Source organism: Acipenser ruthenus, chromosome 1, assembly GCF_902713425.1.
Source record: "Acipenser ruthenus chromosome 1, fAciRut3.2 maternal haplotype, whole genome shotgun sequence".
Lineage (NCBI taxonomy): Eukaryota > Metazoa > Chordata > Actinopteri > Acipenseriformes > Acipenseridae > Acipenser > Acipenser ruthenus.
The window spans coordinates 75,970,911-76,115,089 of record NC_081189.1 but is presented as its reverse complement, the minus strand read 5'-3'; the positions used below and the strand labels follow the sequence as shown (position 1 = coordinate 76,115,089).

The window sequence follows — 144,179 nt, the reverse complement described above, 5'->3', positions numbered from 1 at the left end:
TTACCCCCCTCCTTGCCTTTCTGCAATATATATATATATATATATATATATATATATATATATATATATATATATATATATATATATCAGGCCTTTCAAACGTTCATAATCTCCCCAAATTGATGCACATTTCTCCATGTTTATTTGTTGGATTAAATTAAAAACCAGCATCTGCTTCTGTAATGGATACCGAAATGAAAGATAGGATCCATAATTCTGTGCTCATCCTTTAGGCTTAGACAAAAAAAAAAAGTCCATATCACTCTTTGATGTTTGCTTCACAGCAGGAAACAGAATTGAATCATTTGAATGGCAGAGACCGAACCCAGGATATATCTGAAGTAAATGTATAATAATCAGTCTAACTGTCACAGATTTACTTCACTTTGTTTAGATCTGACACACACAATAACGGCAGCTCAACAGGTTTCTATATACAATGTGGATTGCCTGAAATATGAACTTGTGGGAGACTGAATGACTGTCTAGACTGGGTGTGAAGTAAAAGACGGCAAATATTTTACTGCTGAAGAAGTCAACGATTGAATGACTTGAAATTATAGAAAGACTGAGTGGATAAAGTGGATATTTAAGGTTTAGTAGAGGAGTCTTGTGTTAAACTGGGTGAGTGCATACTGTAGGCCTGCAGACCTGCAGATTCCATTCTAGAATTAGCAATGTTTAAAATGCCTGAATAATCTTCCCACCCATTTATAGAGATCCAATTTGTATTATATTTTAGGCATTTTGAAAAGGTCAGTATTGCCCTTGGGGTCCACAGATAGAGAGCTGTTCTCCCAGTTTAAGTATGTTACTCACCTTTCACAAGCACTTCATTTAATGCAAATAATATAAAATGAGAATGTGACTCACAAGAAGGACCCTTGAAATTAATTGTATTGCACTTTATGTATATGTGCAAGGCTATGAAAGTCCAAAACCCAGTATCACCTCAGGAATAAACAATAAATATAAATGCAGATCATGAGAACTGTCAATAGTGAAACCCATATTTCTTACAGGTGAACAGACTAAAACAAAACTGTAATACATTTCTATTGGTATTTGGGGCAAATATATCAATAGGCACAGACCATAAGCTAAATGATTGCGTTTTAAGCTGTGGATTTATAAACATGTTTGAGACACCTTGCAAAATGTCATTGGTGTGATATTTACTCCAAGGGATGAATTACTACCTGTAATAATACACAAGTTTTAGGATGGTGGTATATATATATAATTAGGGCTTCTGTTTTTCGGTTTTTATTAATACTGTATGAATTGTAAACTTGGTAGCTTTTCTGCAAAGGAGAATCTGCCCCAAACCAATACGTCATCAGCAAGCGCATAAAAGCTCTGTGTGTTATTCTTTCATGTCGCTTCTTTTTGTTTTGGCTGCTCAGTCAAGCGCTGGGAGGCCGAAACGGGAGTTGACCACTTAGAGCCTGGAGGAAGGGCTGCCCTCAGCCATGGATTTCCTGAGGTTTCCCTCTAAAAAAATAAAAAATATGTGAGTAGGGGGTTTTTCCTTACCCGAGTGCCGAGTGCTGATTTAGTTCTGCGGGGTGAGTGGTCGGGTTGGAGAGGTTGGGCTCTCTCCCCCAACGCAGTCATGCTCTGGGGGACGGGCCATGTCTCAGCTGCTCATTTTCATTAATTTCAATATTTGGGGGATAGGTGGCAGGGCGCCACTGTGGAGCATGTTAATTATTTTTTATTATTCATTCATGGTTTGGCGGCCTCGTCTTTTCGGGGGAGAGGTGGCCACAGCCACTTCCTACCTGCGGCACTGGGATGCATGTAACTGTTCGTGTTTTTCTAGCCGGCCTCGCGCAGGTAGCTGTCGGCACCCACGGATGAGGCCTCTGGCAACATTTATCTCGCCATTGTTTAGATCAGTGATTCTCAAACTTTTTTCTTCGCGGTCCACTTGAAAATTGCGGGGAGTTTCGGGCGGACCACTTAATTAACTTTTTCTACAAATCAAAGCACATAACTCATATTTTAATAACCATAGTGTTACCTTTTTAATGCGATGGATGTGCCTGTTTTTGTGAGCAAAGTTCTGTGAAGTCGGGTGTAATGTTTGTCAGCTTTAGCCTCAGGTCAGGTTCAGCATTCATCCTGCTTCTGTATTTGGACTTGAGGGCGGCAAGAGACGAAAATCCCGTCTTGCACAGGTACGTAGTAGCAAATGGCATCAACAAATGCGCTGCTTTGTCTGCAAGTTCTGGGTACTCTCCATTTCTCTGAATCCAAAACTCCAATAGGGAATGTCTTTTAAATTCTGACCTTAAAGTTTCGTCGCAAGAAAGCTCCAACAAGCACTCTTGTGTCTTAGTGGAGAAACCAGCGGGCAGCTCACTGATTTCAATGCCGAATGGGTTACGAATCCAGTTGGTTTCGGCTTCAACTGGAAAGTAATGTTCAAACTGTTTCTTGAGAGCAACAAGATGTTCTTCAATGTCATTTTTTGTTTTGTTGTCAAGAACCAGTTCATTTTCAAACAGAAAACCTTCCAATGTTGGAAATGTGCTGAAGTAATCCTTCTTTACGCGGCTTGCAATCAAGTCAAGTTTCTTGATCATTGCATTGATTTTGTCTCTGGTTAGGACCACTGGGGTTTGACTAGAACTCTGCAAAAGAAAGGGGGTGAGGGGTGCAGGGGCAGAACTTATGTACATGTTTTATTACACACACGCTACACAAATCCTGCCATTTTTTGCATATGTCTTTTCCTTTTCTTGGAAGGCTAGTATTTGAGGCATTCATTTTCTGAGCAATATCTGCCCACTTGTTGATTTTTGTTTGATTTATAAAACTGTTTTTGCCAAATAAAATGGCCTTTTTTTGTAAATATATCTTTTAAAGATTATTTTGTTCCATCTTCAAACACTTCTTTTTCTTTTGGCTTTTTTTTTTTTCAAAAGTGAACAATCATTTAGACCACCTCTATGTGTTTCAAACATGCGCACGTAGGTGTGAATCAGACACCACCATATGATGCACTTCAAGATAGCTAGTTAAGTTGTAGTTTCACGTAGGGTTTTAGGAAACACGTGAAGATCGATCGAAAGCAGCTGCAGTGAATCATAAGAATCATCTTCAAACACCAGGTACTACAGTCATCAGGAAACGGCTCCAAGGTCAGTCACACTTGTGACATATCAGCACTGAGTGCAAATAAAAGGCAAAACTACAGGGCAATCAGATGACATTGAAATGCAAATATGTTCTATGTATATGCCTACAAGGCAAGCTAAGCCTCTCATGGGCTGTCATTATGAATTTATTCACTCTAACAAGAATGAATATTTGATTGTAGAAGGCATTGTGTAAGCCTATATTTGTTGAGGCTGTGCTTTTGACAGAAAAAGGAATAAATAAATAAATGCAATGACATTTACCAATATGTTTCTGTGCCTGGATACTGATGTACAAACCATCAACTTGAGAAGTGCCAACATATTCTGTTCTTGCCATCTGCCCACTAATAAAAACTGATTGATATTGTAGTTTACATAAACTTGGCTCCATTTTCTGAAAACTGCCTTGTTGATGCAATATTCTATGAACCAAAAAAAGTTTGTACTAGAAAACATTTTTACTTTGTTCCATGTTCCATTGTTCCATGTTCATTCAAATTCAGCACTATTTTACAGTGCATAAAATGAGGTACTGCTCGAGTGTATTGTTTTGACAGTGTTTGTTAAAAAAAAAAGTGTTTTTTCACACACTAGTTCACTAATCACTGGTTATGTACTATTAAAGTATTGTATTCCTCTCTCGAAATTTGCATTTGCACTTGCTTAGCCACTGTGCTCAAGTCAAACACCTAAAAATGTGTATTAGTAACTAGTAACAATCCATTAACACCTTGAAATCCTCTACTTCATCTTAATATTGCACTTTTTAGAAAATTGCCATAAAACCACTTGCTCAAGCTATAATACTGTAATGTCTTTTAGCTAGATTCCCTCCTGTGTAAATTGAGATATGCTGGTAACTTCCCAGAGGATTCCTTTGTTTGTTTTGTTTATTTTATTTATTTTTTTTTGCTTACTGGTCTTTTAAGGTACGTTGTATAAAACAAATTAATAATTTAAAAATGAAGGATCTCCCTCTGGAGCTGGTAGTGGCTGAGAGGGTCTCATATCTAAATCATGCTGCTATGTAATGCTCTGCAAAAAACCCAGGAAGAAAACATGCTTCTCATTCAGGTCTCTCTAAGTTCTCAGAGAATTCTTCTCATCAATCTGATACATGTCTGAAAAACATTTGACCTTCTCAATGGCATTTTGAGTGTATTTTACGCAATGTACCTGTCATTGTGGGACATCGCCATGGCTTGGTGTGGTGTGCCATTGTATAATCAATATTATTAGCTGATGATGATCTATCAGTGACATCACAATCGACCACTTAACGTTATTTTCGTCATCAACCTTTTCTCTTTTTTCATTGAAAATCATGACGGACTAAATAAAGGATGGTCGTGAATAGAAAATATATCTAGATTTGTTTTAAGTATATTAACGATACAGAATGGAGGGGCTATAATGACACTCATACCACATGAACTTCAACTGCTGATATACACAGATGTGAAGTAATTCTGTAAAACAGTGATCATTTGTTTTTAGGTACAGTTCAAATTCTGAAACACCAGTCAGACTGCATAGTTGCAGCATATGTCATGATACAAATAATTGCTTAAATATAAGAGATACCCCATGAATGTTCATGGAGTACTGTACAGTTTTATATCACAGATATGACCATCTTCAGATAAATATGTATGTGCAGTATTTTATTTAAAAAATCTCTTTGAATTGGAAACCAATTCCAGTGGAAACCATATACAGTATATGATAGGCACAGTAGAAGGCTTTAACAAATAAAAATAAAAAATCTGTCAGCTGCAAACATCATCAATTCTAGATACCCTTGCAGGATGTCAAGAGGGTGACCTTGGAGATGACATTTTTAGCATTGCTAAAGTCACTGTAGTAACGCTCCTAAAAACCAGTTCTACCAATGCAGCTCGTTGGCATTCTTGTTCAAACATTTATTTTTTAGCTCTTCTGAAGTTCACTAACAGCTATAAATTGTTGAGTCCCGTCCCCCCCCCCCGTCCCCCCCCAAGTGCCCATTAAAATGATAGATGAGAAAAGCTGCAGAAGAATGATGTGACAGATATTCGTATCTCTAAAATATGGTTCAGTGGGCCAGTGCTGCTGGGCTATGTTGCTATGCATAGTAGTGTACATTTACACCAGAATGATTGACTCATGTAATAAAATGTTATTACCAATTCCAGGGGCAGCTGTATACAAGTTCCACAAAATACATAGTCCAATAGGCCTGAAATAATCCATCACTTCTTAGATAACGCACAAGAGTTTGTCAAATGTATTAATGCAAACAGCTAAAATGCAAGAAAGTCAAAGCACTCAAGTAACAGTCGTTGCTATGTTAAATGACAAAGAGAGAAAATTACATAATAAATGACATATCTGAATGGATGTTTGATTTTAAAATAGAAGCATTTACATAGAAATGTATTTAATCTTTTGTTGAATCTATACTTTGTAGCTGTGATTGGATTGTCCATACAAGACCTGTACTGAATGGTGATTTTCAGAAATCAAACCAATCAAACCAGAAACCAACATCATTGTATACATTTGGCATCATACTTAATAGTAATTATATGTATAAATGTAACTATATGAAACGTTTTGCAGTTCCAGGCATGCTTGACGTTTGCTGTGAGGTGCTTCATTACTAGGAAAAAAAACATAACTTCAAGCATGGGTGATTCCTATTGTGCTGTATAGCACTGTAGTAATATATGAAGGAGTCGCACAGAGAAGATTCTTTAAAAATAGAACACTTTCTATAAACATGCTGTGAGATATATTCTTGGAAAGGATACAATTTAACATACAAGTGATATGATGAAATGAAATTCCAGTAGCTATCGCTGTTTTGCAAATGCAGAAGAAGTAAAGTAATTGAGTCACCTGCAAGCTAAAATCCTAAAAACTGCTAAAAATAACAAGACTGGCAACAATATTGTTTTCTTATGGTTAAAAAAAAGAAAAGAAAAAGGACACATTGGCTTTCAGGTGCCAGGCAATGAAATAAATATTAGAGACTTTTTATGTTATAGTGTAGAATTGTACAAGACCCTCTTTACAGTCTTTCAGCATTATTCATAGAAAATCAATTATTTTGCACTCAAGGGATCCACATCACTCACCCCAATGCTGTTTTTTTTTTGGTCACACTAATGGCACTGTGTGTGTTCATAGCCTTAGTATTGTATTAGGGATGAAAATAAAACTCCCGTTGCATAGTTGTCTGTCTGGACATACAATAAGACCAAACATTATTTAGGCAATTAAGTCTCATTATACGTTTCTTCTCATGGATTTGATAAATCATGGATTTGAATATAAAAAATAGCAAATTGTTGTCATGCCATCAAAAACCTATAAATACCTCCAATGTTTTGATTCAAACACAGGCTCCCTTGAGAAAGATATGTACAACATATCGAAACGTTGGGCAGCTGGCTCTTTGAGCTAATATATATATATATATATATATATATATATATATATATATATATATATATATATATATATACACATTCAATATTTGTTTTTTAGTATACTTTTTGCACATTGTTTTTTTAGATACACTGTATGTGAAAATATAAGTATGGTATTCAGACAGGATTTGGATGGTGGACAGACCGACACACAACAACTATTTAACCCTATATTTTAACACACTCAATACATTGTGCTAAAGAAGGACCTCAGCAAGTTTCATCATAATTGGACGAGCAGTAAAAATGTGACACAAGTATGGATACCGGCCTCCACTGCATTGACTGAATACTGACACTTAAACAAACACATGAATAATGAACAGTTCATACCACTTTTACTTGTCTGTTATGAACGCTTGAGCAGCAATACTGTCACCTTAGAAATATGTGCATGAACTTTTAAACAGTATGAATAAGTATTCTTAATAACTACTCTCGTTATATATACTGTATATATAAAGGATCTCTTGTGCATGATCTATACAACTGGAGTATAAAGGGTTATATTTTCCACTTAAGCCATTATCACAACATTTAAAAGCAGCCAATACAGCTTTCTTTTGAAAGTTATTCCCTGAGCTAAATCAGTGTCTGGAATAAAATCAGTTTATGATAATGTAGTGTTCGTCAAGTTCGAGGGAAGCAGGACTCAGGAGACAAGGTGGGATTGCAAATAGTACCGGTTTATTGTTTGTGGAAACTGATATAAACAACGAATCCGTGTTTGGGCCGGGGTTCAAGCCAAAATAAAAATAAAACTGCCTATCTCACTCTCTCAAATGCCCTTCCTTACTCTATCCTCAGCTCTTTCACTCCTGTTCCCACTCTCCAGACTTGCCTCAGGATCCTTTCAACCACTTCACAGTTCAGGCCCCTTTCTCTCAGCCTGTCTCTCTGTCCCTCACGGTCTATCAGCATCACTTTAGGTTCAAGTCTTGGCGCGGTCTGCCGCTGCAGGGGCTTGCCCCTCTTATATATAGCCTCGGAGGGGGCCCCACCCACTGCCCGGTCAGATCCATTCCACGCGACCCTCCGGCTCCCACCAATTCTGGAGAGTGGTGAAGAATCACTCTGACTGATGCATTCCTCGGCAGCAGGCGAGACCCCCCACCCCCACCCCACACACACTCTTTCCCCTTCCCTACTCTAACGGCATGACCTGTTCCCTCACAATACATGTAACAGTTAGGACAAGACAAACAAACGCCAGACAAAGTGTCCTGCAACAATGCCATTGACTGGGTCGTTACAATACCAACTGTTATTTAACTGATTGTTTGCTACTATAGCAACTTGCTTTAGTCACATTTATTTTTTGCTGCCTGCATATGTATCACAATATATCCAATATTGGCTTCAGTATTGCAATATATTGCAATACAGATCCTCAGTCCCAATACCCACTCCTAGTGTTTTGGTAATTGGAGGCATTCTGAGCTGATGGATAACATTCAAACTTTATTTATACAGCCTTATCTTAGAATATAGCACTGCCTCATACATCCTTATTATTAATATGGTAATTATACAATGGCAAGAAAAATTTCTGCTGTCTGATTGGTCAGCCTTGTACTAGACCCGTGATGTTATCCCAGCATAACATCACGTATATAGTACTGGCAACCTCCTCACTGAAAACCTAGACAGACATATCAATTCGCCACGACTGTCAATAACACAGAATAAATGACACAATTCCTGAAGTCAATTTTAACCTTAAACAACATGACAACTGTGGAAACATTTTTTGGCAAAGAGCCTTCAAACACAGAGCAGCCAGGAGACCAGACAGCACCTCTCAATGAGAGAGAGAAAAAAAAAACATTAAAAAAAGACACTTGGAGATCGACTCTGAGGGACTAGACAAGATAGAATCTGACAGAAATGAAGCATCCACGAAATGACAAACCAACTAGGCAGTCAAAGTTTTTTATGACTGGGTGAGTGAGAGTAAGACAAATATAGACTTGAAAACTGCCACGACAGAACACCTTAATACGTTCTACAACAATGTTATGCCTCTGTCAGAAATAGCTCCAGAGAGCCTTATGGCATAAGCAGTAACGTGGGGCTCAGAGCGGGCTTAAACAGACACTTAAATGAACCTCCCCTGATCCATAACATTAATATACTGTCAAATGCAGAGTTCAGCTCTGCAAACAATGTGTTCACAGCATACATAAAAAAAACTTGAGAAGTCCTATTGTTATTAACTCATGTTGAACAGAAATAACACTTAAGTTGATACTTTACTACAGTTGTAAATGAAAAACAGGAACTATTTTAGGAGGCGGAATGTTATTTCCATATTTGTCTAATTAAAATCACTTTTAAACAAGTCTTATTTGCTATTTTTTACAGTGTGAGCCTTTGTATAATAGGAATAATGCACTCCAGGTTGTTTGTATAACAGGAATAATGCACTCCATGTTGTTTGTATAATAGGAATAATGCACTCCAGGTTGTTTGTTGTGCTGGGATAACATCACTACCCTGTTGTGCATTATTCCTTTGTTATACAATTAATTCTAAACACTATACCAGGAACACTTGTAACTAAATGTTATGGAAATTGTTATCTGTCTTCAACATCAGCAATTTTCATACAATAATTACATTTTTAAATTTAATTTTAAATTTAATTAATCATGTTGTGCCAGTTGAATTGAAACGTATAAACTTGAGTATGAGTCAAATTTATTCTAATGATTTGTTTTTTTAAATCATATAATAATAATAATAATAAAAAATATGCAAACTGTTGGGGTGTGTTGAATTGTGAGGTTGATGCAAATTTTGTGTAAACAGCAATTAGCTGTCTATTGTTCTCTAACTAGGGGGCGTGTGTGTCAGTTCTGTGGTGTCCTGCACATATTATTGGCAGCTATAACCCTGCAATCATTTAGTTTTGAGAGTATAATCTGCAAACACGTGTGGTATCCACTTCTGGCTGGAACTCCTGTTGCTGTTTGACTCTACGTTGAAATAGGTACCGGTAAGTGGATTGCAATTTAATTGTTAATTAAAATCGTTGCCTGCTAAAGGTAACCAGCCTGCACTTAAAAACTAGTAATTAAGTTATGCAAACTGTATTGGGGTGTGTTGAATTGTGAGGCTGATGCAAATTTTATGTTTATATGTCTTCCGGCCTACAGGATAGTATAAATTGGGAATCAGTATCTTAGAAAGCCAGCCGTTCTAAGCACCAGCCGTCTAAGGGCCACACGACCAAGGGCAGTCTGAGCTGTGGCAGTCCGAGCGAGGACCGTTTCCAAATCTCTCCCAGTGGCTATTAGAGGCCTCATTCCAACTCTAAACATTAGCTGTATTTAAGAAGTAATCATTAGGGCATCAAAATGGGTAGTAGGAGGAGAGCGCTTGGCTTCTGGAATGCGACTACCACCAATTCGAGCATACATGGATGACATGACAACCATGACTACAACAGTAGCCTGCACTAATCGATTATTGGGCAAATTAACCAATAACATTGAATGGGCACGAATGCAATTCAAGCCCACTAAATCAAGGAGCATCTCTATAATTAAAGGCAAAGTAGTAGATAAAACATTCTTCATTAATGGTGAGGCAATACCAACAGTGTCTGAGAAGCCAGTGAAGAGTCTTGGGAGATGGTACGACGGGGATCTAAAGGACACAGTTCGTGTGGGAGAAGTTAGACAACAAGCAGTGGAAGGGTTGAAGAGCATAGACAGCTGCGCTCTACCAGGTAAACTAAAACTCTGGTGCTTTCAGTTTGGTCTACTGCCGAGGTTGCTGTGGCCACTGACTGTGTACGAGGTTTCTTTGACAACAGTAGAGAAGCTGGAAGCTTTAATCAGTTCATACATCAGGAAATGGTTGGGAGTTCCACGCTGCCTCAGCAGAGTGGGACTTTATGGTAAAGGAATACTGCAGCTACCAGTCTCTGCTCTAACCGAGGAGTTTAAGTGCGCCAAGGTCAGACTGGAAATGACATTAGTAGAGTCACGCGATAAATGCGTAAGGGAGGCAGCACCTGTGTTGAAAACTGGAAGAAAGTGGGCGGCAAAGAAAGCTGTGGAAGATGCAAAGGCTGCCCTTCGAATTGGTGATATCATGGGGCAAGTTCAGCATGGAAGAGGGGGTCTTGGTTTCAGTTCAACTCCTCCTACATGGCACAAGGCGGCCCCAGCTCAAAGAAGGAAGCTGGTAGTCAACGAGGTGCAAAAGCAGGAGGAGAGGATGAGGTGTATAAAGGCCATTTCCCAGGCCAAACAGGGAGAATGGATGAGATGGGAGAGTGTGGAACAACGCAAGATTGGCTGGCAAGACCTATGGTCAATGGAACAGAGCAGGATCAGTTTCCTCATCAGGTCAACATATGATGTTCTCCCATCACCACAGAACCTAAACCTCTGGGTAGGAGAGGATCCCTCATGTCCTTTGTGTTCATCACCTGCAACATTAAGGCACATTTTGACAGGATGTAAGGTGGCTCTTAGCCAAGGACGGTTTACTTGGCGCCATGACCAGGTGCTGCGATGTTTGGCCTTAGCATTGGAAGACAAGCGTAACATGACCAATAAGTTGCCACCTGTTCCATCAAAACATTACACACAAAAGACAACATTCCTCCGCCCAGGAGAGCAACCACCAAGAAAAGGTGTTAAAACCAATCCTCGCCCAGGACAACTGGAAGCTGCTAGAGACTGGAATATGCTGGCAGATGTTGGTCAACGGCTTATTTTTCCACCTGAGATTGCCACCACTAACCTTCGACCAGATATTGTCTTGTGGTCTGGATCAGCACGCCTTGTTCACCTGGTAGAGTTAACAGTGCCATGGGAGGACGCTGTAGATGAGGCGTATGAGAGGAAGAAACTGCGGTATGCTCAACTAGCCACTGAAGCGGAACAGCGAGGATGGAGAGTTCGGGTTTACCCAGTGGAAGTGGGTTGTCGAGGATTTGTGGCACACTCTACAACCCGGTTTCTCAGAGACGTCGGATTCAGTGGCCAAGAGTTGCGTCGCACAGTGAAGAACTTATCTGAAGCAGCAGAGAGGAGCAGCAACTGGCTGTGGTTGAGACGGAAAGATTCTGGCTGGGGACAGGTAAGTAAGCTGGGCTGAGTTGAGTGGGGGACGGAGGGGGGTGATGCTGGGACGCCAGAATCACCGTCGAGCCCTCTTGAGGTGTCGTGGGCTAGTCGACGAAACACTGAGGATGGAAGGTGCCCACTTGAAAACCCCAGAGATGTACCCTACTTAGCTCAATCCAGACGGTTGTCATGCTGATGCGCTGGGGAGGCCGCACTTTGGTTGATCCCCGGAGCCAGCATCGCAGCCGTTGTGTGTGCTGATGCGCCAGGGAGGCAAAATAAGCTGATCCCTGGAGCCAGCATTACACTTCAGCCATTAACACCAGACAGAAGGATATCTACATCATCACATGGAAGGAAACGTAAATGGATGGAGACGCATATGGATCACATTAGTTTACTGTAAAGCTACGTCTTAGTTGGTGCTTATCTTGGCGAGAGCCGAGTTCAAATCAGCATGAAGTTTTAACATCTACTCTCGTGTAATGGAAATCAAGTAACACTATAAAGGTGGTGTTGTAATTAGGTGATCTACTGTTTGTGATTAGTACCAGGTGAGTGGTTAAATTGAGTAGAGGTTGATTTGCAAGTTGACTGGTTTCTACACAGCATTTTGTAGTTGTGACCCCCTCCCCACTCACCTCTTTCAAGCTGCTGCTCCTGCTCTACTTCCCTTCATCTCCTCCCTTCTCAACACCTCTCCCTCTCTGGCCTCTTTCCCTCTACCTTCAAACAAGCCTCTATCACCCCCCTCCTCAAAAAACCTACCCTCGACCCCACCTCCCTCCAGCACTACCATCCTGTCTCCTTCTTACCCTTCCTCTCTAAAACCCTTGAACGGGCAGTACACCACCAGCTCTCTGCTTTCCTGTCTAACCACTCTCTGCTCTACCCTCTCCAATCTGGTTTTCGCTCTGCTCACTCCACTGCAACTGCTCTCCTGTCTGTCACTAACTCGCTAAACTCTGCCCGTGCTGCCTCTCTCTCCTCTGTCCTAATTCTCATCTCTCTGCTGCCTTTGACACTGTCGATCACTCTATTCTCCTATCCTCTCTCGCTGACCTGGGAATCTCTGGCACTGCTCTGGCCTGGTTCTCCTCCTACCTCTCCGACCGCACCTACCAGGTAACCTGGTGCAGCTCAACGTCCACACCTCACTCTCTCTCAACAGGAGTCCCCCAAGGATCAGTCTTGGGTCCTCTCCTGTTCTCTCTCTACACCCACTCCCTGGACCCCGTCATTACATCCTATGGTTTCTCATACCATTTCTATGCTGATGATGCTCAGATCTTCCTCTCCTTCCCCCCTCTGACCCCACCATCCCCTCCTGTATCTCTACCTGTCTGTCTGCTATCTCCTTCTGGATGCACTCGCATCACCTCAAACTCAACCTCTTTAAATCGGACTTCCTTTTCTTCCCCCTCCTCTGATATCTCCATTCCACTGGAATCTACCACGCTATCTCCCTCTTCCTCAGCCAAGAACCTCGGAGTAAACCTGGCCCCCTGCCTCTTATATTCCCAGCACATCTCCACTCTAGCACACACCTGCTGATTCTTCCTGAGCAACATATGAAGAATCTGACCCTTCCTCACCAACTATGCCACGCAACTCCTCATCCAGGCCCTGGTACTTGCCCGCCTAGACTACTGCAACTCCCTCCTGGCTGGCCTCCCTGCGTTCACCACCCATCCACTTCAACTCAACCAGACGCCGCTGCTTGCCTGATGTTTCCTCTCCCTCGCTTCACTCCATACTCCACTGCTCCACTCACTCCACTGGCTTCCGATCACTGCTTGCATCCAGTTCAAGACTCTTGTACTCACCTACTGATGCCTTAACCAGACTGCACCCAGCTACATCCAGACCCTCATCTCTCCTTACACCCCCACCCGACTTATCCACTCCACCTGCACTACAAGACTGGCTGTACCTCTTCTATGCTCCCCTGCCTCCAGATCCTGCTCCTTCTCCACCCTCGCTCCATAGAGGTGTAACGACCTTCCTATGGATGTCAGGACTGCCCAGTCCCTGACCACCTTCCGGTGCCTCCTCAAGACACACCTCTTCAGACAATCCCTGTAAAACTCAAGTCTTCCCTTCTGGACAATATAGCACTCTGCCTTTAATGCACTTTAACTTGCACTTATCTGCTACCTATTTTACTGTATTTAATCCTGCACTTAACCCAATCTGTAGTATTTTGTATTTCACTTGCACTAACCTAACTAATCTAACCCTGATGTACAGTAACTATCAACACTGTTATCTGCTCTTGAACTGCCCCGATATCAAATCGTACTGTGTTTTGTATTTGCTCTTATTAGGACTGAAGTCATTGTATTTTGTACCTTGCTCTTAGAGAGGTCAAAGGTCACAGGCAAGGTGATTTTTGGATAGAGCACATATGGTTTCCTATATGTGTTTCATAGTAACCATTAACTTATCTGCACTTTGTAAGAAGTTATAAGCTAGTTTTACATTTGACTGAAGATTTTGAAAGATTTTTAAAGAAATGCGTCATGTAGCCATCTTGATTTACGCACAAACACCATTTTTGAAAAAGTCAATTGTATTGACACAGGGATGATGCTGATCAACTTTGGAGTTAATCAACTAAACTGTGTTCAACTGAAGCGGTTTTAAATTTAAGAACGAAACGTAGGTCTGGCCGCCATCTTGTTTTACGAAAGAACACCATTTTGCCATATTTGAATTCCATTGTCCCCAGGATGACGCTTATGAAGTTAGGAGTTAGTTGGTTAAACAGTTTGCAAACTGCTTCGCAAATTTGAAACAGGTTTGTTTGGTGATGACATGCGAAGTTTTAGATCAATCGGTTCACCGGTTCCCAAGTAAAAGTTAAAGTTTAAAGTTTTTTCCAAAAAATGCATCAGGTCACCATCTTGGTTGATGCAGGAGCGCATTTTTTTGGCATCAGAACTGTAATCTACAGGAGATGATACCTGCTAAGTTTCATGTTGATTGGTAACACCGCGTGCAAACAGTAGCATTTTAATGTTTTCGGAGGAAAAAGGAAAAAAAAAAAAAAATCTTTACAATAACAATAGGCTTCCAGCCATTCTGGCTTGGAAGGCTAATAATAAACAGCTGTAATTCTATCGAGGAGTTCTGGTGCTTTAAAAACCATGAAAGCGATATATATGTAAAATTTTGCTGTATACTGTATTGCTTCTTATTATAAAACAGCACTATACTTTCATCAAGTTGCCTCTGCTTTGATGGTGTCCTCCATGTTTCCCCAAAGTGTCCTCTGAAAAAATAAATGCAGTCAGAGTCTCTTATGCATTTCAGTACATTGTAACTGCACTGTGAGATTAATATCAATTCTGTAATCACGCTGCAAAATAATTGCTTATTCAGTCATACCACATTCAGTAGTTAATTTCATTCTAACTTGCATATGACTACTATTAGAACCCCCCAGTCCTAGAAAATGGGCATTCATCATTCCTCATCAGTTTTTCTCTATCTTACCAAGAATACACAATGGAAACACAGTGAATAATAATAAATATTTGAGTAGGTGCGTTATTATATTGTTCTTCCACAAGTGCCTCTAACTTTTTAATATCATTCTATTGTCAATATTTATAGAATGAACTATTATTGCGGCACTTAATGCAGGGTTGTCAAAATGCTTTGACGTTGTCGGCTGAGATATTAGCAGAAGGTAAATATAGCTTGTCCCCCAAAGACAGTTTTTACTTTAATTAGCCATAATGAACCAAAGCAAGATCTGAAATTTTAATAAAGTGTTTTGCCAGCTAACTAATTAAAACATCAGATTTATTTGGGAAACAAATCAAATTACTTTTCACACAAGTGAGGGATGTAGCTCAATGTTGTTTAATAAAGGAAGTGACAGAGGATATGCCACTTTGACCTGCAAAATAACTGGCCAGCCAACAGACTAGTAGAGTGGTTACAGCCACATCATGTGGTTGTGGTGCTGCATATCTATACATTTGTGTCATTATGGAAACTTTTATTTTTATTTACAATAATAATAATTCAATGTAGGTATCATATCGGTTCCGAACCAGAACCGACCTGTTGCCACCCAGGTTCCAAATCGGTTCCGAACCAGTACCGACCTGGTGTTAAGTACACCAAGCCGGTTACCGAACTGCACACAGTAGGGATTCAAGGAAATGCATGCACATGGATTAGGGAGTGGTTAACATGTAGAAAACTGAAAGTACTGATTAGAGTAGAATCCTCAAAATGCAGCGAGGTAACCAGTGGTGTACCACAGGGATCAGTATTAGGTCCTCTGCTATTCCTAATCAACATTAATGACTTAGATTCTAGCATAGTAAGCAAACTTGTTAACTTGCAGATGACACAAAAATAGGAGCAGTGGCAAACACCTTTGCAGCAGCAAATGTCATTCAAAATGATCTAGACAGCATTCAGAACTGGGCAGACCTGGCAAATGACATTTAATATAGAAAAGTGTAAGATACTGCACGCAGGCAATACAAATGTCCACTGTAAATACCATATGGGAGACACTGAATTTGAAGAAGGAATCTATGAAAATGATTTAGGAGTTTATGTTGACTCAGAAATGTCTTCATTTAGACAATGTGGGGAAGCTATAAAAAAAGGCATGTAGGCCCAGATATTCAAAAGGTTTGCGCACCGTGCAGGGTTATGCGCGTCGCTAATGGCCGTTACGTGCAAATGCACAAAATGTGCCACATTCAAAACTTCAAAAAAAGTGTTGTTATTTATTTCTCATTGATATCAGGAGCACACTTTCACGCCCACTATCTGCATTGACTATGCCATACAGGTGTGGTAGGAGCAGGGTGCATGGTGAGTGGGGGGCAGTTGGAAGGGGCTTCCAGCAGGAGTATGAGTAAGGGATTTACATGTGCAAGCCACATCCACAGGCAGCGTTCTTGGCCGGCTCCATGCTGACATTCCCGTCTTCAGGGCTTCCAGTAGGGTTTTCAGCATTGTGGGTTTCATTCACAATCCACACTTCTGTAAATATGTTTATCTATAGTGTAAGCAGCACAGGTCAGAGCTACTCAGAACACCGGCTGACAGGCACGTTTCTGTGCAGCTTACATTTGAGTGTAGACTCGTCTGAGGAATATTGGTATGTACTGTACACCTATGATAGCTGTTTGGCAGGGTACTGTTAACAGTCCATTGTCTTGTAGTATTCCAATTCTGCGCATTCACACGTAGCTCTTGTGCATTTCTGCTATATTGGTATTGAAAGCGCAGGTTTTGCGAGGCACAAACACATCTGCGAATTGAGCAAAAAATATTTTCCAAATTCGCGCAGCTGTTTTGTGCCGTGTTGGAAAATATTAATTTTTGTGCAAAAGCACAAATTTTTGCGAGGCACAAATTTTGCGAGGGGATTGCGCATCGCCTTGAATATCTGGGCCATAAGCTTTTGCTTTGCCTTGGGGTGCAATTAGGATTACAACCCAAATCTGTTTTGTATATACACAATCAAGGCTATAATGAGCCAGGGTAAAGGAGCTTGGCAGGTCATGGGCCCCAAGGAAAGAAGATGGGCACATATTAATCTAAATGCATATTGTGAAGTTTGTGGTATTTTAATATTGTAGAAATTTAATTAACACCACCACAGCCAAGTAGTTTTCAAAAGCTCTTGTTTTATAAAGCAGATGGATGATACACACACATTTAATGTATTTTTGATACACATTCCTCTTAATGCATTAGTTTTGTGTTGAATGTCCTGGTCTCTAGATGGGCCACTCTGAAATAAGTTATACAGAAGGTACACATACTGTATAATACACAGATGGATCCTCTAGCAAAGTACTCAAATCTAAATCTAATCTGCAATTTACGCTAATGTTTTTAAAACCAAATTTTAAAACCAAGCTCTTAAGTAATAGGAGTAATCTCTTGGACAATTACTTTATTTAGGATTCCAATTGCATATATCATATGTTTTACTGTACAGGTGTTTTACTGTCCATTTTTGATATGCAGCTTCAATTGACAGCATAGCATTTACTGTAGTGTAACCAAACCACACCTCCCATGCCATAAACGGATACATAGATTGTGCTGTAACGTACTGTATATTATTTGTTATTTTTATAAATTATATAAAAAGAGTAGCATATCTATAAAAATATTTTTTTTCACATTGACTAGACACCCAGTCACTTCAAGTAAACAAAACTGGTACCCTTGTACATAATAGCGCATATAATTGTATACTATATTACAAACTGTTACATTGACTTAACAACCAAACTGTCCTCATTGCTGAACTTTTGCTAATGACATACAGGTAGTGAACAAAAAAATGGAAACACTTAATTAAGCGTTGGGCCACTATGGTATCCTGCTCTGTGGAGTTCTTGGCGCCCCAGGTTTTCACTTTTTGCAGTCAGTTGATCTTCAGTTGCTTACCTGTTTTGCCTTGCTCTTCGAATTAATGCACGGATATCACGATCCTGGAGTATGCGCTTCCGCCCACTGTTGCCCTTTGCTGATGATGCCTTTTCCTCGGAGTTCCATGCCAACATCACCTTAGGCACCGTTGCTCGTGAAACATCAGCAAGTTGAGCTGTCTTGGTCACTGAAGCTCCTGCCAAACGTGCCCCAACAATCACCCCTCTTTCAAAGTCACTGAGGTCTCGTCTTGCAGCCATGCTAGCCATAATTATAGGCAACCAGGCCCGTCCAGCATTTTTAAACATGACCCTAAGCACGCTAGATGTTATTTGCTTAATTAACGCATGAGCCACACCTGTGTGGAAGCCTTTGCTTTCAATATACTTGGTGTCCCTCATTTACCCAGGTGTTTCCATTTTTTTGTTCACTACCTGTAGCTCAAGTGACATTGGCTGTATATTAAATGAGAAAAACAAAATTGCTGTGTATCTGCTATTCTTGATCATATTATTTATAATATTTTGTACATGACAGCTAAATATCCATATACGTTTGTCATGGGAGATGTGGCTTTACACTACCGTAAACACATCGGGTCACCATATGGCTCCATGTTTACTAGGACAGTTCATGCCTTTTTATTTATGTTATAATGCATTCTGGTACTCTAAAAATAAAAATACTGTAGGATGAAATTTTTTAAGATATCTTTATTATCCATTTCCCTTTATGCCCCTAATTAAGTTAAAAATGCCACTAATTTAGGTAAAATACATTTTTATGACATGCAATATAAAAATAAAGGCAATTTAAGTGAAATATTAAAAAGGTGTAATTAATGAAAGAGTATAATTTGTGTAACCTTCTGACCTTACTAAATTAAATATGTAATGTCATCATTATAGTAAAGTGGAATATCGGGCCCTAGTGTTTTAATGATATATGGCTGCAAAATGCTTCAACAAAGATCATAATTGAACAAGTTAGAACAAGCGTTGCACACCAGCAGACATCGTTTATTTACTGTGGTAGCAAAAAAGGTTTACACAAGGTCAGAGATGTTCAACACTGTCAAACCAGATGATGCCACCAGCTGGATTAGCTGCATGTTCCTAACTGAAACCATATATTTACATTTATCACAGGCATGTGTTCAGCTGCCCCAAATTGTTGAATTTCTGACAGCTGAGTCCCTGACTTGCTGTTTTGAAGTCTGGCTCTTGATCAGGCCCATTCAATGGTATGGGAAATTCAAGAGGAGAATGCTGTTTAATTCAGGTGCCCCCTGGATTTAGTCTACCCAGGAGGAATACTCATTTAGGGTTTTAATTAAGAGATTTTGAATCTACATGACTTATATTAACCAAATACACAAAAACATCTGCAACCAGTAGTCTATTTAATTTTTTTTTTAATTTAAATTATTTGATTACATAGCCATTAGCACCATCTTTACTCACACTGTCGAGTTATTGAAGTTATTTTTCAGAGTAAACATTCAAAGGGGAAAATGATGTTACAAACTTCAGTATCAAACTACTGGTTGAACAATTGGTCCCTTTTAGGAACATAATCTGTTTTGGTATATTGCACTTCTGAGTAATAGTCAAGGTTTCCAATCCAAGTAATTACCATTTATTGGCGCGAGCACCTAAGCATTGTTATCTTTTTTTAAGTTGATGAATGTTTGTATCTAACCAATGAATATGTTGCAATTTAAACTGTTCTACAATGGACTGGCTGTAATCACCCCTTACACAGCCTACAATAACAGGTACCAGGATGCAGCAGTTGTTTAATATTTGCATTACCTGACCTGAATTAACATTGAAAAATGCTCTGCACAATAAATTAATAAATGTTAAGAAGTAAAAGTATTTTAAAGCATCGGTTAGCACTCCTTTAATTCCCTGGATACAAATATCAATCTTACAAAATAATTTATATATTGGCAAGAGAATTCTAAAAACAATGACATCCAGACAATGGATTTGAGGTACTGCCACTTTCACACAGCAACAAAACAGGCAAGTATTTGCATCTGGATTCTAAATAATATAAAAATGGGGCACTTGAGAGATTGATTCAAGAGACTGATTCCATAAATTGTTTTGAAGGAAACTGCAAAATATACTATACAAATATCAGGATAAGACAACAGTAGACTAAAAAAATACCATATGAAATAATGAACCCTTTAAGGACACAATCATATTGAAGTGGGCTTCTAGGACCACGATCGTGTAAACAACTTCGTTTTGATGACTTACAGGGCCACTGTACAGACTTGAAACACATATCACTGGATGGGGGAGGGACTGACGTTCACCTTTTTTGTGTGTGACGTCACTGAGAGGGGCATTTAGTATCAAAAGGGCGGAAACAGCAGCCCGCAGAGACAGAAACAAAACATCACAGGAACTTGTTTAGAGCTAAATAAAAAAAGGGGAACACTGTAAATCTGATGTATTTGCCTTATATTCGAACATTTATTCTGTCTAATGTGTTATATATATATATATATATATATATATATATATATATATATATATATAGTGTTTTTACAACATTTATAAATATCAAGAAACAAGTGGATATAAGTAGATACTGTTTCATGAAGTATGTTTTTTTCCATATTACTGATAATAATGGACTGAATAACTAATATTTTATTTATAAATATTTATATTGCTAAGATAATCCAGAGTAGTGTCCATTATTGCTTATTTAATGCACTTAAACTTGCACTTATCTGCTCCATATTTTATTGTATTTAATCCACTTAACCGAACCTATAGTATTTTGTATTTCACTTGCACTCTTATCTAACCCTGATATAACTATCAACCCTGTTATCTGCTTTTGAACTGCCCCGATATCAAATCGTACTGTGTTTGGTATTTGCTCTTATTAGGACTGATGTCATTGTAATTTGTATTCCCACTGAAAAATGATTGGTCCTATTAAAGCAGACTGCTTGACTTACAAGCTTACAATTATTAAATAGCTTTGAAATTAGAACAATGTGCAAAACTATATCTTATTGTACTATATCTTACAGTGCAGAGTATGGTTTATTTGGGTCTCTGGCTGGATTCCCTTACAATTCGAGCCTACCTGTCGGACGACAGGGTAGCTGCTATTCGCAACTGCCTGGCCCTGTTTCAACCAGGGTACACCGCATAGCCTTTCGGCTACTGATCTGGGCACAGAGGCACCTACTGTCCCTACATCTCCGGGAGTGGTGAACTGGGCGCCGGACCTCCTCTCCATGGAGGGTCCTCACTTGTCTGAATGGCGACTGCACCCTCAGGTGGTGCAGCGCATTTGGGAACGCTTCGAGGAAGACCAGGTGGACCTCTTTGCCATGGCAGAGACAACCCATTGGCCCCTGTGGTTCTCCCTCCGCAGCTGTGGAGGTCCACTAGGCGTAGACGCCCTAGCGCACGAATGGCCCAAGGCACCTTTATATGCTTTCCCGCTGCTCCCTGCCTTCCTCGAGAAGGTCAGGAGAGAGGAAGCGACAGTTCTCCTGGTGGCCCCCAGATGGCCCAGGAGAACCTGGTTTTCAAACCTCTGCCAGCTGCTGCAGGGCCAGCCCTGGGAGATCCATTCACCAGCTACGCATGGGTCTCCTCAGCCAGGCGAAAGGCACCCTCTGGCACCCAGAACCGGGCAGACTCCAGCTGTGGGTCTAGCCCCTGAATGGGGCTGTCTGTCTGCCCTAGGGCTCTCGGACGCAGTAGTTAGTACTCTGCAGAATGCTAGGGCTTCTTCCACAAAAGCGTTGTACGCCTATAAGTGGAAATATTTTCAAAACTGGTGCATGGCAGGAGACCATGATCCTGTGTATTGCCCAATAGCAGTTGTTTTACAGTTTCTGCAAGATCTACTAGAGGTGGGTAAATCCTCCTCTATGCTGAAAGTGTACCTAGCAGCTATATCCCCGGGTGCTCATATTCTGGCGACCCATTTTCTAACGAGTGCTTGGCAGTTATGACCTCCTAAAAGGACATCCTCCCCGAATGCAGTCTCGACGTGGTACTAGAGGCTCTCATGAAGGCCCCGTTTGAGCCCATAGATACCATAGAGCTGAAATATCTTGCTATGAAGACAGCCTTCCTCTTGGCTATCACCTCAGCTAAGTGGGTCAGTGAGCTACAGGCACTGTCCGTGCACAGTTCCTGTGTGTGCGTTTGGGACAATGGAAACAGGGTGTCGCTGTGCACGAACCCTGCTTTCCTCCCTAAGGTTAAATCAGTGGAACTAGAGGCTTTCCATCCCCCTCCCTTCACGGAGGAGTCGGATAGGAGATTAAATTCCCTCTGCCCGGTTCGGCATTAAGATGCTATATGAATAGAACGAGAGTGCTGCGTCAGTATGACAAGCTCTTTGTTTGTCATGGTGAACGGACCAGAGGTCAAGCTCTCTCTAAGCAGCGACTGTCCCATTGGATTGTGGACACGGTTTTGACTGCGTATACTAATGCCGGCCTACCCCCTAATTTGGCGGTCATCTTCTCTTTCAGGGAACCGGGGTTACATCCGTAACCTATCGTTATAATGCGCCGTAGATGTAACGCTCCTACAGCATGTCCCCCAATTACTTATGCTAGTGATTCATGCAATATTTCTACAGTAAATACAGTACCAGTGTTGTTCAAACTGTAAACAACTTTTCAGTCTAACTTCAGTTTCTGTCTCTCCCTTTTGATACAGTATCTGAACTGAAGAAAAGTGGCACTGGCACTTTATAACAGACAACTTATTCAGCATTCACTTTATAACTAAATAAATATTAGGCCTGTTACATGGTTATCTTTCCTAAATTATTTACTTTTTTGCACGAGAGGAGCTGCGGCTTTCTCTGGGAGACGAGATGCTTCAGCCCCGCTCCGGCAGCCGAACCTGAGGCGAGCCCATTCCCTCTTCCCCTCTCCAGACCCGCTCTCCTTCTCACACTTGGTTTGGTTAGAGTTTAAAAACTGCTAATTAAAATTATCCTCGAGTGGAAATATGTTTTTTTTTTTTTTTTTTTTTTTTAATATAGCGTTGATTACATGGTGCTTTATGCATGGTTAATTCACAGAAAGTTACATTTTTGCTTCACTATATGTGCATTATAGAGAGGGAGATATTTTATTTTGTATTTTAGTTACATGTATGTCCCATGGTGTAAAGGTATGGAGTTAGGAAAACATTTACCGGTTGTGGTCCTGGGGGTTGCCACTTTTTCTTGGAATGATGCTTGAGTGTGATGATGAAATGCAATAACTCCACCCACAGCCAGATTCAGCCCTGAGCCAGATTCAGATATGTTGCAGGGCTGGAGTTTCATGGTACAGGTCGGCTCGGGTATCTTGCTAGTGGAAAACCAGGTGCAGGTGGAAAAGGGGTATTAGGTTGAACTACTGTGTCACATCGAAGATATTGTAGTGTTTCGGGTTCTTGGGATAGAAAACGAGACTGGATGGTGTTGAATAGCACAAATAGCACGAAAATAAATCATATAGTAAGGTAAAGGGAACTGGGAGTCGAAAATGAAAATAAAATGATTTACTTGTATTTGTTTCTGCACCCTTAACCTTTCCAGCTCTATCTCTCCAAACACACCTTTCTCACTCACTCTTTTTTTCCCCAATCCCCCTTATAACCCCTTGCTCCCCCGCCCCTTATGCCAGACCCCCACCTACCACGTCTTTCACGCCATTCCTACAACCCAATTCCCCTATACACACAGCATACAATCCCTGCGCACACACACACACACCATGCAACCCCTACATGTGCACACAACCACACCATTTACACTACTCTGACGTACCAGATAAGTCCAATAGCAGTCAAGGGGTTAAAGGAAAAGTAAGAGAGTAAAGTATTGCACTTAATTTACTTGACATTGTTCATGAAATATGGAACAAATAGGATGTTACCAAGTAGACATGAGAGAAACTAGGGGTGGTGGAAGAACGGTTCTGTCTGTTCAGATAAACAATTTGCTGGTAATAACACAAATTTTCAGAATGTCATTTCAGAGAAAGCTCCCTTTTACTTCTCTTGGGATAGCATTATAAGGTGACAACTATGAAAGCTGACTGGGTAAGGGAAAGCAATACAATATAAATACCAAGGAACAAAAGTGTCTGTTTCTGTCTGCAAATTTCCCAGGCTTAGTCTAAAGTACAGGCATGGCTAACCTCTTCTGAACTGCTGGAAGTAAAATCATCACCAAGTGTCATGTTTTTTTTTTTATTTGCTTTCTGAGTAAACCAAACACAGGGCTTCATTTCAGAATGTTAGAAGAGACAAGAGTAAGAAAAGAAAACTAGTAACCATATTAGATTGGTTGCTTGCTCATTTAGGGTTTATAAAACAGTTGCAACAGTACAGTAACTAAAAGCGATGGTAATGCAAAGGAAAACATAAGTTAAGATATTGACAAATGATCCCAAAAGCGTCTAAAAAAATGTAAACATGAAAACAAGGAGTGAGGCTCACTCTGAAGGCCAAGTAAATCCTACCTTGTAAAAACAGCTGCTAAGGAAACTTCAGAAAAGGATATTGAGCCATCAGACATATACCGCATCCCTTTTGAGACTAGATGAAAATTGTTACTTAGCCTCTATACCACTAAGCAATATGGGATTAGACAAAATCAGTAACAGGCCTAAAGGTTCTGAGTTAAATATATTTTCTGTGCTTCAAAACATACTTTAATGAGCCTACAGTTTCACATCCTTGTATTAGTCAGGAGCCAACATGTAGGGATAACGTATGGGAAAATACACCCCCGACCGCCTACGCACAATCATTGACTATAACAAGAAATCTCTGAAGTCAATTGCACACCTGTTCTACATACACATGGTTAAGGAATTAAACAGCACTACATCAACAGTATGCATTATACAAATCCTATGTGAATTCTGTTGAGGTGCAAATTAGAACTACACATCTGATCAGAAGCAAATGTATCACTTTTTTAAGATTAAAAAAAATCTCCTAGGCAACAGCAATGTGATTTTCAAACACCTGCGTTAAAGCAGTAAAGATGAATTATAACTCTAGTCCCCTGGTGCTGCACAAGGAAGGACTTGTCACAGAAGAAAAATTGGATAGATATTAGTTTTGCCTATGAATTAATGTGCAAGTGTCATCATAACATGATATTACTTTTTACAATAAACTTGTGTTTTTTTTTTGTTTTTGTTTTTTTAAATCACTCTTCCTGCAGTGTTTTAGAGGCCAGATCTCAAATCCCAGTGCACTAGAGCGGACATTTTGAAAAGAGCTTTGAAACAGACATTAACGTTTGTTATTCAAACAGTTGTAGCTACATGTGGTGATGAGTAACGCTATATTTTTCAGAACTCTGCTAATTACCCTTCAACACTAGAATGACCGCGTTTATAGGCATACCTAGAACCACCATGACCAGTCAATTAGACCAGCGTATTAAAAACAACATAAATATTATAATGAAAGGACAATTGAATATAAGTCGTAGTTTTATTCAGGAATGTCATATAAAGCATCTACACAACCGAAACATTGTAAATAAATGGACATTTGAACAGAAATGTGTTTATATACAGACATACTGTATTACATAAAGCGCAACCTCAAAAAACAGTAAAAAAATGAAATAAACAAATATTTGAAAATAAATGTGTGTATCTACAGGTATATCATGCACATACAAAACTGTACAACTGAAACAATTTAAATAAGTATAAAAAATGAATATAAATGGGTTTATATTGCCTACATAAAAGCGTTGTGCGTTTGGCACAGCTATCAACAGTAACCCAGGCTTCTGGCACCAAGTGCTCCATGGGCATATACTAGTGCAATGAAAACTTCTAATTCTTCCAAGGTGCATTGACCAGGGATCATCTTGTAGTTGTCGGTGGGCTTCTGCTTCAGTGCAACGTTGTATGTGGTGAAGCGTATACATGTCAATCAGTATACAAAAATAACTCGATGCGCTCTCATCAATGTTGCGTTTTGCATATGCAGTGGGCCCTGGAACTTCCCTCAAAATATTATGTTCTACCTGCAGCTTCAACACCAGGAATTACAGTGTTCCAAACAGTGCCATTACTACCAGCCTCTTGAGTGCCAGGTGGTGCCTCAGGTGAAGTAACAGCTGGATCAGGTGCAGGGGCTAATGCAAGATGGCTTCTTCTCCCACGGGATCTCCTGCGCCCTCGGTGTCACTGCTGCTGGAAGATTCATTTTCACAAACCCAGTGTGCTTCAGAGCCAGATTCGTCATTGTCCATCTCTGCTGCATAAACTCTGCAGTAATTCCAAATACTGCTTTGCTGTCCTGCGTCTTCCATGATTCATTTTCAATGTGTATTGGGGTAACAATGGATTTCTTAGAAAAACGTGTGACTTATAGTAACCAGAGTGCAAACAGACAGCCTGGCCCCGTGAGCTGTCAAGGCTGATTGTTGGGCTATCAGGAAGCTCATTGAAACAATAAAAATGTCAGAAGACCGCTCACTTGAGGAATGCAGACTGATATAATTAAACTTCAATACATGGTGGCAAGTCCCGACTGACATAATGCTGCAACATTTAATTGTTATAATGTTTTGTATGTAGCACTCAATTTGGCCGCTCCTGGTTGGAATAGGTATGACAGTATTTTATCTCCCTAATTTTTGCAGCTACGCGACTCTTTCTTTGTCAGGGTAATTAGTACATATATTTATGAAAAGTCAGGAAAGCCCAGCTCTGTACCTTAAACACACGCACCGCAATTTAAATTTAAATACCGCATTCCCTCAGTTATTTGGTTCCTGGGACATTACAAACATGGTCGCTGAGGAATTATATAAACCACAATAATTCCTGTTGGTCTACAATATAGGTAGGGTTTGTATTTTTGACCACGTGATGTCCCTTTTTTTGAGCTGACTGTTCAATTAAACTCTTGAAAAAATGTTGATTTTGAAACAAGTTCAATAAAAACCAAAAACGAAGTGCCCTAAATGTACAAAAAATGACTAATTATTAGATCTCCTTTATGAATAAGAATGTGGTTTGAACACAGCAACTGAATTTTGGATCACTGTGATTGTAATTTTGAAATAACTAAATTTGTTTTTTCTTATTAAACCATTATTGGATATTAATATTTCAGAACATTTTATAAAAATATTTGCGTGGGCCAACAATCAGTTTCTGTCATTTCACAGCTGAAAGTTGATTGCACTTCTGGTTCTTGGCTTTTATTAAGGATGGATAAGCTAAGCAAAAAACAAAAAAAGATACAATATGAATTATCTGTATTACTGTGTTCAACCAACATATTTCTAATTTCCTATGTGTTTTTAGCACTTTCAGAAATCCCCAGTTTTATCACAAAAGGATTATCATCACAAAAAGGGATACATTTTGAAGGAGAAACAACTAACTCCACCACCCTCTACCAACAAAGTCCAGTTACCCTTCTGCTGTTAATCTTTCTATTGTTACATTAGCACAAGACATCTGCTAAATATGGCTACTCCCTAGTTGTTTTGTAGAGTCACTTTGGGTTTTGTTGCAAGCTCAGCAGCAGTACTGCATGCAATTAAACATGACATACAAACCATTCATTTCCTTTTTGATTTCAGCTGGCAGGGGGGGTTAGCTTTCCCCTTAACTGTTACACTCTAGGCACTGGCAAAAGCTGTCCCTCCAGTTCACCTCTTACGGACTGATCCATATTATGGAAAGAATCTAGTACAAATACAGAAGCCTCCCCCAGATAGTAGTTTAAAGTTGCACAAAAGAAGTGTCTTAAGGATGACAAAATATCAAGTTTAGCATGAGATGTATATTGATTGCTACTTGAAATGTCATATACGTTAAAAATGCACTATTAAAATTGGATTCCCAAAATTGAATTGAATTTCTGCCTAAGGAACAACGCATACATCAAATGTTAAGAGAAACTAAAAACCATACAATCACCAAATTGCATTTAATTTTGTATTTTTAAATTGCAAATGAAATAGTGCATCATACCAGCTGTGCAAAACAAACACACACCTATATGTAGTATGTGTTAAAGAATGTGCTACATACTGGTGACATGCCAAACACTTCAGCATTTAAGAATGGCCTTCCTGATATTATTCAGTGTCAAAAAAGAGGAGATTGAAGATCTAGATGAAGCTTGCTGTTACATAAGCCAATACTGTAGAACATTGTTATTTTCCTAAATAAAAAAAAATGACAGCAAGTGCATTCAAATTAATTTAAAAGTAACTGCTGATTTCAGCAGTATGTACAGAATATAAATCTATGCTTTATACATTAATCAACAATTGTAACTTTGGGTTTGTTTCACAATACTTTTTACTCCAAATCATCATTTGCACGATTTTTTTTTTTTTTTTTTAAATGGAACTCAGCACCAATTAAACATCTGAAACGAATAAGTCCTTTGAACAAAAAGCTCTTAGTTGTTTATTTCTGGTTTGGTAACTTTATTGGGTGTGTTTCCCCTTTCAATTATTAAAAAAAAAAAAAAAAAAAAAGGTGCGAATGATGAATTGGACTAACTAGCTTTGGGAATGTCGCCCTGTGTGTCAAATGTGACTTTTAGAATTAGAAAACGATTGAGTGCGAACAGCCAATCGGTTTCCAGATCTAGCAGGCTTCTATTTTGCATAGATGCCCGCTGGAACGTTAAAGTGCTTAATTGTGAATTAAATTTTAAATCAATCCGCGCCTAAATACCGGCTTTTCCCCTTAACATTCTAATCTACAATTACTCATTAAACATTGATACCATGAATGTCAATTTTGATTTATTCGGAAATATCAATTCTCTGGTGGGTAAATTTGCCATCCTCATCGACTACAAACAATCCAGCTGCAGAACATCTGCAACAACAAATCCCTGGTACTAAAACTAATAAAGAAACATATCAACATACAGGAACATGAGCTTCAAAACTTGGAACTGCAAAAAAAATGAACCAAGAACAAGACAACAAACAAAAGTGGTCAGTATCTGTTTTTAAAAACTGGTTAGCTGAAAAACATGTGTAAGTGAGTGAGAGAGAGAATCCCCATCCATTTTATTTATTTATTTTTAAATAAGATTGCAGGGAAGGACACAAAGAAATTTAGGGATGTGAAATTAATCTCAAACTGGAAGAAATCCAGTTATAGGTAATTATGGCATTCTTATCGGTTCTGATGAACTCCACACTGAACCCCTTTCTAGTGTGTGTGTGTGGGTGGGGGGGTAGTGTTGTTATTGGAAAGTGAGCAGGAGACGTCTAGATTGTCGGATTATCTGAAGGAGAGCAGAGACCAGGTTGCTGCATTGCAGATCTATGAGGGGTCAGCCTGTTTGTCAGGGCCAGGTGGTGTAATGTCGGTGTCTTTCCCTGGATTTAACTGGGAAGCAGAGGACATTGTGAAGAGGCACCTCCTGGTAACCAGAAGGGAATGAGGCTCTGTAGTAGCCCCATTGTGGTAACCCCTGTAACCCTGCTTTGTTTAGGTTGGAGGTGTAAAGGTCAGAGCCAAAGAGCAGATTACCTTGGAAGGGCAGGTCTTTTAGCAAAGAAATGACTTCAGTATTGAGGCTTTTTAGGTGGGTAATTCACCTTGCTGTTATTATCGAGACAGTTGCTTGTGCATGACCGTCTAGGCTGTCACAGGCCACCAGAAGCTGTAGCCCTGTTGCGCTGTGGCCCTCGTCTGCCAGTCTTCGTGCTGCCTCCAGCTTGTATCCAGTAGGGTCTGAGCAGCTGAGAGAGCTCAGACCACAAGCTGTGCAGATAGTTTTTTTTTTGCGTGTACTATGAAAAGCCTAACAATTTTTCTTGTTAGTTTACAGTTTTTGGATATGATGACAGATTTTTTTTATGTTCTCTTTACAGTGAACAGTTAATTTCCTAGAACTGCTTACTGTAGTTACATATTTATAATTTTATTTAAAAAAAAATAAATTAAAAAATCAGTCCACAATCACATTTAAAAATAGATATCCTATTTATTCTGTTTCTGATCTCTGTGTGCTGCTGATGAAGCTTGAACCGCACATTTTATTGTGTTGGTTGTATTTGTAATTTCTAAGTTATTGCCCCAAGTACATTTTGGTCATGGTCTCAATGGGTAAATTTACTGGTTAAATAAATAAATACATTTTAAACAATTTTATTTACAGTCAAGGATATTGATTATTATAATAATAATAATAATAATAATAATAATAATAATAATAATAATAATAGCATCAGTAATAAAACTAATTTAAATTAGATGGCTGTAGTAATTGCATCAGTTTAATATGCGATTAAAACTGAGATTAACTAAGATTAATTTTTTCAATTGCGAGATTAAATCGCGATTAATTTATTTAATCGCTTGACAGCCCTAATATTTATGTGTAATCAAAAGTTACACTGAACATATGAATATATATTCTACAGTAATCATCGAATTTTGGCTATACATATGATTGATTCATGCTGCATATGAATTAATCTTTACACACTATTCAATCCAATGTTATCATACGTTAGCGCTGTTCAATGGTCAAAATTAAAAGTATTACTTATTGAAAGTAATACCTTCTTTAATTGGAAAAGTTACAAAATACAAAAGTAGATTCTATTAGATTGTAATAATTTGTTTCCAATGTATAATAAAGTATACCAAGTATGTTTAGGAAAAAATAACCATATACCCAGTTGTAAGGGTTCAAAATATATATTCAACATTGAATTAATTAGGGGTCTACTTAAATCATGGCAAATTTACGGATTTTTCGCAGGTAGGTTATGGAATAAAATTAGGATTTCGGGGACCATATTTCAGAGGACTATAAAAGCCTACAAATAGTGGTACTTGCTTCATTACTAAAAAAGTGCTGCCATTTGTTAAAGGCAAGCATGCAACACCCCCAGCAGTTGCTGCCGACATTCTCTGTATGGTGTGGACTTACCCATACATTGAGACTGCACGTTCTGCATCTACTGAATTGGTTGGAAGTGTAAGGCAAAGCTTTGCCAAGTTATACAGATGTGGAAATCGATTAGAAACAGTCGCAAAACTCGGTTACCCAAGGGCATCTGGCATATTTTAATAAAGGCAATATATGCAGCACGTTTGTTGTCATGCTGTTTGTCCCATCCAATAATTTATTTTATTAGTACCGAGTCAAAATAAGGAAAACATGCCTATTCGGATCTAAAATTCTAACTGCATTTAAAAAGTAAGCAGTAGGTTGTTTGAAGTGAGGTGGGTGTGCTAGATCGTACTTTTAGTACTGGTTTAACTTGGCTACAACCGACAGGAATACTTTTCGTCTGCGCTGACTTTCCAGTTTGTTTTCCGAAAGCTGTTTATTTTACATTCTGTTCAGCAGCCACTGTAGTAGCCTTTCGTTTAATGTGAGATTCTGAAGCTAAATAGCGATCAACTGTATTTTCTCCAAAGACACATTACAAGATGTGCAAAACAATTACCTCCATCTGCATGTACAGTTTCTTTGGGAAATATCTTGACATGATCAGCTGACATATGCTTTGCTTTTTTTGGTTTGTCGTCCATTTCTGCTATTTTACCTCCAATGCTGAAAATAGATTTTAGCAACCCAAATTAAAACAATGCAGCACTAACTTCGTCCCACCCCCTACTGTACAGTACAGGTCACAGAAAAGCCAGTACAGACACACTGATAGGCTAATTAAAACATTGTTGTCATTTTAACAGTAAACAAGAACGTTAACCACTGTGGAGTATTTTTTTTTGTAAATGTTGTCTGCCTAAGGACATTTTTTTGACAAATGTACCTTTCCTTTCTCAAACAAAGCATCATAAATCTTAGAAAATGCATTACATACACTTGAGAAATAACTTCAAGTTATATATTTTACTTAAATCACATTTCTATTTTCCAGATGTGATTTCACACAATGCAATAACAAATAAAATCACGTACATACACTATCATTTTAAAGAAATTAAATTAACTCATTTCCTGAATAAATTACTTAATTTAGTGATTTAATCAAGGCCTTGTTTGTAAATTTACAAGTTCACAAGAATATTGTTTTAACAGTTCAATTAAATCTACAGCGAAGCCCATGTACAGTGGAATGTCACATAACCACCCTGATCAATTAACCGCCTCGCTGAATAAATAAATATTAAAATGAGGCTACGAGAGTAATGATATTGGCAGCAAGTGCAGCGCCCGCGATGGAATCAGCAGTTAGCCTTTTGGTGCTTTCCCCTTGAAGAGAGACGGGCTGTATGCATGTGTCAGTCAGCTGTGTGTAGCAGTGACATTTCAATACACCAGGAGAAAGCTTTGTGTTTCTCTTTTTTGTGCAATGTGTTTATATGATGGAGCGCACGGTGGCAGATATTGGCAGCGTGTTGTCGTAGCTTTTAAATGCATTTGAATTAAACAAAGCAAGCTTCATAAACGCAATGCTTACCAGACATTTGTTTAAATAGCCGAAGCAATTATTTAAACCGAGCTTCTTATCGGCTGTTGGTAATAAGAGCACAAAGTACCGTGACAGATATATTAAGAAAGCAGAACCAAGGAGGCAGGGACTTCTAGAGTTAAGAAGCCATCAGTTGCAGGTTACTGTACATTTACCTTTTAAAAAAAAAAAAAAGCTTTTCCTGGAGATGGCATAGCAACACTATTGTAGCCTAATTAATCTTGTTTATGTTTGCTTACTTTTAAAGCAAAGAATTTCCCAGTGTTTAAAGCAGTTTGAGTGTTGTTTTTGTTCACTACCCTATTTATGCATGTGTAAATGTCATTTTCTATAGATGTTCGCAAATCCGACTTTCACATATCCGCCTATACCTGTCCGCAGGGGGTCGGCTATGCGACGTTGTACTGTATTTTAATTCAAATTGAACCATCTCCATCTTCCACCAGAGGGCAGTATTACTCCATGTGGAATATACATTATGCAGAAATCAACTAGTTACCTTGTTCCATTTTGCGGTTTCTCCTCTAATCAGTACTTTCTGTTTTCTACATGTTAACCACTACCTAATCCATATGCATGCATTTCCTTGAATCCTTACTGCATTTAGTTTGAGAACTAATCTTTTATGCGGGACTTTGTCAAAAGCTTTCTGGAAATCTAAATAAACCATATCATATGCTCTGTAATTATCCAGTCGATGTTGCATCCTTGAAAAAAAATCAAGCAGGTTAGTTAGACACGATTTCCCTTTCCTAAAACCATGCTGTCTACCAGGATACTGTTACCATATAGGTAATTTTCCATTTTGGATCTTATTATAGTTTCCATAAGTTTACCTATAATAGAAGTCAGGCTTATTGGTCAGTAGTTACCGGTTTCGGTTTTCTCCCTTTTTCTGAATCTGTATTACGAGTACAATTCTCCAGTCTGTCGGTACAACCCGTGTCAGGAGACTGTTGCATGATCTTGGTTAGCGGTTTGTAAATAACTTTTCATTTCTTTGAGTACTATTGGGAGGATCTCATCCAGCCCAGGGGATTTATTTTAAGAGCTCCTAGTCCCTTTAACACTCTGCCTCTTATGTGAAAGAGATTTAAAACCGGATAGGAACAGGTCGGCATGTGGGGCATGTTGTTCGTATCCTCCTTTGTAAAAACTTGTGAAAAGTAATCATTTAATATACTTGCTTGTAATAGTAATAGATCAGGTAAGTTGGTTGGTTTATGATGTCATAGCCGTGCAGCAAGACAATTCTTACTGTACGGTCATGTGATCTTAAGCCAATCTCAGCACAATTTATTTAAGCCATTTTATAACCTCTTTTAAACTTTTAGGATATTTGTCAATTAGCTTTTGTCATGATTCTTTATTGATTTCTGACCATTCTTTGCAAAATTGTTCAAGTTCATTCAAATTAAGGACTTCTCTTGTGCACAGCCTTCAACTCGTACCAAAGATTCTCAAATTCTCAATCGTATTTAGATCGAGACTTTGACTAGGCCATTCCAGAACCTTGATTTTATTCTTCTTTAAACATCCTGAAATAGATTTTGATGGGTGCTTTGGGTCGTCGTTGTGTTGGAACATGCAGTTGTACTTTAAACCAAGTTTTGCACTGGAGGTTTTCAGATGATTGACCAATATGTTTTAGTAGGCATTGAATCCATTTTAGCACATATTGGAACTAAATTTCCTGTGCCATTAGAGGAAAAACAGCCCCATAGAAGGATATTACCACCTCCATGCTTGACAGTAGGTATGGTGTTCTTTTCTTTGTATGCGTCACCTGACTGACTTTTCAAACGTAATGACTATCAGCATGACCAGATAGCTCGATTTTTGTTTAATCACTCCACAAAACTTTTGACCAGAACTCATATCCATCATTTTGTAAACTTTAAGGGATTGTCCTTGATGTTTTCTTAACAATGGCTTTTTCCTTGGCCTGTGACCATTAAGACCTTATGCACTACTCTATCTATGGTGAAATGGAAACCCCAGTCCCCCTTGCAGCTAATTCACATTGAGCATCTTTCAGAGTCAGTCTGATTGTTAATAACCTTCCGCACAATTCTACTTGTTCTTGGTGAAAGAACCTTCTTTATTCCAGACCGAGGGAGCATTGTGACAGTACCTTGAGTCTTGCACTTCTTGATAATAGAAACAATAGTTGAAATTGGGAATCTTCTTGTATCCTGCTCCAGCTTTAGGACAATACATTTTCTGTCTAAGGTCTTCAGATAGCTCTATTTTTTTCCTATGTCTAACCCTTTTGTACTCTCCAAGAATGTTAACCTACAATCCAGCATTCTAGACTTCTCTAGAATTAGGTTCTGAATGATCATATTTAAATTTCTAACACCTTGTAGACAATACCAAAGGGTATGAATACTTTAAATGACATTTTTGGAGTTTTGCAAAAAAATTGCTGAAAACTGTAGACATCTATTTCTTGTACCTTTTTTTCCCTCATCCACAAAATAAAACTTTTGCTACAAAAGATTTTTCCTAGGGCTCCCGATGCGCTCTATAGTCTGGACATCGTGAGTTTGAGTCCGGACTATTCCTTTGCCGACCAAGGACGAGAGCTTCCAGGGAGGGTTAGGTCACCCAGTGTCCTCGGCTCACCAAGCACCAGCGACCCCTGTAGTCTGGCCGGGTACCTGCGGGCTTGCCTGTAAGCTGCCCGAGAGCTACACTGTAGCTCTTGGGTGGCTGCAATGCGAGTCCGCAGCGTGAGGGGGAAAAAAAAAAAGCAGTCGGCTGACGGCACACACTTCGGAGGACAGCGTGTGTTCGTCTTAATGGTGAGCTGAACCTGAAAAAAAATTGGCCATTCCAAATTGGGGAGAAAATAAATAATTGGCAACGACTACATTTAAAAAAAAAAACAAAAAAAAAAAAAACTAAAATTCATTGTTTGAGAAACTTCTAGAAATTATAAAATTTCCACTGGGGTACGTAAACTTGTCTACAACCGTGTGCAATATATATTATATATAAATAAAATAATCACACACAGACTTTCAAAATTTGAAAGCACGTGTTTTTGCGCGTGAAACAAGTTTCTTTTTTTGTTCAGAGTTAATTCTGTATAATGTACATTTGTTAACTTTTGCTATTTAAGCCAAATTACAGTACAAGTCAATACCTAAAAATATAGTCAACAGTTTGTGGTTGGATTGTTTTAGTAAAAATAATGCTGTAGTTACTTTAATTCTTATGTCAAATCGAACTACACGAGTTGTGCTGTGTTTGTACAGTACTGTATACTGTAATTTATCTCATTGCAGTTTAACCATTTTCATAAGGACTGTGACAGAAATACAATGATTCTTGGTAGTAGATCTCCCTCCCGACCTGTGAGGGTCCTAAGCAGAGAGAACAGAGTTTCCTGGACAGGCTGGCCTGACCGTTCTTTCCCAGGGTTCAAGCGGAGTCGGCCAGCTAGAAAGGGGGCAGGACTCAGTTGCATTACCCCGGAAGGGAAACTACGTGGCAGCCACAGATTGGAGGAGTGGTTGCACTTGTTTACCAAGGGGTCATGTGTGACGGCATAAAAGGGGACGAAGAAATGCAATCTGTTCCTGATCGAGTGTCATGAGTTTTGTTTGTCTGTCTGACTGCAATTGAGATGGCTAACACAATTCCGGAGCGGTCGCCAAGGGCAAGCACAAAGCCGGAACAGCACTGCACTACTGTCACTAATAAACTTCATCACCCACCATGAGCACTACTGCACACACCCAGGACTGGCGACAGTGCTGGTATTATTGTGAGGCGGATATTTGTGTTTGTTTGGGATTGCAACCCGTTGTTAATTTACTCCGTGCAATACACATTGTTGTGTATTGCCGCGGTCTTATTTAGTCACCAGACCTGGATACAATAAAACCCCTTTCCAACTGGATTATAACTGTCTGTTTAATCACGCACTGCATCACTCCTGCACCTGTATCCACTTAACCACGAGGACATTTAACTAAAAATAAACTTGTAAATACTGTAAACGTTTGATTTATGTTACTTGTTTGCATGTTAATGCCATGGATCACATGCACCCATGGTTAACTTGCCACCGCGGATAAGTCAACACTAAATGGCATCCCCGTGGGGTGTCGAGTTAACCAAGGTTGAATAAAATAAATATATATATTATATATAAAACGCTGTTTAGTCTGGACAGGAATTCTCTCTCATCTATATAACCTGGAGCGGGGTATCCGGATGCAATACTGCTCAAGAGCTTCCGCTTCCAGGAAGCTGGGCTTCATTCTCCTGGACTAGCAAAGAGATTGTGGTTCTTGTGTGGAGTTAAATCAGAACCAGTAAAATTGTTTTAAAATAGTTTTGACTGTTCACTCTTAACTTACTGAAGTTAATTAAATATAATTTAATTGGAGCCTCAATGCCAAGCAGAATTTAGCCAAGTAAAGTCCTTTGTAAAACAATCGTGTTCCCATGACCCCAGCTGCTACTGGTTTCTATTCCTGTATAACAGTTGTGCTTAAAACACACATCTCAAAACAATAAGGCCTAGTCCCAAACAAACATGCAGTGGTTTGCAACATAAATATGTTGTTTTATTATCATTCTTCAGAAATCCAACATTGCCCAAACACTAACAGAAATTAAAATCAATGTGTTGAAGTGTTGTGACCCAAATCATTGACTTGGCCAAATAAGACAAACAAAATAATTTTACTTCACGCCTGTAATGGAACTTAACTTGGGGTCAGGGGGGTGGGGGTAAATGTGTGGAGATATGAAAGATGGTTTCTTGTTAAATACCCAGATCAACTTGATCTAGAGAATCAGAGTATGAATTTCAAGAGCATAGGATCTTTTTAATCTGGAAACCAGTCACATGGCACAATACATATGCATGTCTGCCATCTTAGGTCACAGGTCAAGGTTTCCATAGCAAATTGCCAACACTTTAAATCACAGAAGTAGTTTATTCATGTGTAAACCAGAAAAGCTTTTACTTACCATTTCTTTATTTTCTTAACAGTAGTGTAGTAACATCCATAACTTCACAAAGTGCAGTGGGCAAGTATGAGTTTACACAGTAAATCATTAAATGGATCTAACTTTAAACCAATAATTTACTTGCTAAAAACACTATCTGGCAAAGAGGTGGAAAAAAATTAAACAAAAACAACCCTCAAGGTAATCTGCATTTCCCTTCAACTTGTTTATTGATGTACTGAACATGAAAAAACACAAAAGTATCCAAACACAAAGAAAAGAACATGTACATCCTCTTAAATACTCAACAGAAGATTCTATAGTCTATCCTAACAGAACCAAGTCATACTGTACAACTTTAAATAAATATCAACCTTACATTAAGTGTTCTGACAAACACGGTTAAGTGACACATTTTTATGCCTTACCATCAATGCTTTTTCATGTGCTGCAGAAGACATCCTTACATTAGTTATTTTATTTGTGTTTGCTTTCCCTGCAGCATACAAGCCCCCTCATTCTTCTAAAAGGAATGCACTTTTTGCCAACACAAAGCAGCATGTTTGCAAACAGCATCGAGTGGAGTAGCATGAAAATGCGCTTTCTCTGCAGCACGTGTTTCACAGTATATGTACTCTGTTAACTATACGGATTACATTTCTACAGGATTAAAAAAAAAAAAAAAAATAAAAAAAAAAAAAACAAGCAGTTGCAAAGATAAATATACAAGTATGTTTATGCATAGCACACTGCTTGTTCGAAGGGGAAGCATAGGTGTGTTAAATCGGTTTATACAAAGCAAGATGTAACTAGTCATCAGTGCATCCAGGCAGAGGGTTTTCCAATCCCCTTAGCCTTAATGATCATATTAAAATCATAAGCAAGATGTTACTCAGAAAATACTTTAAATCAATTCTTGACAGTCAAAAAACTGCCCCCCCCCCCCCCCCATAGTGGTTTAAACATTACACAAATTTAACAGCATACATATAGTAAGTTCCAGTATGATAAATTAAGTACATTTGTTCAACTGTGGTTTATATTCATACCACAAGTAAGAAAAAAAAAAGTGTAATATATATATATATATATATATATATATATATATATATATATATATATATATATATATATATATATATATATATATATATATATATATATATATATATATAGAGAGAGAGAGAGAGAGAGAGTCACTATAGTATTTAAATGACAGAAGCAAGACTATCTACAGACCAAACCAACAAATGTGATGCACTGTTAATCTGGCCCTTAAGACAACAAATCAAGTACACTTCAACTAGCAATGTTAATGAAACCTACAAAAAGTCAAAAAACAAAACAAAAAAAAACTTAACACTTGGCATGTCAGTCCAAAAAACAAAAAAAACTGCTGAAAATTCTTAAAAAACAAAAACAAAAAAAAAAAACTTGTATTTACACAGCTCTTAGCTCAGGTGTAATCCTTCAACACTTCATTCATTTTACCTTCAACATACCAATTTCCTTTTTCTGCTGCTTTGCCAGTGTTTACACAAAGCAGCTATAAACTCTTTTAAATTTAATACTAAGACAAAACAGGTCTTTAACTTACAATATAGCAAGTACATCACTAAACACTGCAAGCTCTATCAGAAGGGAATTCTTTAGGAAGAACCGATTTATTCTCCCCCCCCCTCACCACCCCCCACCCCCATGTTAACTTTTTTTTTATTTTTTAAATACATTATAATCTGCATGCTCATTTGCTGTATTAGCCTTGGTATCTTATTTATATTTTCAAAAATCATAAGTAAATGTGAGCTGCTCGTCATATATAATAACCAGGATGATTAGACACTCCATTGACGATTATACAAATGAAACCAACACTGTCATTTATTCTACAAAGATCTTAAAGGTTTCTTTTACATCATAAATCTTTCCAGAAATTCCAATCACTGTAAATTTCCTGGTAAGGTTCAAAAGCTCACTAGGTGTCGTATGAAGATATTTCTCAAAGTATCCAAGTCAAAATATTTGTTCCAGGTCCAGTAAAAAGTTTCTCCAAATGTTTCTTTTTTTTTTATATATAAAAATAGATGCTTTTTTTTTTTTTAAACCCACATCAAAGAGGTTCTTAGCTCTTTGGCAAGGTACTGCTTTACGAAAAATGTTTTCCAGTAATCTTATAAGCAATAATAGCCCACCCATGACCCAACCCAAAATACAATTTCACTAAATAAAATAAATGTAAACAAAAATTAGCTCAAACGCAAATCTTTCAATAAAATCACTGAAAAGGCAGATGTACCAAAAGGCAAATCAAAGACACTTACTGAGAAAACACAAATAAGTCACAACATAAAGCCTTACTTTTTCAAAGCAGTTATGTAACAGAAAAAAAGTTTACCTTAGCTGAAACATTAAAAAGGCCCACCTTCTTCAAAGGTGGCAATAGAATGCAACATGACCGGTAAAACAAAAAACAAAAAAAAAAAAAAACACCTGCTTTCCTATATTTAAACATAAGATTTAAGAATTTTCAAGTCAAAGACTAGCAATAAAAAAAAATCACAGATTTGTAGGACGCTAAATAAATATTCATGTTGGTTTCCCTTCATAACACTGACTTACAAAGACTTTTGCCTATGTATAAAGTTTACATTAACTTGCCATTTTTGTATAGTTTTATATAAACAAACTGAGGAGACATTAGGCTTTGTGCGTTTTGTTGGTTTTAAATGAAACTTGCAATACTCTGTCCCCTAGACGATATCCATTTAGACTGGCTATTGCCATCGCTGCCTCGTCATAGTTTGTCATGGTGACGAATCCAAAACCTTTGCACTTATTTGTGTTGAAGTCACGGATGACTTTGACGTTGGTCACAGCACCAAATGGTCCAAACATTTGCCATAAGATGCTCTCATCCGCGTCAGGGGCCAGGTTGTACACAAAGATGCACCATCCAGTTCCAGCATGCCCCGGGATATTGATTCCAGCCAAACTTGTTACTCCATCAATGGTCATAGGGGAAAACCTGCTAAAATAAACAAATTAAAAATAGACCATGTCAAATTACAGTAATAAAATTTAATACAAAACACACTTAGATATATACCAAGGTTAACCAGAAGATGGAAAATTCAAGTTTTACAGGAAAGGTGTGCATTACAGGCTACTACAGCTTGTTATATAAAAAACTTATAATTTACAGAGAACAGATCCTCAGTTCCTAATACTTTCATATTTCAAAAGAAAATGCCAAGCAATGTACACACAACACAATCTGTAACTTCACCAAAACATAAGCAAGGATTTATGCAACAGTAACAATGCATATACCGGTACATCAGTTGTATTTTATCACAACCTCAAACTGAATAGAAAATTGTAAACTACAAACAAACATCTGAAAACAAACAAGGTTTTCCAGATTCTAACTCAAGTGGGTGTTTCACTGTCCCCCTGTGACTGTAGTCCATTGTATAATTTATATTGAGAGCACAGCTCTAAAACTACATATCCCCACGCACTATTGCAGTTACCAGTAAGTGTGCACAGCAACATGTGCTTTGATCAATGATCAGTACTTATGGTTTACAAGACCATTAAGGGCATGAAGAACCAAAAAATATTGTACAAAACCACTACATTTACTTTTTTTTTTTTTTTTTTTTTTTTTTTTAAGTTTCTCCTCCTATATCCAGGCAGGATCGACATGCTTTTAATTTTATTTACAGTATTGGAAGATGTAAAAATGACAGTTCCTAGGACATGTCTCCAGGTAACTGCATTCTATATATAAATAACAGTACTATGATTGAACACAAATGAAAATGTGTTTTTATTGTTACACATTTATTTAGTGTGCAGCTATTAGCCGTTAGGTAATTTTGTTTAAATATTTAAAAACAGGCATGTTATAATGAAAACTAAATACATTTTCTGTGAGGTGTTTTACCAACATACTGAACTGCTATACAAGACACTAGTTTTTTCCCCAAAAACAAATCAAATTGGACTAATTCAATGTTAATGGCAGCAATTAACTCAAACAGCATCAGTGCACTTAAATGTCAGTGGGCACCTAAGTTTAACTTGAGCACATGTGTGTCTTAGAAAACCAACCAACCAAACAACCTTATTATTATCAGAACTAAATGGTTAGGGTATCATTTATTTGAACATCTAAAAACATGCATATTTAAACAAATTGTTACCTCTTTACTCCATAGGCCATGTTAAGAAGATTGTCCAACCTACAAAAGGAAAGAAAACTAAGTTAGTAATGTTCTTGAAACTCAGACTATACTTATTAAAAGCAAAACAAAAAAGGCACTTCTGCAGCAACAGATCATATTTAATTTAAACTTTGCTCACTGTAGATTTACAGCAGGTATTAGTGCTTGAAATATTACCTTTCAAGCTAAAGAAACAGAATACAATACCTTATACAGTAGTTCTACAGAAAATAGATGCCATGGAGGTGAAAAGGAGGCGATAAGCCTTTATATATAGCATTTAAATATTTAGAAAAAAAATGCATTTCAGGCCATGGGTATGCCAGATTTTATATAAAGCTCAAATGTAAAACCCCCTCAGATATCACTGGAGATTTCTGATGCAAAACAAATACCTTTAAACCAGTCCCCATGCTAAGTTAAATGGGGAATAAAGTTCGTGCCCCAATCTCGAGGCCAATTCAGTGGCTGCATAGCTTTTATAAGCAAACAATAATGCAAGTAATATAGCAGGTTAATTCTAGGAGAAAGGTAGCAGGAAACTTACTTTAACATACAAGACAAAACACCCTTAATTCTAGCATCTACGCTGACAAAACAAATGAGGAATTTTGTTAACAGATTATATAGTAGGGGAAGTGTCAGTTGGACTTGACATCTGTTAGGGTTTGAGAGTATACGTAAAATGTACACACCCCACACCAAGTGGGGATGTAACCCAAGGCTACTCGGGTCATGTGCATTACAGTGTGCCAGTTACACACCACAACAATACAGCAGTAATCCAGGATTTTAATCTCCCTAAAATAAATGTTCAATTAAATATGACTTTGTTCCTTTCATAGTTAAATGCTTTTGTTTATAATGAGTTATCAGAAAAAAAGGATTATGCTTTTGGCTAAATATTTTGCCAAACTCCAAACAAAATTTGTACAATTGAATTAAAAAAAAAAACAAAAAAACCACACACTATCAAAAAAGGTAAAACTGTGATCCATCATCCTATTACTTAAAACAAAAACATTGAAAAACTAGGAGACACCAGCTACATATTTTTTTTGTAGATAAGTAAATTTATAGGAAAGTTAATAGATTTCAGTGACATCTGGCATGAGTTACAAAAACTCAAATTTATTTTTCTAAAAGCATCCTTCAATCCATCTTCCAAGTTGTGATATGAACAATATAAAATACTTCCTTTGCAATCCTACCAGAGAACTAGAGCAAACCCATTAGGTCAGTCATTTACTTGACAAATAATGTTTACTAATCCTTATAAAAACAGCTGTTGGCTACAATCAAACATGATACAGCAGCAATGTAGACCTGCCTTAAAGAAGGTGAAATGCATGAATATTATACAACAGTATGTAAGACTAACTACTGTATATTCACCTGAACCTCTGAGCTTGTTGAGCAAGGGGTCCTGGGTACCTTCTGTTTGGAGACTGGTACAATTGTGACAGCAGAGCCTGGCTGGTTTTCTGGCTTGGGTTATTTGCAAACTTCACAGTGATTGGTTCTGTGGCACCTGGAGGCTTCTGACCATTAAGGCCTTTAATGGCTTCTTCTGCTTCAATTCTTCGATCAAACCGGATGAAACCAACACCCCTGGACACCCCTAAGTAGGATGATAAAACAAGAATAATATTCCCCAAAACAAATTCTAAATGCAACATCTTCACACAAGACATTTACCATGCTTTCCTAGAAATTGAGCTTTACTGCCCAGGGACAAACCCCCTTTTTACCCCCCCCCCCCCCCCCCGCCCCCGCCCCCCCCAGCAATAAATGTTTACATGCTCAAATTGATACATTTGTTTCAGAATACAAACTCCATACCTTTGCCAGTAACCTACTGAGCATCGAGTAACCAAACTTTCAGGCATGCCGCTCTATATAAAACCTGAAAATTACCAGTCAGAGCCTTGTCCATAATCCTTGCCTCAGAACATACTGTCATTTTTATTTGTGAAATGTACACTTCTATAGAGATTCTGTTAATTAGCTTTTTATAAAGAGCGCTGGGACTATTTTCACATAGCAGCTTGGAAATAGAGGATAGCAGCTGTACATTTATTTTATTACTAGCCATGAAACAGGCATTAAACCTGCACCTTCGGGGTAAAAACTACCAAGTCTAGCATCCTGCACTCTGCAATCTATTTTTTGCATATGCATATTTATGAATGGTTCCAGCAGAAAATTGCATTTAAGCTGTCATAGCCACCTTTGATATGTTCTGGAGGCAACAGCACTGCATTTGAAGGCATAATAAAATTTACTGGCCACCAATCTAAAAGTGAAAGACAGTGTAGGTCTGCCTACTCACCAGTAACTTGGTCCACCAGAATACGAGAGGTAATGATACGTCCATGCTGAGAAAAGAGCTGCTCCAGTTCTTTCTGGGTCATGGTTTTTGGAAGTCCACTCACATACAGATTTGCATCTCTAATGGAAGCTGAGCTTGGGCGGGCAAATGAAACCTGCAAAAACAAAAAGCATAACAAAAAATGTGATTCATGTCTGATTCTGCATAAGCATCTTTTTATTAGCACTAAATATATGCACAAAACAAATTTAAAAATCAGTAGTGCTTCAACAATCGTGTTAAGAAAAAAAATAAAATTTAACTTCCACTGAAGTAACAAGTTCTATAGTTAGTGTTATATAGTTTAATGTTTGCTCAACTATTATCAAACTATGGCCGTCAAATATAGGCCTACATTTGTTGGGCTGGGGCTGCACTCAAACATGCATGCCTCATTGAAAATTCTGACAAACTATAACTATGAAATTTGTTTGCTGTTCAGTACTATGTTGTGTATAATATTAACGTCAGTTGTTTCCTCACACACAACAAGGCAAAGAATGAGACCCCAACAACTTATCTTTTGCCCTCTCCTTATGTACACCAGTAAAAACCTATTCATCAGTAATGCTGCATGAAACAATCTTGTTATTGCTTCAATTACTAGGATAGTGAAAAAAATAAAAAGGTCTGCACACAAAAGGATCATTGCTACTTCGTTCCAGTTCAAAATTTGCACTTTTAATGAACTTTTTTTTCTTAAACAGCTTTGAAGTTTGGCAAAAACTAGCCTGGAGCAATATTTGACGAGCTAGAACCTTGACTGAAGAAAGGCCAACAATTCATTAATTAGAAAGCATAAACCATAATAAATGTTATTGTTTGATATTAAACTTCTACATTTAAAAAATTTAAGGCATTTAACAAAAATGATTGTTGTAAAATTCTCAGTTTTACAACCAGAGCGAGTATTTAAATGTAACTTTGTTCAGATGAGGAATGCATGTTAAAAGGTATGCATATTCCTTTTTTTTTTTTTTCTTTTTTAGCCGTGACTGCCATAATTTTTACTGTGCCAATCGTATCCTTACTACTTGTTCTAAGCCCTGAACAGTTCCCTTTTAAAGGTCCTGTCTATCTCGGTCACGAACTGTATATGAAATGTATCATGGTCTATGTTTGGTCTTTAAACCCTCCCCCTCCATGGTGCAGTTTTAAGTAATGGATTTCAACAATGGGAAGTTTCTTCCACATGGCTGTTGCACTTGCAGGGGTCTCCAGTCTTTCTAGATATGTTTTATATACATAATAGTTTTAGATAGTGATTGTGATATTATGTAACTCCTGCCTGGCAACATTTAATTCATGCCTTGGAAGTAAATGCTACAGAAAGTGTGTGAATGAGAAAGTATTGCACCCCTTATGAATTCAAATGGCAAAATCACTTGATTTCAGACACACATGTATTTCCTAATAGAAGAATGTTACATAAGTGACAGTACTTCAAGATAATGTAAGGTAGGGGAAATGTGCATTACTTTTAGAAATGACAGAATTCAACACAGCATTACTTTTAGCACAGACAGAATTCAACACAGAGAGCAGATCAACACACACAGCCCAGTAGTTAACTTTTGATCCAAATGTCATCCCTGACAAGATTAGAGGGATTGTTCTGCATCTATACTGTTGACAGGTACTGTCAAGTGCAGTGCAGGCAACTACTGCAAGAGTTGCAAATTGGAGTTTCATGCTTCTCAAACACTGTAAATCGTGCACTTTAGTTTTTTGTAGCTCTGTGGAAGTATTCACCTTTTTTTCACGCTTGCTAACCACTTTAACTCTGCACATATATAAACAGAGCACCATTAAAAGTACACAAGATAAGGAATCTTTACATGGCGACCAACTCGCATAACAAGCACATATGCTATTCAAAATTAAAAAAAAGAAAAAAAAAAAAAAATGGTGGATTTCTTCCCGCTAATAAATGAATAAATGTAAATTCAGCCTACTAAAACGTGCTACCCCACTGGTTTGTCAAGATGTTTAATTTGGTCAGTTTTAACCCCCTTCAGTGCGAGGGGTCGTACATCCTAAAATCTTATTGTGGTGCCATCTGATCATTTCAAATTATTTTTTGAAAACTGTGTATAGATGGGTTTAAGCTCTCAAAACATATGAAATGGTCTATCAGTCAAGATAATTAAAGTGCACAATTGACGTGTAAACTGCCGTGTATATAATTTGTCCGTGTTATTCAATGTCGGATGCGCAAGTCAAACAAGCAAACAAAAAGGTCTATTTATAGTGCTTTGATTGGTGCAACTTTTGATGGATACAACATTTAACGGAATTAAGGACCTATTTTTATCAAACAATCTTAGTTTCAATAGTTATTTTCAGAACTGATCGATTGCTACTGATTACTGTATGCCGTCTCTGTTGCACCGTGGCACGTGCGGTAGAGTAACTCAGTGCTTGGGCACGCTGTTTGACCAATCGCTTCTATGTTTTAGGATGTGTGGGAGGGTTTAGTCTCTCAAAACATGTGAAAGGTGGATTGATCATGTCAAATCAAAACTGAATGATTGCCTAAACTGGCCTATAGGATTTCTGTGTTGTTCAGTCTGGAATCCAGCAAGTCAAATAAACTGAAGAGTTTTATATTTCAGATCGTGGTTTGATTTGAGCAAATCCTGATGGCTCGGACGAGGCTGGTGGCCCAGAGTTTCCCTCTCCCCATTACCAGTCCCCATGTATGACCGCAAAGGGTTAAGGTTTTAACTTTTTGTGGGGAACCTCGCCGACAGCGTGACTAGACAATTAGAAATGTGTAGTTTCAAGTTCAACTGGAGAAACGTTTACTTTTCGTGGTTAGATTTGATGAAAATATATGTACTTACACGTTTCTTTTGCATTATGAAAAAACAATGCATCGATGCAATGGGTCTTCATGAAAACAATGCAGAGATAGTTAAAAAAAAAAAAAAAAAAAAAAAAAACACACTATCGTCATAGACCCTCACCACAGCAGCTAGAGGAGCTGCGCTTGGTGAATAAAAACCTGCTCCGTATCTCCAAACGGAACAGACAGGCTGTGGGCAGGAATCTTGCAGTTTTGGTAGCTGCAAGACAGCTTTGGCTTTCCCAGGCACAAGTGGCTGATGAGGATAAAGCATCGCTGTTAGACGCCCCCATTACACCAGAGCATACCTTTGGTCCTGCGATGGATGAGATGCTGCAGTACTCTCATCATGCATGGGAGTCCACAAAAGAAACTGGTGCATCTGCTTCCCAAGCGGACCCCAGGTGCACAAACCAGCGGCAAACTGGCACCCAACGCCCCCATCAGCCTCAGAGACCGGCACAGCCGGCTGCTACTACAGCCAGAGGGGGTTTTCATAACCGGCTGCGCACCGTGACAACTTTAACATGTTCTGCCGCCAGCCGCAGAAGCAAACACTGCTTGCCATGCTCCCGCTGTGTCAGGAAGAAAAATCAGGCAGGACCGGGCCATTTCATACTCTGTTTTAGTTTGCACCGTAGTTTCTGTTAAATTGTAAAAACTAATAAATGGGGGGAGAAAAAAAAAAAAAAAAAAAAAGTGTATCATAAACATTAAGACTCCCAACATTTCACTGCGACCTTCAGTCCTGGACACTCAATGGGAAAATGTTTGAGAGCCCTACTACTGACCATTTTATTGTTGCATTTGAAACCAAGAAATATCAATATAAGAAGAAAGTTTACAAACAAGGAGGCCGCCATTCGGCCCATCTTGCTCATTTGGTTGTTAGTAGCTTATTGATCCCAGAATCTCAAGCAGCTTCTTGAATGATCCCAGGGTGTCCGCTTCAACAACATTACTGGGGAGTTGGTTCCAGACCCTCAATTGTGTAAAAAAGTGCCTCCTATTTTCTGTTCTGAATGCCCCTTTATGTAATCTCCATTTGTGACCCCTGATCCTTTTTTTTTTCAGGTCAAAAAAGTCCCCTGGGTCGACATTGTCTATACCTTTTAGGATTCTGAATGCTTGAATCAGGTCACCATGTAGTCTTTGTTCAAGACTTAATAGATTCAATTCTTTTAGCCTGTCTGCATATGACATGCCTTTTAAACCCAGGATAATTCTGGTTGCTCTTTGCACTCTTTCTAGAGCAGCAATATCCTTTTTGTAACAGAGGTGACCAGAACTGAACACAATATTCTAGGTGAGGTCTTACTAATGCATTGTAAAGTTTTAACATTACTTCCCTTGATTTAAATTCAACACTTCTCACAATATATCCGAGCATCTTGTTGGCCTTTTTTATAGCTTCCCCACATTGTCTAGATGGAAGACATTTCTGAGTCAACATAAACTCTTAGGTATTTTTCATAGATTTCTTTTTCAATTTCAGTATCCCCCATATATTTATAATGCACATTTGTACTGCCTGAGTGCAGTACCTTACTTTTCTATATTAAAATGCAATTTGCCATGCGTCTGCCCAGTTTTAAATGCTGTCTAGATCAATTTGAATGACCTTTGCTGCTGCAACAGTGTTTGCCACTCCTCCTATTTTTGCGTCGTCTGCAAATTTAATAAAGTTTGCTTACTATACCAGAATCTAAATCATTAATGTAGATTAGGAATAGCAGACGACCGAATACTGATCCCTGTGGTACACCACTGGTTACCTTGCTCCATTGAGGTTTCTCCTCTAAAATCAGTACTTTCAGTTTACTACATGTTAACCACTCCCTAATCCATGTGCATCCATTTCCTTGAATCCCTACTGAGTTCAGTTTGAGAATTAATCTTGTATGCGGGACTTTGTCAAGCGCTTTCTGGAAATCTAAAACCATGTCATATGCTTTGCAATTATCCATTGTCTGTGTTGCAAAAAAAAAAAAAAAACACACACACCACACAACCAAGGTCACACAATCTCCCTTTCCTAAAAACCATGCCAACTGTCTCCCAGGATACTGTTACCATATAGGCAATTTTCCATTTTGGATCTTATTATAGTTTCCTTTTGGATTTTATTACAGTTATGAAGGTGACAGTTTTTAGCTACCTATTGTACTTTAGGGTCTTTCAACGTAATTCCGTCTATGGCTATTGTATGGTTATAAAACCACCAATGATGCTTTATTAACAGTTTTTTTTTTTTTTTTTTTAGTGGTCGCCAATTTATTGTTTTCTCCCCAATTTAGCAATGTTCAATTTATTCTTTTTTTTTTTTTTTTAGGCTCAGCGCTACCACCCCTGCGCTGACACGGGAGTGGCGAAGACGAACACACGCCGTCCTCCAAAGCGTGTGCTGTCAGCCGACCGCTTTTTTTTTTTTTTTTAACACACACTCGCCATGCAGCCACCCAGAGCTACAGCGTTGGAGGACAACGCAGCACTGGGCAGATTACAGGCAAGCCCGCAGGCGCCCGGCCAGACCACAGGGGTCGCTAGTGCACGGTGAGCCGAGGACACCCTGGCAGACCTAGCCCTCCCTCCCGTCGGGCCTTTATTGGATGTGCCACGCGGGAGAGCCAACACTAAGTTATGAAGCATCTATTATATAAAAAAAAAAAACACAACACCTAACAATTTCATCCCAAGGGCTACAGTGAAACATACAGTCTTTAAATTGGGACTTCATGTACGCGAGTACATTAATTATTGTAGATAGTAATTCATAGCCAACCAGCATTTTTGTAAATAGCAACACATGTAATGTACAATAAAAAACACCGTCAAATCGGTGTCAATTCCAGGCGGAGCTTCATGGGTCGGCAAGGTAACACAGCTGAGAGAATTCTTAATGCATACAGTAAATCGCTCAGTAACGAGGTGCAAACAGGCGATTAATCTATCTGTATGAGCATTTACGAAGGTGCTTTGTTAAAAAAATGAAGTGTTTATTTTTTAGCAAAACAAAATTGAAGCCTATTTTTAGGTTCTAACTAACTTTAAACTGTTGATTCCAACTTAGGCACTTCACATAAGGACTAGCAAGTTTCAAAAAGTTACTAGTCTGAGTATTGTATAAATATCTATTAAGTAAACACCATATTTTTTCATTAAGTTTAGGCTATACTGATTTCATACCTATTATAGCTTAAATAGTATACCTTACAAATTTGTAAGGGTCTTTTTTTTTTGTAGTTTTGTAAATCACGTTTATCGTAATTACAAAAAGCACACAATAGACCAAATGAGAATTTTCATAACGCGAGACCCCTCTACCTAGGACAAGGCTGCACACTATGGGTGATCGGGGCTTTTGTTCTGCGGTCCCTCGCCTCTGGAATAACCTGCCTGGACATTTGAAGGACTGTAAAACTACAGAGGCTTTTAAATCTGGACTAAAAGACTTGTTTATCAAATGGTGTTTTTGTAATGCGTTTATTGTTTTTAGGTTTGTTTTAAATCTTTCTGTAAAGTGCTTTGAGATTTCTGTAATGAAAGGTGCTATATAAAATATTATTGGTCTTGTTGATTCTATTATAACTTGTGGTTATGGAAAATAGGGTACTCTGTTGCTCAACTATATAATAAAATATTTTTTGAAATCTACAACGGAGTTTGGAATCACATGTACGAAAGAAAAAACATTAACAAACGCGTTTAATTTATTATTAATTTCTACATGCTGTAGCTTGAAAAGCTACAAAAAACTTTTGTTGCATACAGTGGCATCAAACCATTGTGTGAATGTGCCCTTTTTATATAAAAAAAAAAAAAGGACTAAAGAAAATTGCCAGAACTGAATACGCCAGGTAACTCTAAATACTGCCATTCAGGAAACCGACACAAAAGTTTCAGTCCAAGGTCAGGAAACCAGCTCAGCTGGCACGTTCTGTCAATTCAATTTAAAATTCTGTCTAATCTTGTCATGACCACGCTTCCATATGTTAAGAGCCACTTGCACATTTTGCATTCCACTGTGTTTGGATCATTTAAGTATTTCACAATTAATAAAATTAACACAGCATATATAAAACTCACAATAAAATACACATTGATGTAAGAGGTCTTTTAAAGTTTTTAAAAATGAGTGACTGTCACATTTGATCTTTTCGAAGGCATGACAGTGTACAAGCGCATATAATTACAAGATGCAAAACCTCAGTTTGGGTGAAGAAAAAAAAGCAAGACACAGTTGTCAACAACTTAATGAAATCAAAGAAAACAAATGCTTGGGCAGGTGGTGTTTATTGATTTGATGAAACACAGAATGGCAAAATTGACTGAAGCAGTTTGTTTTGAAAATCTAAGCGCTCCGTTATGATAATTCTATGCTTCAGTGCATAATTCAGCTGGTCAAGACAGTACTCCATTTTAAGTTGTCCTCTGGGGGACACTGCTGCTGTACCCTTGAGCAAGGTACTTTACCTAGATTGCTCCAGTAAAAACCCAACTGTATAAATGGGTAATTGTATGTAAAAAGAGTGTAAAAAATAATGTAATTGAATGTAAAAATAATGTGATATCTTGTAACAATTGTAAGTCGCCCTGGATAAGGGCGTCTGCTAAGAAATAAATAATAATAATAACAACAGCAACAACAACAACAACAACAACAGCAGCACGGAGAATTTGTAAACTCTTCTCTGAAAAGCAAAGCGGGAGGTACTTCCTGTGCTCTGGGTGAATGGGAAATGTGGAAATACACGTCCCGTAAGTCCACGGTGGTGAACTAGTCGCTCAGCTGGACTGGAGAATGTGATGGTGAGTCAGCATTTGGAACCTCCTTTCCTTCAAGAAATTGAGGAATCTTGGGTCTCAAGATGGGGTGAAAGCCGCCGTCCTTCTTGGGTACTAGAAAATACCTTGAGTCGAACCCCTCTGCGTGACTCCTCGGAAGGGTGGGGGGGGGGGAGGTTCGAAAACGGAACTGCAGTGCATAACTGTTGCGCACGGTAGCAAGCACCCAGGTGTCCGAGGTGCAAGCGTGCCAGTATTGCAGCTGTTGTGCGGTGAAAGGATGGGTTTGAGGCCGCAAGCCTTCAGGGCCCCTGCTGGGGCTGCTGAGGTTGGGGCGGAGCACTCTGAGGCGGCTGCGTTCCTTGTGCGCTGTGGAAGGGCTCGGTTTCCCATCGCCGCTGTGGCCTGTAGGCAATGCCTCAAGTCTCCCAGGGGAGCCATGAGCACTGGGACCGTCCTTGTGACTGTACGCACCAGGGGGGCCTGCCAATGGCTTAATCTACCCCGCGCCAGAGCACAGGGAGGGAGCAGCACGGCCACCTGCCAAGATGCTTTGCGCTGTAAAATCTCCTCCACAGCCAGCCCAAATGTATGTCCCGGGGATATCAGGTGTGTCCAGCAACGCCGCCTTATCCTTCGGGCACCCTTACTTACAACAGCCATAGCTATCTGTGAGCCACCACCAGGCTTGCCAGGCTCCGGCCCCAGCCCCACCCTTTCATTCGCTATAGCTTTCACATATGCTAAGAAATAAATAAATAGTCGTACATACCGATCAATCATCTCCTGATCACTCGTTTTATCACCAAATGCCTCAATCATTTTGATTGGCTGCTAGAGACTGGGAAATGCTGGCAGATGTTGGTCAACGGCTTATTTTTCCACCTGAGATTGCCACCACTAACCTTCGACCAGATATTGTCTTGTGGTCTGGATCAGCACGCCTTGTTCGCCTGGTAGAGTTAACAGTGCCATGGGAGGATGCTGTAGATGAGGCGTATGAGAAGAAGAGACTGCGGTATGCTCAACTAGCCACTGAAGCGGAACAGCGAGGATGGAGAGTTCGGGTTTACCCAGTGGAAGTGGGTTGTCGAGGATTTGTGGCACACTCTACAACCCGGTTTCTCAGAGACATCGGATTCAGTGACCAAGAGTTGCGTCGCACAGTGAAGAACTTATCTGAAGCAGCAGAGAGGAGCAGCAACTGGCTGTGGTTGAGACGGAAAGATTCTGGCTGGGGATCTCAAGCACAATAGAAAGAAAGAAACGCTAATGTACAGGTAAGTAAGCTGGGCTGAGTTGAGTGGGGGACGGAGGGGGGCGATGCTGGGACGCCAGAATCACCGTCGAGCCCTCTTGAGGTGTCGTGGGCTAGTCGACGAAACACTGAGGATGGAAGGTGCCCACTTGAAAACCCCAGAGATGTACCCTACTTAGCTCAATCCAGACGGTTGTCATGCTGATGCGCTGGGGAGACCGCACTTTGGTTGATCCCCGGAGCCAGCATCGCAGCCGTTGTGTGTGCTGATGCGCGCCAGGGAGGCAAAATAAGCTGATCCCTGGAGCCAGCATTACACTTCAGCCATTAACACCAGACAGAAGGATATCTACATCATCATATGGAAGGAAACGTAAATGGATGGAGACACATATGGATCACATTAGTTTACTGTAAAGCTAAGTCTTAGTTGGTGCTTATCTTGGCGAGAGCCGAGTTCAAATCAGCATGAAGTTTTAACATCTACTCTCGTGTAATGGAAATCATTACTATAACATCTGAAAAAAGCTCTGCAAATGTCCGTGATAGTCTCCGGTCACAGCAAGCTTGTTTCCTTATGGCCGCCGTTATCCGATGCCAGGGGCAAGTATGACTATTCAGAGATACGTCCTTTTTTTTTTCGGCTCCTGTCGCTCCCACTCGGCCATTTAATGGTTCTCGGCTTTTCCCGGAGAAAAAACGACTAGAAGTCCGTTTTTTGCGTCTTTTTGATGATGTTGGACAGGGTCCGACATTGGACCAGATAGGAATAATTGCAATGTCGGACCAGGTCCGACATAGGACTGCAAAGGGTTAGAATACCCACCATGTTAGCCAGGTGGGTCACCTGCGCCTCCGCTGCATAAGCCCTCTTTAGGTGTGTCTCTGTAACCCTACACTAAGGGTTGGGGAACATAGGGTCCCTAGACAATCCACCCAGTCCCATATATATATTAATGTTTATGATTCTCTGTGGCAAAGCGCCCCGCCCCTGTGTGCATTTGTGTTCTGTGTTGTATGTTGCGTGTGTAAATGTTGGTGTATAGTCATTGGTACACGGGATATAAACGGGTCTGTGTTTTCACGTGTATTTAAAAAGTGTATATTTGTATTTAGGCACGGGATTGCACATCACGCACGTGCATTTAAAATATAATATGTGAACACGGGGTTTCACGTAATTAATTCACGTGCTGGGATTCAAGTGAATAATTAATTAGTAATTGAATCCCAGCACAACAGTATATATACAGTGCCTTGCGAAAGTATTCGGCCCCCTTGAACTTTGCGACCTTTTGCCACATTTCAGGCTTCAAACATAAATATATGAAACTGTAATTTTTTGTGAAGAATCAACAACAAGTGGGACACAATCATGAAGTGGAACAAAATTTATTGGATATTTCAAACTTTTTTAACAAATAAAAAACTGAAAAATTGGGCGTGCAAAATTATTCAGCCCCTTTACTTTCAGTGCTGCAAACTCTCTCCAGAAGTTCAGTGAGGATCTCTGAATGATCCAATGTTGACCTAAATGACTAATGATGATAAATAGAATCCACCTGTGTGTAATCAAGTCTCCGTATAAATGCACCTGCACTGTGATAGTCTCAGAGGTCCGTTTAAAGCGCAGAGAGCATCATGAAGAACAAGGAACACACCAGGCAGGTTCGAGATACTGTTGTGGAGAAGTTTAAAGCCAGATTTGGATACAAAAAGATTTCCCAAGCTTTAAACATCCCAAGGAGCACTGTGCAAGCGATAATATTGAAATGGAAGGAGTATCAGACCACTGCAAATCTACCAAGACCTGGCCGTCCCTCTAAACTTTCAGCTCATACAAGGAGAAGACTGATCAGAGATGCAGCCAAGAGGCCCATGATCACTCTGGATGAACTGCAGAGATCTACAGCTGAGGTGGGAGACTCTGTCCATAGGACAACAATCAGTCGTATACTGCACAAATCTGGCCTTTATGGAAGAGTGGCAAGAAGAAAGCCATTTCTTAAAGATATCCATAAAAAGTGTCGTTTACAGTTTGCCACAAGCCACCTGGGAGACACACCAAACATGTGGAAGAAGGTGCTCTGGTCAGATGAAACCAAAATCGAACTTTTTGGCAACAATGCAAAACGTTATGTTTGGCATAAAAGCAACACAGCTCATCACCCTGAACACACCATCCCCACTGTCAAACATGGTGGTGGCAGCATCATGGTTTGGGCCTGCTTTTCTTCAGCAGGGACAGGGAAGATGGTTAAAATTGATGGGAAGATGGATGGAGCCAAATACAGGACCATTCTGGAAGAAAACCTGATGGAGTCTGCAAAAGACCTGAGACTGGGACGGAGATTTGTCTTCCAACAAGACAATGATCCAAAACATAAAGCAAAATCTACAATGGAATGGTTCACAAATAAACATATCCAGGTGTTAGAATGGCCAAGTCAAAGTCCAGACCTGAATCCAATCGAGAATCTGTGGAAAGAACTGAAAACTGCTGTTCACAAATGCTCTCCATCCAACCTCACTGAGCTCGAGCTGTTTTGCAAGGAGGAATGGGCAAAAATTTCAGTCTCTCGATGTGCAAAACTGATAGAGACATACCCCAAGCGACTTACAGCTGTAATCGCAGCAAAAGGTGGCGCTACAAAGTATTAACTTAAGGGGGCTGAATAATTTTGCACGCCCAATTGTTCAGTTTTTTATTTGTTAAAAAGGTTTGAAATATCCAATAAATTTTGTTCCACTTCATGATTGTGTCCCACTTGTTGTTGATTCTTCACAAAAAATTACAGTTTCATATCTTTATGTTTGAAGCCTGAAATGTGGCAAAAGGTCGCAAAGTTCAAGGGGGCCGAATACTTTCGCAAGGCACTGTAGATGCACATTTTCACTCAGTGGTGGTTGGGTGTTCGGAAGAGGAGAACGGGTGAGAGAGAGAGGAGAAACTAAATAGTGTTAAATCATAATTATAAGTGTTTTGTACTCACCGTGTTTGTTTGTCTCCGTGCACCGTTTGTTAAGTGTTTAGTCGTTTTGTCTGTCTGTTTATTTTGGCGTCAAGTGCCGTGTCCTGTTTTGTGCTGTTTTCAACCCTTTTATTTGTTAATAAACGCTGAGTGCAGTCATTGCACTCAGCTCATCACAACCACTGTCTGTTTGGATTCCTTTCTGGTCTGACGCAACCCACTCTGGCCGTCTTTGTGACATTCTCACAAAAAGGAGAAACTGTATGGAGGTTGTGTTGGAGGAGAATGAGTGAGTTTGATCAGTAAGAAGTTATTTGTGAAGTTCAAGGTGTTGGTTTAAGTCTCTAGTCTAATCTAAGTATTAGTCAGTGGAGTAACCAAGTTAAGTAAAAATAGCCTGAATTGTTTGCCATATTACCCTTTGTTTTTTTTTTCCCCCATTATGGAAGTTTGTTTTTAAAAATGTGTTTTTTTTTTCTACAATGGAAAAGTGACGCATTTAATTTTTGTAACAGTGTGTGAATCACCCAGAAAAACATCAATTCCAACATAACAGGCTCTATTTCTTTGTTTTATGAACGAGTATGAAAATTCTATAAAAAAAAAAACACGTCTTGGTGCCCTTGGGTTGGATTTATGTTTAGCCTTTCTGCCCCTAGACTGCCTTGGTGCCCCTGAATCTTCACACCCAACGAAGACATTTGGGGGGGAAAAAGAAAAAAAAACAAAAAAAAACACCTAATGTCAAAAAAAATGATTTACCGAATTAACCATAACATTAAAAGGAGGCTGTGTGGTCCAGTGGTTAAAGAAAAGGGCTTGTAACCAGGAGGTCACCGGTTCAAATCCCACCTCAGCCACTGACTCATTGTGTGACCCTGAGCAAGTCACTTAACCTCCTTGTGCTCCGTCTTTCGGGTGACATGTAATTGTAAGTGACTCTGCAGCTGATGCATAGTTCACACACCCTAGTCTCTGTAAGTCGCCTTGGATAAAGGCGTCTGCTAAATAAACAAATAACATTACTTCCACACTTATTTTACAAATGTCCACTTGCCTGGTGGGTTTGGTATGCATAATCTACAATTTTGAACATAACTTATTGGCCTATAGGCATTAGTACTAGTTCAATGTAAAAATCAACCATGCATACAGTGCCTTGCATAAGTATTCACCCCCCTTGGACTTTTCCACATTTTGTAGTGTTACAACCTGGAATTAAAATGGATTTAATTAGGATTTTGTCACTGATCTACACAATAGTCCATAATGTCAAAGTGGGGGAAAAAAAAATCTATTTTTCAAAATTATTTACAAATAAAAAACTGAAAAGTCTTGATTGCATAAGTATTCACCCCCTTTGCTGTGACACTCCTAAATAAGCTCTGGTGTAACCAATTGCCTTCAGAAGTCATAGTTGAATGGAGTCCACCTGACCTGTGTGCAATTCAAGTGTCACATGTTCTCAGATTAAATACACCTGTTTCTGAAAGGCCCCAGAGTTTGTTAGAGCGCATATCTAAACAAACAGCATCATGAAGACCAAGGAGCTATCAAAACACGTCCGGGATAAAGTTCTGCAGAAGCACCAATCAGGGCTGGGTTATAAAAAAATATCCCAAACTTTGAACATCTCCCGGAGCACCATTAAATCCATTATTAAAAGGTGGAAAGAATATGGCACAACCACGACTCTGCCTAGCGTAGGCCGTCCACCAAAACTCAGTGACCAGGTAAGGAGGGCATTAGTCAGAGAAGCAACCAAGAGGCCAATGGTAACTCTGAAGGAGCTGGAGAGATCCACAGCTGAGATGGGAGAAAACGTCCATGGGACAACTATAACCCGGACGCTCCACAAAGCTGGGCTTTATGGAAGAGTGGCGAGAAGAAAGCCATTGCTGAAAAAAACCCATATCAAATCCCGTCTATTTTGCCAAAAGGCATGTGGGAGACACAAACATGTGGAAAAAGGTTCTCTGGTCTGATGAGACCAAAATTGAACTTTTTGGCCTTAGCGCAAAGCCAACACTGCTCATCAGCCTGAGAACACAATCCCCACGGTGAAGCATGGTGGTGACAGCATCATGTTATGGGGATGCTTTTCATCGGCAGGGACTGGGAAACTGGTCAGGATTGAGGGCAAGATGGATGGAGCCAAATACAGGGAAATTCTAGAGGAAAACCTGTTTGTCTGCAAGAGACCTGGGACTGGGGCAGAGGTTCACCTTCCAGCCGGACAATGACCCAAAACACACAGCCAAAGCTACACGGGAGTGGTTTAAAAAGAAGAACCTGAATGTCTTAGAATGGCCCAGTCAAAGCCCAGACCTCAATCCGATTGAGAATCTGTGGCAAGACTTGAAAATTGCTGTTCACCAACGGATCCAGATGTGCAAAGCTTGTAGAGACTTGCCCAAAAAGACTCACAGCTGTAATTGCTGCCAAAAGGTGCTTCTACCAAGTATTGAATCAGGGGGGTGAATACTTATGCAACCAACAGATGTCTTTTTTTGTTTAACTTGTGTCACAATAAAAAATATTTTGCACCGTCAAAGTGTCAAGTATGTTGTGTAAATCAAATGGTAAAAATCCCAATTAAATCCATTTTAATTCCAGGTTGTAAAACTACAAAATGTGGAAAAGTCCAAGGGGGGTGAATACTTAGAGAATGTGCCAAATACCATTAAGGTATAGCACTTTGCACCTTTAATAGGTAGTTCACACATTTACGCTTGTGCATTTAAATCCACACATCCTTAGTAATATGGATTTCTTTACTAATCTACACACTGCTTACCTTTATTGTTTTGGTCTGAAGTCTCAGGCCATTTAATGTATTGATGGCTTTTTCAGCATCTTTTGGGTCCACATAGTTCACAAATCCATACCCTAGGCTCTGCCCTGCAAACAGACAAGGAACATTTTAGACCACAGGACGTTCCGAACTTTTATAATACATTTACTGCCAGCAAATGTGGCAGAACTGGGGTTTTATTTATTAAACCACTTACAATGAGCCATCATAGTGGAAAGACGCAACTTCACTGTGGAAACCGCTTTATTTAGGACAATTTATTTCTTCCCCCCCAAAACCTCAGTAAATTGTCCACATCCAACCAAAAACATAAGGGAAGGCACTAAACGCATGCTTCATTTAAATATAACAATGCAAGGTAATCAATTAACACTCAGCCAAGGTGATACATTAAGACTTGTCACAAAAGTACTTATTGGGGCATAAAATCTAGTGTAGAAGAAAACCAATATATAATGGTGATGGTAACTTTTGCTTTTATATATGCTTCAGCTAATTTTAGTTTAAGATCTAGGAATCTGAGCAAATTAGGCCATCATTTAACCGAAGTATCTCAACCAAGATGCACGTTCCTTTTTCATAGCTGTCTGTACTCCCAAAAAATATAAACAAAATTACCAAACAAACTAAATGTACAGGGTTGAATTACATTACAACTTTACAGCGCAATACCTGAAACAGTATATCCATGTATGTATCGTTTGTATATAGCATGGAAGTCCAAATGTAACATTTTACCACTAGACCATGCAACATCTCAGTTTATGAAGCAAGCCTAATACTTCTATTAAAAACACAAGACTGAATATCCTCATTCCAAAGTGACTCAATAGGAAACTCCTTCCAAAATGTTTAATTATACATGTTCCCATGCATATCTGAAATTGATTCTTATATTGAAAAGCTAACCTAAAAATCAGCACAAAATGCACTACAAAACAAAGGAAACAAAGCTTCAAAAAGTCACAAGCACAAAATAAAATAAAAGTTAATTTGAAGGCTATTTTTCAAGTTCTAAATCTCAACAAAAAGAAAAAAAAACATTAGGTTAAATCATAACCAGGGCCAGATTAACCCATCACCGGGCCCTAGGCAAGCATATCCCTGAACAGAAAGCCACACACAAACATACACACACCTCTATACACTATAGCCTTTATAACTAGCACTCCCCACTTAGGGTTGCCACTTTTTCCAACAAACCCAGGCATATTTCTCAGTCAGCCTTCCTATAAAAACTGCAATTGGCCTATACTGTAATACAGTTTAACAATTGAGGGTTGGCGATTCCCAGTCCTTACTGCATAAATTAACAGAATGCATTATGCTACATTAAATTTTACTGAACTTCAATATGAAATCACAGAAGCATAATTTAAAAACAATTTAAATGCACAATTGCAAACTAATTATCTACCTATAATTTCAGGCCGGGGCTTGGATTTTTCCCCCTATGCCGCAGCCAATGGGAGGCGGGGGGGTGAGATTCTAAAATTGTGGGTGAACGGCAAGAGAGAAAAAAAGCACTTTCCCCATATAAAAACTATAATTATATACACACACACATTTCTTTTTTTATATATATATATATATATATATATATATATATATATATATATATATATATATATATATATAAAGCAAGCTGCTTTCAGGAGACCAAAACAGCTGTGAGACAGAGCACTCCATTGCTTTTGCCATTGCCTGCAGCAGAAAAAGGTGCTTTTTTTTTTTTTTTTTAACTCTCTACACTCATCCCTATTTCCACCTGTTTTTCACCATTTTCATTGTACACTGCACCACTGAACCTCAATATGGGGTAAAGCAAGTCCTACATAAAACTTAATCTTTACACCTGGGATATTTTTCTATTTTAACATGTTACATATTGCAAGACTATGTTCTTGTCCCAGTGCAGCGATTGGTCTGCGATGAGACCTTTAATTCAAGAATACATCTTTTGGTTTCTGCAAGGTCTACTCAATCCATCGAACAGTGGTGGACATAAATACTGCTGTTCCATCAATGAAATTAGGATGCTATCTGGGACATTACATATTTCAACAAATTAAAATACACCAGACATTTAACATATTAATGTCTTTGAAGCCATAAGTTATACAATATGCTGGGTTACATCAAGTAAGCAGTTGACTGCTCCTATTCTATATTGGGCAATTTAAAATTACCAACCATTTCACCACCCATCAACTGTACATAAAAAAAAAAACACCCAAAAGCAAATACCACCTGTTGTGTTAAATTGAGAATGTTTGAAGCCATAGATTGTACAATAGGGCTACAGCAAGTAAGCAGTTGTGCTACTTGAAAAGACATTCACTGCCTACAGGTCCAAACATATTCCTTCATCCACAGGAATTTTAAACTGCAGTTGCAGACGTTAAAATGACAAGTTATCATCTCAATATACACAAAAAAGGAGGGGATGACAATGTAAAATGGTGCCATGTTAATGTTTCATAACACTGAAGTCGCATCACTCAATTTGTGTTTGTATGTTCCATTAAGATGTTGCATGTATTTATAAATCAAGACTGAAGTTGAAGGACAACCCATTGAAACTAAGTAAAAGCTGCTGAGAATATAAGAAGTAAAATTTTACTTTAACTGAATGTAAATTCCATAGGTAAACTAAAGAGCAAATAGTATCTTTTTATAGCTTCCCCACATTGTCCAGATAAACATTTCTGAGTCAAATAAACCTAAAGAAATGCTAAGCCCGCTGTACACAGAGAGACGCAAGCCGCCCCGACTCATCTCATCTGGCCACACACAGTCTGGATGAATCGTACCAGTGTGCGTGCCCTTAAAACCAAGATTATGCAGATTTCAGTCAGGAAGTCTTCAGATTTGAAGATTAAACATGTTTAATCTTTCAGATGCAGTTTAGTATTTTTTTTTTTTTTAGGCGTTTACTAAACCAAAAGGTAAATGATCAATTAGCAGGTCACTCGTGATCTCTGCATCGTCTCATTGGTTCACAGCCAGTTACAGGATTTTTTTTTTAAAACTGGTCCGTTTTTTACGGATTAATACCCGATTTTGTATATTCAATATATTTTCCCAGTAGAATTTCCTAGGAAACACAATATTTTGATTAAAATGCTGGTTTTACTTTTACTCCGACATTGTAATAAGCAGCTCTACACTGTATATCCAGGATACAGCGCACGTTTAGACGTCAGAGGATCAAATAACTTTCAAAACGTGGTTCTCTGGTCACTTCAAACACATTATCACCCGAGTTGGCCAATCAGTCTGATTATTGTGGCAATTGCTGGGCTTAGTAACTACTAGCTTGATCCAAAACTAAACAAATACTTAAATGAAAATATATTTAGTGGATGAGAAATGGAGAGAATGTAAATCAGTATGAATATTCAAAAGAACTGTTTCAAAAAAATAACCAAAATAAATGATAAAACATTGACACTACAAATACTAAGTTAGCTAGCCAGATGTCATATTTACTTTCGCCTCCGTTCAGAGAAACATTTTCAAAAACAGGGACACGAAATAAAAGCGTATATAAATTAAACATTAAAACATTTATAAAGAGGGATATCTTAGATGTCTTTTCAGTAATTAGTTTTTTGTCTCTGTTGCAATCCGACGTGCCCTGCAGCTGCACGCATACGCACAGCAGGGTGAAAAACATTACAGAGAAAAACACACCCCGTACAAGTTATTTTTTCATAACACGAAAAAAAAAGCGACTAGTTGGTCCCAGTTCTTAGCTTTCGGAAGAGTTACAGATCAGCACTTTTGGGCTTGTAAAAAGGGAGACAGACGCTTAAAAAACGGGCGAGTGTCAATACAATTTTCCATTGAAGTCAGAAAATGGCAGAGTTAAACATGAAACAAGAAAAAAGCCACACCCACCACAGCCCTAAAGATATAAACCGAAGCACTACTCAAACCTCAATTCAGCTATTGGGTCTAGGATGACCCGTGGAGCGAGACGATAACACTTTAGCACCACATCTTCTGGCATCCCAAACAAACAAAGTGACCCTTGGATTGAATATGCAGGATCTTAGCCTTACCCTTCTCCTCCAAACATATTCTTGCCCCTCAACAATAGACAAGTGTCACCACATCAGGAAGTGTTTTTATACAGCTCTTGGTTACTCCTTGTTTTTGGTCAGCAATTGCCTAAATGCAAGGCAAAATCCTTGCATCACATAATATAGTTTGCACCCGCTTTGTAACCGGATGCTGCCCAATTCCATGCTGCTCTTCATTTTGAATGCATTTCAATATAAAATTAATGGATTAATGATGACAAAGTGCAAATTTGATAGCGAGTGCAGAACGCCAGGTGAACACTATTCTTTACATAGGCTGCATTTTTAGCGACCTGTAAAAATCAGACTTTACGGCAGCATTATGGGGGTTTTGCACCCGCAAATCACTTTGCTTTTATCCTTACAAATCACCCTGAAAGTCTGACAGCTGTTAACCTTAACCCTTTCCGGTCCAATGTCGGACCCTGTCCGACATCAAAAAGACGCAAAAAAAGATTGTTTTTTCTCCGGAAAAAGCCGAGAACACGGACATAAACAAACAAGATAGCTGCTTCCACATCCAGCGCTCAAAAAATATCAGACATTGGCAGAGCTTTTTTTAGATGTTGTAGTAATAAAATAACGACTTGGATCACATTATTGAGGAGTTTGGTGATAAAACGAGTGATCAAGAGATGATTTATCGGTATGTACTATTAAGAGTTATTTGAAAAATAGCAAACGGGGGGGGGGGGGGGGGGGGGGGGAGTGGGGGCTGGAGATGCAGCACCGAGTGTCCTGTTGATATGCAGTGCCTTTTAAACCGGTTTTACTGTAAAAAAAAAAAAAAAAAAAAAAAAAAAAAAAAAAACTTAAACAGCGCGTCTAAAATAAACTGCGCGTGTGAAAATAAATTGGACCCGACGCGCCTGAGAGGTGCTGAATAAAAATGGACCGCAAAGGGTTAAATGTCTACCACAGGCACTGCCATCATTGAATGATGAGGATACATAATCCCAAGTGCCTCTCTCTACACTGAGGGAGATTCCTGGTAATTTTGCTCAGTATAATTACACTAAGCAACTGATGATCTTCTTGTACTTGGACATGAGTACACACACATGGATCTACACATGCACAGTAAATCAGCGTTATTTTTTCCAACAAAATGCATTGACAAATTACAAAACAGGTGCTGCAACTTAATTGGGAAAACAACAACTTCTATATATTACCCCATTAATATTTTGAAATTAAAATAAATACAAAATGAAAAACAGAAAAAGGCAGAATTGGTCTGGTCTTAACCAAGTTCAACAAATAAATATTTTACAATTTATTTCACATAAAGAATAAGGTCTTTTCAATATTACTTATGTTATTGGGGTCAGTCTGTTAGCCTAATATAGATTTAGCAATTTTATCAACCAGTTTATGCATCCAACAGTGTAGTCAGTCACTGAAAAGTTAAATCAAAATGAAGGAACAGCAAAAATCAGATTTCCAATAGACTACATTTATTTAAAGTAGAAATTAGCCATGGACTTACAATATACAGGTTTACAACAGATTTAAAAAGCTTAAACTTTAAATTGCATGCAAATTATGGCATTTTGCTCAGTAAAATCTAATGTTTTGCTTCACTAACTTCTCAGAACACCAGTGCAGTAAAACTGTTCTCGTAACATATCCTACACACCCTTGGTCAATCCTAACCTTTGGCCAAACACACCCATTGACACAGTGCTTAATTTGTTCCTATCCCTTACTGGTCCTTTTAAAAGTTTAAATGTCAACTACAGGGGTAGTATACAAAATATTGGTTTGGTTGATATAACATCTAACCATTTTGATCATTCACCAGTTCTATCTAGCTAACAAAAGCTGGCATAACAGAATTTAGCAGCAGCCCTTTTATTTTTGCTACCAATCTTTACTTTTAAAACGGTTAGAAGGCAAACTAAATGTGATCACAATTGTCCTAGAGTAAGACAAAAGCTAGGTTTCCAGAAAGTAACACCACCCCTTAAGTTTGTCAAATGCAACTTGGATTCACAAAAATAGTTGTGTCTAGAAGCACCAAAATGTAATAATTCTAACCACCAGGGAGCCGCGTGCAGAATTGGAAACGGACAGCGGGGGGAAAAAGACTGGAGATGTATAAATTCCAGAGATATAAAAACATTCTGATGTGGGAATACATTAAATTTGATGTAAAATGTTTATCCGTAGGAGAATTGAGGTGCAGAATGTTGCTTTGGTTTATACATTTCTTCTTAGGGGGGCTGCATGAATGCATTTTGGAAAAGGGCAACCACAAGTTAAGGATTTCACAGATGTGCTTGAACTGTACTGCAATATTTGGAATCTATTTACTAGCAAATTGGGTTTATTACATAGAGACAGCTCTGCAAATGTTATGTACAAAGAAAAAAACACATTTAAAATGGTTTTCAAGTGTTGTACTATGAGTTTTGTTTACTCAAGTTAAATTTATTTGTTGCTGTTCCCAGCAGATTAGACATTACCGATTATTTGATTTGGCGCAAAGTAGACAGATTTCCATAATTCATTAAAAGAGGTCAAGAGACATCCAGGAGTAGAAGAATCTATGACTACTACTTTCTACGCCAAATTAAGATAACTGCCTACACTGCATTTGTCTTGACACACAAGAACTTCCAGGGTTTTATAGCCACCGCAGCTTGTTTAACCCTACCTCAGCGTCAGGGGTGCAAATAAACCCCAGCGTGTTTAAAACAAACGTTTCTGGCAAAACATGCATTTCGCATACCGCAATCATAACTGCTGCTTACTGGCAAAACAGAGTTGAGAGAGCTGTAGGATATAGAAACGGTGAAACTGTGTATCGCTTATTTAATATACTTTAGGCTACCACATGCAACTCCTGTTTACTTGTAGAATAGTGTGCAGAGTGTGGCAGGAGCCCTATTTAGTCAATATCCAATCTTTCCAATGTGTACAATACACAAGTTTGCAGCACTATGTGATTATTGCATTATTTACATTACTCTGCTTAGTACCACCTGTTTTTTTCCACAAAACTTTGTATGTCAAATTTACAAGTACAATACAGGATTAGTATTTTATGTGTTTGTGGCATTTATATAAAAAAAAAAAGGACATTTACTGTTGATAGAACAGGTTTATTTTTGTAAATACTTAACAAGCTTAGCACATTAACAATGTTTATTCAATAAATTGTTTAAATATAAAACCAGTTGTGTGTTTGTGGGGTGCATTTGTACCACCTTCTGAGCAAGCCCAAATACAGGTGGGGAAAAAGGTATCCCTACACAAACATCAAAAGACCATATCCCCCCGCCCCCCCATTTTATTTAGGACATGTGTAAATAGTCACAAAAAGTAGGGAAGCAAAGGGTTAAAGATTACAGATGTGCCAGGAAGATGAGAAATACAAGATGGAAACCACACAAGATAAACCCCAAATAAAAAAGTACCTGTTATTTTGTCTCGTACTAGTTTACACGACTCGATTTCACCAATGCTCCCAAACAAACTCTTCAGTTCCTCTTGTGTCATGTTTTGAGGCAGGTAGTTGACTATCAAGTTAGTTTTACTGTCCTCTATGCTTCCCGATTCCACTGGTGATGAACAGTTGTTTGCAATAGTGGGACCATTAGTCGTGTTGCAGCTGGGTCCATTGGACAGCTGTGTTTCCATGGCAGCAATCACCTGCTATTAAAACAAAAATAAAAAAAGTTTGACTTGCAGTATAATGCCAGATTAAATTTTGTATTACAATAAAAAGGTGTTGCCGCTCCAAACTACAATTAAAATGTCTCCCAGTAATGCATGGCTATAATAGGAAAAATGGTAGTTTAGAAAAGATCTGGACCAAATGTACTTACTCATATCAAGTGTGAATACTACTAGGCCCAATTAAAACAAGATGGATTCTCATAGCTAACATTCTCAATTCAAGTAAAGGGATATTGCAGCAGTTGGTCAATTTACCTTGGATCCTATAGTTAATGTTTAAAAGGCAGGTTAGTAATATCTCCGGGTTTGAAACATTTAAACCAAATCCATATTAAAATGCAGTGTTAAAGAGAGTCTTGGAGATTTTAGGTGCACCAATATGCAGGCCAAAAAGATGTGTCAAGCTCATTGAACTAACTCGAGAGCAGCCACCAGGGCAAACAGCAAGCTAGCCCCGACTGCAAGATTACTAATGATTTCGCTTCCAGCAACCTTCTCCGGATTTAAGACAAACTTTTTGCCTTAGGAGCCAGTGGCTCTGAAACAAACACAAATTGGTCGCAAAACCCAATTGCTGGTGCACTTCAGGAGGAAGTTAGTTGCCATCATATTTCAACTGCTTAAAAATACAACTTGCCAAGAAACCTAAGTGATACTAAAACAGTAAATCTTTGGCTCAAGAGATATCAGCTCATCTAAAACTAGGGAACCTGCTGCCCAATTAAATCATTCTTAAAACTCCTCCTGACGATAAACAATCTAACCAAATCCATTATATCTGGGATAGTTGCGGTTGCTAAAAGATGCAACAGACCACAAACAAAGTCCTGTTGACAACTATTTTCACACCCTATGATTTCGCTGGCGAAAGACAACTTTGGTTTATTGGAGTTCACAAAGAACTTTTCAGCTTGAGATGGTAACCTTTTCACTTCCTTTGTTTAGAGATTTTTGTTGCATTACAAAATTAAGTTTGCAGGGCATTTTGTATGGCATGTCTACCACATTGAATATATTTTACAGTGATGTCCCTGGAACTATATAAACCCTAATGCATACATGTATAGACTATTGTTCCACTTATTTAGCTTGCATACAAAGGATGCAAATGTAATAGGCTATATGCTGCACTTCTCATAAAAACGGCAAACATAAGAGGTGCTTACAACAGTGGCACACTAAAAACGAGACATTAGTAATTCCAGCTAATAGCACAATAACCAAAAGTAAGTATGCACACTGCAATATTTGTATGCAATTTAAGGATAGAGAAGCACCATATGTTAAATGCTGGCAGGGGTGCCGTTTAGATACAGTACACCTTCACTATAATGAGCCTGTTGGGGTCCAAACCTTTTGTTCATTATATTAAGGGGTTCATTATGGCAAAAAGGACAAATCAAAATGAACACTGTTGGCGTTAATGAGATGAGAAGTACAATTACATGTACCTGTTAGTGTCATGTATGCAGTATTCTCCCTTTGCGTTGTCCTATTTGTTAAAGAACTTAAAACGCAGTACAAAAAGCAAAAATCCCAAAATTGAAGCTGAGCTTTTATTCAATATCTGACATGAATCGTTTCACAGTGCACCAAATCTTAATCCAACATGCAAGAATCCCAAACTGAGTTTATTTCCAAATTAAGCAGACATGAGAAGTTTGACATGAAAGTTCAGACCCAAGTTATTTTTCTTGAATCAAATTTTGCTTTGCCGCATGGTTGCTGAACAAGCCAAAAAATAGAGCGCTTTTTGACAACCTATATTCACGACATACACCTTCGCTACTCCTTTTTTTTTCAAACGATCAATATAGTGACCATAATGACTTTCATTTCAGGAGGCAGTTACACAGCACATGTTTTAAGGCAAGAGCTGACTTCACTACAGAGGCAGCATCACATGCATACAGACTGGGATTGACAGTGTGTTTAGTAACTCTTATTTGGGGTCCAGGTTCGTTATAGCCAGAAGGTTCATTATAATGAAGGCCATTATAGTGAGGGTGTACTGTAGTACAGTATAGCAGCAAGAATGGTTAAACTTTCTAGAAATTAGCAGGATCAGGTAAAGACAACAAACAAAAATCACACTTAACTGCACATTTACTTTCTAGTCCAGGTGGCAGAAATTATATTCTTAGCCAGCATTCAAGTGAACAGCTGCAGTAGCCTATGTGCTGGTAAATTACAGCATTTCCGATCTAGGAGAACCATCTGTTCTGAATGGATTCCTAATGCTAATATGCAAGATTGTAGATTAATTAGAGAATCATCACCAGTGTTCATATTTCTTTACCTCCCCCGCCAAAAATACAGTGCTCATTTATCAAACTTTGAGTAACAACCTACTCATATTAAAAATCTACACAACTGTACAGAATACCAACACGCCAAATGAAAGTTGTAATGCATTATTAATAAAGTACCATTTTGTACTGGGGTGGAGAGAGATGGCGGGCGAGAGAGAGAGAAGGGGAGAGAAAATGCAGAGTTTATTACTAAAACATACAAATGTTCAGCATGGCCTAAACTAAGTTATGATCTAAAAATTAGCCTACAGAAGAAGAAAAATCCCACAGACCCCAGTCCAAGGCTCTGCTGCCCACGAACCACTTCTAAGTAGAGAAGCCACATCACACAGTCTGACTGCCATGTTAGTTTGGAGTTGCCGTCTGCAATATGGACACAAAAAAGTACCGTATGTTAGATTGACAAAATAATACAACAATCAATTTACAGTCATATCTTATTTCACAGCACGTCCATGCAGTTTGGCTAACTCAATACAAGGCAATTCTAATTGAGTACTTTCACTTTAAAAATACAGTATGTCAAATTATGTACATAAAGCTGGGAGTTACAGCAATCTTGCTCAAAGGTTTTGTTTTTATAGAACTAACCAATATAAAAAAAAAGGTACATTATTGTTCATGCCAACAATATTCTTCCTTTTTTTTTTTTGCAAAACTTAAGGATGTTGGAAATGGTGGTTTGTGAATAGTCACATACCAAACTAAAATTACTCAATCTTAAATGAATACATAAAGCAAATTTACCATTGTGGCATCCTCTAAAATGTGGAACTACAAGAGACATACCCCTCTCATCCCAGTCATTTTCTTTTACTTTTCTCTTTGATTTCCTTTTTCTGTGTCAGTCCAAACACATGCAGTTGAGACTACTTTGTTTTTTTATAGTGGGTTCAATTGTTAAAGGCAGGCACTCTAACAACAGGGTAAGACATGTCTTCAGAATACCATTTCAGTACAGTTTTTTATTACGTCTTCGCTCCATTTATGCGCTGCAGAATAAGAGGCAAGTGCCATTCGCGATAGCACTCGCACGGTGATCAGGATACAGCCCTAAGAGTTTTAGCTTACAGTAAGAATAAGAGGTTTGTTAATAAAAGGCTTTTAAAAACACACTTCATGTCTTTTCCAAATCAAGTAATTTAAAATCGGTGATTTACCCAAGTGTAGTAAAAAAGTTTACTACACAATAGAAAATAAATGTACATTTCAAAAGAGTAGCAGAGTTGCACTGCATACAATTTATTGTTAACTTTCCTAAACTTAAAGCCACAGATTCTGCAGCTTTTTCAGCGGTGGCCTTATGGGGGAAAATAAGTTGCAAGTAAGGACTGCCAACCAAAACAAGTTTAAAATCATTTTTTTTGCAGCTTAGTGCAGTGAATATTTTAAATTTACATTAATTCAGGATATGTACACATTTCCAATACAGTTCAACCTTAAAAGAAAGAAATGCATCCTGTACCTTTGAGGTCTGTGTCACATGCACTTGAACCTTACAAATGAGTTACACTGCCACACAAAAGGAGTTGGGTATCGGGAATCGGTAACTTTGCTGAAATAGCTGCATATTCCCAACAAGCATTATGAACAAGCTAAGAAAATATGGTATTTATTTATTTATTGGATTTCTTAGCAGATGCCTTTATCCAGGGCAACTTACAATTGTTACAAGATATTACATTATTTTTCATACAATTACCCATTTACAGTTGGGTTTTTAAATGGAGCAATCTAGGTAAAGTACCTTGCTCAAGGGTACAGCAGCAGTTGCTATCAAAATCAGTCCTATCAGGGTGATACCTGCCTGTTTGACAGTAGGCAATTTGACTGAATTTGCTAGGTGAATTCAAATTGACTGCTTGCAAACAGTGTGCTAGGAATGAGTGAATGAGATTAGAAGCAAAACACAGAACAGCGACTTTGATATTAATTAAAAGCTCTAAAAAGTAGGATTAACTTCATTTGTTTATTTCATTCATTTGTTTTCAGTAAACAATTACATATTTTTCAAGAATGCAGTTTTAGAAATGTATTTCAACAGTGCTTGAACTTAGAACACGGTTCAAAAGAAGTAAAGAGAAATAAGTACTTGTTTACCATGATGACAATTTATTCCGGGGGGGGGGGGGGTCTTATTCTTACTACAATTGGCTGCAAAAACAGGGCTAACTAGTGACTGGATGTTTTTGTTGGGTAGGTTTTCATTGTGCACAGGTTTCCCCAATAACTAATACAGGGTTCATACACTTTTTCCAACATCAAAATTCCATACTTTTTCCATACTTCCATTTGTTTTCCCCAGACTTGTTACTTAGTTTCTACTAGTTTTTTGATAATTATCCACATAGGCAGGCAGAGCATTATATATCCTTGATCCAGAGCAGAAGTTGCACCTGGTTTTCTAAAAGTATTTGCCAGAACCTGGAGGTGCATATCTAGCAAGAGACAATGCAGGTACGCAAAAGTAAGATACAATCTAAGAAATGCCCAATATTTGTAGCATTATTTACAAGAGAATATAAAAGTTGTATACTGCAAGTATACTTGTGCCAAAATAGGAAAGTATAATGGGGTACCAATAGTATACTAAAACCAGACAATTTTGGCACAAGTATACTTGCAGTATACTACTTTTTTGTAAGGCATGATATTGGATTCTGATCCAAACTTCTTTATACCCCCGGTTAAATGTTTAACACTGGGAGGAGAAAAATAACAAAAATGAAATGTGCACGCATTATATTAAACATACAAGTCAAATACTAAATACAGTACAACCCTGCTATAACAACCCTGTTTGGGTCCAAAGCCTTTTGTTCGCTATAGTAAAAAGGACAACCCAAAACGAACAAGCTGCTGGAGTAAAATTAAGGCAGTCATCTTGGATAAAGGCATTAACTAAATTAATATTAGTACTGTTTTTATTCTTTGATTTTCTTTTACAGTGTGTCACTACTACCACTTAATAAATAATAAATAGCAATGAGATTGTGAATAAGAAAGTAGAATTACAAGTACAGTACCTATTTGTGGATACTGGATTCTAAAATAACAAACCCACACACACACACACACACACATTAACAAAGTCTCAGTTTTGTTTCCTTAACAAAAAAAAAGGGGGAATTATTTTCAGTCTCCCGTGATACTAGTAAAATTCCAGACTTAGACTCATAAAGGAGACATGGTTTGTTTATCAAGCATTTTCAAGCCATGGAAAATCAGTTTGTCATTTTTCCCCATACTTTTTCCAGACTTCCACACTAGCGTACAAACGCTGTGTTTTATACCATGGACAGATGTGTGCTACAGGGTAACTTGCACACTTTCACATTATTTGGTTTTGGAGAATCCTGAAAAACTAGCAAGCAGACAGTGTATGATAAGTCCAGTTAAAATGCGATCTAATGTTCCGTGATTAAGTGCCACAAAACTCCACTTTGAATTCCTGTTTCAAATTTAAGGGGAGTCATAGTATTTTATAAACCTCAAAATGTCATAGCTTGGATACTGGGTATGCCATTGGAAACTAAAACTTAAAAGCAACAGTACAAAGAAAAAGGATTTCCCACTGCAGTAACCGGAAGCGTGTTTCTGTAACTCCAGGAAATGCAACAAAAATATGTTGGTAGATCTATATAAAAACCAAAAAAAAAAAGCCATAACAGGTTGGGACAAAAAAAAACAAAAAAACCCTCAATTCAAAAGAACTTCCCAAAATTCTCAAAAACAGCTTTGTGTTATTAAAATTCCAAGCCACTATTTTTTTTTTTCAACTCAAAACAAATCTCAAAATCAACACCATTGCACGGAAACTCAAAACTTGGTAGGGTGGTAGGCACCTAAGGGAAGGTGTGTCGGAGCGAAAATGAAAGTCATTGGTCACATGGTGTGGCGGCCATATTGGATTGTTCGAGAATTTGACAAATTAAAAAATCTCTTCTCTGAACCGGTTTACAGCAGAGATGTGAAACTTGGTGCTATACCCCCCCCCCCCCCTAGATTTAGGGTTGTTCAAGAGAAGGTTGATCGGTCACATTGTTTAGTGGCCATATTGGATTTGTCAAATATTCAAAATGACTTCTGAAACGTTTATGCCGATTGAATCAAAACTTTACACACATGGCCTTTGCAAGGTTCTCTATAAAGTTTGTTCAAAGCAAGTCGCTACATAAAAACATGGCCGTCACAAGCCAATCAAATTTCAGCGATGGTCAATTTGCATATATTGCAGTGTTTATGGTACGATGTGGTAGAGTGATGAAAATTCATACAGTAGTAGAGGACTATAGTAAATTAATGTCAACAAAAGAATGAAGTTGATTGGTCACATGATTTGGCAGCCATATTGGATTTTCCAAGCCAAATTTTTGTATGTCTGTAAAATCAGTTGCATGAAAACTCAGGAAACTTGGTGGGCACCTAAAGGGGCGTTCACACCGTTAATTTCAGATACTCCATGTGGTTTCTATGTATATCAGTACAGCTTTTAATTTTCTAAAACGACACCCTTCACTTGTTTAAAAGAATGCCAGACAATTGTCAAGAATTACCGTAAAACTTGAATTAAAAACGCCTCTGGCGTTTATTTACAATATTTGCGAGCAGACCCGGCATGTATATTAGATCTCTAGCTTCACATGCTACATGCGGTCATTGAGAAGCCGCTAACACACAACCTTGTAGCAACATCGTAACTCAATTTAAACATTCCAGCAACTTTGTTAAAAGGTTGTGTGTCGGTGGGGTTAACCAGTGCATATAAAAAGACCGTAATACTTTCGCTTCGCAAAACGTTGGAAAATGAACAAGCAGAAGTACAAATTTGTATTTAGAAACTGAATTAGATCTACCATTGTTAACACTATGTAACACAATTTTTGTTCCTGGGTAGTAAGTGTTATTTCCTAATTGCTTATGCCTCAAAAGTATAGAAAATGGCTATTCCCCACAAACTTTGCTTTTGTGACCAGGACAGTGATATTTTGAAATTTACCTATTTCCAATGAGAAAACAGGCGAATTTGTGTCTTTGTTCACATAAAGTCAGAAAAAAACATCATATGAATCCAAATTAACATGTATTTATACTAAAGTAATACAAAAATGACTACAAAAGATTTAGAAGCGAGTAGTTTTTCGAGATTTACGATTATACTGTAAATCACTTTCACAAATCAGCCCCCAAATGTATGTTCTCGTTATACTGTCCTTGGTAGCAGCGTTCAAAGTCCAGTATATCCTGGTAGAAGCGCGCGCCTTGCTCCTCCGAGTACGCTCCCATGTTCTCCTTGAATTTATCAAGATGAGCATCAAGGATATGGACTTTGAGGGACATCCTACAGCCCATTGTGCCATAGTTCTTCACCAGAGACTCAACCAGCTCCACATAGTTTTCGGCCTTGTGATTGCCCAGGAAGCCCCGAACCACTGCGACAAAGCTGTTTCAAGCCGCTTTCTCCTTACTAGTGAGCTTCTTGGGGAATTCATTGCAGTCCAGGATCTTCTTTATCCAGTGGCTCCCACTTGACGTTGTTCCTCCCCACAGAGAACTCAGTCCGCTGTGGCCAGTCCCACCTGTGGTAGTGCGCCTTGGTGTCCCTGCTGTCCCAAAGGCAAAGATAGCAGGGAAACTTGGTAAAACCACCTTGGAGACCCATCAGGAACGCCACCATTTTGAAGTCTCCTATGACCTTGATGCCATCTCAGAAAAATGCAGATATGTATCCACTTAGGCAGCTGGAACTAAACTGAACTGGTGGGCTTAAGGCCCCTGTATTTATATTACTGGAAAGTTCTAGAAGTTACTCCAAGTTTACTCAGCACTGAATCTATCTGGAATGTTCTGGAAAATGGGTAAATTTCAAAATATCACTGTCCTGGTCACAAAAGCAAAGTTTGTGGGGAATAGCCATTTACTATACTTTTGAGGCATAAGCAATTAGGAAATAACACTTACTACCCAGGAACCAAAAAAAACAACAAAAAATTGTTACACGGTGTAATAATTAATCCGTTAGACAGCCCTGTAGATATCAGAACACAGGCTACACTTACTGCATAATACGAACTTCTAAAATGTTTTGATATGATTCCCCCACAATAAAATCACTCTCTGCGTGGCATGCACATGCTAACCAATCACAAGCGTCCCCACAGAGCGTGCTTTTAGTCGCTGATGATGAGGAGCAAAGAGAAAGGGCTTCTCGGAAAATCAGTGCTGCTGAGGAGAGCGTTGATTTGGTGGCCAAGAAGGGCGCACCCTCTGTCGTATGGCAATATTTCGGCTTCAAACCAACTGATGTTATCCAAACGCAAGTCTTGTGCAAAAAGTGCCTCCGAGTTGTTGCGACAACTAGAGGCAACACAACTAATTTATTCAATGAGAGAGGCTTTAGCCACCTTGGGCCTGAAAGAGGAGAAGCAAGTTTGCATCACTACTGATAATGGGGCAAACATGGTCAAGGCTATCGCGTTGTATGACTGGACCAGGCTCCAATGTTTTGACCACAAACTGCAGCTTGCAATCGGTAAGTGTTAGGCTACATGTTTTTAAGGCACTTTTATAATTACAATTCTAATAATTGAGCCTACTCATACATAATTACACAATCATAAACATCCTATTCCATCTGCAGCCTATGGCTGCCTGAATAATGTTATCTTAGGTTATTTAAGAACTCAGCTCATAATAGTAATAGAAAATAGGAACTCATAATGTTAATTAATGTTTAAACCCTTTGCGGTCCATTTATTCAGCGCGTGTCAGACGCGTCAGGTTAAATTTATTTTCATGCAGTTTATTTTAGACGCGCTGTTTAAAAGTTCCCCCCCCCCAGAGCAAAACATGTTTAAAAGGCACTGCATATCAACAGTACACTCAGTACTGGATCTCCAGCCCCACCCCACCTTTTGTTCGCTATATTTTTCACATATGCCAATAAATAGTCGTGCATACCGATCAATCATCTCCTGATCACTCGTTTGATCACCAAACTCCTCAATAATGCGATCCAAGTCATTATTTGATTACTATAGCATCTCAAAAAGCTCTGCAAATGTCTGTGATATTCTCTGAAGTTCAGGGGCAGTCAAAACAAACGTTTGACTAACCAGGAGCTGGTGGACATTGTTTTATTTAATTTAACATGAAAATAATGTTGGAAAAGATTTGGTTTTGTATTCAGTTAGCACAGTATGTATTTATTCCTATGATCTCATTTTAGAAGAGATGTTCTCTACCCTGACACTTGTTTTAACCATGTCTGATTGCATTTTTGAAGTTTTCACACAAGTGTTTTGAAAATCGCAATTAATAATCGCAATATCTGGCCAAAAAAAAAAAATCGCAATTAGATATTTTATCCAAATCGTGCAGCCCTAGACCCTGGCTTTGCCGCCTTTGGTATGAACAGGGGGCTGCGGTAACATGAAGCAACGCACAAGGAGGCAGCATGCACATCGCGTTCGGTGTGAACGCCCCTTAAGACAAGTTGTGTCTCTTAAACTTATGCCAATTGAAGTGAAACTGTGCATACATAGCCTTAGCAAGGCTGTCTATTAAATTTGTTAAAATCAAGCCGCTACATATAAAAAAAAAAAAAATTAAAAAAAAAACCACACACACACCACAAATGGCCACCATGAGCCAATCAATTTTCAGCTATGATCAATTTGCACATATTGTAGTATTAAATTTATGGTAGTGTTGTAGACTCGTTAATCTTCATTAGAGTGGTGTTGGAGGCCTTTGGGAAGCTGTGTCAGAGCAAAAACTAAAGTCATTGGTCACATGGTTTGGCAGCCATATTGGATTTTTCATGAATATATTGGCCAATTTAACAAAATCTTCTCCAAAACCTCTTATGGTACAGATATGAAACTTGGGGCACTGTGCCCCGCCCCTGTGTATTTTTGTGTTTTATGTTGCATGGTGCGTGTGTTAATGTTGGTGTATTGTAGTTGGTACACGGGATATAATGCGGGTAATGAGCACGAGTGTTTAAAATGTATAATTGTATTTGGGCACGGGGATTGCACTTCACGTGCATTTAAAGTATTTAATATGTGATCACAGGGTTGTACAGAATTAGTTCACGTGTTGGGATTCAAGTGAATAATTAAATTAGTAGTTGAATCCCGGCACAACAGTATATATAGATGCACGTTTTACTCACTCGGGGTTGTGTGTTCGTGAGCAGAGAATGGGTGTGGAGAGGAGGCAAAAAACTAAAAAGAAATCATTGCTATTGCGCGCTGGAAGCACCAGTGCGGTACTTGTCTATGTACTTTGGCCAACACGCCATTTTGTTTGTTCAGTCTGCGTTTTCTGTTTTGTTCAACCTTTTTATTTGAAATAAACCGGCGCAAGCAAGCGCCTTAATCATTTCACCGTCCTGTGTGTGTTTCCTTTCCTGGGTCTGACGTCACTCAGCCAGCCTTGTCGCAGGCACATACTACCCTTATGGCCTATATTTAGATTTGTTCAACAAGTTGAATGGTCACATGGTTTGGCAGCCATATTGATTTGTCAAATATTCAAGCCTCTTTGTCTGAAACCGTTATGCCGATTTAAGCGAAACTTTGCATATATAGCCTTGGCAAGGTTGTCAAATTTGGGCAAAGCAACTCTACATAAACGTGGCCGGCGTGAGCCAGTCAAATTTCAGCTATGGTCAAATTGCACATATTACCTTGCTAAAGCTCAAATGCAAAAATTGTTTAGAACTCCTTGAGAGTTTACACAGTGTCAGTTACTCTAGAATACACAAATGAACCCATATATTTCTACTCAAAACTTAACCGTGACTTTTGACCTCTCCATAAGGTCAAAAGCAAAACTAGCTTAACTCCTTACAGAACACTGGTGTTGCTTTAAAATAAGCTGCTTTCAGGAGACCTACAGCTGTTCATCACTGAGACAGCACTTTCCATTGCTTTTGCCCGATGAAGTTTTTGAATGCAGCAGAAAAAGGTGCTTCTTTCTAACCAGCGCTCCTTTTCTTTAACTCCACACTATTTCCGCCTGTTTCACTGTTTTCATCTATGTATGTTTAACTACTAGATAGTTTGTAATGCATACATATAACAAACTATTACAGCACAACGTATGCCACCTAAATGGTGAGGCCATCCCTCCCATTAAACTGTATTCTGTTGCTCATCCTGCGACACTAAAAAAACCTTTGAAACTGACATGATACGGCACATTCCACTCACTCATGTACCTCTTACACCTCCATTTTTGCAACTGACAACATCATGGTCTCATACATTGTCACATGGGTGTCCTGTTCATGCTCCCATTCCCCTTATTCATGTTATGATCAATGCTAATGCCGGCCCATCACCCCTTCCTTCCCTTGCAAAAGACTTATGCCACTGACCATCTGCAATTCCACACAACAAAGTTATAGGGCATAGATTCTTATTACTGCACTTTTGGCAGTCATTCTTTTATGCACCAGTGTCTTACGATTGACCACATATACTTCCCTAACCCCCTACCCAAACATGTGGATGCTACACTAGACATTGGTCACGGCAGTGGAATTCATAGTACAACGTGATGTTGGTGCCACTATTATGCATTCGTCTACTAGACCTGCATAAGCAGTGCTGAGATATACACGACCTCCGGCTCAGCAAAAGAAATGCTGCTTTTTTATTTCAAATTACTGTGGAGAAACATTTTCTGGGCTCAGTCTGGAACGACAGGGGTAAGGATGTGACCACTGCAAATGAAAACCATCTTCATCTTTATCAGTTTGGACAACATCCTATTAGTTAAGAGAAGCAAAGTGTTACCTAGCAATAACCAAATCGATTGCATTTTAAGACATGCAGAGCCTGCCCACTGATCTCAGTAGAATGCAAAACTTAAGACAGCACCTGCAAATTTTTTTTTTGGACTGCATGTTAAAACAGCAACTAATACAAAGGAAAGAAAGTTAAGGTGGGTATGACACACATTTTATTTACATATATACACACACAGTGCAAAACATTAGGAACACCTTCCCAATATTGAGTTGCACCCCTTTTTGCCCTCAGAACAGCCTCAATTCGTCGGGGCATGGACTCTACAAGGTGTCGAAAGCGTTCCACGTTGACTCCAATGCTTCCCACAGTTGTCAGTTGGCTGGTAGTGGATCTCTACCCCAAATAGCCGATTGGATTGAGATCTGGTGACTGGGCAGGTTCACACACCCTAGTCTCCAAGTCACCTTGGATAAAGGAGTCGGTTAAATAAAACAAACATACATACATACAGTACACAATCCATGTCTCAATTGTGTCAAGGCTTAATCTTCCTTTAACCTGTCTCCCCTTCATCTACACCGATTGAAGTGGATTTAACAGGTTACATCAATAGGGGATCATAGCTTTCACCTGGATTCACCTTGTTAGTCTATTTCATGGAAAGAGCAGGTGTTCCTAATGTTTGTTTTGTACACTTGGTGTATATATAGCCCCCCACCCCACATTTACAACATACCTGGGATAGAACGTACACACACCGATATAAAAGAACCAGCATCATGGAACCGAATAAAATCGTATTAAATCCTGTTAATTCTCCTTTTAGTATGTACTCTGATAGTGCATACTTCCTGTTATGCACGCACCACGATGGCACGCAGTGGTCAGTGCTGTGCATATTGCGTACTCATAGGCCTATTTCTTGCTGTTTGAACGTGACCTTGCTCTCAATTACTGTAATTTAATGCAGTATCATCATGACCAGCACTAAACGATTGTCAATCACTTGACAAACCGTACACTATTGGAGAAATCTTAAAGGGACGAAAGCAGTCAGAATTATGTTGTCAGAGCTCAAGTTTAAAAAGCAGCAGTCACTGAGGAAGTAGTCCAAGGCCTGTCCACATTAGAGCAAAAAAACACCCCACAAACAGAGTTCAAAACCAATTTACCTGAACCCAACAGTGTTAGAGAGGGCATTTGCACAAGGGAAAATCTGGGGCAGATAAGACATTCTTTAAATTTAAGTCAAAATAAAGACCTTTAACCTGCCAATGTGGTGTGATCTAAGAATTTAAAAAAATGGTTTGACATATTACATTTTGTTTGACTGTACCAATGGAATATGACAAGAATAAATCAAATCCTCCTGTATTTTGAATTTGGTCTTGTCTTTTCTTTATTCTCGTCTCATGTAACCAGGGGGATTATGGCAACATACCACCGCAAAGCACTAGGGGATATCAAAGGATACTGTGTAACCAGACTAACAGTTCATGTCCAGATTACAGTTAAACCAGTTTATCTAAGCCAGTTATGCCGACGAGAGTTCAAAACCTCGAGTAGGTTTCAAACTGTTGTTGAACTCAGTTATGAACAGTGTTTAGTGAGGAAAACGCTAATGTGGTCAGGGCCGAAAAGACTTAATAGCATACAGGCAATGATTACTCTAATGTCTGACTTGTATATTATTTCTATAATTTTACTGTATTCGTTTATTTTACCAATTACAGTACATTACATGTTTTTTTTTTTTATAATTCATTTAGCTGACCCTCTATCCATGGTAACAATTACTGTATTAAATACAGAATGATACACACTGTATAGTAATGTACAGTACTAGTTACATGTTGCATTGTTTCTTCTGCAATAAGCCTTTATACTACATACATTGTATGTGCATTAACCAATTAGTACTGTAGTAGGTTTAGTCTTTTGTGCTGATTTGGTGGGTATGTGCATGTACCTGGTTATTACATACCTCAGTTAACACTTTAGTCCCAAGGCAGCACGTTGTATCAGTTTCACACACACACATATAATTATATAATGAACAGAGTTCTCATGTTCGGATATTCGTTCAATTTAAAACATTCTAGAACATTAATACAGGTAAAAAATAAAAACATAGCTATACAGTACAGACCGTCACAAATTGACACTACATTTATTGTATTTTGCCAGTACTGCATGTACAGTTGTAATTTACCTATTAAAATACAGTGAATTAGCAGTACAGCCATTGGGAAAAAAGTTGCATCCCCCTATATAATTAAATCATTTTGCTTCAGAGTCAAATGAATCCTGTGGAATACTATGTTAACATACTGAATTACATACCCAGTCTTCATTTAAAAGTAGGAGGCTAGGCAAGGGGGATATGGGGGTCCTTCCCCAGCACGGGTGCAGGTGGCAACGTCCCCCACCGAAAACCAATTTCTGGGTTTTGCAGGGGTCTAAAACTGCATATCCTGGGCCTAAATATGTGCCTTAAAAAGGGACCCAAAATTCAGAAGTAACTCTCTTTTTATGATTTTAGGTGTCAATTTAAAAAGCAAGTAAAAAGTTGTGTATGAAAAACTAAAATTACAAAAAAGTCATACAAGAATTTTAAAACCACAAACTTGTCTTGGCACACAGTGCATTTCAAAGTAAGCAAACCGTTTGGTTTTGCAATAATAATTTGCAGTATTACACAAAAAAAAAAAGTGGTGAAAGACAGAACTAGACACCAATGAAAAATTATATTTGGAGGCACAAAAACAAAACTGTCACATTATAGATACCAGAATATCAAATGACAAGAGAAATGTGAAGCAATTTCTAAATTAGACATAAGAATCTGTATTAATCGGTAGTAAATTTGATTACAGAAAAGGCAAGCCATAAGCTGTATTTTGTTTATTTTCCCCCCACGTACTCCATTTTATACAAAACACACATTAAGTTTCTAAAAATATTCATGTAACCAACCAATCCTTACATTTATTGGTCTTTCAAGAGCGAGTATACATACCTTCCCATGTCGTGGTTTCTCATTAACTATTGAGTAAGGAGAATACGCAAGTGCAATAAATACATGTAAAAATTGCGCTTGAGAGAACTTGATTTTACAGTTGACATGTCTGTTGCATTTTCTGTAACCAATGCGATTTCTACATTAAGTTGTGTTTAGTCAGTTAACTGTTGCTTGATTAAAATACAAAAATAATAATGATGTATTGGCATTTACTTGAATGTAGCTTGAAAAGAAAGTCTAGTACATAAATATCAAGTTACAGGTATATGAAATGGAAAAACATGGAAACTACTTCAAATGGAAGAGTAATGTTGAAATGGAAAAACACTGGTGTACAAATTACACACAAATGGTTTTGGATATTCTTTATTCATTTCAATACAGATTAGCACAAACCGACATACCACTTCTTTAGGAGATTAGCATGAGCTACTATAGGAAATCTGGAGCAGCTTCCCTTTTTGGCTGGTGCTTGCAGTCTGCCATAAAACACTGCAATACACAGGTTACTAGAAATCACATTCATGTTTATGTAGTACCCTGGACAAGGGTAAAAGTTATTAACGTAAATTGTATACACTATAAGACTTTCAACATAATACTGTTGTAGCTCAATTTTGCCAGAACGCGTCGCCACTCTGATCGATGAGCCAACTATACAGCTGGTACGTGTAGGTGACAGAGTAAAAAAGTTTCAAAGTGAAAGCAAAACGCAGTGTTAACTAAAGATGTGCATGACAAATATTTTGACTATCTAATTCCACAGCTGTCGAAGTGGACTAATCGAATAGTCGCTACCCTCCCCCCCCTCAAAATGAGATGTACATTAAATACGAAATAATGCAATGTGACAATTATTGCAATAAATTCAGAACTACTTTAAAATACTTAAGCTAACACAACTTTAACAACTTTGTTAAACAAACATTAGGTTAATGTAAAAAATACCTTCCTATTAGGACAGACGGAAATGCCATAACAGCAGCAATAACATAAGCATACCTGTCAGCTCTCGTGTGAGACGAGTATTTTGCAAGCGTTTTTTTTACCGATATTGTCACAACCTTTTCCGTTAATTACAATTTCAAATGAACTATAAAGGTTGTGACAATTTTAAAGTAACGATTGCTTATAATATATGGGCGTCTCCCGTATAATTTGTATTCAATTATTAATTTAATTTCCATTCAATAGTTTAGCAATGTGAGCTGTAAGGCAAATGCCTTAACATTAGCATCCTTGTGGCAATAATGTTTTTCGGTCATAACGGCGAAATACAAAATGTATTCGACTATCGAGCTAATTTATACAATCCACTTAAACTAAACTATTCTTTTCCCACGTTTTCAAACCACACTCAACATAAGACGACCGGTCTACGTTAAATCAAATTGTAAACATACCTGTGCGTTAGAGTTCCAGTCAATAAAAATAAATAGCCTCTATAGGCAATAGCTTATGTATGTATGTATGTATGTAGCTAGCTTAACATTAATAAATAAATGAATGAACAAAAAGACCCGAGTGGCATTAACGCACTAGCTTTCCATGGAAGCAAAAAAAATAAAAAATCCTAACAAACTTTAGAAATAATTAGTCTATCAACATCCATCATCATCATGTTCACTTATTCTTGTTAAAAAATAAATAAATAAAATAAAATCAGCATGTCCACATGGTTCGGGAGAAGACGAGTGCGCAGTCTGTTGACCATCAGGCCCGCAGCCGAGAAAACTCTCTCAGCTGGTACAGAAGTTGCTGGGATGCACAGGTAGGCTTTCGCAAGCCGTGATAATTTCCTGTACCTGCTTTCATTCACCTTCCACCATTGCAGAGGGTCTTCATAGGGAGAAATGCACTCATCTTGTGTGTACTTTTCCAGTTCCGTTTGCAGAGAGTTGTGGCATCTGTGTAGTACTCATAGCCGAATAAAGTAGCCACAGCAGAATCCTTGTCAGAGCGTTGTTGCTTTGCAGGAGGTCCACTTGCCTCTGATGTACCTGGTTCCTTTTCTGTGGTATCAGTGTTCTCTGGGAGACTAAAGTAATTCCCCAACTTTATATCTTTGACTGCATTCCTGACCGCATCCTCTGTAAACTTCAGGTGTTTGTGTCTGGGGTCTAGAAATGAAGCGATGAGCGCCACCTACTGCGCTGTTTGTGTCTTCGGGTGCCAAGGGGCGCTTAAGTGACTGATACCATTTTTTTTTTTTTTTTTAAAAAAAGACTTTTGTGGACTCTCCTGTGGTAGAAATCAGATGCTTGGACAGCAGAGTGGAAGTGACAACGTACATCATAGAGATCGATACCTCTGACTCGCCACACAAAGCAGTTGTCGCGCATTTCAAGGCGCGTAACTGGCAGTAGCTCCTCGATAACGTCCCAACTGTTGTCAGCCAGGTCAAGTGTGCGGGCATCTGAAAGCTTTGTGTACACCCTATCAGACAGGACTGCGACAACTGCCCATCTCTGTTCCTGCAAGCGCTCAAACATGTCATAGATTGAATTCCATCGGGTCCGGCAATACTGCACCAGATGGTGCTCAGGCAGAGTTTGTTGTTTTTGTTACAACTTCAGAGCCCGTGTAGCTATTGCACTGTGATGAAAATGTGACACAAGGATGGCTGGCTGCATCGACTACATTATGTATGGCACCAAGTTTAAAGCCATCGTTGAAGGCGAGCTGCAGAGTGTGTGCAAAGCAAATTCGAGTCCCATTCAACAAACTCTGAGTTTGCTAAGATGATGTTGCTGGCATTGTCGTGAACACAGGCAGCGATTTTCCCCCGTAAACCCCAATGGTCTACAGCGGTGTTTAACACATTTGCGAGATTCTCTGCTGTATGCCTCTCTGGCGTGGCGCGAGTCTGTAGAACTACGCTTTTCATTTCCCAATCCTCTATGAAATGACGTACGACTCGGTATTCAGTGCAGTCCACGCATCTGTAGTAAATCGCCACCTTCTCAGCCTTTGACACGTTTCTGCGGACAGAAGCTGCTGAATCCGCATGCATTTTTGAGTCGAGTTTCTACTTGTTTTTCGTGCAGGGACTGTGTATTCCGGTTCCACAAATTTCATCAACTCCCAAAATTCCCTCACCTTCAACAAAACTTATGGGAAGCATGTCCTTTGCCACCATATTAGCAATATGGGCTGATGTTTTTTAGCACGTACGTTGTCACACTGACGAGGCCTCACTGCAAAGGATGCAATGGCGGTTTGTTGCAGTCCTCTTTCCTTTTCTGTCGTTGCTAGCGTCGCAGAAGGGTGTTTGGCTTTTAGGTGGGTTAACATACCAGTTGTAGATTTGTGGTAGTTTAATTGCACTGCACATATTTTACACTTAACAGTGTTTTCATTTACTTTGTCAACGTATTTCCATGCTGAACTTTTCTGTGAGGAAGCCATCGTTAGCTGAGGTACGTTCTAGTTTAGCTAATCACAGACAAATAACAAATCCCACCCTCCAGTCAATCTTCATTACCGCTACATAGAGCCAATCAGCAGTACAGGCTTTAAAATAAACTCTCTCTATAATCTATATATCTATATATCTATATATTTTCTTAAACTTTCGAATGTTGGATTCACTTGTCGATAGGTGCCATAGTTATCAAATAGTTGAATGTTCGACTATTCGGTCTCACCCCTAGTGTTAACCTATTCATTAATGCCTACATTTTATACTGTATATTTTTGCACCATGCCTTTCAGCACCCTAAAGGCCTAGACACACCAGCGCTTTGCTTCACTTCCTCCCCCCCCCCCCGTAAAAAAAATAAATAAAAAAAAAAAAAAAAACCACACACTATAGCATTTAGCATGAAAATACCCCCCCCCCCCCCCCATCTCCATCCCCCGTTGCTCTTGCTTAATATACTAAGAAAATATAGCTGTGCTTTGAGGAAGACATGGTAAGTGTGGATGAGATTTGTACTGTACATAAGTTTGAACACATTTCCATTTGACTAACTTCTTAAAGGGAATTGATAGTCCTAAAAATAACGAACCTATGTCTTTAATCATCAAGTGCTGTGCCTATTTAAACAGATAGATAAAATCACAGTATGTGTATGCATACGTGTACTTCACCTGCATTTTGTTTGAAAACTGTCAATATACTACTTGACCACAGTTTTACAGCAACTGATTATGCAAAGAAATCTGACCAGTACATCTTGTAGCTCAGTGATATTTTCATTTAAGACTGAACCAGCAAAACAAAAGCACATAAATAGTCATATTCATTAATTGCGCAATGCGAATATCATTTCCTGAATTAAGTGTACATGTTAGGTTTCAGATTGATCCAAGTCAATACAGAAGGCATTTTACAATGCTATAACTCACTATTTCGTACACGTAAGTAAAAAAAGAAAGATGTTCACAGAAAACGCAAGTTGTTTGTTTTAAAAAAAAATAAAAAAATTCATAACTGCTGTATGGTTACCGGCAGTACAGTTCTGCCTTCATCACCAACATCGCTTGTACGCCCAGAAACAAAACGCCCTCAGGAGAACGAATGTTTCTCGACTTACATACGTAATGAATTGTGAAAATAGCTGCTATTTTACTGGAAGAAAATTAATATTGAATATTATTCACTGGGAAATACAAGCACTATAAACTTTTTTTTGAAAACTGGTTTTAGGTGGCTCATCTGGCCAAGTAGATGGCAATTTAGCCAGCTGCTGGTACTAAAATTGGGGTGAATGCAGTTTAAAAAATAAAGGGAAATGTTACCTATAACATGCATTTCTTTCAAAACTGCACAACTAATGTAGCTTTTTATTATTTTAAAAATGACCATCATTTAGCAGACACATCCAAGAGACTAGGGGGTGAACTATACATCAATAACTGCTGCTGCAGAGTCACTTACAATAGAACCTTGGCGTTACGCCTCATCATAAGGACAGAGCAAGGGACTTGCTTAGGGCAACACCCTTTCTTCAACCACTGGGCCACCAAGCCTCCTTAACTATTCACTTTATGAGTGTTGGCTGGGGTGGATGTGCATTCCTAAATCTTTCCATTACTTTTAGCTTTGTGACAACTGGAATGAACTAAAAACAATCCTCTACATATCTGAAACAACCAAAATCATCCCTTACACCTCTGGCAATTACAAAAAAAATGCAGTAGTGCGTGTGCCTCCAACAGCGTTACAAGGCATCTGTTTGTCGTTTTATTATAGAGCAGATAGTGGAAAAATGGACTTGGCAAACTTCACTAAATCTCTTGCCTCCAAAATGATCTGGATATCTACAGGCAGCAGCTGCCTCCTCCTATTGCTGGCATTTCTTATTTCCCTGGAGCACTTGCGTAGCTATTTCAAAAAGCTATACTGGTTAAAGGTCATCAGCTGCTAAACCAAACCTACCTACACAGTGTTTCACCTAATTTCACAGATTCCTTTGAAAACACATTATAAAAAAAGTGCATCAGCTTTACAGCTTTTAAAATCACTGGTGCTGTGAAATCCCACAACTGCTGTAGGCCAACTCATTCTCAAGCAATGTCAACATAAAATGCAATATTCAATTTAGAACCCAGGGGCATACTGTAGCAGAACACATTTAATAAGGAATTGTTCTCCAATTAACAAATAGTATGTCCTACCTTGTTACTTATTTGTCTAATATTACAATAAACGTTCAACTATTTTAAAACTAAAAAAGTAGTGGTAGGCAACAATATGAAAATGTAACATCTATATAACATTAAGAGGTTCACAGAGTTTTACATTTGAAAAACAATACTTAATGATTCTTTACTTCATAACACCCATGGAGTAAGACAGTCAATAGTGCCATAACTTAACACAGTGCAAATAGCGTTTGGTACCCAAATGCCAATCAATTAAATAAAACGTATACTGTGTGGTGTTTCTTTGCCTATGAGGCGGACAACAATAGATTCTAGATAGATATGTTGTCAGAGACTGATCTAAACTAAATCGAATATTAGTGGGTATACACTGTATAGGAAAGACAGGCAGGACAGAAGAGGCGGAGAGGTAGCGCTATACATAATAGTCTTGAAGCCCAGGTGTTAAACATGGACAAAGAAAACAACGCCGAATCAATATGGGTCAGAATGGACAGAAATTCAAAAGGGCATAATAGAAGCATGCTATAGGACTACCAAATTCAACGACAGGCAAAATAATCTGTTACACAATGACATTAGAAACGCATGTAGCAAAGGAACAGCCATACTAAACTGGGAGATCTTGTCTAACTAACCTGCTTGATTTTTTTGAGGATGCAACAATGGATAAGTTTCAAAGCTTATGACATGGTTTTAGAATTCCAGAAAGCTTTTGACAATCCTGCATAAAAAACTAATCCTCAAACTGAATGCAGTAAGGATTCAAGGAAATGCATGCACATGGATTAGGGAGTGGTTAACATGTAGAAAACAAAGTACTGATTAGAGAAACCTCAAAAATGGAGCAAAAGTAACCAGTGGTGTACCACAGGGATCAGTATTAGGTCCTCTGCTATTCATCGTGGTCACCAAACCAGACACAAGGGCTTTTGCAAGGCAGAAGCTTCGTAAAATTACTGCCACATGATGGGTAGGCCAACTGTTCAATACAAACGATTGAATATGCCCAAAATAATTACAGAACAGTTGTGTACACAATACAGCTTGAAATTAACTGTTCCATGCACTAGCCACCAGAGCTAGTGGATGGAAATTCACCAGCCTCAGACATTACCAGCCCAGTACAATGTTGATATTTCACTAAAAGAGGTTTTAAAATGTGTGTAATATATTAAAACATAAGGGAACAAAATAAGCTGCAAAAACAAACTTCCATGACAGCACTATCTGTAGAACCATCTGACAGCAGACAGAAACTTTGCACCTTTTAATTTTTATCTTGCAGCTGCCTTCATTCTACCTCTGCAATGCAGTGCATAACATACTCTTGCTTGTCATTCCTGTAAGTATGTAGATTTAGCTCTTTGTTCACCAACCCTATAGAGAGAATCAAATTCATTCCAAAATAAAAGAATTTCAAAAAGATACGCTACAGAACACAATTCCATATTTTACTTTTTTTGTAAAAGGGAAGCCATTTTTTACATTTAGTGGGATGAATTCAATGTTGATAGACATAGTACAAATGTGTAATGTATAACACACAACAAGACAACAAATACAAACATTTCTTTTATTTTGATGGGCTGTAGAGTATAGGCTACATTAATTGAGCAGTAGTTTACCAAGGAACCTGTTTAATGGTAGAAAAACAAATTTTGAATATGTGACGGTTAAGACGACAAATTAAAACAGTGACATACAAAAACGAAGAACTTGTCAAAAGACTATCATTTCCAAAAATCCAAATAATTTTTTCCCCCCCAAACAATAGTTAGATTCCTTTAGAATACTGTTGCACATATGTAGATAGGAGTTACTGAAATGTCGCATTAGACTGCCCATACAGCTTTGGATAATTAATGTCAGGAGTAGCTAAAAAGGTAAGATGGTTTTTTTTTGTTGTTTTAAAACAAATGTTAATCATTCAAAAGTTTACTTATTAGCACATCCAAACAAATGTCTGAGACCGGTCTCTCCTGCTTTCTGATGGCATGTACATTCCTGAAAATTACTTAATTTTTCAATGTTGGCAGCCTTGAAAAATTTCAGTGAGGTTAGAGCTCTCACTGGTGTAGATTCTAAAAGGAGGGGGCTGCCTTTGCTGCAGAGATCCCCACTCAGTGTTGCTGGCACTTTGACACTTCATGGTCTTTGATTGATTCTAATTAAGAATTTCATCCCAATCCCAATTTTTTCGTTTCTCCAGGGCATACAAAAAAAAAAAAAAAACACCACACACACATTCTAAGCAGAAGTTGCTTTGATCTGCACTGTCAAACTAGCCAATTCCAACATCATCCACTTTTCACCTCATTAAACTTTAGGGCACTTCCTTCCCCTTGCTGCTCCTCCTCTACATAATAAAGTTGACAAAACTAGTGGCGGCCATTCGGCCCATCTTGCTCTTTAGTGGCTTATTGTTCCCCAGAATCTCAAATCAGCTTCTTGAAGGATCTCGGGGTGTCGGCTTCAACATAACTGGGGACCTGGTTCCAGACTCCAACAATTCTGTGTAAAAAAGTGCCTCCTATTTTCTGTTCTGAATGCCCCTTTATCTAATCTCCATTTGTGACCCTGGTCCTTGTTTCTTTCAGGTCGAAAAAAGTCCCTTGGGGTCGACATGGTCTATGCCTTTTAGAATTTTGAAAGCGTGAAATCAGATCGCAGCGTAGTAATCTTTGTTCAAGACTGAACAAATTTTAAAAAAAAAAAAGTTTCCATATAGGTCATTTTCCATTTTGGATCTTATAGTTTCCATAAGTTTACATATAATAGAAGTCAGGCTTATTGGTCTGTAGTTACCTGGTTCGGTTTTGTCTCCCTTTTTGTGGATCAGTATTACTTTTGCAATTCTCCAGTCTGTCGGTACAACTGTCTCAAGAGACCGTTATATGATCTTAGTGGTTTATAAATAACTTTTCATTTCTTCGAGTACTACTAGGAGTATCTCATCCGGCCCAGATGATGTTTATCTTAAGAGCGCCGATTCCCTTTAACACTTCTGCCTCCGTTATGCTAAAGTTAATCAAAACTGGACAGGAACAGGTCGGCATGTGGCTCATGTTTTCAGCAGGCTTACTAACCCCTGCGAAACGTCTCTACATTTTTTACTGTTTTAGTAAAAATTAATTAATTTTTTAAAACAAACTGCCGGTAAGCATTGCGTTTATGAAGCTTGCTTTGTTTAATTCAAATGCATTTAAAAGCTACAACATGCTGCCAATATCTGCAAACGTATGCTCCATCAAATAAAACACAAAAACAACTCAGCTGGTGTATTGAAATGTCACTGCTACACACAGATGACATACGCACACAGCCCGTCTCTCAAAGGGGTACGCACCAAAAGGCCGATTGCTATAATGCTTTCTTTAGGTTTCTATCGCGGACGCTGCACTTGCTGCCAATACCATTACTCTTGTAGCCTCATTTTAATATTTACTTATTTAGCAAGGCGGTTAATTGATCCAGGTGGTTATGCAACGTTCTACTGCACCTCACAAAATGGAGCATCATACAGTTTATAAAAAAAAGTTGATACAAGAGCTAGCAGGATTGTATCTTGGGAGGAATGACAGCTGGTTACATAAATGGTTACTCAAAAGCATTACTGTTCTTGGCAAAATACCATCTCAAAAAAGGACGCCATATGAATTTGACATGACAGCCGAAGATTTACAAAACGTACTGCTCACCTCAATTGGTTACACAACTAATTTTAGGGGGGGGGTTGCACTTTCTATTTCTTCTTTCCAAGTAATTTCCAGGTTTAAAATGTAATTATCACCATGCAAGACCCTGTACTTTCAGGATTAAGGTGTTGGTCTATTCAATTGATCAACAGTGGCATATCAATACTGCCTTTGTCAATCATTTGCAAAAATACACCAGTGAACAAAGATCAATGCAGAAGGGGACATTGTGAAAAAACATTAATTTGTTTCTAATTGTATTAAAATGTTCCAAGACTTGGATCCACCACTGTTAAGTTCTATTTAATTGACTAATCAACTCATGTCTTTAGGGTGGTAAATGCCTGCATAAAAAAAAGGTAGTGCCTGAACTGGAGGAAAATATTTGAACACCAAAATCACTTTAGTTCTACAACAAATCATACTGTCATCTAACCAATTTAGAGAAAAGTAAAAACACTGCCGAGAGCTGAAAAATTCTGAGATGAAAAAGAACTCTTAAAAAGGCATGTCATATGCAGACTGGCTAAAAGAATTGAATCTATTCAGTCTTGAACAAAGACTACACGGTGATCTGATTCAAGCATTCAAAATTCTAAAAGGTATAGACTGTCAAACCCAGGGGACTTTGACCTGAAAAACAAACAAGAACCAGGGGTCACAAATGGAGATCAGATAAAGGGGCATTCAGAACAGAAAATAGGAGGCACTTTTTTTACACAATTGAGGGTCTGGAACCAACTCCCCAGTAATGTTGTTGAAGCGGACACCCTGGGATCATTCAAGAAGCTGCTTGAGATTCTGGAATCAATAAGCTACTAAACCAAAATGAGCAAGATGGGCTGAATGGCCTCCTCATTTGTAAACTATGTTCTTCTGGTCGATTGTATCGGCGAGGGCGAGAAGGAGAATCCAGCTACTAGCTAATATGGATCGTACAAAAAGGCGCTGCGTGTGAAATAAATTTCGAAAAAAGTTTAAGAAATGTGTTAAATGTAAATTATGTAATGCAGAACTTGGTTATCAGCACTGGAACAATGCTAAATCATTTGAAACTTAAGCATCCACGTGTTTCAATGGGAAAGTTGACAAAGCAAACACTGACATTTGTTTATGAATTCACAGATCCAGCACAACCTGGAATGAGAAATTAACCAAGCTTTTGTGCACCATGGTAACGGAAGACATGCTGCCAATTTTGTTGAAGGTGCTGGATTTACCAAATTAATGGTCTTTGTGGAGCTGGAATACCATGTGCCTTTGAAGCAAACTATAACCGCATGCATGGACTGCACTAAAACACTGAAAGCTACATCAATTGTGTAATTACATTGAAAACTGAAAGCTTCAGTCTGCTGTACTTAAGACAAAAAACATGCCTGTGACACACAGAACAAAATATTTCTGAAAGGCTAAATACCGCAGTTGAGAAATGGGGCCTTGTTGTTGCATGTGTTCATGATAATGCAAGCAACATCATTCTTGCCAGCATGCCAAGGTATGTGTCATGGGAGTGGGAAGCTTTTGCAATTTTTCTCCGCTAGAGGCTGGAGTGTAAATAGTGTCATGGCAATTTTTAGCAGCAGGTTTTCTCCATGATGCAAAGTTTTTGTTTTTTTTGGTTTTTTTAAATGGGGCTTGCCGTTCGTGCAATCCATTGGATTGGTTGAAGGTTAATATAGAGCACTTTCCCAGGTTCTCAAAACTGAATTCTTACACTCAAACTGAAGTTGGATGACAATTAAAACGATTCAAAAGACAGTTACATTATATACACACACGATAAACACTGGATAAGCTATTAAATGATTACATTTTTGTAATGCACAGTTAACATTTTTTAAATTATCAACCAAAACTGTACCTACCACGGAATCAGTTTTGAAAATGCTTTGCAAGTACGTGCCTCCTGTGTATGATGTAAACAAAAAGCATGCCGCCTTGGACCCAGAGCAGGACAACAGGCTTGTATTCCTGGCAAACATGTAAATAAATTGTGCACATTGAAGACAACTGACTTTATATAGTTTGTGCATCTTTGGAATTTCAAAATGAATGGTTAAACTTGGTAAGAGTGTTTCTTTTGGTTCCCCCCCACCCCCGATTTTTTTCTTTTTAAAAACTGGGCTGCACACTCAGTCTGCGTTTCCTGATTGATGCAAATACAAATCAGTGATGCCCACAGCTGATAAAAACATGCATTTGAGGAGAATTTTTGGAATCTGTTCCAAACCAGGCATCTCATTGGAACCGGGTATTTTGAGTACAATTCCGGTTATATTTTGAAAAACACGTCCGTATGTCAAATCATGGGGTTTGCATGCATTTTGAAAAAAAAACAAAAAACACACATTTACAAGAAATATCTTGTGTAAAATGATTTGGGTTTCCATTCATTTTTTTTTTTTTTTTTTTACTCTGGTAAACGGGGCTTTTCACTCTACGTCATGCAAATGAATGGGAAAGGTAGAGGTTGATATGTAAATTAGCTATGCGTAAAGTACTCGTGCTGTTTTTAAAGATTACCAGTGACATTTTGTGAAAATGTGGTTTCCATGGGCAGAGACCTGCTACACGAGTGAATCTAAGCTGCTGTAATAAAGCAAAAATACCTCGTGCCTGGCTGGTTAACGTGTTTTACTACTCTTGCCCAAATTGTTTTTCAAATGTCATTAGTCGTGAATACTGTTTCAACTAATGTATCTTACAACTCATTAATTAAATAAACTCAGGAGGTATAAAAAAAAAACTGACCAACAGGTATTGCAGATCACCATGGCTGAAAACCAGCAGAGGATGTTTTATTTATCTATCTCCCTTTCACTGAGGCAATACAGCATATAGGGGGATCAGGTGCTGCTGTGTATACTATCCTGGCTTAGAAAGTCTACCTGTCCAGACGGCTGACAGCTGCTGAGGAAGCATTCAACACCACGCTTGGCATATATACGGTAGTGGGCACCTGAAAGGGAGGTGGCGGATACTAATGAAACTGACTGAAGTGCAGCATTAGTTAGTTCCCAAAATTGGCACTGCCTGCTGTGACAGACAGGGAAGATTACCAGTGTTGCCAAGTCTCACGGGAAGAAAAAACAAAACTAAGAAAAAAAAACACACCACAAGACCCTGCCTTTCAAAACAAGCGACCCCTGTTAGAGTATGGGTTGTTTATGCAAGTTCCAACCAGCGACTCAAAAACAAGCTCAATTCTTCTTATAAGCAGACTTGGCAACCGTGAAGTTTACCTCAGTAGCCAGTTTCAATTTGACAGGAATGATCTGGGGAGGCTTGTGCTGTCAGATGATTCTCTTTCTTTTAAGTTGTGTTGGATTTACTGTTGTCAAATACTAATGATACATACAAAACGCAATCAATATGTTCATTTATGATTTCCGTTACACGAGAGTAGATGTTAAAACTTCATGTTGATTTGAACTCGGCTCTCGCCAAGAAAAGCACCAACTAAGACGTAGCTTTACAGTAAACTAATGTGATCCATATGTGTCTCCATCCATTTATGTTTCCTTCCATATGATGTAGACCTGCTCCCTTGCAGTATTTATAGTTAATAGACGCTCATTAACATTTACACATGAAATGCGTGTTTCCATATGAAACTGGGCGTGGATTTCCAGTGTGTCGTCATTTTCACAAGTAAATTAGATTTACCCTATCCCTCTCTTTTGGCCGTTTTTCGGCCACAAACCTCATTTACCCGAGCAATTCTCCCAAAAATGCACGCACATCGCCATTTCACGTGTAAAATTGACCCACATGGAAACCCCATGAATGTGTGAGCAGAAGGGTGGGGGCATCTTTATATTATTTATATATATATATATATATATATATATATATATATATATATATATATATATATATATATATACATATATACACACATACACACACACAAGCACTAGTTTCACATCTGCATAAAAACCAAATCAGAGCAAAAATTAAGTCAAAATAAACACAGCTGCAGTCCGGCAGTAGTCTCTCAATACCAACATGTTCATTATAGTTAAATGTATTTGACAGATTTTTAAAAGTCTTACACAATTGTTTAATAAGTTATTAAACATAATAGTACATAATTGTGGGCAGTACAATCAATATTTATTTGAACGAATAGATATTTTGTGTGCCCAATTAAATCGACTATTTGGAGGCTTAATTAAAAGCCCTACTGGGAATGCAGTTTATTGGTGCCCAATGTTAATCGCACATTAAAAGCTACAAATCCCATACCCTGCCAATTTCACAGATTCATCAGTGTGATGGCTACTCACTTCCAGACAGTTTGAAAACTTGTCAAACCAAGATGAGAAATAATGTGATTGGAGAAGTCTCAAAAGAAAACCGTGATGAACAAAACGGCATCAGATAGAGATATAGATAGATTATATATATATATATATATATATATATATATATATATATATATAGAGCGCCTTTCAAAGTGGACCACCATCATCTTAGTGGGGGGGGGGGGCATCAATAGATATTTTGATTGCGATTGTGGGATTTAAAAAAAAAAAAAAAAGGAAGAACCATGTACGTTTGCAGAGACACTTTTGCTAATCCTTCTAAATACAAGCACAGTATTCAAGTTTTTTTTTTTTTTATATTGATACAACAAACCCTACATACCAATCATTGTTAAGTCTCGTAAGCAAACATCACGAAGTATTACTTAACCATTTTATTCCATTCAGTGGCATTTATTTTTCTAACCAGATTAACAAATGTATTTAAAAACATGCAACAGCTATAAAATGAAAAATCATATCCTGTGTACCCTCTCGTATGCTCTACTCCCATTTCTTGTATATATTTAAAAACCACCACACTGCAGTGTACAAAATTGAAGGCATATGAAAAGAAAAGGGTTTAAAAAAATTAAAAGGTTAAAAAAAAAAAAAAAAAAAAAAAAAAAAAAAAAAGGATGTTTCGGGCAAAATCCTGTTTAAAAAAAAGTAAACCGTGCAGTAAACTTGTTCAAGAATTGCAATTATACAAAAATTCTGTGGATGGTGTCATGATTAGAATAAAATGTTCATTCCCAGAGGTCCAAAGTTCCCAGTTTGAAGAAACTCTTGATCCTTTTGTTTCAGAGCAACACTGATTGATCACACAGACTGATGTCTTCAGCAGTGTGATCACTTTTGAACCGACGAGCTACTGGAAATGCAGTGGTGTTAATGCAATTGCTTAAGTGTTCTACAAACCGGTCTGCTAAATGCTTTTTTCTATACAAAAGCCCAACAACTTTGACACTAATTTCTACACTAACTGCAAATCTCTCATTGGTTTACAGGCCACTGTAACAAACAATTTGTTACTCACATCTTCACATAATCTAAGTGGAAAACCCCTGTTGCAGTCGTTTTTACTTCTGAAAATCCACAAACCACACAATCCAGGCCGCCCAAGTGTAACAAATCAAATCTATTTTATATAGCGCCTTTCATAGTGGACCACCATTAAAGAGCCTGTTCCTGTCCCAGCAATACAATGGAAACACACCTAAACTATATCTTAGGTACATTGATGACATCTTTGGAATTTCCACCAGCTCCAGTGAGGATTTAAAACAGTTCATTCAATCAGTAACAAATTTCCACCCAGAAACAGGAAATAGTATATCTTGCATTCATAAATGTTAAGACTCACGTGTGTGTGTTTTTTGGAAATTGTGGCTTTCCGGACAATATCATCACTAAAGCTAAATCCCGCATTCCAATGACCACACTGCTGAAGACATCACAGTCTGTATGATCAATCAGTGCTATGGAACAAATGTTGCTCGGAAACAAAAGGAGCGAGAGATTATCTTCAAACTGGGAACTTCGGAACCTCTGGGAATGAACATTCTATTCTAACAATCATGACGCCATCCACAGGGTTTTTGTATAACTGCAATTCTTGAACAAGTTTATTGCACTGTGTTTACTTTTCTTTTTAAAACAGCTGAAGGGCTTTTGCCCAAAAATGTCCTGAAAATAAGCTTTAACCTTATGTACATTTAAAAACCTAATTATATTAACATGCTGTCAGTCAGAAATCAGAGAAAGTAATTCCACATAATTACCTCTATTTGAATTGGTGCCTTAATCAGTTCAGGTATTTCTGGTGTATACTGCAAGAAATTTCTTGGAATTTGATTTGTAACCAAATCTACTACAATGTCTCGGTTGTCTTATGACTAGGGATGGGAATTTCTAATAGTTTCCTATTCCAATACACAGGGGCCAACATTTGTGTATTTAAACACCTGAAAAAGAAAAGGCAAATATGTATGTGTATTACAGCAGACAGCATAAAGTATAATACGCTACAGTTTAAGTTCAGAGCACGAAGTGTACAAACAATGTCCATGACGAGATTTTTGTTCAAGTTACAGGTTACTGAATAAAAGTAAATTAAAAACAAGGAACATACCTGGTTGTACCGTTAATGTTCAGTGCAAATGTTGATGTTACTCCATCCATTCACAAAGTCAACAGTAGATGTTTTACATTGTACTGCAGTCCACAGCGTTAAAATAAATAAAAACACACACTACTTCCACGCTGTTCTCATTAGTCATTGCATTGTTCTGCTTGGCATTTCGTATGTCTTTACATTAGTATGTCAACATAACTAAATTAGCATTCTAATTTCAATGTTACTAAAAAGTTAAGCTTCCTTTTTAGCACTTGCTATATCCATTTGTTTACAAATTTAAAAACAAGTTAGCCGGTGCCGTGCACGCGGAAGCTGTTTCATGGCTGCCTAGCAACAGCGGCTGTGTGCAGTCATTACAGGGGAACTCAAGCGGGGGATCTGTTAGCATTAGCTGAAAACAAGGCAACAATTTCAAAACAGAATACGTTTACTATAGAACTTTGTTGTTACAAGCATTGCATGATTAATTATGGTCCTTGCGTTTAATATGCCAATCTCATTCACATGAACGAGCAGGGTGCATGTATTCGACTACACTGACCCATCCCTACTTGACAAATTTGTAAAACAATTTGAAATATTACTTTTAAGTACTCCATATAATTCTTAACTAAGCAATATCACGCAAATATTTGCTATGCTTACACCCTACCTTAACATTTGTCCCACCTCTGCTCACTAATGATTAGACCGCTATGAAACCAGGGCAGACTTGATTTGCCAATTGGTTAAACTGTCACAGTTCTGGCACGTCCCTTTTGAGCTATAAGTCATTAGATCCTTTTGCATGGAAGGCCTCAGTTGCAAGGCTGTGCGGTTCTTTGATGGACCCAGATTCAGTTAATGTGTTCGCCCACTGATAATGGGTATGAGAATGTAGAGATGGGAGCCCAGCTAACAAGATTTAAGTTTTTGCAGGTATGACTTAAAGACCATCATCCACACCTGGAGCAGAAAACTGACCCAAGACTGTCAGCTACTGGAAGGAGACCAATCTTTGGGAAACAAATTGAACATTTGTGAAACTGCAACAAATATTGTAATGACTAATGTTTTAGAAAATATTTTTAGCAGATCTGCAGAAGGCCTGTATATATGTTGTGTGCAGTCTATGAAAGCACATGCTGGAAGGAGTCAAACTCGGCAGGCTCATATCATAAGGCCTTAACACATTCCAGTTCTGAGAAAGTAGCTTCTTTCGTTACTTTACTTTCTTTGCTTCATGTCTCATTAAATCAACCCTAAAACTGGCAAAAAGCAAAGGTTGTCTTAAAACCTGTTGTTTCAACTGGATTTTGTATGAACAGAGAAACGGGGCAGCCTTAATTCAGTAAAATTAGCAACTGTTATACTGAAGTAACCGAATTAGAACTACATGTTATAAAATCATTTGTTGACAGAAGGGAGAATTCCACAAATTAGGGGAGTTGTGTCCAGTCACAGTTCTTCGCAATAAGTAGTGACTTTCGTTGGGAGAAAACTGATTTAATGCAATGAATTTGGAGAAGTGCTTATAATGGTGTTTCATATTAAATCAAAACAATAGTCTTGGCACGTAAACAGAGTGTCCGAATCCTGCTTGAGCAGGCAACTTTTAGAAACAGAGAGAGGTCAGGCATAGTGTGAGAATGGAACAGTTAAATAAGGCTGTTGTACTTAACATGTTTATTATAGTTTGAATTTAAATGCAAATAACTGGACTTGACACTATGCTTAGTGGTCTTATTCAAAGGCTTATGATAAACACCTACAGTTTGTCCCAATAACACACATTTGTATATGAAGGTAAACTTACCCATTAACAATACTAAAAAAGGTAATTTAATATGTGGCTAAGAGGGACATAATTGGACTCTCCTTAATATAATCAAATAGAGCTGGTGTTGCATATTAAAACACATCTCATATATACTTGTATTATATTATAGCAAAGATTCTGCGAACTTTGATCCACCTGACTTTAGAAAAAGGACGAGTTGGAAAAAGCGATGAAATCATGTTCCAATATTTTTCAGCAAATAGTTATTCAATCAGTTTTGAAAAAGGAGTTGAACAGATCCTTCTAGAATGTACCATTAAGTTAGATAAGAAATGTCAAGGTCGAGTGATAAGATTTACTTGGGACCTAATGTATTCAATGGAGGGAAAATCCTATAAAAACCTAGGTAAAACCCCAGTCAAGTATCGCTCAACTTGCTAACTACAATTTTTCAATATATCCTACACTACACTTCCATATACTGGAAGGTAAGCATATATTTTTTATCTTTTATATTGACGCACTGCTATAAGGTATAGAAATTATGTTTTAGTCTTGAGTCATATATATTGAATGTTCTAGAATTTAGTGGTAGGCGTTTAGCTTTATGCATATAATTAACCATATTTGTATTACTGTATTGAAGTACTAATGCTGTTAAACCTGTAAAGCACTGGATCTCCCAGACTGCTTTTTACTTGGGATTTATGGTGGTCTGCACAACCAACCAGTCCAATTTTTAACATAAGCATTTAATAAACCGAAAAGATCACTACTACTGCTCCGATTCGTTAAATGTGAACGTCTCCCGAGTTTAAGAGTGTGCTCAGAGCATATACATAGAGTACGTTGCGAGAATTCTTGACAAAACTACCAATTATGTCCCGCCTCTGCTCACCCATGAATGGACACCTGTATAACAAGGGGCAAATCTTACTCTCCCACTGGTTAAACCTACAAGACAACTGTTTGTCCCGCCTCAGCTCAATTATGATTGGACTGCCGCAGAGAAAATGCAGGATCTTCTATTGGGTGATTTTATATACAAAAGTAGAACTGCACAATTAAAATTAATTAATCTGCAATCAACTCTTTAGTTGATTAAAATCCATCCAATTTATTAAAAATCAGAGCAGCCCTAATATGTACATGAGTCAGTGGTTGGAAATTATGGCCTGGGAATGGTTAAAACGACATCATAGGAGGAATAGACTTAACTATTGCCACAACATCCTTGCACCACCGGGCAGGCCCACCGAGAGGGCAGGGAGGACAGGGAAATTTCCCTGGGGCCCAAAGCCTCACCTAATGAAGAGGGAACTTTTTATTTTTGTATATAAATTTTTTTAAAACTAGCCCTGCACAAGACCCTTTGCGTTCCCAACACCACATTAAAAAGAAACTCCCGTACTGCACACTGAGCCGATGTGCTTCTGTTGTGTAATGATTGTGTATCCAGGCGCTGTCAAACGCTTCCTTTCACACAATGATTTGAACTTTCACATTTTACTATACCAAAAAGCTGAACAAAAAAGCATAATATATATATTTTTTTGAAGACTTCAACTTTAAAAAAGAACCCTAAAGTTGCACAATATATACCACAGTATGAATTATTCTATTAAGATCTATAATTTGTTCAAAAAATTGTGTGCAGCAGTTTGTTAGAAAAAATTGTATTGTGTAAAATAAAGTATTTGCTTCAGCTGGTGGTAAACAATTGGAGAATGATCGGTTATACTGCTTAAAATACAAATATTTACCAATACTGGTTATTAGTTAAGAGCAGAGAAGGGATTTATTTTTGGCACGGGATAAATAAAATAGTGTATAGCAACACCATTAAAATGTAGTTTATGCTAAACACGTTTGTTAGAGGTTAAGCAAGCTTCCAATTAATGACTACTACGTGTGGAGTTTGTACAAAAAAAAGTTATTCGCTTACCTAAAAAAAGTTTGAATACTGTAAATAACTTAAACTACTTTGAAAGAGTGAGTAAACTATCCTGCTGCAGATTGAGATATTGAAACTTGTACGTGTCGTTGACAGTTTCCTTTAAAACTCATTATCAAAATACTGTATCAGTTGAAATGATCAGACACTAAAGACTCCAAGTATCATTGCTTGGTTTAGACTACAGTCGGGCGAATGTAGTACCATGGGGGTGCAGCGGGACATACCAATAATTCCCCGGGGACCAGGACAGCTCTCGGCGGCCCTGCCACCGGGCAATAGTCTCCATCTGTCATAAGATGTGAAAAAGCAGGATTGGCACAAAGCGTAACTTTCACCCTGGCTTCTGCAAAAATTAAGCCGTCTTTCGAAATCAAAAATGCTTACATCTCACCCACCTGCTTAGCGGATACGATTACAAGTAAAAAAGCTGCTTCCTATAATAAATATTTCAGCGCCGCTGAATGCAAGAGCTCAAAGTGGGGCTTTACAAGTGCTTGAAGCACTACATAAAGCCTCCAACAAGGGACAAGAGCTCCCTTTACAAATTGCCCCGCCAAGAAATAAGCTCCTGGGGAAACAATTTTAATATGACAAGCCAAAATGGCTGCCAAATAAAAAATTAAATGGTTCCCCTCAAATAGGTCCTGTAAAAATTGCAGTATAAAACTGCCATGGGACAGGTCGTGGCGTTAAAATGCTTTGGCAAGCTCCACGGCTGGCCGCTCAGGAGCTGTATCGGAGCTAAAAAAAAAAAAAAAAAAAAAAAGCAGGTGTAGCAGTGTTCCAGTTAGCCATCATGGGACAAGCTGACATTAGGAGTTGAATGCTTGGAGCAAGATTGGGGGCAAAAAAAAAAAACCATGCAGAAGCTATTTTTATATTTGAGTAACTCCCAAGTTTTGCTTATTAATTGTACTTGGTACAATTATAATAATGCACTGAAAAAGGAACATTTCTTTAAAAGTATATTTAAAAGTAGGCTAACTTGTAGAGTTAGTTTCCTATATGCAAAAGGACCAAGACCACCTCTTTAGCTGGACTCTATACGTTTCATTCCTCCAAGCGGAGTTTCTTGTTCACACCAAACCGTACAGAGCGAGGACCAAACTCTCTAAACCTGACCCACTGTGAACACAGCCTTAATACAAGAGTTCAAGAAAGCATGCTAAATACAAGCATTTAGTGAACATTAGCAACTAATATGACAGAGCAAAATACAATTTCTGGTAGTTTAACCAAAAACCTTTTTTAAAAAAAAAAAAAAAAAAAAAAAAAAAGGCAATTTAAAATATTTGTTTGACAATTACATTAAATAAGTCAGTATATATTTCAGGGCTTTAATTTAATTGTGCTGCAGGGATTTCCCCCCTATGCTGCAGCCAACCGGGGGGGGGGGGGGGGGGCCCAAAAAAAAAAAAAAAAAAAAAAACACACCACGCTATTTTACTGCATCAGTCACACCGGTTTTTGCATGCAGCAGAAAGGTGTTTCTTTAACCAGCACTCCATTTTTTTTTTTTTTTTTTTAGCTCTTTACACTCAGCCCTATTTCTGCCCGTTTTTCACAGCTTTCATTCATATATGTTTAATGACTTGATAGATTGTACTGCATGCATGTAACAAATGAAAGGCCACAATTTCCTTCCATATTATGCAAGTTGCAACAGGATCAGGCATACTATGTGGTAGAGATGAGAATATGTAAAAAAAAAAAAAAACCATTTCCCTATAAAATATATATATATATATATATATATATATTACACACACACACACAGTACTGTGCAAAAGTTTTAGGCAGGTTTGAAAATGCTGTAAAGTAAGAATGCTTTCAAAAATAGACATGTTAATAGTTTATATTTATCAATTAACAAAATGCAAAGTGAGTGAACAGAAGAAAAATCTACATCAAATCAATATTTGGTGTGACCACCCTTTGCCTTCAAAACAGCATCAATTCTTCTAGGTACACTTGCACACAGTTTTTGAAGGAACTCGGCAGGTAGGTTGGCCCAAACATCTTGGAGAACTAACCACAGTTCTGTGGATTTAGGCAGCCTCAGTTGCTTCTCTCTCTCTCTTCATGTAATCCCAGACAGACTCTATGTTGAGATCAGGGCTCTGCGGGGGCCATACCATCACTTCCAGGACTCCTTGTTCTTTACGGTGAAGATAGTTCTTAATGACTTTTTGGGGTCGTTGTCATGTTGCAGAATAAATTCGGGGCCAATCAGATGCCTCCCTGATGGTATTGCATGATGGATAAGTATCTGCCTGTACTTCTCAGCATTGAGGAGACCATTAATTCTGACCAAATCCCAAACTCCATTTGCAGAAATGCAGCCCCAAACTTGCAAGGAACCTCCACCATGCTCCACCAACCTCTACAGCCAAATATTTCACATTTTGACTCATCAGTCCAGAGCACCTGCTGCCATTTTTCTGCACCCCAGTTCCTGTGTTTTCGTGCATAGTTGAGTCGCTTGGCCTTGTTTCCACGTCGGATGTATGGCTTTTTGGCCGCAAGTCTTCCATGAAGGCCACTTCTGACCAGACTTCTCTGGACAGTAGATGGGTGTACCAGGGTCCCACTGTTTTCTGCCAATTCTGAGCTGATGGCACTGCTAGACATCTTCCGATTGCGAAGGGAAGTAAGCATGATGGGTCTTTCATCTGCTGCAGTAAGTTTCCTTGGCCGACCACTGCGTCTACGGTCCTCAACGTTGCCCGTTTCTTTGTGCTTCTTCAAAAGAGCTTGGACAGCACATCTGGAAACCCCTGTCTGCCTTGAAATTCCTGCCTGGGAGAGACCTTGCTTATGCAGTATAACTACCTTGTGTCTTGTTGCTGTGCTCAGTCTTGCCATGGTGTATGACTTTTGACAGTAAACTGTCTTCAGCAACCTCACCTTGTTAGCCGAGTTTGGCTGTTCCTCACCCAGTTTTATTCCTCCTACACAGCTGTTTCAGTTAATGATTGTGTTTCAACCTACATATTGAATTGATGATCATTAGCACCCGTTTGGTATAATTGTTTAATCATACTCCTGCCTATATGCCTACAAAATCCCTGACTGTGCAAGTGTACCTAGAAGAATTGATGCTGTTTTGAAGGCAAAGGGTGGTCACACCAAATATGGATTTGATTTAGATTTCTTCTGTTCACTCACTTTGCATTTAGTTAATTGATAAATATAAACTATTAACATGTCTATTTTTGAAAGCATTCTTACTTTACAGCATTTTTTCACACCTGCCTAAAACTTTTGCACAGTACTAATATATATATATATATATATATATATATATATATATATACACACACACACAGTGCCTTGCAAAAGCATTCGGACCCCTGACCAATTCTCATATTACTGAATTACAAATGGTACATTGAAATTCCGTTCTGTTTGATATTTTATTTTAAAACACTGAAACTCAAAATCAATTATTGTAAGGTGACATTGGTTTTATGGTGGGAAATATTTAAAAATAAACTGAAATATCTTGCTTGCATAAGTATTCAACCCCTGTGCTGTGGAAGCTCCCAGTTTACACAGATGAAAGAAATTGCCCTAACAAGGACACAATTACCTTACCATTGGCCTCCACCTGTGAACCATTAAAGTTGCTGTCACATTTTCTGGATTAAACCCCACTGTTGAAGGATCATTGGTCAGGCTGTGAATCTGAAGGAAAATGAAGACCAAAGAGCATTCTACAGAAGTTAGAGATAAAGTAATACAAATGCATAGATTAGGGAAAGGGTACAAAATAATATCCAAGTGTTTGGATATCCCAGCGAGCACAGTTGGATCAATAAATCAGGAAGTGGAAGCTGCATCACACCACCCAGGCACTGCCAAGAAAAGGTCGTACCTCAAAACTCAGCGCTCAAAGGAGACTTGTGAGAGAAGCCACAGAGAGGCCAACAATCACTTTGAAGGAGCTACAGAGTTCAGTGGCTGGGAGTGGAGTAATGGTGCGCCAGTCAACCATATCAAGAGCTCTGTATAACACTGGCCTGTATGGGAGGATGGCAAGAAAGAAGCCGTTACTCAAAAAGTACCATCTGAAAGCATGTCTAGAGTTTGCCAGAAAGCATGAGTGACCCAGCTGCGATGTGGGAAAAGGTTTTGTGGTCAGATGAGACCAAGATAGAGCTTTTTGGCCAAAACCCAAAGCGCCATGTGTGGCGCAAACCTAACACTGACCATGCCTCAAGACACACCATCCCTACAGTGAAGTATGGTGGTGGCAGCATCATGCTGTGGGGATGCTTCTCATCAGCAGGGACTGGGCATCTTGTTAATTGAAGGAAGAATGGATGGCACAAAATACAGGGAAATACTGCAAGAGAACTTGCTTCAGTCCGCTAAAAAAAAAAAAACTGAAGCTTGGGAGGAAATTCACCTTTCAGCAGGACAATGATCCCCAAGCACAAGGCCAAAGCAACATTGGAGTGGCTCAAGAACAAAAAGGTGAATATCCTACAGTGGCCCAGTCAAAGTCCTGATCTCAATCCCATTGAGAATCTGTGTCGCTATTTGAAAATTGCGGTCCACAAGCGTCGTCCAACCAACCTGAACAACCTGGAGCAAATCTGCCAAGAAGAAAGGGCCAAAATCACTCCGACACTGTGTGCAAAGCTGGTACATACTTACCCCAAAAGACTTAAAGCTGTTATTGCAGCAAAAGGTGGCTCTACCACATATTAATGTGTGGGGGTTGAATACTTATGCAAGCAAGATATTTCAGTTTTTTATTTCTTAAATATTTCCCCAACATAAAACCAATGTCACCTTACAATAACTGAATTTGAGTTTCAGTGGTTTAAAATATCAAACAGAACGAAATTTCAATGTATCATTTGTAATTCAGTAATGAGAGAATTGGTCAGGGGTCTAAATACTTTTGCAAGGCACTGTGTGTGTATGATTATATGGCCAAAACAAAAAACCCACACTGCACCAATAAGTCTAGCTGCTACAATGACACAGCAATAGACAAAGCAAAACCTAAGCTGTGAACTCTGTCACAGGACAGGTTTAACTTCAGGCGATCATCGTTCCGGCTAGGAGTACTGCATACACACACTGAATGTTTTTGGAAAGTCCCCGAGTCTGTACTTTTAATACAAGTCATAGGTGGCTTTTACGGTGCCCGGTACTAAAGATGGTTACAATTGAACGCAGTGCAGACGGCAGTGTTTTATATAGTAGTATAAAAGCAATTCTACGCAGCCCACCAGCTAAGCAAGCAGTCTACTGACAGGGCTGCATTTATACGATCATCTCACAGCCTTCAAAAAGGTAAACATACGCTTCATGAAAATGCTATACAATAACAAAAACAATAAGAGGTACACACCAGAAATACCTGAACTGACACAGGAACTTCCAACATTCAAATTATGCAAGGTATCCATGGCTTACTGGTAGCTGTCAATTTAAAAAATAAAAATAAAAAGTATACTGCTAGAACTGTATGTAGTTCAGTACAGAAAAGGCGATATGGTACAGCACTGGCTACAGCAATCTAGGATGTCCAATGAAGTCATAAGCACGAGCGTTCCCAAAGTCATTTGCGAGCCACTGTTACACTCAAATAAAAGGCTGTTATATTCCACAATTAATATAAAAAACAAGCAAGTATTTGTCAATTTTGCTGCAGTGTAGTAGATTACCTCAAATCTGCATGCTTGCATCCTTCCCCCACCCCGCTTTTTATGTTTCAGCTTAAAATGTTCAATATGTACTTACTAAGCACACATTTATTACAAATCCATGCAAGTAGCACCAAATGGCACAACCAGTACCAATGGCATATCTTCACAGTGTTACTCCTAGAATTTCCACATGTACTTTAAAAGGAAAGTATTAAAGAAAAGCAAGTACAGCACTGTTTTGCAGGCAAGTATTCCCCAATTAAAACAGTTGAAAATACATGCCACGTCAGAAGCACTAGTTTACTACTAGTGGGCCGACACTGCAGAACGACGAGGAGAGTAATGAAAGCAACACTACATTAATTACCTTACGATTTCATGTACGTGCCTTTAAAGGAAAATGACACTGGCTGCGAAAGAAGGACTGCAACTACTGTCATCTGATAAGCTTACTTGACTTGAAAAACGTCTTAAACGATGCAAGCAAATCCCTACTTGGTTTGATCGAATGAGTAGTCGCCTACATCAAGCTTCAATATGAAAGCTGAAAATGTATTTCAAACTATTATATATATATAAAAAATATATATTCTAGCCTACTTCACTGAGGTACAAAACATGCTTTTGTTATTTTGAAATACCACTGCTTCAGATTACCAGTGTTTATAGCAATAACATTTTATTTAGAGTTGGTGTTGAACTTATCCATTCATGGCTCTGCAGCAACATGAACCTACTAACTTCCATATTTAAAAAAATAAACCGTATGCCCCCCCATGAATATAATTTAATAGAGAATAAAACACAAAACTAAAACTACCTAGCCTACATTTAATTATTTTTTTGTAGTCTCCAAACTGCCCCTATGTTCCTGTAGGGCGGTCTTCAAGAGAAGCTGACCAATAATTTGAGGCCGTTTTCATTTTTACACACCGAATGCCGGTAACTGGCATAATTTCCCTATATTGTAAACCAACATTAGATGTGGACTAAACGACTTCTGTGTTTTTTTGCACAGTCCTTTCCTTCCACAGCGAACAATAGAATTCTATGCCGAACCCGACCTTGTTTAAAAGCCCAACGGTTGTATCAGCAGAGAGCAGGAGATATTTTAATTTGGTTTTAAATGTTTCTGAAATTGGAGGGTAGTGGCGAGATGTATCTGTTGTGTCTAATTTAAACATTGCATACTTGCTAGTAAGTTTAATATATTATAATTAGGGCTGTCAATCACAGTTAACTTCTGCGATTAACGCGTAAATGTTTTTAGAGATTAATTTTAACTAGTGTTAATTGCATTGCTGTGTATTGAGCCTTTCATTACACCGTACTTCAATCCCGGCCACGGCAACATTGTATTGAGTGTTCGAGTGCAGTTACTGTTTAAATAGAAAGTTAGTCACTGAACCGCTTAATGGAGCAAAGCACTAAAAATTAATGGGATTTTTTTTTTTTTTTTTTTTGACGGCTCACTGGACAGAAAGACGCTTACTTGTCTACTGTCAAAGCGAGTTCCAGTATCACACACAAGTATATCTAGTCTGCTGTGTGCTGAACACGCCTTCATGTCTCAAAATACACTAGCAGCTCTTCTGCTACAGACAAATTAAACCCACCAATTTCAACAGAAATGCAGGATCGCTGCAAGCCCATATCAAGCGAAGTATGATCATGATAATAAACAAGTTAGGCTACGTTGCTCTTTTTGCGCATAGTCTGTAAAGCCTAACAATTGTTAGTTTGCAGTTTTTGGATATGATGACTTTTTTTAGTATGTTCTCTTCACAATTAACAGTTCATTTCCTAGAAGTGCTTACTATAGCTACATATTTATAATTATTTTAAAAAAAAAAAAACTAAATTTCAGTTCAATCACATTTAAAAATAGATATCCTATGTATTATGTTTTCTGATCTCTGTATGCTGCTGATCAAGCTTGAACCGCACATTTTACTGTGCTGGTTGTATTCGTAATTTCTAAATTATTGCCCCTAGTACATTTGTGGTGGTCTCAGTGGGTAAATTTCCTGGTTAAATAAATACATTTTTAAACACTTATTTACAGTTAAGGATAATAAAAATAGCATCAGTAATAAAAACAAATTAAAATTCAATGGATGTAGTAATTGTAACAATTTAATATGCGATTAAAACCAAGATTAATTTTTTAAATCGTGAGATTAAAAAAATAAGTAATCGTTTAACAGCCCTAATATTAAAATACATATATATCTATATCTACACACACACACATGCTGAGCGAGACTTGCGTGGGGATTTCTCAGATGGCTTTTGAATAGTGCTACTGCTTGCCTCTGGAGTTTTCTTTGTTCTAAATAAATACCACAGTATGCGCCAATTTTTCTGTAATTCTTTGACAAAACAAACAGATCGAGTGATTTAAATGTTTCAGTTATATGTTGACATTAATTGTTACTATTATGGCGTAGTAATATTAATAGATCAGCTAAGTAAGCTGGTCTATGATGTCATAGCCGTGCAGTAAGAATTATTACTGCACAGTCATGTGATCTTGTTCAGCCAATCACAGCACTTAATTTATCCAAGCCATTTTATAAATACCAATATTCAATGTAATGTTTATGGCAAATAAAAGAACAAAATGTGTTACAATCAAAGTCTTCAGGGACTATTTTCTCAGTGGAAGGATGCACGATTTATTTTCCTTAAAGCTACAGTGCAATTATTAAAAAAATATATATATATACGCGAAATAACCCACGACAGGGTGTACGGCAAGACAATTCTTACCGCACTTCCTGGGTGGTTGAAGACACAAGCCTCAATGCACCCAGGGCGTGCGGTAAGAATTGTCTTATCACACCCCCTGTCGTGGGTTATTTCTTACAATAATTAAAACATAATCCCTGAAACGCAACACTTACCCTATAAAATAAATCTGGTACCGTCTGGCTAAAGAAGTCACCAGCAGATTTATCAAAGATTCACGCTGGTTGACAGTCCACCAATTGTCTGCATCTTGACAACAGAAAAAAAAGCCTCCCAGTGTACAAACAGATAAAGGGCATTGAATTTGCGGGACACACTGTGTCAAGTTACACTATTACAAATACTATTACTCCGTAGAAGAAAGGAAAAACAAGGTAATAGTACAGTACAGCTAAATAAAGCAACAAACACTTATTCGTGCTACTTACATTTTGCCGTACAATACATAACTGATCTTCACTGTACAAGCAGTTTAACATTACATATTTACTAGTAATGGTGTTGGAAATACTTAAATTCTGGCACCTAGGTTCCTAAAAAAACACATGGACAGAAACACTACTTGCAAGTGATTGTTATTCACAACTTAACTGGGCACTGGTCTCATCTCTATAGACAGCCATTATGTTATTTCAAGACTAACAGTAATTATGCATGACTGGGATAAAAAAAATAACTAAAAGAAATGTTACTTTCATACTCTTGGTATGTCTACTCTTACAAGAAGTTATTGCCATCAGTCCATCATGAAAACAGCATCACCTCATCCAATGGATGTCCATTCAATAATGGCAAAACTTAAGTACAAAGTTTTCCTCATATCTCCAGCTTAGTGGTACATGTTAGTGTTATTTGTCTAAGCTGTTTATATACACATTTAAAAAGTGTGAAATGCAGACAGTTGCCTCCCTATACACAAAAGGTCAGAGGTTAAAGTGTAGGGTGACATTAAAACGCGGCAATATTTGTAGCTTCCAACAGACTGGTTTAAATATAGGCCTAATCCTCAAATTGATTTGTCCATTATTAATACATGCACATTTGACACTTAATTGATAAAGTAGGAGGTCTGCATGGAACAAAACAAGAAACAAATGCCTTCACAAATAGCAAATCAAAAAAAAGAAAAAAGGAGAGCTAATTTCCCCATTAAAAACTCTCAAACACTGATTTGAGCACCATTCCTAGGAGGCCACCGAGGAATGAGCATTTTGGTTTCTGCAATCTGCAGCACTTGCCAATTCTTATCTGCTTTTGTAATAAATGTAGGCCTACACACAATACACCAGAAATCTACAGATACTGTACAATGCAATCATGGTTAAAGCATTATGTTTTTTTTGTTTACTGTATATTGCTAGCTGCATGAATATAAATCAATTTGTTTAATGTACTTTAAAAAGCTTTGCCAATTACTTGACTACAGTTATTAGAAAGATTTATAACAAAATGTATGTTGCACTAAACAAGCGGTTACCTTACCTATCAAATGGATTTCACAGCAGAAGCAGCCGTCTACCACTACTTTTGTTTGTCAACGTGATATTGTGTTAATGTTGTACAATAGCCAGTCACAATGCTATGGAAAATAAAACAAAAAGTAGTAAATTTAATGTATTGCACACACAAGACTTCATACAATGAAAACGTGATTAAGGCATCTTAAATATGTTGTTTAAAACACATCTAAATTTAAGTTGACACTGAATGCTTATACTTGCTTAAACTGCAACCTGCCAATTAAGTCTTAACGAGCAACCCGTTTGAGAAAGGGCAGCCAATTAGAACAATCACTTACTCGCTGTAGCAGATTGGTGGTACTGTCATGGCAACCCCCCCCCCCCCCCCAAAAAAAAGGTTTATTAACAAGTTGTCAAAACAACTAGCACTATTGGAGTGAGACGAAATGAGTTAATTTATTCAAATTAGGTTCGTGTTTTCCAATATAATTGAAATACCAACTTACTCAAATATGTAAACAGTGGTTTAACACACAGTAATTCACCCATATTTCATTTTACTGTAAATGTTACGTATTTAAAGTCACACGCAGATCAATGTAATCCAAATCATCCAAAGATAAATAACAAAAGCAATAAGTATCATTACGATTACATACCAATAAAAAAAACGCACACATTAGTTGTTAATCTGGTCACTGAATACCGAAACAAAATCGTCACGTGACTCGTTTAGGAGGAGACTGTGTAACCGCGCCCTCACCCCGATTACGTGATTATTTAACTCTGCTGGCAACTATCGGTACCTCTGATTTAGACAGTTTAAAATTGAGACGTCAAAAAAATATAACATACAAGTTTCAATTACATTATAAACGGGTACGTGCACCCCTGTAGCACACCTATTAATCACAATACTAGCAGTACTGACGCACACATCCAGATCACCATTACACGTGCTAAACGAGCAAGGTCACCATTCACAAAGGAAAGTTAAATTATTTGGTGTTTCCTTTTGAATAAAGACTGGAAAGAACTTTGCTTAACAAACACCAGACAAACTGTGAAGGCTAATGACTAAAAAGGAATTATATTTAACTCATTAACACACACATTATATATATATATATATATATATATATATATATATATATATATATATATATATATATATATATACACACACACATACATACATATATACACACATATATATATATATACACATATATATACATATATATATATATACATATATATACACACATATATATATACATATATATACACACATATATATATATATATATATATACACACATACATACATATTATATATATATATATATACATACATATTATATATATATATATATATATATATATATATATATATATATATATATATATATATATATATATATATATATATATATATATATATATATATTAGATTTAAAGAGAATTGAATGTGTGGTTACCATGGCATCAAAAGCCTAGAAATACCTCCAATGTTTGTTTTCAAACACTTTCCCTTGACAAAGGTATGTTAAATATATCGAAACGTCGGGCAATTGGCTTTGAGCAAAACTAAACACACACACATTATATATATATATATATATATATATATATATATATATATATATATATAAATTCTTTAAATACATATGTATATCTTACACTTCAGAATGTTCGATTAAATGTGGTTTGCCTAAACAAGTTGGGAAATTCAAACCCCACACAAAGCATTGTATTAACTACTGTAAGCTTGTATTCGTTTTTACAACAGGGAATTAAATATTCTATGTCCAACAGCATGCCTTCCAAAATAAAAACTTACTCTGTCTATTTACAGGCCTGTCCTTTCCAAGCCTGACTGAATAAAATGTCTCCCGTTTTGTTTTATTTAAACCCATGCACACTAACAAATTATGTTTCAAGCAATACATTATTACATCGCATGTCCACGTACATTTAGACCAAGCTTTAACTTTACGTTCGTTTTACAACTTAAAAAAAAAATGCATTTAAATTATAACACTACACAACAGCCAAGTATAACCCAGGTAAGTCGGGCGTGTCCTATACACGTCGTGTAGTATTACAAATAATAATGTTGCATACCTTAACTGATAAATGCAGATTTGTAGTTGTCTCGTTTTGTTACTGTAGTTTATTAAAACTACCTGTAACCCAGCTCCGTTCCCCTTCCAACTCTTGCGCGAACCCTAAATCGTCTGCAATGAACCGGGGGCCCACTGGCGGGAAACTAGCTGTATTAATTGACATTCTAGGCAGCCAATCATGCTACAAACGAGAACGTTCCAAATGGAAGTGTTCTATTTCTAGCACACCAATCGTCGAACTTAACAATATGCATGTGTTGGCGTTTAAAACACACACACACACACACACACACACACAATGAGAGGTAAGGAAATTATGCCGTTCTTATGTCGGTTGAAGTTACGCAAATTTATCGTAGTAATACTGTCTCACAATAGTTACGCTTTTTCCACATTACCAAACATCTTCAAGCTTTAAATCCAAATTCAAATAGTACCGGTAAAAGAAATTGATCTGGAAGCAAATATTTTAAAGTGCATGGTTTGCCGAATTCCGCTATATAAAAAAAAGAAAGAAAATATAATCCTAGACAATTTAGAGTCGCTAAATTTTAATTAAGACGCGGTGTTGCATTTTGCCACTCTAAACAATCCATCAATTGAAAAAAAAAAAAAGAATGGTTTTCTAATTGTTTTCTGAAGTTTAAATTAAGTTGCAAATTGCAGTATAATAAAACGTCACAAAAGGGCTTATATACACCTAGAAAAAAAAAATACTTTAGAAGTCTGGACTTTATCTTGTCGATGGTGATTTAGAAATACATTACCCAGTCCCTGCTCATTGCATGCACACACGCTACTTGCCACTTGTCGTTACAAAGGTACAACCTCCATACACAGATTAACATCGATATTTGTATTTATTTATTTATTTATTTTACAGTAAATGGGCATATAATGTATAGACACACGTGTAATATTAGGCTATTTGCAATGAGCAACTACCGCAACTCTAATCTACTGTCCTGCGGTAGGTGGGTAGAGTAGCTCTATAGAAGTAGTGCTGCACCCTTCACAAAACTGACGTGTCACTGAGGTAACTAACAAAAATATCCATGCACCAGGCCGATTAGTTATTTTCTCAATAGTACATGTTCTTTTCTTTGTTTTTAAGCTATGCTTAATAGAAAGACAAACCATGGCAAATACTTTAAGAATCCCACTATTGCCTAATTCACACAATGTTATTCTACATACTGTAACCACACCAATTCAAACCTAACTCCTATAGTAAACCAGAAAATGTGGTACAATGTCACTATATGTTGATACGGGCTCCTTCCCATTGAGTTTGCATTTAGGTAGGAAGGCACGTACTTATTCTTTTCTGCAAGGTATCACACACACCCACCCATTGTAATGTCTGTTTCATTCCTGCAATACTGCTCTGAAACAGCTGAGAAAGTTGTCTGTCAATATTACCAAGATAATACAATTACTACAGTCTCTGTGTAGATTTATATTAATCGAATCTTGTCAGATTCTGCTATCTTTTGTAAAGCTATCGCTTTAAACCCTATACAGTGTGTATGGAAGCAAAGCCTCAAATAAAGCAATCCGTTGATCTTACTGGTTCAATTCCCAGCACATGCAACATCACTAAAAACTACCTATAGCATCCTTAACGCGTTTCTATTGCTGTATATGCAGGGTACGTCTCACGCTGTGACAATTATACTAACGAGTGTGTTAATGCATGCATACTGTACTTTGGTGCAGAATTTTTACATACCATATCAAAAGTAACTGTTTCATCTGGAAGTATTAGCATCACACAAAAATACATATATGTAATTGTGTTTAATTTAAACATGCCAACATATAATACATGTAGGCTACAGATTTGAGTCAGTGTCATCTTATTACAAAGTAGATGTCTAACTAGCAATAAAAACAAAGAAACATTTAATGAGGTGTCCTTACCGTTTATATAGAAAGTTAAAGACGTCCTTACTAGGAGAGCTAAAGTCACAAATGCCACTTAATCTCATACACAACTGAAAAATGCTATTTGCATCAAGCCTTTGCAAGATCGACTCCGTAAACTTGATATTGTCGCAAACAAAAAAATTAGAAAGTATAAGAAAAAAAAAACATTCACTAAAAATAAAACACTAGTGTTTCTTAATAACAACAATACTAACATAAAAGGGAAAGGTAACAACTGAAGAAACAAAAGAAGAATCAAAGAAGGTAAAAAAAAGAGCCGGCTTCTGCCTCTCTCTCTCTCTCTACAGGTTCACAGTACAAACAGGCGACATCACTAAGTAAGATCTGAAGTAAGGAGGAGGTTGTCTTTAAATGGAAGGTGGTCCTGCCCGTAAATTTATAGGGCCGTATCACAGCAGAGCTATACCTCTCCGCACTAACAGTGCAGCATCCTTTCAGTCTTATTACAAATTCTGAGAGCACGCATGTACGCGGAAGTATACGCCTAGGGATCGATCGATCCAGCCTGTTTATATGAAGGACTCCATCGATTGGTTGTATGATGACTTTTGGATTCGTCTTCTCCAACAGCCCCAAAATGCGATTGGTTTGGTTGTTTTGTCAATCATATAGATCTTGAGAATCACATCCATATAGGTTGAAGTGTCAAACAAAGCTTCCCAAGTGAAGAGATGAGCTGTTAGAGCGAGGTTGAAGTCAGGGAGATCACTCTGTCTCAGCTGATACAGAAAGGATAAGCAATAATATGGTGATGCGGGCAGTGGAGTCTAAGACAGAAGAGCACCTATAAGATTGAATATTATTTGTTTCTGCATCTGCTCTAAAAATAGAAATAAACACATATCACCAAAACAACGCCGATGAAATGATTTCCATGAAAAGAAAGCGATCGTCTTAATGTAATTAAGCGATCTGTCGGGAGCTAATGAAGGGCGTGTCCGAAGTATCCGAGTGGGAAGCTAGACACTAGAAACATACAATTCGTGTTGTAAATGTGCTTGCTCGTTTAAATAAGTGTAATCGAAATCATATGTGTGTCTTTAATTCTTAACTGCGACATTCGGTTTAAATTAACCAAGTTAACATTTCTGAGCCCCCGAGATGTTTGCATTAGTCTATAGTCATTTTAACAATGAAACATTTTTTTCTCCAAAGGTCATCTATGAATAAAGGCAGCTTGGGTCCTTCAGGGAATTCTACAACATGTAGTAGCTGGTTATATGATACTGCCGTGCCCACCTCTGTTTGCATGTACACAGGAAATGGTGCAAATGAATGATTTACAAACATACTCGGGGATTCAAATCGGTGTACCTTGAAAGTGTCCTTGACTGATGTTTATAAATTATTCAATGAGCAGGTTGCTGAAAATAAGATTTTACTGAAGAGAACTTGTTTCCTCAGCTGTCTTCATTCAATGGTTTTAATATATAAATAGCTGATGCCGACCGACGAAAATGCATTTTTGTTTTGAACTGCAGCACTGTTGATAAACCAGCTACACAATAATGTTCGAGTGTATTCTAAGATACCCTTTTCAGCTGTAATCTTAATTGATTACAATGGACATTAGAAAAGCAAAGGTAATTTAGTAATCAAATATCTAGCAGTAACATATGCATACCGATTGTGGTAAAACTACAAATGCGGGGAGTAAAGTTGTTTTTACCCAGCCAGTCATTGGTGAAAATCTAAAAGCTTGCATGAACATTGGACTGGCTTGCATGTCACACAAAAAGCAGATCGTCACCTCAAAGGATTCCCCTGTGATTTCAAAATATAAGTATAGTTCATTAAATAAGTTGTCTCATCAATAACCACCTTTACAGTCAGCCCGGTTTAGATGCAGGAGTCCTGAAGATCACATGGTTGAATATCAAAGCCCCCAAGTTTAGATGTTGTATGTATATAGTTATAGACAGTTTTGCGTGTATTAGTTATAAAGTGCCATCTAACTAAAAGGTGAGGCACATATTCTAAAACATTTTCAGCCTCGACAGAAATAAACTGAGCCGGAACAGTTCCATCAGCATTCAGGACCACGGACAGCTACAAACAGCGTTGCATTGGGCATTACACAGGGGATTTAGGGATGTTCTCGCAGTTTAATTATTTTCAGTAAACATCTTCAAACATAAACCCTTTCTCTCGACAAAATATACTAATTGATAACATGCAGCTAGTCACGCAGCCAATGCTCATATATCACACCTGTTAATATATACGTACATAAATTTCAAACACATTATATCAAACAATGCTCATTAATAGTAAAATATATTAGGTAAAACAGTCATACGGAATAGCATACAGATTTGTTTTATTGTAATACAATTCAGGTTATAAACATTACAGTGAAATACAATGTTATATTATTAAAAGTGTTTTCAACAGATGTATTTGCAGTAATGATATATTTAATTTATAAATTGGGGGTATGGTTGGGATGCTAACTGTAGAAAACAAATGTTTATTAATAAACGTAAACAGTTAATCACATTTTGTTAAGACCAGGCGCCAATAAACATATTGAAATAAGATTCTGTTATAAATTAGATATTAGATTAAACAATAGCGAACAATTTCATTATTGACTGATACAGTACTTGTAAGTATTAATCAATACTTTTTACTAAAGATTCAAAGTCGAAAGCAGCAACACGGCTAGAGTATCAGGTTGATTTCAACATTCACAGACATTATGTAACATAGGCAGTAATTGGTCAATCAATTACATAAACTTTTTTTCTGAGATCAAACTTTTTTTTTTTTTTAAATCAAGTGTCAGCACCAATGGCACAATAACAAAGCTTTAGTTTGTATCAAAAGCAGAATGGGATCCGCAGATAGACGGCAGCCATAGGAACAGCTGTCTTATCAGCAGACTGCAGAGGAGATGGCTCAAGAGGTCCTTCACAGATTATCACTTGAATAGGTTTGCAATGCACCAAACTTTACGCTTGATAAGAACCAACCCACTGACGAGAACAGCACAGATCTAACTCAAGCCTACTTTATCTTCGCTATAAATTGGGAAATTAAAATTGAGGTAGTGAATGCTTGAACATAGCCCGGTCAAATATATATATATATATATATATATATATATATATATATATATATATATATATATATATATATATATATATATTTGTTACAGTACTAATGAACTGAATAACATTCAACACATTTAGCAGCAAGGCATGTTTGGATCCCAGAACAATATAATAGATATGATTCGCTGGTATGTTCTTACACCCTTTTACCTGCCTAATTATTCCAATATAAAGTATGTCTGATCTCTGGTAAATTTATTTAAAATAAACAAAAGAAACACAAAAAACCCAGTCAAACCACAGAAAGACTAATCCACCGCACAAATATTCAGTGTTGCGAAAGAGTTGATAAAACCTTAAATATATATGTCTATATACTGTTTTTGTGTCCATCTTTCGATGTTTAAAGGGTAAAATATTGATTGTACATATCATTAATAAAGTGTCTATATTCCTTTGACTTTGACAAATGCTGTTACACATCATATACTTCAATCAATATGAAGATTAATTATTGCAATAAAACCTGAAACCAACATGAGCATGAAACAAATTAAACAAATAAATGCAACCACAGACAGATCTGTAACCTTACCATTCCTAATGTTGAGTGTTAGTGATTATTTGTCAATAAAAATAAAGCACATGTACAGGTTTTCAGCATTATAGGTTTCACATTCACTGACTAAGGGGAAATGATAGACTCGTGTTGCCTATGTTGTGAATCGGATTTTGCTTTAGTATCACTGATATGGCTAAATAGTCCAATAAAGATTGATACATTTCTCCAAAACGTAACATATCTGAATTGGCATACTTGCATGGGGGGACACGGTTCTTTAACCAAAGCATTAGCTTGGATATTATAAGGAGAACAAATCAATAGATTTATAAACGTGTGTGTGAGTTTTGGTTTCTTTTCTTAATAGTATTTGATTATAGTGAAAGGAAATACTGGTATTTGATTTGAGTAAAAGACATTATAGTGTGTCTGGTTTAGATTTCAATTCAAGGCCACTCTGGTATGCCTTTCCATAAAAGTTTAAAATATTAGCTAAAATTTGAGTTTGTTTGTTTCAATGAATAAACAAAGAAAAAAAAGAATCAGTATACAATCAGTATATATATATATATATATATATATATATATATATATATATATATATATATATATATATATATATATATAGTTTAATTTGTTTCAAAGAGAAGGAGAAATGGGACCCAAATCTCCTCATATTGGTCCATCTCGTCATTAATATGCCAGGTAAAACAATTATTTACAGAATATTGACTGCTACACTAACTTTGCCTTTCCTGCATCCAAGATGGTTTCAGAGATCAGCCCTGCTTTTTATCCACTCTGAATGTGCTCAATATCTGGCCAGTAGGGTTTGCTGTTGTGTGATGAGGAGAAAAAGTCCCTGCTGGTTTCCCATCTCCCACCCCGGGAGTGTCAGAGCCAATGTGACGCCCCCTTCAGAGTCCCCAGCAAAGTTCGGCCTCTTTGTACAGCCCGGATACGAACCGGCACCATCCAAGCTGTGTGACTCATCCTGCGCTCCCAGTAGCAGCGCTTTAACTGGATGAGCCACTCTGGAACCGGTATGCTTAATTATTTTAAAGTAATTACTCAGACCGACTAATTTGTTCTTAATGAACAGAAATGTTTATAACCCTGTTTTGGGAAACCACCTTGTAAAATACAGCAAATATACAGGTAGTGGACAAAAAACACCAATGTAAAGTTACTTAAAAGGGTGTTGGGCCACTATGGTATCCCGCTCTGTGGAATTCTTGGCACCCCAGGTTGAAATTTGCAGTCAATTGATCAGACTGTTGCCCTTTGCTGATGATGTCTTTCCTTCGGAGTTCCATGCCAACATCACCTTAGACACCGTTGCTCATGAAACATCAACAAGTTGAGCTGTCTTGGTCACTGAAGCTCCTGCCAAACGCGCCCCAACAATCACCCCTCTTTCAAAGTCACTGAGGTCTCCTCTTACAGCCATGCTAGCCATAATTATAGGCATCCATTTTTTGTCCACTACCTGTAGCTGCAATACAGTATTCACTATCAGATATGCTGCACCATTTCAATGGATAAGTCATGAAGGACCCATGCTTACTTAATTTTAGCGACTTTTACTAATTCAGTTTATGTAATACAGTATTTATTTACGGACACAGTCAAAGTGTATAACATTTTTTTTTTCTTTTTTGTGTTCTAGTAACAAGAATCTCATTGTAACATAAAAACCCATCAGGGGTTCATTTCACGTTGTAATTTTTAAGTCACATTCTATTTGAAAATGTCACTATATTAACGTTCAAGTAAAATAAAAAATCAGTACTCTGCTTCATGTAAAGCAAGTTCAGAAAAGTTTTTAAAATGCAAATTATTTTCTGGAATAAGTACTGTGTTGCTTGACATCCAATTTGTAATAATAAATGTATATTTTTTATTGCAGTATATAAACCTGTGATTAAACCAGCTCCATAAATATCACAGTAGGAAGTTACCAACACTAGAGAGAAGGTACATTTTACAACCCATTGTTTAAAACATTAAATTTCAAAACCATCTACAAACTCATTTACTTGTATATCATTTTGAAGTTTCGGGCAAAAATAATAATTAATTAATTCCCTTTTACTGTGTTGGTGTAATGAGAACTCTTTGATTTTTAATGTTACTAGGGCGCATAGTACCCTGTGTGGCTAAACATTGTTATTGCAGCTATTATAATAGCAGACAATTGGAATGCTCCTCTTAACTGCAAAGTCTGCACACACTATTACTAAGTTGTTTGAATTCTGAAAATAAGATTAAACTAATGTTAAGAATACTCTACATTGAATGCTTTGATTTCATAATTAACAATTATTAAAATACATTTTGAGAAATATTTCTAATTTTATAATTTACAAATTTTATATTTACAGCTGTAGCAGTGGATGTACTGTATTTTACTAACAAACTAATTATAGTGATCTTTTTTTCTCTTAATTATCTCACAGTAGTTCAGAAGCAAAATGTTATTTTTCAATACTAATGTCCAGTCATCTTCATCATACATATAAATAACCATATGTTTTATGTTTGCCTCTATGGATATGGCCCATGATCCATACATGTATTTTCACACTTTACACTTTAACTTCCCATAAAAAATCCTAACAACTTTCAGTGTTTCAGGGCCTGCTGCCAGTTCTCTTGGCAGGATATCCTCAATGTTCTTCTTTTCTTATGAAAACCATTGTAATCAATGTCAAAGGAGAGACAATATCCGAAAGGCTTCTGGCATAAGGAATGTGATACCAAAGAACCCAGGCAATCCTTTGCCTATTTTTCAAGGGACTTGAAATATAGCTTGTTAATTTGGGATGAATTCTCCTATATTTATTTTAAGCACATATTTGTGCTCCAGATGTATAGTGGCAACAGCTGGTCATAAACTAGTGCAGAAATGCATCAATAAAAAGCACGACTGAGAAGGTAATCTGCTATTAGTAACCAAAGTATAGACGCTAAAAATAGAAAATAAACCTAATTCTTGTGCAAAATCAGGCACTAACCTCCACTCAAAACTGCGATATTCAGCAGCTACTTCTGGGATGCAGGAGTAATAAGGCAACATACCGGTGGCATATGTACTCTAACTGGCACACGTTGGTAACAGTTAGTGTATTGCAAACACCATGCACAATGACAGAGTAGAACAAAATCGTCTCCTGGGATCTTTCCATGAAAAATACAATTACATAAGCTTTTACTGCTTACAAAGTAAATACTGTTTCCAGCCAGGGTTATGCGTGAGAAGGGTGGAGGAAGGGACATGTACGTAGATATACAGACGTGCTCAAATTTGTTGGTACCCTTACAGCTCATTGAAATAATGCGTTTGATTGCAGTGATTGCCTCTAAAGGTTGTGCAACAAAATATTAGGTTAGCGGTCCCATCATTTTTGTCCATGCCATTTTCATTTGTTTTATTATTTACAATATTATGTTGAATAAAAAATCAAAAGCAAAGTCTGATTTCTATTAAATATGGAATAAGCAATGGTGGATACCAATTACTTTTGTCAGTTTCAAGTTATTTCAGAGAAAATTGTGCATTCTTCGTTTTTTGTGGAGGGGTACCAACAAATTTGAGCACGTCTGTACATTGTCTGACCACTTTATCAGGACATGTCTACAGGACATGTCTACAATGTCTACACATTGTATTTGACATCGCCGTAGTGTGGGGCGTGTATACCCAGGGGGGCGTTATTACTCTGAAAGTCCGAACACATGTCGTAGTTTAAAGTGTCACTGAGGATCAAGTCCTCCCAACAGTTGTACTGTGAGGGCGATGACTTTGAAGAGTATAATGCACCCATCCACTGTGCAAGAATGGTTTGAGGAGCATGACATCAGAATCTTCAGGTATCTTCTATGGCAACCACAAACCCTGGATCGCAAACCAGTTGAGCATGTTTGGGATGAACTTAAACAATGCATTCAATATCAAGGTCCTCTGCCTACCTCAAATTAACACCCCTTGAGACACTTTTAGTCTATGCTACATCAGTTTAAAGCTGTGATCAGGGCAATCCCATTAGACATGTTTATGTTTGGTATACCAGGGTAAAGAAAACAAAACAAAAAACATGGAAAAGTGTAAAAAGATAAGTATAGTAAATATTACTGTGTCAGGGATGGGGTTAAATCCTATCCCTGGCGACAATCATAGATGTGGCCATTCCCCAATTAGGTAACTGAGTGCTAATTGGGGAGTGTCTTCCTGGATAAAGGTGAGCAGAAATCATTAGATGAGTGTGTATAGTTTTTGAGAACTATAGGGTGAAGGTGAATGCCCAGCTTGTATTGTTTTTGTGTAAACCTTTTGTTTTGGCCCTTGTGCCTTTTACTTTTAATAAATGTGCACTTTAGACTGCAGCTTTTGTATCTGAGTCTCTAATTCCTGCCGGTAACATTTTGGGCCACAGCGCTATCTTGTCACAATTACAAATGATTCTGGTATTAGCACCATAAACACACATCTTCATACATCTGCACTGTATACGACCTCATTTTGTTTCAAAGATTTTTTTGAAAAAGAATAAGAACCAAGTCTGTACCTAACTTTGTATTCTTGCAATATGTTATCTAAATCAGGGCATGGCTTGCAGAGTTCAAGCTACTTATACAATGTTACAGCTAACTTGAAATCTACAACTGTTTAAGAGCTGAAAACAAGTAAAAAGGTCTAATTAAGCAAATGATCAGTTCAATTTAGGATATAGTTATGTAATTGAGAGCTGTTGAAATGAAAACCAGCAGACACAGGGGTCCCCGGACCGAGTTTGAGAAGCCCTGGTATACATCGCTTATATGTCATTGCTGTTAACTGTTTTTTAACTCTGCAGAGACATTAATATATAAAGTGCCTTATGGTCAGCACCTCTTTTTGAAAAAAAGCTTTGCTGTGCATGAATGCCTTCAAGATTTTATATAATACATGGATGAAGGCTATATTTGCATCCTGAGCCATTCGAAAAAAAAGTGATAATACCACAGCACTGACTTCAAAAAGTGATAATTCCTCTAGAGGAAAATATACTTGAACTTTGACCCATTCGACTCCTCGAGACCATCACTTTCAATTCAAACACCTAATGTCTCGTTTTCAATCACTAGTCAACACCCACAGTACAGAAATGTTCAGAATGATCAACAAAATGAGAATACGTTAAAAAAAAAGAAGATGTAAAGCTGGTACATTCGTATCTCAGAGTAACTAAATGGATAACGACGTAGAACGTCTTTACAGCACTGAAAAACATAGCTCATTTCTGTCTGGGGTTTAAAGATTATTTCCAGCAGGTAACTACAGTGCATTGATTATGACATTCTTTGACTATGCTGGTGATTTACCGTACCTCCTTCAAAAGACTTAATGTTTCTTTTCATAAGGCCACTAGATGTTCAAGTCCTAATCACCCAAATCAGCAATCTCTATTTGTATTTGTTTCTTTATGCAGTATTAAATTACCTCTTTTCTGACTTCTTTTTATATTGTTACTCTTTTGTCCACAGGCTTACTATTCATATTTATCTTTCTACCTACTGTAGTTTTCAATCCACTGTGTATTTTATTAGAATAAAACTATTATAAATAATAATCTCTGACATATAACTAGTTAGACGCTAGGGGCCCTGTTTAGCAACAAGTGCAGTGGCAAACATAATTTTTCTGAAATTAATAAAACTTTTGTAATGTTATAAAACTTTATTTTAATTATGTTGCCAATTTCCTCAAATATGTCTCAGTCATAAAAAACAGTTCATACATACCACAAATTAATTATTTCTGACTCAACCAAACATCTTGCGGCAGTGTTAAGCACAGTTGACCCTAACTTAGGCTTGCCTGGAAAGCCTACAAAATATTTAACTACCAAAAAACACCTCCCTAGTCCAAATTAACCAAACTGAAATGAAGCACTTAATTTGATCAACTGCAGGCTCTCATGTAGTACAATATGCATTTCAAAGCCTTTGAGATTTGAGGGGTTAAAACCACAGCACATAGAATGATTTTGTGCTTTTGTTTAAGCTTAATTAATGTTTTTGCTTATGAAGGCATTCTGAACCTTCAAAACAATTTATTTCAAAGATGTCCAAGTAGGTCATGCAGATCTCTGCATATGTCCCTCCGGATAGCGTCTTCTGTTCATACTTTAATAACTTGCACAAAAGTGGCATACCAGTGTAATATCTGATATGATTACAACAGAAAATGTCTCTTCCTTTATGGTGCTGTTCACTTATTAAGGATGGCTAACCCAGTACATAAATCTATTATATGGCACCCCTACAGTGAGACTGCCTCATTTATGTGTACATTGTGGTATGTATTTTGAAGCAAATGGAAAGTAAATGTTCTGAGAAGAACTATTTGCTATGAAATGCTAAGAAAATATCATAAACAGTGGCAAGAAACTTAACTTCTAAAATGTTTGTTTCTAGTTTTATACAGTTGTATTCCTCTCAGAATGTTTTCAGAATTTGGCAAAATTGCGGGGAGTGGTTTGTGCAATAAAAGCACATGCAAGGTTCTGGTTTGAAGTATGTGTAGAGGCACATTTTCTGAGAGATAGAAATCCTGTGTAACAGTATAAAGCTACCAAGAAACTTACTCCTGGATTAAATTAAAGCAGCTTTTAAAAAAAAAAAAAAAAAAAAAAAAAAAAGCTGCTTTAATTTACCAGTAAACAAAGCAAACACAACCTGTTACAAACATACAGTAGCAGAGGTTTTTGCCATTGCATTCTGTGTTAATGTCACAAATGACCAAAATGTTAATTGTTTTATTCACTGGTGGTTTTATTGTACACTGTTTTAGTCGTACTAATTATTGTATTTTTTACACTGTGTGCCTGTGACAAGGGTTTACTCCCAAAAACTTCTGTGTTTAATAATATATAAAATCAAAAGTAATTACAAAAATAAAGCAGGTCACCCCTATACCATTGCACAACACGGTGGGTTGCAGTCCCAAACAATAACACTCACGTACCACAATCCTCTATGCACAAAACTGTGCTCTGTGGTCATGCTGGATGTGGTCCAAGTGTCCGTGCCCCACTGTTCTGTGCAGTGATGTGGTGAAGTGCAGTTGTGAGCTGGCTCCGTGGCTGCAGCTCCTGTTTTCCGTCTCACTCCTCTGCAACAACAAACAAGTCAAAAACAACAAATACAGGCTCAGGCTGTATAGCTTGTTTCAGCGCAAGGGGGCCATACTCATGCAACTGCATTCCCTTTGTACCACCAAACTTCTCCCTGTAACCAGCCCGTTGCCATGGTTTATCCAATAGCTACCTGGCCCATATCTGATCGCAATGGAGTTGTTTAGAGTATTTGCAGTTACGCACTTCCAAGATGGTCGACTTCTGGTTGCCGCCCACTGCCGAGGCAACACGTCTATGAGGAAGTGGACTACCAACCTTACCCGGTGCTCTTTCCGATCGGAAGGGAGATTTACAGCAACTCTTTCTCTCTTTATCACATCTCACCCCTCAGAGTGATGATGAAGGAACACTTGGCCAATTCTACATTCCCCAATAGTCCCCACTCCCTTGAAAAAAAAATCAGCATTTTGATGCTCCTTACCCGCACGATGATTCACTGTGTAGTGGAAGGGTTGCAATGCCAGGTACCACCGAGTTATCCGGGCATCATTGTCCTTCATCGTGTGGAACCACTTTAAAGGAGCATGATCAGTGACAAAGAGAAAGAGCATCCCAATAAGTAAAAGCGAAGAGCGTGAGTAGCTTATTTGATGGCTAAACACTCCTTCTCAATGACAGAGTAGTTAATCTCCCTAGGAGCCATTTTTTTGCTCAAATAAATCATAGGGTGTTCTACCCCGTCAACTTGTTGGGACAGGACCGCCCCCAGACCAGTCTGGGAGGCATCAGTCTGAAGGATGAACTCTTTGCTGAAATCAGAGCGGGAACTTGACAGAGTTGCTTCTTAATCATATCAAATGCCCCCTGACACTGCCCAGTCCATTTAACTATTTTTGGAGCAGCCTTTCGGGTGAGATCTACAAGGGGATTGACTATGGTGGCATACTCAGGGATAAAACGGCCCAGTAGTGATCTCACCTGTGACTTGGTTCTCAGGATCGCCGTCTCCACCAGTGCCTGGACTTTGGAGGTGATCGGCTTTACCCAGCCATTACCCATAATGTAGCCAAGATATTGGGTCTCTTGTTTGCCAAATGCACACTTGCCCAGCTTGGCTGTTAGCCCCGTCTCCCTTAGAGACTGTAGGATGACTGAAAGTCTAATAATATGCTCCTTCCAGGTGGAGCTAAAAATCACCACATCATCAATATACACGGCTGCATACTGATGATGGGGAGCGAAGACCTGGTCCAACAGTCTCTGAAAGGTGGCGGGAGCTCCATGCAGCACGAAGGGCATGGTCCGGAAATGGAACAAGCCATCTGGGACCTCTCTACTTCTGGTATCTTTCCCTCTGCCTTCAAAAAAGCCTCTATCACTCCCCTTCTCAAAAAACCTACGACCCCACCTCCCTCCAGAGCTACCATCCTGTCTCCCTCCTACCCTTCCTCTCCAAAACCCTCGAGCGGACTGTACACCGCCAGCTCTCTGCTTTCCTGTCCAACCACTCTCTGCTTGACCCTCTCCAATCTGGCTTCCGCTCTGCCCACTCCACTGAAACCGCCCTCCTGTCTGTCACCAACTCACTTAAGTGTGCCCGAGCTGCCTCTCTCTCCTCTGTCCTAATTCTCCTCGACCTCTCTGCTGCCTTTGACACTGTTGATCACTCTATTCTACTATCATCTCTTGCTGACCTGGGGATCTCTGGCACTGCTCTGGCCTGGTTCTCCTCCTACCTCTCCAACCGCACTTACCAGGTAACCTGGCGTGGAGCAACCTCCACACCTCACCCTCTCTTAACTGGAGTCCCCCAAGGGTCAGTCTTGGGTCCTCTCCTGTTCTCTCTCTACACCCGCTCCCTGGGCCCCCTCATCGCATCCTATGGTTTCTCATACCATTTCTATGCTGATGATGCTCAGATTTTCCTCTCCTTCCCCACCTCTGACTCCACCATCTCCTCCCGTATCTCTACCTGTCTGTCTGCTATTTCCTCCTGGATGCACTCGCATCACCTCAAACTCAACCTCTCTAAATCTGACCTCCTTTTCTTTCCCTCCTCCTACCCCTCCTCTGATCTCTCTATCTCTGTTCCTCTGGAATCTACCACACTCTCTCCCTCTTCCTCAGCTAAGAACCTTGGAGTCACCCTGGACCCCTGCCTCTCTTATTCCCAGCACATCTCCACTCTGGCATGCACTTGCCGATTCTTCCTGAGCAACATCCGAAGAATCCGACCCTTCCTCACCAACTATGCTACCCAGCTCCTGGTCCAGGCCCTGGTACTCTCCCGCCTAGACTACTGCAACTCCCTCCTGGCTGGCCTCCCTGCGTCCGCCACCCATCCGCTCCAGCTCATCCAGAACTCTGCTGCCCGCCTGGTGTTCTCTCTGCCTCGCTTCGCCCACGCTACTCCACTACTCCGCTCGCTCCACTGGCTCCCGATCACCGCTCGCATCCAGTTCAAGACTCTTGTACTAGCCTACAGATGCCTTGACCAGACTGCACCCAGCTACCTCCAGACCCTCATCTCTCCCTACACCCCCACTCAACCTCTCCGCTCCGCCTGCACTAGAAGACTAGCTCTACCTCCGCTACGCTCCCCTGCCTCCAGAGCCCGCTCCTTCTCCACCCTTGCTCCGCAGTGGTGGAATGACCTTCCTACAGATGTCAGGACTGCCCAGTCCCTGACCACATTCCGGCGCCTCCTTAAGACTCACCTCTTCAAAGAGCACCTGTAGAACTCCTCTGTTTGTATCCTGGGACACTATCACCCTTCATGTAAATGTGCTCTATTTTGCTCTTATCTGCCCCTATTTTACTGCATTTAATCCTGTATTTCAGAATACTGTAATCTGCCAAGTGTTTAACCTGTAATACTTTGTATTTAATCATATCCTGATGTAACTATCACTATTTAATCATACCCTGATGTAACTATCACTATTATCTGCTGTATTATTGAATTGTGGTTTGTCACACTTGTACTTTGCTTGAACAAAAGTTATTGTACTTCTTGCTCTTATTGTATTACTTGTATTGTAACACTTGAAATGTATTTGCTTACGATTGTAAGTCGCCCTGGATAAGTTTGTCTGCTAAGAAATAAATAATAATAATAATAATAATAATAATAATAATAATAATAATAATAATAATAATAATAATAAAGCAGTTTTCTCTCTCGAGCTCTGAGTGAGTGGAATTTGCCAGTATCCCTTCGTCAGGTCCAAAGTCGACATCAACCGCGCCTTACCCAGTCGGTCGAGGAGATCATCCACTCGGGGCACTGGATATGCATCGAACTTGCAGATGGCATTAACCTTTCAAAAATCCACACAGAACCGAGTGGCGCCGACCTTCTTTCCCACCATCATAATAGGACTGCACCACTCGCTCTGGGAAGGTTCAATGACTCCAAGCCCGAGCAAATCCTCCACCTCCTTGCGAACGGGGCCCCTGCAGCTCTCTGAGATCCGGTACGGTCTCTCTCGAACCCTGATGCCTGGTGGAGTAATAATAGCATGTGAAATGACATTTGTTCTACCGGGCAAGTCAGAAAAACATCATTAAACCTTTCCACTAACTGATAGAGCTTGTGTTTCTGATCCGGAAGTAACTGTTCCTCCATCGGAATGTTAGTTGTAGCTGGTGGACTGACAGTGGGACCAAAATCCTCTTCTAAACTGTCACCAGGTATGAATAGGGCCTCCCTTTCATTCCAGGGTTTTAACAAATTAATATGTTAAATTTCAGCGAGCGGGTTGCCTAATTTCATAGTTACGTATCACCTCGTATGGCCCCTGCCACTTAGCATACAACTTAGACGCCTAAGTGGGAAGTAGCAACAGTACCTTATCACCTGGCCAAAAAGTTTGAATCTATGCTTGCTTGATGTTCTGCTGCTCCTGGCGATGCTGAGCTAGTTTTAAATTCTCTTGAGCCAAACAACCAACCAGTTCTAGTCTCTTAACATGATTACATACTTGACTATGTTTTTGGAAGTCTTCATTTGCTCCTCCCACCCTTCTACAGCAGCTCAAAGGGGGAGAACCCGGTCGAGCTCCGAGGTACCTCTCTCACTGCAAACATCAGGTAGGGGAGGAGTTTAGCCCATCATTAACAGAGGTTCGAATGGACTTAATTTGCAATATTTTATATTATTCCTTCAAACATTGTGACATGAAGTTCATTTTGTGATCAGTGAGGATTTCTTTTGGAATCTCTACTCTCGCTGTAATCTGCACTAACTCTCGAGCAATTGCTATGGCACTAGTGGATCTCAATGGTACTGCCTCTGGATATCCGGTTGCGTAGTCCACCACTACCAAAATGTGCGTATATATAGAGTCAGACTGGCCCAATGCACCCACTGTAGCCATAGCAATGCATTTACAGGAAACCGAGATCAGGGGCAGTGGGACCAGCGGGGCAGGGTGGGGCGGGGCAGGGTGGGGTGGGGTGGGGCGGGGCGGTGCGGGGCGGTGCGGGGCGGGGCGGGCCCCCCCCCCCCCCCCCCGACGCGACTTGCTGGAATTCCGGACACTCCGCTACAAATCTCGTCACCACATTAAAAACTCCCATCCAATAAAAACAAGCCAATATTCATTCGAGTCTTGTCTGGCCCGAACATGGGGAATCTTGAGCAAATAAGGGAATAATGTGATGAGGATATGCAAGCGGCTGACTGCTCTCTACTTCTTTCCCCTCGATAGACTGAACCTGCCCCCAGATGTGTGCAAGCAGAGGAACATTTGTTTGTTCCAATGCTAGGTCCACGTCTCGGTCCCAGAATTTCAGAATATCGACGGAGCTAATGTAGCTTCAGCACTGGGGGCCTCAGTAACCAGGCCCTGCAGGTCACACTGGGTCCTGATCCCCTTTCCCTTACACTTGATAGATTAAGAAGCTTCCCCCACCAAACCCCAGCCTTGTTTCATTGACATTCCCTCCCATTTTTCAACCCTTTGCTCTCTTTTTGTTTTTCTCGGGTGAAATTGGGAAAGGAACAAATCAGCATACAGTGGGAAAATGTTTCCAATAGTTTCTCCCACTGCTCCCAGAGACTGGCTTTACCTTTTTCTTAATCATTGTGTCAAAATACGGCCAGTCTTGACCCAAAATAACAGGATAGGGCAGCTTTGCAGCTACCGCCACGATTACGCTAGGCCCATCTTGAGGCCGGGAATGCAATTTAAAAGTTTAAAAAAGTGGTCAAAATGTAAAATAAAAATAAAAAACAATACACACAGCTTATGTAAACAGTTGTAGCAACACATGGGAACACGTAACACAATAAACTGATATTTTAGGCGTACAACACAAAGCTCTTAAAAGGAACACTTATTTCTTAAATTTTCGAGTGTGAAATAGAATGTCATTAAATAAGCAAGGAGTGGCTTTAATCAAAGCCTGTCTCATTTTGGTATATTCGGAAGCAGAAATCATAAGCTATTTGGCTTTTAAAGAGCAACAATTATAATCACTTAAGTATCTGTGAAAAGTAAAAATACCATTTACATTACATTTGTAAAATCTTAAAAAAAAAAAAATAGCTTCCTTGAGTGGTACTGGGAATTGTGCATACACTAGTCCATTACCTAGAGTAGAGTAAAGTCTTTAACTTTAGTTTATAACTGACATAATTATCAAATAAACTTGAAAATAGCAAAATAAATGTAATATAAACATTTCTAGTTCTATATACAATTTAATTGTAGTTTATTTTAGTATTTCTGAGTTCTAGATACAGTACCAACACTAATTATGATAACAACAAATGACTTATAGATATGCCAGAATAATCATCTCCTCTTTGAAGAATATGCATTTTAATGCTCTTCTTTTTCTTGGTAAGCAATACAAGTGGGGATGATTAAATCTGGTTAAATCTAACATATTTTAAAAGTGGCAACAATTACCTCTTCAGGGATATCAAGGTATTTAGTGATTAGTCTGAGTGAAGTTATCAGGCAACCCCAGATATACTGGTTTCCTAGAAAAAAGGAGAACATTTCTAGGAGACCATTCTATATGTGAGATGCATATTTGTAAAGAGATGATTACCTATTCAGGGACACCGAGCTATTTAATAAGTAAGGTCTGAATGAGGAAAAATAAAATCTGCACTCCCAGTCTTTCTGTAAATCATTTGCCGTTTCCATAATTTGTGTCAGTACTGTATATATACATTACTATACACCGTTTTCCCTGACCACAGCCTTGACATGATGTGTCACAGACTCCACAAGGTGCTATGCCATGCCGTGTCATAAATATTGTAACAGATCATTTTTCAGTGAAGGAACTTCATTCAAAAGCTTGATCCATAGACATACAGCTCAATTCAGAATACATTAGTCACTAAATGTCAACAGCAGTTTTTCAGAGACATTAGCATGCTCTATGCTCAAGATTCTTCCATTTCAATTGTCTCTGCAGGCATGTGATTAGAATGCTACCTAGAAGCAATACATTGAAGTGTATGCAGGAATACTATATATATTGTAATGTTGGCTCTCTGCTGTCGGCTCGTTGGCCCCTTAAAACACAGACCCAGACACAGAACTTTTAATTCACAACACAAAAAACAAACCAAACAAAAGTCTAGCTCAAACGTAGAGCCTACCTTCACTTTAACAGGTCCCTGACTAACACACAGGATGGCTAAGCCGTTTACCTGTCAACAAACACTTTAACAAACAGTTTACCTTTCTTTATTTTTTATACAGCCAGTCTCTTCTTAGATCAGCTCCCTGGTGATCTCTCTCTCTAATGGAGCTAGAAGCTCTTTTTTATAGTTTGTGGCTGTTCCCAATTAACACCAATTACCTCGTTTGGGAACAGCCACATTCTCACCCCGTCCCTGCCAACCACCACCAAAACACAAACATTACCCAAAGTATTTACAAGCAGAGCCCCTTCTCTGTCACTATATATATATATATATATATATATATATATATATATATATATATATATATATATATATATATATATAGAATATAAACATCTCCTCTTAATTTTCTGTTGTCACTAGGTAACTAAATATATTTTAAATTAGGGCTGTCCAATAGATTCATCTTGGTCCATCATTGGCTCACAAAGCTCCCCAGTAACACTCTTTACAGTGGTCATTTTTTTAATAAGGAAAACTAATGGAAATAAATTGGATCTCATTAGGATACCACATCGCACAAATTCTGGCAATGCAAAAGTATACTTGTACTGTATAGTACATGTATTTTGATGCTGTAACACATCCTCACTCTTTCAATGGGTTTTTCCTATATTCCAAAAAAAAGCTTTGCATGTGATGTTCTTTGAATGAAATGAATGTATAAGTCTTCTTGGAAATGTCACAGCTTGTTCTGCTTTGTTTATCTGCAGTCATGTTAACATTCTTAAAGGGGAAAAGGTACATTGGCAGTTTGCATATCTATTTCAACAGATTTACTGAAGCATTCACTTCAAACCTTCTGTTCCTACAGTCAATTTATCCAGTAGGGCTATAGTTATTAAAAGAGATGGGGGAGCTTGAATCGTTTGATTGAGCACATATGAATTTTACATTTTCATTAGCACCGAGTTTATGTGAATTTCACACTGAATTGTCAGATTAACATTTTGTTCTTAAAAAAAAAAAAAGAAAAGAAAACACAAGCATGAGTTAGAGGTTACATATTTATTTGTAATGCTGGTGAATTAGTTTATTGATTTATTTTTCATGTTTTATAGAATTCCTTTTCAGGCTATGTCTCCTTTTAATTTTGTCATCTAGTATCCTTGCTTTGATTTTCAAATACATTTACAGTTGAGGCGAACTCATGCTATCAATAATAAGGTGTTTCGTTTGCAGTAATGTGCATTCACTGGTAGATACAGTAATGACCTAAAATGGTGCTTTTCGATTGACTGAGTCAGTGTACTAACATTCCATTAGGTTTATTAGATTTGACTCATAAAAAAATGTATATGGTTGGTATGCTCATTGTGATGTCATTAGTAGCAGTTGTGACATCACATAATCTCATGAAATAGCATACAAATCTTGAGCTTCTGCCTCTTCAAATCGTATAAATGCATACATTGTACCATCTTTGCAACTAATCTGAAACATTTGTGACTTTTATTTGCCCTAGACAAATAGAAATGAATAACATTAATCATAAGCTATAATATCGAAGGCTGGTGTGCACACTGTATTAATCACAAATTGACAATGTCTAACTTCCATGGATATTTTACATTGCTTAGCAACCAGTTAACCACTGAGCAAGTATAAGACTAAAAACACTGATCTCAATGCTAAGCATGCAATTTTAACAGGATCTATAGCCTAATAAAGACGGCCTCTGACCTAACTTGAATGATACCCAAACCAGCTCAGTTCATCTAGTCTAGCTCTCACCCACTTTTTCATTGGTCTAAGATCTTCAGCTATTTTGGCCGCTGACACATCAGCCCCCATTACGTGCACTCCAACCAGGCCATCAGCATCATATTCTGCAGACTGGTTAGATGTATAATGGAGGAGACAGGGTACTGTTTCACTGCCTCCTCCAACCAGCAACATTTGTTCACATTTAGTAGGTGTTTTGTCAAATGTGTTTGATTTAATATACAGTACATCATTAACAAGACTTTAACATCCATTTCAGTTGTGGGGGGGGGGATCTGTGCTGACTATCTGGCGCATGCGTGGTACTGCAGGAAGGGGACAACAGCCTCGTAGATCCGCCTGTCAGTCATGCCAGTGACATGGATAGGTGGGGAAGAGGGTGTGTTGGCTTTCCCTCTCTGTGAGTGGCTGAGAGGCGGGCCTTGGGGGATTGCTCGGCCCATAAGTACTGTGCTTGGTTATACCCAGTGACGCTGGCGAAAGACGCCAGTGTAAACAAAGACCAGACAGGAACGCCAGCGGTTGAAGAGAGAACAAAACAGGCAAGCACGGCTGAGGAAGACAACCCGCGTTAAACAAATGAATCAAGAATTAAAATAAGTAATTATGTACCCGAAGGGATGTGTGTAGTTATACGGGGAACTCTGGCCACCCCAGTGTATAGGGAATAGCTGAACGTAGGTCGGAGACCCGAGCTGACCAGCTTAGCGGCAGTGGGGGCACTGCGTAAGCAGCACCTTTATTTTGTAGTTTTATTACTGTGTTTTATTTTCTCTTTTTATTTCACCTTTGGTGTTCATTATTATTTTAGAGCACCTGTGTGTGCTGTCAGATACAAGCATACAGCATCAGCGCCATCTGGCGACAAATAATAAAAAGAAAAAAAAGAAAATTCCCAAAATAAAACTGGGCACCCGTGCAGTGTTTCAAATAAAACCTTCTGTCTCCCGTGTGTGTCAGTGAATTAATTGCCCACCACCCTTCCACATCAGTATATTATAATTTGTCAGAATTTGCCAAAATTCCAGTTAATCTTTTTTATGTGTACAGATGTCATGCTGTGCATAGAACATACAACACCTTTTTATAGTTTCCTAATAAGTATATGAAACATTTTGCAGTTTCTTGACCAAACTACACAAGATGACATGTCACATACAATAAGATAATATAATAAGGAATTATCATTTTGCTAACATTTTCCAGATTTTATTTTCATCGGATGCAGACAGTTTATCCTGTCTCCAAACAATACACAGCAATGTAAACGATAAATGGTTTGGCAAAGTAGGAAAATATTTATTTGCTATTTAAAACTCAAGAATGTACTTCTCAAAATTAGACTATTTCTAAATAAAAGTAAAAACCTCAGTACTTTATTATATTGGACCAAACAATCTCCTGATAAGATTTAAAATTACAGGGGCGTTGGAAAAAAAGGATAATTGCAGCGAGCTAGTTCAAAAGATTTGAAATGTTACACAGAATTACCTTTATATGACATGCCTTTAACTTTGACTCTTTTTGAAGGGCTTTGATTTTCAGGTCAAATATGGCATAATTTGTAATACCACTCTGGCTACTTGTAGACAAGTCACAATAAATCATTGTAGAGCTACTTTCACAGAAATTGAAAATAAAAATACAAACTATGATTTATGTATTGTGTTTTATGTGTCAAAGAGATTAGAGTAAACTGAGAGCATTTTATTATTTCTTTTTTCTTTTTAGAAATAATACAGACATAATGATAATGAAATAATAATAATGAGGTCTTGAAAGCTTGTGATTATTTTTTGTTTAGTTAATCCAATAAAAGGTATCACATCTCCTTCTCTTTGTCTATCATCTCTGGACCGATACAGCTACCATTTCATCTATCAAGAGCCTTCTAGTGAAATTCTGCTATTGAAAGACAGCTATCCTATGGGATATAGCTCTTACTAAGATGTGCCCAGTTGCTGACTCGTTCTATCAGTCAAGAGCACTTTCACTGTCATGCTGCTACATAGAAGTCCACAAGCCCTTTCACTGTAGGATAAATTGTTAAGCTTATGGCAAGATTTTCATGGGTCCTAAATAGGCACCCGATTTGACTGTAATCAGTGCATTCAATAGGCGTAATCAAGACCCATCAGATGCATTTGGCTGCTAGCAACATCTTTACAGCGATTTGTTGAAAATAATTGCATGGCAATATATATTAAATTATGTACCTATCAAAAGCTGAAATAGTGCTGCTCATCGTAGTGATGTCAATTTGTCCAGCTCTTTCACTGTGTTAGCAACCGCAATTGATAATTAAAGGCACAGCAGTCTGTCACAATATCACATTTGCACCACTGGCACAGAGCCGATGATCACTTCAGTGACTTTGGTAGTGAGTGTTAATGGGCAATGTGTGTCTGGTTTTCAGTGTACTAGAAAACCAGACAGCAAGTTTAAAAACCGGACTGTCCGGGCTAAAACTGGACAATTGACAACCCTACTTGAGACAGCTGCTGCACGGCAACCAAATAAGTCACAAACCTGAGCCTCTAGATATATTATCTAGACACACTGTTATGTTATGTTATAAACATTCCCTGAGCTTCCAAATCTCCCTCCGCACAGAGGAGACCGTTTGCACGGTTCTAGGTGCCAGGACGGCTTGGCACAGGGCATTAGTATCCTCATGGCTTGAGTTTTTGGGGTACCACTACAGCGTATTAGAAGGTAGTTTTTGTTGTTCCCCTGAGTCTAGAACACTTTGAATGGTGGTACTAGCTGCTCGGGTTCGAGAGTTACACCCCAAAAACCATGGCCGCTTTTTGGTTATTTCTCTCTTCTGCAACTCAGCGACCCCTGGGAGTTTTTCACTGTGGGTGGTCTCATTAGATGCACAAGAGTCATAGCAAAAGAAAGAACACCCCCCACCCCCACCCCCACCCCGACCCCCACCACATGGGTATTCGTAGTCCTAACAGTCGCGGATTTATGAAATACATTGTTTTCTATGGAAAACTACAGTCAGACCTGAGGCCTATGTAAACAAATCACTTTTTGGTTACTTCGCTCTCCTGTAACTCAGCGACCCCTGGGAGTTTTCTCACAATTGTTAGATTCCCAAGGGTCTTTTTTACGGCAAAATGTTATAATGGGATTTCCCATAGGCAGTGACATTGCTCTAGAACACAAGCACATATAAACTCCATTCTAAGTGTTTTGGTACCAGAATAGCAGTGTGCAGATTTTTAAGGAAGAAAAAGAGACGAAAAACTGTATTTTTCATTATATGAAAATAAGACACTCTCTACCAGGCTGTCTAAATGTCCTATAAAGCTGGAAATGGGGCACATAGCATCAGGGGGACATGTAGATAATCAATCAATCAATCAATATTTATTTTATATAGAGCCTTTCATAGTGGCCCACCATCACAGAGCGTTTAAAAGATTGTGAGGAACAATGCATAATACATTCAATACGGTGAAATACAGGGAATAGTACATTAAATACAAACAGTAAAAACAATACAAATACATGAAATACAGGCATAATACATTAAATACAAGGCTAGGATGTGAATTCTAAACATTGTGGATGTGTGTGTCATGCAGAATCATACAAATAAGAGGGAGTGAAAAACCTGAAATAGCAATTTAGACAACAGCTGATAACAGATATCAGGCTTGAAGAGCATTGAAAGCAAGAGAGAACAAGTGGGTCTTGAGAGTTGATTTGAAGCGAGCGACTGTGGGACCTGTGTGATGAAGGGCCTTGTAGGCAAGCAGGAGAATTTTGAAAGTAATCCTGAACTTAACAGGTAGTCAGTGCAGCTGGGCAAGACAGGGGGTAATGTGACCTTGTTTTTTACATCTGATAAGGATCCTAGCAGCACCATTTTGAACCAGCTGCAATCGGTTTATGGCACGTGATGGAAGACCACCATAGAGAGAGTTTCGGTGGTCGAGTCAAGAGGAGATGAATGCATGACAGAGTATCTCTGCATCTGGGAGGAAAAGGTAGGGATGGACCTTTGAGCTGGATTTGACTACAGAGGAGATTTGCCACACCTGCATGAAATGTATGTTTGGAATTACTATTTAATAAAAAATACACTAGGTATTTTTAATACTAACTGATATTAAGCATATAATTCATGTCTCTAAAATATGTAATAATTGTCTCTGGATTGAGAATAACACGTTTCTATATTTATTTTGCTACCAAAATATAATTTCATTGTACAGGGTGCAGCCTGTCTCGCTGTGAAGATCAATGCATTACTGATCCCCTATGGACCCCATGTGTGGCTCATGGGGGACCACATAAACTATTCAAATGCATCTGATGTGTCTTGATTACACCTATTGAATGAACTGATTACAGTCAAATCGGGTGCACCAAAGTAGAAGGTGGAAAAATGAAAAAGGTGTTACTGCTTTTCAGTTCAAGAATTTGAATGGTATTCAAGTTCTTAAATACATTAGAAATATATACCAATCTACTTTCGCCAAGGGCTTCTGGGCGAATCCCGAAGTCAACACCTTTTTTTCGGCACTCGCCCGTGTCCAATCGGGCGAATCTAGATTGGTCCAGAACTTGAAAAAAACGACTGGGCGAAACTCGTTTTTTCAACAGTTTTCACTGAATTTCGGGGCTAGCCCGGGCGAGTCTAGTTTAATCTTAACTATCTTTTAATGAAGACGAAACAAAAGAAGATTTGAACATGAACAATTAACATATTATTTTTCTCTCTCTTGTGGGTGTGGTGAGTTTGCCTGCACTTTACTGTTTCTCTCTCTCTCTGTCTCTTGGGTGTGTGGCAAGTTTGCCTGTGCGTAGAGAAGAGCAAGACTTTTTGACTTTTAACTTTTTGGAAGAGAGAGCTAATAAAAAGAGTGTAAGCTGGCAGGGGAGAGTGTAGAAATGCAAAACTAGACTCGCCCAAATAATTGGCATAGGCACAACTAGATTGGCCCAGCATCGATGTTGAAGCTTTGGAATAAACTAGACTCCCCCAAATTAATGGCATGGGCGAACCAGATTGGCCCAGCATTGATTTTGAAGCGTTGGACGAAACTAGGGCTAGCCCCGAAATTCAGTGAAAACTGTTGAAAATACGGGTTTGGTTCGTCGTCTTTTTCAAGTTCTGGGCCAATCTAGATTGCCAAAAAAAAGTGGTAACTTCGGGATTCGCCCAGAAGCTGCTGGCAAAACCAGATTGGCAAAACTACTCACCAGGCCACCAGGTTTTGCCCTTAACATACATATATACTGTATATATTATGGACTTCTGTGTACATTAAATAGTCCTACAAATAGTCATATTATTTCACTAATAAGTATTTTTTATTTGTGTATATGTGTTACCCCCCCCTCCCTTGAACTTGTTGATGTCTGTTTCATGACAATATAGAAACAGGTGGTCAGGCCTGCAAACAAGATAGCAGCCAGTTCGATGGAAATATAGAGAACAAATATTTTTTAAATATCTCAATCTTAGAATTTGGAACCGAGAAATTAGCTAGAATAAAAATATAAAGAGTAGTATACAGATTATACTATTTCAATGCTAAATTGGGTTTAGCCTTTCCATCATTCGGCCCCCACTGTAGATGTTAGCAAGTTCCATTAGCTGTCAGACTGCATGAATTCATGAGATACACTCAATTGCACCCAATGTGTGGTGTATGAAATGAGGTTAAACATGAAATGCAAGTACAAAAATCAATAGGCTTGTGTGTATCAGTTCATAACCCTGACATACAAGTGGTTACTTTTATTAGATCAGAGACTGGCTTGTCTTCTTTTATATACCACACTCTACATGTGTAACCTATGCTGAGAGCATTTCAAAAGGGGCATTGTGGAAAGGGAACAGACACATATCATTAACAAAGAGATGGAAAAAGCAGCTTGAAAATATTTGTATTGATGCTCTTGTCCTGAGTTGTCACTTTAGCTCAGACTTTGGTTTTTCTTGAGAGTTATTTCAATACAGATTATTAAAACAGGATAATAGCTGTCCTGGAGTCCACTGTAAGAGAATAGTACAAAGTGTGGTGTTTCAGAGCACAAGACTGATGTTTCTACAGCTTATGTAATTGCATCAGAACCTGATCTTTTTAAAATGTTCATCTGTTATTATTTAAAATATATACTATTTTAAAAAATAATAACGGAGAACAGTTATTCTGCCTTGTTTAATGGCATGTAGAAAACATGTCGTTTTAAAATCCCTGAAATTATGACAGCAGGTAAAAAGATTTTTTGATGCAGTTGTTGACATGTTTCAGGAAACACTTAACACGAGCATACATAGATCAGTACTATATGTACAGTATTATGTAACAGAATTATTGAATTGGTACCCATGTTTGCAATAAACTGAGATTATATTATAGCGACTTGAACAGCAAATCCCTATCACAAATGTTTACATTTCTACAAAAATGAATGCCAGTCTTCCTATAATTTCAATGGAGTGAAAGTATCTATTTTGTTTAGCTGTTTGTTGGGGATAAAATAAAAACAACAATTCTTTCATGTGGATCCTCAGGGAAATTAAACTTCAGCAAGAGTGGAGAGAAAACAGTTGGTTCTGTTTGAAATAGGGCATGAAATCTTAATTAACTGTGTCATGTTTGTGAAATGTATTAGCTTTTTTTATTTTACACATAGAATAGCACTCAGCAGAGGCACTTTCATTTTCCTTTGAAATAGCTTGGTTTAAATAGTCTGATTAGATGGAGGTTGGATAGCACCATTATTTCTGCTAAAGCGAGGGAGCAGGTGCAAAGGCGCCAAGGATCGATTTAGTTGTGCACAGATAAAATAAGAAATCAGGGATTTACACATCCACCTTGGCAAGTCTTCAGAGCAACAAAAGATTAGGAAGAGAATTTCATGACAACAAAGGGCATCATTAAATTGTGGACTGACTTACCTGCTTCTCTTTCTGTTAAAGTACAATCACAACTGATACGGAAAGTCGTTTGAGCTGCTTGTGGCAGAACATTTCCATCAAGATGGGGGCTTTGGAAATGAAAACCAAATGTGTTGATTGAAAATTCCACTTATTTAAAGTTGAGTCTGGCAGAATTGTTTCAGAGTTGGTGCCATTTACATGCATAATAGAGGGAATTAAAAGAAAAAAAGGTAAAAGTCTTTGCCAGGATTATATTTTGAACCAGTTACTTTAATTGTTTTGGATTTTGGAGTTTATTGCACAGAAGGCTTTTAAAGCAACCCAACAGCATAACAATTCACATTTTTGCATTGAAGAACAGTACACTGTAGTCTGACTGCAGTTTAACTGCTGATAACACCTGATAACACCGTAACTGGAGTTTTAAACAGGTCTAATAATGTCAAACTGCAGTTGCAATGTATAGCATAGAGGTTTGACAATGAAAAAAGTGGGGTCATCCTGCTTATTTTGGTGCAATAATTACAAGAGTCAGGAGTCAAAATTCCAATGTATTCCAATGGGAGATTTTATTAATACATTCTAAGATGGTACAGGTAATTTTACCTTCTTGTCGGGTTGATAATCCACTGTAGGCTTAATTACAGGGTGAGTGTTACATTTTAATTTGTGGGGTATTTATACTTTTAAGCAGCCTAATTAGTAAAATAACTCCTCCCGTTTCAACTAGCATGAACAATCAATCGAATGACGTCAGCTCAGCAGTACACCAACAAAAAGCGTGATTGTCTACAAATAATACTGGAAAAAGCTTCTAAAAATATTTAATTAAAAATTAAGGGGAAAGCTGTCTTTTTAGAGTTTGCTCTCATTTATATAATCAACTTTTAATCAATGGCAGTGAACTCAACTGGGTTAATAGACGATGGGAAGCAGATTTAACTTTCACCTGGGGCACTGTCTCGTGCCACACTGCCAGGTGGTGCCGTAGACTGACACAAAACCTGCAGTTTCCACTGATTTTTTGCACACACATGACCTTTCCTTATCCATACCTTAACAGCTGATCACTCCGGATGAATTAGTTAGTGATTAGGTACTGTGAGGATCTATCCTGTGAGGAAGAGAAAGATAGGTACGCATTCTCATAGCGCACAGAGGAAGAGGAAGACAGGTGAGCATTCTCGTAGCGCACAGAGGAAGAGGAAGATAGGTGAGCATTCTCGTAGCGCACAGAGGAAGAGGAAGATAGGTAAGCATTCTCGTATCGCACAGAGGAAGAGAAAGATAGGTGAGCATTCTCGTAGTGCACAGAGGGAGAGGAAGATAGGTACGCATTCTCGTAGCGCACAGAGGGAGAGGAAGATAGGTACGCATTCTCGTATCGCACAGAGGAAGAGAAAGATAGGTGAGCATACTCGTAGCGCACAGAGGAAGAGAAAGATAGGTAAGCATTCTCGTAGCGCACAGAGGAAGAGGAAGATAGGTGAGCATTCTCGTAGCGCACAGAGGAAGAGGAAGATAGGTAAGCATTCTCGTATCGCACAGAGGAAGAGAAAGATAGGTGAGCATACTCGTAGCGCACAGAGGAAGAGAAAGATAGGTAAGCATTCTCGTAGCGCACAGAGGGAGAGGAAGATAGGTACGCATTCTCATAGCGCACAGAGGGAGAGGAAGATAGGTACGCATTCTCATAGCGCACAGAGGAAGAGGAAGATAGTTAAGCATTCTCGTAGCGCACAGAGGAAGAGGAAGATAGGTGAGCATACTCGTAGCGCACAGAGGAAGAGAAAGATAGGTAAGCATTCTCGTAGCGCACAGAGGAAGAGGAAGATAGGTGAGCATTCTCGTAGCGCACAGAGGAAGAGGAAGATAGGTAAGCATTCTCGTATCGCACAGAGGAAGAGAAAGATAGGTGAGCATACTCGTAGCGCACAGAGGAAGAGAAAGATAGGTGAGCATTCTCGTAGCGCACAGAGGGAGAGGAAGATAGGTACGCATTCTCATAGCGCACAGAGGAAGAGGAAGATAGTTAAGCATTCTCGTAGCGCACAGAGGAAGAGGAAGATAGTTAAGCATTCTCGTAGCGCACAGAGGAAGAGGAAGATAGTTAAGCATTCTCGTAGCGCAGAGGAAGATAGGTACGCATTCTCGTAGCGCACAGAGGAAGGAGGTTGACTTAGATTTTTTTTTCCTGAATGCGGAATATATAATTTTATATTTGGTGGACCTGAGTAAATATTTTTCTCACCTGATCTAATTTTAGAATCTATCTTGCATTCAATTAAATCCAACAACTGGGCGAACTGCACTGTTCCAAATGATGCCAAGCTTGATATAATGACAGTAATTCTCTGAATTCAATTGTTATATTTAAGTAACTGTACATGCATTGCATCCATAACTATAAAGCATTCCATTGTGGTATATGTAGTAATATTAAAAGAAACTAGCAATTCAAACATTTTGATTAGAAGTGCTAGATTCTCAAAGCTATTTACTTTAATTAAATCGTTATTAGCATTTTTTTTTTTTTTTTAAAGGAAAACAATAACAAAATGTGGGCCCTATTCATGAAAGTACTTGCCGACTGCCGTAATAAAACACATTTTGTTTAAAACTAACAAAAGTCATCCATATTGCTATTCATATAATGATCTGAGAATACGGGCGACTGTCACAAAGCATTTTATGAATGGGTATACAGTCATTCGAGAACAAAAATCCACCTTTTTTTGATGACATCATCAGCATTATTAATGTTCCCTGGGTGGTGTCGGTAGCTGTTGCAAGAATGGAATCCACTGACAGTACTACCGAAACTGCAGCTGCCAGTCACGGGCAGTTTGCACAACCTGATTCCGATGCCCCTATCACGTCTGCCAAAAATTCAGGACATGTCATAATTAAAAAAAAAAAAAAAGAAAAAAAGTATTTTTTAAATAAATACTTTGTATTTTCGTTTTGTTTGGC

At 38.3% G+C, this 144,179-nt stretch overlaps 1 protein-coding gene across 12 annotated transcripts; it reads right to left on the bottom strand.

Annotated features, from left to right (window-relative positions):
- Nucleotides 1-39,273: 39,273 nt before the first annotated feature.
- On the bottom strand, nucleotides 39,274-115,509 carry LOC117420917 (ELAV-like protein 2). 12 transcript variants are annotated; one of them, XM_059029925.1, is made up of 10 exons: nucleotides 115,130-115,508; nucleotides 111,100-111,196; nucleotides 109,773-109,866; nucleotides 69,213-69,303; nucleotides 66,367-66,604; nucleotides 58,839-58,942; nucleotides 44,140-44,293; nucleotides 43,203-43,428; nucleotides 41,787-41,825; nucleotides 39,274-40,606 (listed from the first exon to the last, which is right to left on the bottom strand). In XM_059029925.1, exons 4-10 carry the CDS (start codon nucleotides 69,282-69,284, stop codon nucleotides 40,276-40,278), a joined length of 1,164 nt encoding a protein of 387 aa, XP_058885908.1. In that variant the 5' UTR covers nucleotides 69,285-69,303; nucleotides 109,773-109,866; nucleotides 111,100-111,196; nucleotides 115,130-115,508; the 3' UTR covers nucleotides 39,274-40,275. The 12 variants fall into 12 exon arrangements, with proteins under 12 accessions (XP_058885908.1, XP_033890568.1, XP_058885911.1 ...); XM_034034677.3 differs by lacking the exon at nucleotides 115,130-115,508 and adding an exon at nucleotides 113,205-113,452; XM_059029928.1 differs by lacking the exon at nucleotides 109,773-109,866.
- Nucleotides 115,510-144,179: the final 28,670 nt, after the last annotated feature.

Excerpts from the sequence above, each read along its gene's own strand:
- LOC117420917 (XM_059029906.1), bottom strand. The coding sequence starts at position 115,197 with ATGAGATTAAGTGGCATTTGTGACTTTAGCTCTCCTAGTAAGGACGTC. Across the intron at positions 69,304-115,129 it reads TTTAACTTTCTATATAAACG|ACGGCAACTCCAAACTAACA; the intron begins GTAAGGACACCT and ends TCCATATTGCAG. Across the intron at positions 43,429-44,139 it reads TCTGGTGGACCAAGTTACTG|GGGTGTCCAGGGGTGTTGGT; the intron begins GTGAGTAGGCAG and ends CATCCTACTTAG.